Source organism: Castor canadensis, chromosome 13 (genome assembly GCF_047511655.1).
Source record: "Castor canadensis chromosome 13, mCasCan1.hap1v2, whole genome shotgun sequence".
Lineage (NCBI taxonomy): Eukaryota > Metazoa > Chordata > Mammalia > Rodentia > Castoridae > Castor > Castor canadensis.
The window spans coordinates 108318620-108462798 of record NC_133398.1 but is presented as its reverse complement, the minus strand read 5'-3'; the positions used below and the strand labels follow the sequence as shown (position 1 = coordinate 108462798).

General features: G+C 39.6%; 2 protein-coding genes, 2 non-coding genes and 1 pseudogene across 4 annotated transcripts; 1 reads left to right on the top strand and 4 right to left on the bottom strand.

Annotated features, from left to right (window-relative positions):
* Positions 1-27823: 27823 nt before the first annotated feature.
* Positions 27824-51289, bottom strand: LOC109684636 (uncharacterized). The gene is given in 5 exon segments (XM_020161106.2): positions 27824-32661; positions 39329-39424; positions 39702-39828; positions 45181-45223; positions 51192-51289. Coding segments are annotated over 4 exon segments (2535 nt in total). The 5' UTR covers positions 45196-45223; positions 51192-51289; the 3' UTR covers positions 27824-30364.
* Positions 51290-58273: 6984 nt separating this feature from the next.
* Positions 58274-59335, bottom strand: LOC109684640 (eukaryotic translation initiation factor 4E type 2 pseudogene; annotated as a pseudogene).
* Positions 59336-65123: 5788 nt separating this feature from the next.
* On the bottom strand, positions 65124-137393 carry Iars1 (isoleucyl-tRNA synthetase 1). The gene is given in 33 exon segments (XM_020161104.2): positions 65124-65778; positions 67646-67798; positions 68758-68901; positions 69736-69861; positions 76876-76981; positions 77836-78012; positions 78938-79033; positions 81481-81593; positions 84263-84437; positions 86248-86331; positions 86585-86687; positions 87066-87187; positions 88335-88412; positions 89684-89775; positions 93120-93240; positions 95131-95275; positions 96275-96358; positions 102702-102788; positions 104348-104542; positions 105059-105132; positions 106259-106385; positions 108243-108341; positions 108952-109043; positions 109635-109757; positions 110557-110652; positions 113482-113542; positions 113770-113857; positions 114448-114595; positions 116893-117010; positions 133943-134025; positions 136039-136158; positions 136419-136575; positions 137270-137393. Coding segments are annotated over 33 exon segments (3789 nt in total). The 5' UTR covers positions 137389-137393; the 3' UTR covers positions 65124-65695.
* LOC141415977 (small nucleolar RNA SNORA15) lies at positions 83412-83552 on the top strand. The gene has a single exon (XR_012440917.1). It is a non-coding gene; the product is annotated as a small nucleolar RNA SNORA15 (small nucleolar RNA).
* A 2526-nt stretch (positions 137394-139919) lies between the features above and the next one.
* Positions 139920-140052, bottom strand: LOC141416051 (small nucleolar RNA SNORA84). Its single transcript, XR_012440976.1, has one exon. It is a non-coding gene; the product is annotated as a small nucleolar RNA SNORA84 (small nucleolar RNA).
* Positions 140053-144179: the final 4127 nt, after the last annotated feature.

Here is a 144179-nt window from a genome sequence, read left to right as displayed (position 1 = left end):
TAGCATTCCCATGAAGCACATTCTGAGGAGAAACAAACTGCAGTTCCTAGAACAACCACTAAGAAAATTACTCAAAAAAAGTTTAACATCAAAATAATTAAAATGGCATACTAGCTATTGAAGAAAAGAGAAGGTGCTATAGATAGAGTATAAAGAAAAGAGATGAGACATACAGAAATAAATAGCAAAATGGCTAACAAATCCCACCACAACATTAATTGCACAAATGTATTAAATACAAATTAATTCATTCAAAAAGTAGAGGTGGCAGCTACTCTGGAAAAGCTTGGTACTTGTTTAGAAAACTAAACCATAGTTTTAGTTTGTTTCCATAGTTTCATTTTCCTACAGTTGTTCTTTGAGCGTTGATCCAGAGAAATGAAAGTTATGTTGTCATAGAACCCTGTACACAAATGTTCACGGCAGTTTTATTCATAACAGCCAAAAGCTAGAATCAATCCTGATGTCCCTCACCAAGTGAATGGCTAGCCTGTGTTATATTCACACCATGGAGAAATATCACAGGTGAAAAGGAACAAATCATTGACGTGTGCAACAACCTGGATAGGTCCTGAAGAAACTGCCAAGGGAAAAGCGGGTGCCCCAAACTAATGAACATTATGGTTCCATCTCTATAACATCTTCAAAATCCTGCAAGCTGGGGAGTAGAAGGGGGACATCATCATAAAGAGCCAGCAAAAGAGAATCCTTATGGTGATGGAACTTCTGTTTTGGTTTTTGTGGTACTGGGATTTGAACTCAGGGCCTTGAGCTTACTAGGCAGGCACTCTATCACTTGAACCACACCTCCAGCCCAACTTTTCATTATCTTGCCTATGGATACACATATGTATACACATAAATATATGAATACACACAGATAGAAATGAGTATAGGGAAAACCAAGGCAATTGAATAAGATAGGTGGGTTCTGTCAATACCAATGTCAGGTCTAGTATGCTATAGTTTTACAGAATGTTAATATTGAGAGAAGCCAGGCACCAGTGGCTCACACCTATACTCCTAGCTACTTGGGAGGCAAAGCTGGGAAGGATCACAGTTTGAAGCCAGCCCCAGGCAAATAGTTGGAGAGATCCTATCTCCAAAACAACCCAACACAACATAGGGTTGGCAAGTGGCTGAAGTGGTAGAGAACTGCTTAGCAAGTGTGAGGCCCTGAGTTCAAACTCCAGGGCCACAAAAAAGGAAAGAAAGAAATCCTTTCAGTAATGGATATAACAACTAGACAAAATCAGCCAGTATGACTATCACTATAAACAACTTTTTTGCTATCTATACAACACTCTACCTTAAACTAAAGAATACGCATTCTTCCTAAGTACACGTGTAATTTCTCCAGAAGAGACCACATATAAGGCCATAGAGCGCAAAAATCAGTTCCAGTAAGTTTAAAAGGATTGAAATCATACAAATACATTCTCTGTCCACAACAGAATTAGGCATCAAAGGGAGTTATTTGGGGATCCACAAAAATTGGAAAATTATAAAAATTCCTAAGTAGCCCACGAGTCAGGTACAAAACATCAAGAAAGATTTAGAAATATTTCACGTCGAGTTAAAAAGAAACATTAATGGAACGTGGGCTTCTGATCTCTGGTCCAGCATGTGAGGAATAAGGAAGTTGCCATCCCACTCAACAATTGCAAAGCGAAACAAATAACCCTCTGACATTCCCAACGCTTCCAGCCCTCTTAATCTGTCAGAGGATGAGATCACAGGGCAGCTGCCTCCAAAGTGCGAGGCAGGCCAAAGAAAAACTCAACTTACTGGAGAAGAAACTCCCAAGCAGCACCTAGTGTCCACATGGGAAAACCTAAACTAATCCACAAGATGGGGGAGGCACGGTATGAGCAGGTAATATGCGGTACTGAGATTTGTCAGTTACTCCTTCTTTCTTCAAGAGTTGGTCCAAAGGTGAGATCAAGAAGAATTAACCTAGAAGGTAACACCCACGCACAGGAAATCAATGTGAGTCAATGCCCTGTATAGCTATCCTTATCTCAACCAGCAAAACCCTTGTTCCTTCCTATTATTGCTTATACTCTCTCTACAACAAAATTAGAGATAAGGGCAAAATAGTTTCTGCTGGGTATTGAGGGGGTGAGGGGGAGAGGGAGGGGGTGGAGGGGGTGGTAAGGGAGGGGGTGGGGGCAGGAGGGAAAAATGACCCAAGCCTTGTATGCACATATGAATAATAAAATTTAAAAAAAAAGTAAACAAAAAAAAGAAATGGGCAACTGAACTAAACAGGAATTTTTCAAAGGAGGAAATGCAAATGACCAAAAAACACATGAAAAAATGCTCACCATTCCTGGCCACAAAGGAAATGCAAATCAAAACCACACTAAGATTTTACCTCACTCCTGTTAGAATAGCTATCATCAAAAACACCACCAATGACAAATGTTGGCAAAGATGCAGGTAAAAAGGAACCCTCATACACTACTGGTAATGCAGGTAAAAAGGAGCCCTCATACACTACTGGTGGGAATGTAAACTAGTACAACCACTTTGGAAAACAATATGGAGACTTTTTTAAAAACTAAACATCTATCTCCCATATGACCCAGCAATCCCATTCCTAGGGATATACCCAAAGGAATGCAACTCAGGTTATTCCATAGGCTCCTGCACACCCATGTTTATTGTAGCACTATTCACAATAGCCAAGTTATGGAAACAGCCAAGATGCCCCACTATTGACAAATGGATCAGGAAAATGTGGTATTTATACACAATGGAATTTTACTTAGCCATGAAGAAGAATGAAATCTTCTCATTCGCCAGTAAATGGATGGAACTGGAGAACATCACCTTAAGCAAAGTTAACCAGACTCAGAACACCAAAAATCACATGTTCTCTCTCATGTGTGGACTTGAGACCTAAAACAAATGAAGTAATATTATTGGACATGGGTCACACACTAAATGGAGAATGCATACAGGAAGACTAGAGAAGGGTAGGAAACTCAAAACTTGAAAGTGTTTGATATGCCTATTGTAGAGGAGCTAATATAGTAACCTTAAAATGACAGAGGTCACTATGGAAAGGTGACCAGGAAGTAGTGAAGAGGTCTGGTAGAGATGAACCAATGTGGGTTGTAATACATGTGCATGGAAGCAACACTAAGGAATCTATATGTATAACTATCCTTATCCCAAACTAGTGAAAATGCTATATTTTTCTTGTTATCGCTTATGTCTTCTCTTCAACAAAATTGGAGAAGAGGGCAGAGCAGGTTCTGCCTGGAAGCCAGGTGGGTGGAGGGGGGGGAGGGGAGTGGGGGTCAGGAGGTAGAGATGGCCCAAAGAATGTATGCACATATGAATTAATGAATTTAAAAAATGAATTTAAAATTTAAAAAAGTAAAATGAGGGAAAAGATATACTATGCTAACATTACTCAAAGGAGAATGATGGAGGGGGTGAAAATTTAACTACGATATATTATAATGTACCCCCAGAACAACAACAATATGACAATAAAAAGTTTTTGAAAAGAAAAAAAAAAGTTGGTCCAAATGTTGTAATTGCTCCCTTTAATAATTTTTAAATTTAGTCAATTAATTAATAAGTTAATTAGTAAATTTCCTTTAATAATTTTCTATGCTGTAGGTGAATTAATACAGGTAGTTTGAATTAACTGGTCTTCAAAAGTGAAGCAAAATTCTGTGAAACCCTCCGTGCCTGACACGGTTTTGTGAGCTAAGAGAAAGTTATTTTAATTATGCTTTTATCATAAATTGAGTCAAATTTGATAATTGTGTTTTCCTAAGGAATTTTTTTTTTGGTGGTACTGGGGTTTGAACTCAGGGTCTCACCCTTGCTAGGTAGGCACTCTTACCACTCGAGACACTCCAGCAGCACTTTTTTGTGTTGGGTATTTTAGAGATGGGGCTCCCAAACTATTTGCCTGGGCTGGCCTCTAAGCATGATCCTCCTGATCTCTGCCCCCTGAGTAGCTAGGATTTCAGGTGTGAGCCACTGTCACTTCAGCTTAAGGCTTTTTTTTTTTCCTTAATACAGTGATCATACTTAAGTTTTATCTAGTCAACAGTTAAATTTCCCAAAATATTGCATAATTTTAAGTAGATTTATTCAAATCAATATTCAAAATACTTATGTTAACATTTGATGTGGATTTTTTTTGTTTTGGGGGGGTTGGCAGTTTTTGGGGTTGAACTCTGGGCTTTGCCCTTGCTAGGCAGGTCATGTCACCAGCTTTTTTTGCTCTGGTTCTGTTGGAGATTGGATCTCACTCTTTGCCCAGGCTAAACTATTTTAAGCTTCCCAACATTGCCGGGATTGCAGGCATACATCACAATGCCCAGCATTTCTTCCATTGAGATGGGAATGTCCGGGCTGGCCTGGAACCACAATCCTCCTGATCTCAGCCTCCCATGTAGCAGGGATGACACCATATCACTGCACCCAGCTGCTGGTTGAGATGTGGTCTTATGCACTTTTTGCCCAGGCTAGCCTGGAGTCACAATTCTCCAGATCTCAGCCTCCCAGGTAACCAGGATTACAGATGTGAGCCACCAGCACCTGACAAGTTTAAATCCACTTTAGAGTCCTCATCCCTCTGTTTCTGTCTTGTAACCTATTGAACCAATTAAGTCGTTTTGCCTTTTAAATTTTCCTACCATTTCAAATTGTACTGATGGTACCCACCGTGGTGTCAGCACGATGTTTGTATCTTCTGCAATCTGCACTTACCTAGATAGAGAGGCTTGATCATAGTTAGGGTTTAGCATGAGTTTTTTTATTTTTTCTTTTGGGCAAAATTATTTCACGGATTGGGAATATGGCTCAAGTGGTGGCACACATACCTAGCAGGCATGAGGCTCTGCGTTCAAAACCCAGTACTGCCAAAAAAAATTAAGATAGAATTATTTCACAGATGTTTTTATGTATATCCATCAAGAAGTATAATATTTATTTTATTTATTTTTATTGTTTTATTATTCCTATGTGCATACAAGGCTTGGGTCATTTCTTCCCCCTGCCCCCGCCCCCTCCCTCTCCCCCCACCCCCTCAATACCCAGCAGAAACTATTTTGCCCTTATCTCTAATTTTGTTGTAGAGAGAGTATAAGCAATAACAGGAAGGAACAAGGGTTTTTGCTGGTTGAGATAAGGAAAGAAGTGTAATATTTAATAGTTGCCTCTTTTTTCGTATTCTCCGTGATATGTGCATGCGTGTGTGCGGGTGCATTCGTGCGTGTGCGTGCGCGTGTGAGTGGTGATGCTGGGGATCGAACCCAGGGCCTCATGAATGCTAAGCAGGTGGTTCCCCCTCAGTTACAGCCCCAGCCTCATCATTGACTTCTGCAACATTTCCTTAAGGTTTTGTAGAACGACAGTTCTCTACTTCCATTGTTCCTTCGTAACTGACTAATGAGAACTTTTCCTCATCAGTTGTTACTACCTTGCAGTACAGTGCCTACAGAAAAGGCAGGTTAAATGCTTTGTTATACATTTGCTTACCAGCTTTCAGAATAATGAGTTGATTGGCTAGCAGACTTCAATTAAGTTTGCTTGCTTGTGTATTGACTATAATTATGAGTTTAGGATTTAAACACTTTTGGGGGGATGGTACTGGAGTTTGAACTCAGGACTGCACACTTGCTAGACAGGTGCTCTACCACTTGAGCCACCCCACCAGCCCAGATTTAAGATCTTTTGGTGGCCTGATGTTATCTCATTTGTGGCCAGAAGGAACATCTTCTGATCCACCCCTAAGACTTTTTGACATGGCCTCCATTATCGTTAATCTTGTCCTTGGTTTGAGGAATAATGACTTGTGCATGCCAAGCTGGTGTTCTGCCACTGAGCCACATATCCCTAGCCATATGCTTTTTATAAAGAAAAACTGACCCAGGGCTGTGGCTTCTGCCTGTAATCCTAGCTCCTAGTGGGGAAGAGGAGCTGTGTGCAAACAGGAGGATCATGGTTCAAAGCCAACCTGCACAAACAGTTCTTGAGATGTTATCTCTACAAATAAAAGATGAACATGGTGGCATGTCCCTGTCATCCCAGCTACATGGGAAGCCTGAATAGGAGTATTTTTGTCTAAACCAGCCCAGGCGTACGCTGAGACCCAGTTGAAAAAAATACCTAAATGAAAAAGGGTTGAAGGCATGGCTCAAGTGGTAAAGTGCCTACTTAGCAAGAACAAGGCACTAAGTTCAAACCCCAGTACCTCCGACAAAAAAGAAGAAAAATGCATTGAGTTCAAATTGATATTTCTGGCTAAATTGTAGAATATACTGCTTTACTTAATTTTTGTGAGTATATATTTATCCTGTTATCATAATTAGATATTTGCTTTTTTATCTTTAAATATGTTTATATTTTTATCCTTAGGGTATATTTCTGTTCTAGGCATGGCTAGATTTGTTTGTTCTATTCTTTTTTTTTAATTTTTAGGGATTGTTTTTAAATTTAAAATTTTTTAATTTTACAACTATTTGAAAGTATTTAAAAGAGTCCATAGTCTAACCTACAAAACAATGTGTATATTCAGACAGCTAGCTGCTATTACCATTCCTCATGTTCACTTTCTTCCCTCTCAGATAGGTAAACTTTCCTTTGTGGTTAAGTCTTGCTTTTTCTTCTTTGAGTATAGTCAAATATGAGCAGATGTACATGTACTTTCATTCTTTTCTTTGTGTGCGTGTGGTGTGTGTGTATGTGTGCATGCGTGGGATTGAACCCAGGCCATGTGCTTCTTAAGCATGTTAGGCCCAGCCCCATTCTCCTTTTTCTTAGTGTGCTAGACACACTTGGTTTCCCCAAAATATATATGTGAAATAGACCTATAGCATTATACACAGGGTGTCTCTTTTTCAGCTTCACCATACTCCATTGTGAGAATGGAACACAGTTTGTTTAGCCAATCCTCTTTATTTTTTTCAGTGCACAGTTTGAACCCAGGACCTTACACATGCTAAGCGCCAACCAGTCCTCTCTTGATAGAAATTTGGATTATACTTAGTTTTTGTTAAAGTCCAAGTAGTGCTAAATGAACAGCTTTCCATTCATATCTTTGCATAGTTTAGCCAGTGTTTCTCTGGATGGTTTTCTAAAAGTGGGGCTTGTTAGATCAAAGGAAAAATGCATACTAGATATTGTTGGATTTTCCTCTTCTAGGGAGAAGGAAATAGGGACACCATCTTGTATTGCCTTGCAAAGTGCCAGAGTGCCTATTTCCACAGAGAGCCAAGCCTTTGGCAATATTCCAAATGAAAACTAGAGCTTAAATTTCAAATATAAAATATATTTTAAAATATAGCTTATATTTCTCAATATAGCTTAAATTTCCATATTTCACATTATAAGCAAGAGTTGGCAGACTTTTAATATGCTTTAAGGCTATTTGCATTTGTTTTTCTATGAACAGTTTTTTTTTGGCAGTGCTGTGGGTTGAACTTAGGGCTTTGCTCATGCTAAGCAAGTTACCACTGAGTTACATCCTATGCCCTTGCCTTATTTTCAAATGTATTTTTGCTGGGAATTTTTTTTTTGAACAATAAATGAATATTTATTGGGATTGGTCATGATAATCCTAAAGGCACACAGCAACCTTGACTGCTTGCTAAGGGTTTTCCTGTCTCTGGTGGTCCAAATCAGACTTTTTTTTTTCATTTTTCTTTTATTATTCATATGTGCATACAAGGCTTGGTTCATTTCTCCCCCCCGCCCCCACCCCCTCCCTTACCACCCACTCCGCCCCCTCCCTCTCCCCTGCCCCAATACCCAAAAGAAACTATTTTGCCCTTATTTCTAATTTTGTTGTAGAAAGAGTATAAGCAATAATAGGAAGGAACAAGGGTTTTTGCTGGTTGAGATAAGGATAGCTATACAGGGCATTGACTCACATTGATTTCCTGTGCGTGGGTGTTACCTTCTAGGTTAATTCTTTTTGATCTAACCTTTTCTCTAGTATCTGTTCCCCTTTTCCTATTGGCCTCAGTTGCTTTAAGGTATCTGCTTTAGTTTCTCTGCGTTAAGGGCAACAAATGCTAGCTAATTTTTTAGGTGTCTTACCTATCCTCACCCCTCCCTTGTGTGCTCTCACTTTTATCATGTGCTCATAGTCCAATCCCCTTGTTGTGTTTGCCCTTGATCTAATGTCCACATATGAGGGAGAACATACAATTTTTGGTTTTTTGAGCCAGGCTAACCTCACTCAGAATGATGTTCTCCAATTCCATCCATTTAGCTGGGAAATTTTTTATGTGGTTAAATTCATCGGTATTTTCCTTGGCTTCTGGGTTTTGGGTAATAGGAAATCTGTTCTTGAAACTGACCATTGAGAGATGACTTTGTACTTGACAAATAGCTCGTTTCTTAAACCACAGAAAGGATGCTGCATACTTGCTGCACTCTGTCAAGCAGCAGTGACAGTGGACAAGTCCCCTTCTGCTTCTGTCAGCTTTGGCCATTTGGTTAAGGTAGTGCCTCTTGGTTCTCCACCGTGCGACTGCTGTCTTACGCTTTGTAATAAGGGAGATAGATGTTATGATACAAAAATATCCTGTTACTCCTCAAATTTCTATACACTAATTTTAGTATTCTTGTTGGTTCTTGCCAGAATCTATTATGATACTTGTCAAATGGTGACTTTCCTAATTCTCTCATTATGGAATTCCCTTTTTATTTATTAGTTGGAATTATACTGAAATGAAAACTTTTCCTTCCTCCACCCAAATTTATTTATTCACTTACTTATGTCACTGTGAACTCATACATAATTCTCAATAGGTTATAATCCTTGAGCCAGTGGGAGGTAATCAGTTTATTCCACGGGACACCTGGAGGGTCTTTCTCCTGTCCTTTAGCCATGCTCCTATCATTCTTTGAGAACTTCTTCAATTTTTGACATGATAAGAATTTCCAGGCTCACTTTATATGTTCCCTGTTCCAATCATATAATTAACTGCTTCTCTGAAGAGTCTTGTTTCCTTCTCTGGAAATTTTTATTCAGAAGCCAGGGTTTGTGTGCTTAAGCTGTGGTGTGTGGCTTAAGCCGTAGAGCACCCGCCTGACAAGCATGAAATCCTGAGTTCAAACCCCAGTACCACAAAAAATACCAACACACAAGCCAGTATTTAAATAAATGTATTGATCGTTGGAGTGTCACAGATTAATTCTAAGTTTTCTCATTGAATAAACCAGAGAGCAGATGCATGCGTACGCATGCACTTTATACTCGTGCATTCACACACTGTCTCCATTCCTATAGCTAGCTAGCTATGTATTAAAGCCCACAAGTTCCCACTGAATTTCCAATTTCAATCCAACACCATAGGCTTGCTTTCCCTTTTCCTTATTTGTAACTTTTTACTCTGACAGATTCCAGGTTCCTGTTATCTACACTATATTATTTCATCAATCTTAGAATGCACAGAAAGTAGGTACAGAATTGTAACACACACCTGTGCAAAGAAAAAACCTACAGATACTGTTTTTCTTGCTGCTTTCAATTAAATTAATGTAAAATACGTGCTTCTAAGTTGACAAAACTCAAGTGGATGTACATTGATTGAAATTTTGTGCTATCACAAATATCATTTTGACTCTGCTAGAAAATCATGATGGAGGCCTGAGCCTGTGACCACACATCCAATTTGAAACCATTTGTGAGCACTTGGGCAAGTGAGGTTATAAAACTAGCCACAGTGAGCCAGGCATCAGTAGCTCACGCCTGCAATCCTAGCTACTCAGGAGGGTTGAGGTTCGAAGCCACCCCAGGCAAATAGTTCTCAATACCCTATCTCAGAAAAACCCATCACAAAAAAGGGATGGTGGAGTAGCTGAAAGTGTAGGCCCTGAGTTCAAATCCCAGTACTGCCAAAAAATAAAAAGTAGATAAAACTAGCCACAGTGGAACAACTTTAATAAATTGGCAGACTAAATGTCTGTAGACCCTCTTGGCTCCATGCAGACATCAAACACAAAGCTTAACAAAATTAGAGACTGGCTAAAAAACTTTATAGGAGCTCTGGAAAATAGTTAAAGGTCTGTAGTAATAAAGTGAATGCCCAATCAAGAAAAAGCCACATTCAGAATGGTGGGAAATCTTGTGTTTTTACTTCCCCTTGGCCTAACACCTCCCCAGTGTAGCATAAAACAGTCTGAAGGAATCAGCATCCCAGCTCCCAATTCCCTTGACCAAAATTCAGAGAGGAGACCATATTCACAACATCTATCCTGCTGGGGCTACTTGAGGGAGTGTTTTCTGTTTTGTTTGACCTGGAATTCAGATGGGAAATGCAATATGGCTTGTATCTCAGTCTGGAAAAAACTGGGAAGCAGCAGGCAGTAGTATAAATGCTGCAGGGAGACTAGAGATCTGTAGATGCCTTGGATGAGAGATTAAAAGTGAATGCATATAATAAAATGTTGAAAGCCTTCGAGAGAAGTTGAAAAAAGTAAAACATATGCCTGTAATCCCAGCTACTTGGGAGGTAGAGAATGAGAGGATTGCAATCAAGGTCAGCTTGGATGACAAGCAAGTGAGACCTCATCACAACTAATAAGCTGTGCATGGTGGCACATGCCTGTCATCTCAGTTTCATGGGAGGTATAAATAGGAGGATCATAGACGAGGCTGACTGGGCAGAAACATAAGACCCTATTTGAAAAATAATTATGGCGCAAAGGGCGAGGGGCATAGCTCAAGTGGTAGAGCACCTGCCTAGCAAGCACGAGGCTCTGAATTCAAACCCAGTACTGCAAAAAGAAGTAACATACAAAAGGCTAGGGAAAAAAATTGAGACTTAACCCTTCACCCAAAATCTTCCCCAAGTTTACAGAAAGACGTGGACCTATAAACCCAAGAAGCTCAAAGAACTCCAAGTAGGCTAAAACCAAAGAGACCTACACAGAGACACACTATAATCAAACCATCAAGAGGGAAAGACAATCTTGAAAGTAGAAGAGAAGTGGCTTGTCATGGACAAGGGACTTCCCATATGATTATAAGTGCGTTTCTCAGCAGAAACCTTAGAGACCAAAAGTACTAGAAGGAAAGTTATCTCAATTGAGAATCATAGGTGGGAAAATCATCATTTTAAAAATGAGGGAGAAGCTGGGCACAGTGGAACATGCCTGCAAGCTTAGGGAGTTCACACCACAAAACTAGAGATGTGAATGCTAGAGGGAGCCTTCAAGTTAAATGAAAGGATGCCAGACATTAACTTGAAGTGATATAAAAATACAAAGATTTCCAGTAAAAATAAATACATGAACAAATTTATAATTTTTGTTTGATACCTCCATTTTAAAATTTCTATAGGACTTAAAAGACAAATGCATAAAAATAATTTTATGTTAATGGATGCATAATACACAAAGATGAAGTTTGTGGCATTAATTACAGAAAATGTGATAGGGGATATCTATAAAAAAGCAGAATTTTTCTATGCAATTGAATCTAAGCTGGTAACAATTTAAAATCGATTGTTACAAATTTAGGATGCTTGATATAATCCCCATGGCAACCACAAAGAAAATATTGGCAGAATACATACAGAAGGAGACGAGAGGGGAATAAAAAGAAACATAAAGGAAGACAACAATGAAGTTAATGCCAGACAAAAAAAGCTATAAGACATGCAAAAAATTAGTAACTAATGGAAAAAGTAAGTCTTTCCCTATGAGTATTACATTAAATATAAATGTAATCAACTCTTCAATTCAAAGATGTAAATTGCCAGAATGGATGAACCATAGGATCCAACTGTCTGTTATGTACAAGAAAATATATTTACATATAAGGACATATGTACATTGATAGTAAAAATGATGAAACAAAGTGAGATAAAAGATACTCCATGAAGACAGTAACCAAAGGAGAGCAGGAGTGGCCATATTAAGGCCAGATGAAGTATACTTTATGTTAAAACTGTTACAGGAGACAAAGAATTATTGAACATCAATAGTTAATCCACCAGTAAGCTAAAACAATTATAAACACATAGGCACCAAACATGAGAGTTCCAAATATATGAAGCAAACATTGACAGAACTGAAGTCTACAAACAGGTCTGCAGTAATAGTAGGCGACTTCAACACCTTTCTTTCTCTCTCTTTTTTTTAATTTTTGGCAGCACTGGGGTTTGTACTCAGGGCCTCATGCTTGCTAGGCAGGTGCTCTACCACTTGAGCCACTGTGCCAGTCCTGTTTTTTGCATTGGGTTTTTTTGAAGTCTCACAAATTATTTGCCCAGGCTAGCTTTGAATTGTGAATCTCCTGATCTCTGCCTCCTGAGTAGCTAAGAGTATAGATGTAAGTTGATGGTGCCCAATTCAACACCCCACTTTCAATAATGGATGGACCAACCAGACAGATAATAAGGAAATCATGAGTTTGAGTAACACTACCAACCAATTATAGGGCTGGAAGAGTGGCTCAAGTAGTAGAGCACCTGCTTAGCAAGCATGAGGCCCTCAGTTCAAAACCCTAGTACTACCAAAAAAAAATGATAAAACTCCACCCAACAATAGAATACAATTTTCATATGCACATATAATGTTCTCCAGGGTAGAACACAGGTTAGGCTACAAAACAAGTTTTAATAAATTTTAAAATATTGATACAATAGAATGTATCTTTTCTGACCACAATGGAATGACACTGGAAATCAACAGCAGTAAGAAAGTAGGAAATTTATGAATATGTGTAAATTGAACAATGTACTCTTTTGTTTTGGTAGTATTTGTACTGGGGTTTGAACTCAGGGCTTTGCATTTATAAGGCAGGCACTGTACTGCTTTGAGCTACTCCTCCAGCCCAAACAACATACTCTTTAGTAACAAATGAGTCAAGAAGAAATCACAAGGAAGCCAGGCACTGGTGGCTCATACTTATAATCCTAGCTACTCAGGAGGCAAAGATCAGGAGGACTGAAGTTCAAAGCCAGCCTGGGCAAATAGTTTATGAGAACCTAACTTTAAATACCCAACACAGAACAGGACTAGCAAAGTGCCTCAAGTGGTATAGCACCTGCCTAGAAAGCGTGAGACTCTTGTACCACACACACACACACACACACACACACACACACACACACAAACCCACAGATCCGGATGGACTCACTGCTGAATTCTACCAGATCTTTAAAGAACTAACACCAGTGCTCCTCAAATTATTCCACAAAGTGCAAAAGGAAGGACTACTATCAAACTCATTCTATGAAGCCAGTATTAATCTAATAACAAAGCCAGGTAAAGATGCATAAAAAAAAAGTTATCAACCAGTGTCCCTGATGAACATAGATGCAAAAATCCTCAATAAAACCCTTGCTAACAGAATCCAACAACAAATTAAAAAGATCATACACCATGATCAAGTAGGTTTCATTCTTGATGAAAACAAGGATGGTACAACATAAGCAAACCAATAAATAATACAAAAACAGAATCAAGGACAAAAACCATATCATCATATCAATAGATGCAAAAAAAGCCTTTGACAAAATTCAACATCCTTTCATAAAAGTTCTGAAGAAACTAGGAGAAGAAGGCAGACTTCTAAAATTATAAAGGGTAGATATGACAAGTCTATAGACAACATCATACTAAATGGGTATATTCAAATTATGCAGTGGAGAAAAGACAGCCTCTCCATCAAATGCTGCTGGGAAAACTGGATTTCCGCCTTCAGAAGGCTGAAACTAGATCCCAGTCTCTCACCTTGAACTAGCATCAATTCAAAATGTATTAAAGATCTTAATGTAAGATCTGAAATGGTGAAATTAATTCAGGTAAAAATAGGGAATACATTGTACCACATAGGCATAGGTAGTAACTCCAATGGAACTCCAATAGCTCAGTAATTAAAAGCTTTCTCTTAATTAACTTTCTCTTAATTAACTGGCAAGTGAGACTGCATGAAACTGGAAATCTTCTGCACAGCAAAGGAAATGGTCACCAGACTGAAAAGACAACTTCAGTTGGGAAAAAAAATCTTTGACAGCTATATACTTGACAGGGGATTAATAACCAGAATATACAGGGAGCTCAAAAAATTAACCTCTCAAAGAATCAACAATCCACTGAATAAATGGGCTAATGAACTGTATAGACAATTCTCAAAAGAGGAAATACAAATGGCCAATAAAAATATGAAGAAATGCTCAAGTAAACATCTTTGGCCATAAAGGAAGTGCAAATCAAAATGACATTAAGAGTCCACCTCTGGGGTGGAATGGCTGTCATCAAGAACACAAACAATAACAAATACTGGTGAGGATGTGGGAAAAAGGAACACTTATGCACTGTTGGTAGGAGTCTAAATTAGCACAACCACTATGGAAATCAATATGGAGGTCCCTCAGAAAACTAAAAATGGAACTACCACATGATCAGCAACACCACTCCTGAGCATCTACCCAAAGGCATGTGCTCCAGGATGACAGAGCCGCTTGCACACCCATGTTTATTGCAGCACTATTCACAGCAGCCAAGCTATGGAAACAGCCAAGATGCCCACTACAGTTGATCAAGTAAATGTACAAGTATACAATGAATACATTGTAAGAAGAATGAATTATGGAAGAACGAATTATGTTGTTTGCAGGTAAATGGATGGAACTGGAGAACATCATGTTTAGGGAAGTAAGCCAGGCTCAGAAAGTCAAAGGTCGAGGAGCTAATACAGAAACCTTAAAGTGACAGAGGTTATCATGAGAAGGGGATCAGTAACCATTGTAAAGATCAGTTAGAAATGAATCAACCTGGGTCATAACACATGGGTACACGAAAGCAATGCTAGGAATCTCTCTGTATAGCTATCCTCACTCAACTGGCAAAAAACGCTTTGTCTTCCTTATTAGGCTTGTGTCTTTTCTTCAACAAAATTAGAGATAAGGGCAGAACAGGACCTGCCTGAAAGTGAGCGGGGGGAGGGGGGCAGAGGGGAGAAATGACCTAAACCGTGTATGCACATGTGAATAAATGAATAATTTAAAAAAAGAAAATAGAGGGGAAAATACTAGAAAGGTGGAAAGGAAAGGGAAATGGGGTAGGGGAGAGGGTTGAGAGCAATGGAGGGTGAATATGATCAAAATACATTGTATACTGGTATGTCAATGTCGTCATGAGCCCCTACTATGTACAATGAACAAAAGCTCATAAAATGTCACCAGAAAATGAAGGCATGTATATTACCTAAAAAAAAAAAGTCAAAGGTCACATGTTTTCCCTTATATGTGAAACCTACACCTATAAGTGAAATGTATATATTAATACATATAAGATAACACACATGTATGTGAATATATATGTACACATGCATACGTATATAATGCGAGAGGTAACAACACTGTATTAGTGGGTTTTTCTGAGGGCACTATGGGAGGTGGGAGAGGAAGAGAAAATGTTAGAGAATGAAAAATACTGGGAAAAACTCTATATATGAATATAATATAATGCACTATACTCTAAGTTGTTGAATATCAGGGGAGCATAGTGATAGAGAATGAGTAACTAACAGGGGGTGAGAGGTAGGGATTAATTTCATTAAAGCACAATATTTTCAGGCCTGAAGTATCAAGGGAACCTCCTTGGACTATCAATAGACACTTTTTAAAAAAAAAGATGAAGGGCAGGAGGGTAAAAGAGGTCTTTTCCGGACATGGGCACCAGTGGGAATGGGCAGAAGGAAAGGGGGGATGAGGGTGAATATAATGGATGCATTTTGTAGCCATATATAAAAATAGAATGAAACCTATTAAAATTGTTCTAAGAAGGGGCAAAGGAGACGAATGATGGAGGCGGTAGATCTAAGATACATTGTAATCACTTATGCAAATATCACAGTGCATCCCCCTGTACAAATATATGCTAATGAAAAATTAAATTTTAAAAAATCACAAGGAAAATTAGAAAAATATCTTGAGACAAAAATTTTTTTAAATGACATATTAAAACTTATGGAGTACAGTGAAAGTGGTGTGAAATATGGAGCCATACATGTGTTTAAATAGATAAATATATAAATGCTTCTACTATACTAAAAGGATGATGACCTCAAATCAAGAACTTATTGTTATACCTTAGACAGTATATGGATACTAGGATTTGACTTAGCTAAGCTGGATTCGGGAAAGATACAATCTTTTTTTTTTCAGTACTGGAGACCAAGCCCAGGGCCTCTTTTATACTAGGCAAACACTCAACCACTGAGCTACATGCTCAGCCCAAGACACACAGTCTTGAGCACCTCAGTGTACTATCCTGGGGAAAAACAAAATGAAGTTGGAAGAATCTGGTGCGGTTGTGTGGGTTGAGACAAAAGTACCCATTTCTAAGAAAATTGGAACAAGTATAGCCATAGCAAAGATCTGAGTGACCTACAAAATCTCCAACAGACTGGTGAAGAACTTTCTAACTTTCTAATACTTCCTTTGTATTGTGGAATAGAAAATATGGTGTGGATAATGGGAGTTGTGCTTCCTACTGTTAGAAAAGGTAGTTACAAAATTGGAAATGCACTTACTCATTTCAAATATGAATTGGGGTTATCAAAATTAACTCATAGTTTTAAATACAGAGATACTGAAAATAGCGTCTGCATGATTCTGTATGATTGCGTGAGTGTGTGTGAAATTCACTAGGTATATGTAAAGATGGATGGATATATATGTGCACCACATCCATTCACCTGTTTCTTAGTTTTTCATGAGAGGGACTGGGAACTACTTGGTCCCAATAGCAATGTCCACCTGGCAACAGACCTTGTTTTCGAATGCTATTGTCCTCAAACAAGAACCAAGAATTCTTCAGGAAATTGCTAAACTGGGAACTGGCAAAAGGGACATGATCTTGGATCATGTTGTGACAGAAAATAAGGAAGTGCTCAGGGAATATTTCAAAAACACAGGAGCTAGCCTAAAGGGACTCTCACTGGGATCTCGTCTTTATTCTCAATGTTTGTATTAGCACTTGCATTTTTAAATCTTATTTCATACGCCGTATCTTTCAGCATTACATGCAAGATGGTTCCAGTGACAACTCGAATTTCTAATTTTAATTCAACTCTTTGTTTCCATTTAAAATACCTTTATTGCAGCCTGGACTGGTTGCTTATGCCTGTAATCCTAGCTACTTGGAATGCTGAAATTGGGAGGGTTTAAGGTCAGCCCAGGCAAATAGTTTGTGAAGAACTCCACCTCCAAAATAACCAAAGCAAAATGAACTGGAGGTATGGCTCAAGGGATAGGGCGCCTGCTTTGGGAGCGTAAAGCCCTGAGTTCAAAACACAGTCCAAGTGAAAATAAAATAAATAAATAATTGTCATTGCATTAAAGAAGCCATTATTACCCAGGAGGCAGAGATCAGGAGGATCATGGTTCAAAGCCAGCCAGAGTAAGTAGTTTGAGAGACCCTGTCTCAAAAATACTCAACACAAAGCAGGACTGAGGGCTTTCAGCGGTACAGCACCTGCCTAGCAAGTGGAAGGCCCTGAGTTCAAGCCCCAGTACTGCCTCCAAAAATAGTGATTACTACCTTTAAGTAGTTTTCGACCATGCCTGACTTATTTGGAATGAATACTGAGTTAATCTAATATCTTACAACAATTATTGATATAAAGGTTTTTGGGTTTTTTTTTTTTGGTGGTTCTCAGGTTTGAACTCAGGGCTTCAAATTTGCAAACCACATGCTCTACCACTTGAGCCACACTTCCGGTCCCTTTTGACCTAGTTATTTTGGAGCTAGGAGTCTATTTGCCCCAGCTAGCCTCCAACCATGATCCTCCCGATCTCAGCCTCCCAAGTAGCTAGGATTACAGACTTGAACCACTAGCACCTTCTCTTTTAAAGTACTGAATTTGTGGCCCAAAAAATGTATACATATGGAAGTAAATGGAAAAATGATAAAATAATTAAAAAATTTAAAATAAACTAATGAATTAGCTGGGCTCAAGCCTGTGATCCTAGCTATTCAGGAGGCAGAGATCAGGAGGATTGCAGTTCAAAGCCAGCTGAGGCAAATAGTTCAAGAGACCCTACCTTGAAAATACTCAACACAGAGAAGCAATAAGTGCAGGTACCTTTAGCATTGCTGGGCAGTCCTGAAAATGTCAGATTCTAGTCACAGTTTTGGCGAGAAGAAAGAGGAAAAAGTAAAAATCTCCCAAAGCCCTTGATAACAGATAGATTTCCAGACGAGGCTTGAGTTATCCTGGACAGGATGAGAAACTAAATTAAGAAGATATTAGTGGCTGGCAGAGTGGCTCAAGTGAATTTAGTTGTGGAGGAGTTAGAAGAGGAAAATGTGATTTTAACCTTTGTCCCAATTATAGAGGAGCTTAACCAAGAACACCTAATGGAATCCAGTGTTCCTTCATCAGCAGAGATCAAAAATGCAGTTCACCTTCCCCAAACCAATGAACAATCCAAAGCTTACCTCAAACCTTACTGAAATAAACAGTTCCTTCCCCAGCCAACCATTTTGCTTCCAGGTAATGAGGTGTCTGCTAACAATTTAATTCAGTACCAATGGCAAGAAAATAGAGGTTTATGCGTGACTCCAGAAGCATGCATAACCTGAACAAAAATACGATATTTTTAAAGCATCACTGGGCCAGATTGCAGCCCTGTTCCAGGAAATGTAAGGGAACACAGCTTCAGAAAAATAGGAGTGGGAGGACTAAGAGGAAGGAGACTATTACAGAGGAGGAGACTGACCTAGAAAAGGACACTAACATAGTTGAAGTGATCACTTCCACTCAGAAGCCCACGTGGGCATCTTGGGCAAGAATTGCTGCAAGAGCTGCCCAGCCCGAGGCTATGGATTTTTGTTTCCGTCCTACTTGCATGGAGGCCTCTTTGCTGCAAGCCTCTGGCGTGGTCTGCAGAAGTAGCAGGGTGGGTTCACCAGCAGTTTCATGCAAGGCAGACTTGGGTCCCTGACATGCATAGGAAAATGATTTCTCTCTTCCTGTTACCAGCCTGTGTTTTCCCATCCCTGGGACTAGAAGATAATATGTCGTGCCCCCAATGTGTAAAAGGAGTAAGAAGATCGTGAAAACAAAATAATTGTAATGGAAATGAAAAAACAACACATTGTAGGAGACCAGAATGTATCACTCCAAAATATTCCACCTTAAACAATGTTTCGATCTGAAGGAAATAAAAAGCAAAGCAAGGTTGTCTGCCTTATCACCATAGGCCAAAAAAGAAAAAAAAAAAAAAAAACAACCAACCAAAAAAAAAACCAAACAGAACATGAGTCTACAGAATTCTCTTCTCCCATTTCTACTAGGACAAATGGTGGAAAGCCTGTAGATAAACTAACATGCATCCTGAAAATTGCTGTGCTGTGTCCTAATTGTCCTCAATGTCTCCTAATGTTTGGAGTCAGACTTAGCAAGTATTTAGCTGTATAGGAAATGACTATTTTAATCAATAGATTTTTTTTGGAGCAGTTTCAGATTTACAGAAAAATTGAGCAGGAAGAGTTCCCATACACTGCCCTGCCCTGGATTTTTCTATTCTGAAACTCTTATATTAGTATAGTACATTTGTTACAATGATGAGTTAAAACTGGTACATTATTGACTGTCTGTAGTTTAGTCTGGCATGGTGAGGTGTGGCTGCAATCCCACACACCACTGGGATGGAGATGTAGAAGAATCCTGATTTGCAGGCCAGCCTAGACTGCATAGGGAGGTCCTTGTCTCAAAAATAAAGAAAAAAATGTCTATTAAAAAATACCCTACACAAAAAAGGACTGGTACAGTGAGTCAAGCGATAGAGTCTGCCTAGCAAGTGTGAGGCCCCAAGCCCCAATACCACCAAAAAAATAGTGAATAATTCTTTTTTTACCTTAAATATTTTGTTTCCTCCTTTGCAAAGCTGTTAATTCACTGCATAAAACTAGCACCACTAAATGCAGTACATTTTAAAATTAAGGTAACATTGTTCATCTGACACTGTCCAATCAATGAACACTTTCTTCCACTCCAAGAGAGATATTTCCAGTAGGAAGATCAGTAAGCATTTGGCCCTAACCCAGATGGGGGTAAGTAAGTTACAAAATTATAATGTTTACAATAACAACATTATCCTTGAAGTACGCAACTCATGTAACTAGTTTTTACCAGAGATAATTTCATGAATTCTGAATACCAGAGCCTAGGGCTTAGTCTGAAACTCATGACTTTTAGTTAGGTTAGTGTCACACTTATCATCTTTTAACCATCTTTGTAACAAGAGTTGCAGCAAGGTCTCATTCACATTGCTGGGTCTGGGGGATCAGAAGACAAAAATGAGCCAGTGCCCCCATCCCCCATGAGAGCACTGTGAGCCCTACATCCTGTAAAGGGACATGCAGTTTCACAAGTGACAGCCCCTGGGGATGCCTCAAAATGCCACAAGGCTGATAAGCAGGAGGCTTTCACAGAACTGGGTATATGTTCCTGCAGAGATGTTGAGACCACTCCACTCGTGACTCCTGCACCTCCCCTCCCCAACAGAGTGTGTCCCACAGATATATCAAAAAGCCAGTCCACCCCTGACTCCTAACTCCCCTTCCCCAAAAAAGGGACCAAATAAAAAACCCCTCTAGGTAAACAACGGTGAGTCACCAGTTTCCGGGCTCCACTGCACTGCTCTAGCTGTAGCCTTTCCTTTCTCTCTAATAAATCCTACTGTGTGCTGACCTTGTCATCTCGAGTCAATTTGCCTGCCTCACTGGCCAGTTCTTGGCTAGTGAAGGCAAGAATCTTCACCACTGGCACGAAACAACTTCAGTTACTTTTTTAAAAAAATATGATAGGTCTGTATTGATATTTTGTTGAATATATAGTACCCTGTACTTTTACAGAATTGAATAATACACATTCCAAAATTCTTATACACCACAAAATGTGATCTTTGTAGATTTTTTGCAAATGTAAATTGTTAAGATGAGGTTGTACTGGACTAGGGTAGAGCATAAATCTGTAAAACTGGTGTCCACTCCAGTTTCTTCTGATAGAGAGTAGGGCTCGCTGGCAGCTTTCACACTTCCCAGAGCACCACTCAACTTTTTCAATTTTGTCCCAACCTCAGGGAGACTACAGTCAACAGCATCTCCCACAGCTTCCTGGGCAAACGTGTTTTCTACTGTTCCAAAGTCAGCTTCCTGGGCAAACGTGTTTTCCACTGTTCCAAAGCCATTTTCTGTTATTATCTATTGGTGTTCCTCTGTGAATTGATGGACTGAAAGCAGAGCACCTATGTGACATGCACAGCTTCCAGAGGCAGCAGCCACCAGGGGCAAGGAGGGCCCAGGCTAACACTCCTCACCACTCACATCTTTTATCACTCTTGAATTTTAGAATTAAAATCATTACTAATCTTCATTTTATATATTGCAAGAATCTGTTTGCTAAAACTCAGGATTTTTGTATCTGTGATCATAAGCAATGAGTAATTCCTTATTTTGTACATACTTACTTTTGTATGTAAGACCACATACATGGTCTTAGAGTGATGGTGCATTTTAAAATTGCAATGAAGCAATTAAGAAAAATAAAATACATTGGGAAACATTTCTCTATAACTTGGAATGATTTTGAATCAATAAAAATTATCTGATGTTTAAATGCTAAATAAATTCAGAGGTGGGTCCATGTGTTCCTCCCCACCACCTTTGGCCATACATGGGTTTGAACTCACAGCCTCACACTGCTAGGCAGGCACTCTACCACGTGAGCCACTCCACCAGCCCTTTTTTGTGTTTTTTTCCAGATAGGGTCTTGCAAACTATTTGCATGGGTTGGCTTTGAACGTCATCCTCCTGATCTCTGCCTCCTGAGTAGCTAAGATAACAGGCATGAGCCACTGGTGCCTGGCAATAAAATTGATTTAAAAAACTGCATGAAACTGGGTACCAGTGGCTCAAGCCTGTTATCCTAGCTACTCAGGAGGCAGAGATCAGGAGGATGACGTTCAAAGCCAGCCCAGGCAAATAGTTTGCGAGACCCTATCTTGAAAAACCCTCCTCAAAAAATTGGGTAGGTGGAGTGGCTCAAGGTGAAGGCCCTGAGTTCAAGCCCCAGTACTGAAAAAAACAATTTTATTGAGATGTAATGTAATGTAATGTAAGCCACATCCATTTAGTGTTCAACCTGACACATTTTAACAGTTGTGTACACCCATTTATTAAACCACCAGCACAATCAAAATACCAAACATTTTTATTATCCTGATTCCTTGTGCCCCTTTTTTTTTTGCTGGTCATCCCTCCCTCTGCCCCTTACCCAATGCACTTCTGATCCGACATTGGTCACTTTGCTATTACTCTACATTTCTAGAATTTCATATAAATGCAATTACATAGCACACGCTATTGTCTCATGTCTAGCTTTTGACTCAAAGTGACTTTGAGATTCATTCATACTGTCACATGTATCAGTATCCATTCCTACTCACTGCTAAGTAGTATTGTAGAATTATATTTATGAATATCCCACATTTTACTTAAACACTTGCAGATAGACATGAAAGTTGTTTCCAATCTGAGGCTGTTCTGAATGAAGCTACTATCAACATTTATGTATGTGTTTATATGGACATAAGCTTTCATTTCTATTGGGTTAAATTCTGAAGTGGAATGGCTTGGGTTGTTTGGTATTTATATTTTAATTTTTTAAGATTAATCTGCCAAACTATTTGCCAAAGTAGTTGTACCTTTTTACATTCTCAACTGCAACAACACTTTGTGCTGCAAACCATTTCAATAGTGTGTGCAGTTGTCTCACTGTGGTTTTAATCTGTATTTCTCCCATGACTGATGTTGAATTCTTTTCTTGTCTTTATCAACAGTTTCATAGCTTATTTTTATAAATTACCACTCTTCAAGTATATTAACATTTTAATTGAAGCTGTCTTACAATGCATTGTAGATTTTTGAGTGTGTGATGGGTTTTTTCGAGATAGAGTCTTGCAAACTATTTGCCTGGGGCTGGTTTTGAACCACGATCCTCCTGATTACTACCTCCTGAGTAGCTAGGATTACAGGCATGAGCCACCAGCACCCAGCTGTGTACGTTTCTTTATATTTTTAGGAAAGAAATCTTTGTCAGATATCTACTGGAAATAGTTCCCATTCTATTGCTTTTCCTTTTCATTTAAGAGTTTCAAAGGGCAAGGGCTCTTAATTTTGAAAAGTACAATTTATTATTTCTTTCTTTTACAGTTCATTGTGTGTCCTAAGAAATCTTTTCTGAATAGCCCTGGTACATTTTACATGGCAGTTCTAAGTTATTTTAGGGTTTTTTTAAATTCAATTCTATCTTACTAGAAAATCATTTACTCTAAGCAATGTTCTCTTCCCATCCTACTGATATCTGTGGTTCCTTTTACTCATTACAAATCTTGAACAATTTTGCTCTTTATTTTACTCAACTTTTTGTGGGGTATCTACCGTATTAAAGTTTTAAAAAATCCTTTAAATAGAAAATGAATTATTTTATACATTCATGCATGAGTAAGTTTAGGTATGTTTTTGAGTACAAGATAAACCTAAAATACAATGGTCTATACAAAACGTATTTATTTCAATTTTGGTGATATTGGAGTTGAACTCATGGCCTCCATTGATAGGCAGGTGCTCTATTACTTGAGTCACACCTTCAGCCCTTTTGTGTTGGGTATTTTTGAGATAGAGTCTCGCTTTATGTCTCACTAGCCTGGACTGAGATTTTCCTATTTGTGCTTCTGTTATAACTAGGGATGACAGGCATGTGCACTGTACCCAGTCATTGGACAAGATGGGGGGGGTGTCTTGTGAACGTTTTGCCCAGCCTGGCCTTGAACCACTATCCTGCCATCTTCCCCCTTGAGTAGCTTGGTATACTGGTTCCAACCAAAATGTATTTATTTTTAATCACATAACTTAAGTCTGAGGATCAGTTGCTGTTAGAGTTGAATCAATGTCTAGACTGGTGTGTCTGATTCTTTTGGCCTTTACCCAGTGGCTGAAAGTTTCCCATTGCCCAGGGCACCACATCAGGGTGCTGGCAGCAGTTATACCTGCCCTTTTCCAGGAGAAGCAAAGGTTTTCCCAGCATTTATCTACCTATGTTTTGCTTCTCTTTGCTACTCCCAGCTTTGAATGATGAGGGAGTGAGTAAGCAGTGAGGGAGGAGCACTCAAGGTATGTGTTGGTTCAGCAGACAGTGTCTAACACTGTCAAAAGTACCTACTTATGGCCAAGAAAAGAATCACTTCCTCAAAAGACATAAAAGATATAAAAATTGTATAGAACACCTTAAAATGCTATAAGAAATTATAAAAGAATACAGCTATATTTAAACAAGTAAAAATAAAATTATGTAAATGGAATGTACATGCAACGTGAAGACAAACAATAGATGTTTATAAGGCTGGGGTGAAACCAAGGTCCTGTGCATGCTAGGACCCAGCCCTGAATCACTACCTTTACCATAAAACAACTAAAAGTTGATGACACAGGGCTGGGGTGTAGCTCAAGTGGTAGAGTGATTGCCCAGCAAGCATAAGGCCCTGAGTTCAAACTCCAGTACTACCAAAAACAAAGTAATAAATTGATGATATAATGGCTAAAAAGAAAAATGTATCAATAAATGATTTATAAAGGCAAGGCAAGAATAGCAAGTCAGGCGGCCAAGAAACATTTAGAGAGGCATACTAATATGCAAACTAAAATTAAAACTAGTTATTACTTTAACCTCATAAAACTTATCAAGGTTAAATAGTCTAATGGCTGGGCTGGAGGTGTGGTTCAAGCGGTAGAGTGCCTGCCTAGCAACAGTGAAGTCCTGAGTTCAAACCCCAGTACTGCTTTTGTGTGTGTATGTGAGGGGGGGGTGGTACTGAGGTTTGAACTCAGGGCTTCACACTTGCTGGGTAGGCACTCTACCACTTGAGCCACTCCACCAGTCCCAAAAAAGCTACTTTCAGTAGTGGAAAGGGCAAACATTTACATACTACAACTGGAAACATGAAAATGCTGCATCCCTATTACAAAAAAAGAAAATCTGACATCTATTAAAATAAACACATATAACTGAATCCATCAATCCAACTTCTAGAATATTCTACACAAAAAAGTATCTCCAGAAAGGAAGGACATGTTTATACCTGTCCATTAATGTACTATCCTATGCAACCTCTTTTTTTTTGTTTTGCTTTTTGGTAGGATTGGGCTTTGAACTCAGGGCTTTGTACTTGCAAAGCAGCTCCTCTATGGCTTAAGTCAAATCTCCAGCCCATTTTTGCTCTGGTTATTTTGGAAATGGGGATCTCACTAACTATTTGCCTAGGCTGGCCTTGCACCTCAATCCTCCCAATCTCAGCCTCCCAAGTAGCTAGGATTTCAGGCAGAGCCACTGGTGCCCGGCTCTATGCTACCTCTTGAGGATGGTAATCATTTTGCTTGGTGACAAAAATGTGAATAATCATTAACAAAATTGCCAAAAGAATCATGGTATACCCACACCACAGACTTTTTGCAGACAGTCATTAAGTATAAACGGTCCAAAAAATGTGTAAATTATATAGTTCCACTAATGTAAAACAATGAAAATGCATATGCCCAGATGAGATATTAATATGTAAGTGATTGTGAGCATAAAGAAAAGCATAGCTTATTAGCCCTGATTTTCTGTTGATATACTATTGGCATGACTGGAGTTGCTATAAGTACAAAAAATCAACATGACATAAAATGTTCTAAAAGTCACATTCACACAAAGTTTTGTGTGTGTGCACATAATGTTTGTTTAAGTACAATTATAATCAGGAGGAAGGCAATTGTTGGGCTGGTCTATTTGTCTAAGATATCAGTAAACCAAAGGAACTCTTACTTGTGGAATTTGCTTCTATAAAAAAGCAAATTTTGGAGTCTTTGCTCCATTTCCTGTGTGGGGAACAGGAAATGTTTCTCTCTCTTTTCCTCTCCACCCTCTTTATTTCTACTTTATCCTGTTATACTAAAATAAATACTTGCTAAAACATTAAAAAAAAAAGCAAATTTCATTTCTTCCCTGTAAGATGAGCAGTTTATAGCCAGTTTTGTTGGTCCCACTTTCAGGACATATTCCATGTCCTTTGTGTGTAAAAGCTGAGGAATACAGGAAACTGATCTCTGCATAAAACTATTGCCATATAAAGAGCATCTGTTTTGCCTTCTTCTAGCAGAAATTTTCTGATAAACTCCAGATAAAGGTTTTCCAGTCACCCTCCAAAATTTCTAGTATGTAGTAAGATTTGAACTGTTTTGTCTTCTCACATGTGCAAGTCTTTGAGTTTTCAGTGGAGGATCTTCTACAGACAGTTTTCATAAAGCTTCTTTCCAGCATGAACACTATGATTAGTAATGAAGTATGAGTTGTAAATAAAATCATACTCACATTCAATACAAACAGAAAAGGACTCTCTCCTATGAATGATGATTAAATGGTTTCAGTGAACATTTTCTGTTTTTTTTTTGTTGTGGAACTGGGGCTTGAACTCAGGGCCTTCACCTTGAGCCACTCCACCAGCCCTATTTTTTTTGTGAAGGGTCTCACAAACTATTTGACCAGGCTGGCTTTGAACAGCGATCCTCTTGATCTCTACCTCCTGAGTAGTTAGGATTATGGGCGTGAGCCACGGGCACCCAGCGAACAGTTTCTTATACTTACTGAATTCAAAGCATGAGATTCCTTTTGGAAACAATATGCATTTTTATTAAAACTTTAAAATATAAAATTGTTCTAAAATAGTTTTGCCGCAAATCCAGATGAACTACAATATAATGTTGGCATGAAAACACCTGGCTAACCCCCGCTGCTATCCTTGTGAAGTCTACACTCCACATGCCCCCAGTCTGCACTGCTCTCAGAGGTCTGCCTAAGACTGAGCTCCCATTCCATTCCCTCACTGGATCCCAAGTGCCCCTGCAGAGGCAAGGAGCCACACAAAAGAAAGTCTTTCCTTTGAATATTAAGTTGACAAAAGGTAAAGAAGTTCCTTCCTCTCTCGCTCTGTCCTGGGGAGTGTAGAATTTTATATTTTTAAATATACCTAAGATTAAGATGGTTGAGAATCACTATCTCAGTAATCCTACTAAATTAATTTTTATTTTTTGGTGGTACTGGGGTTTGAACTTAGGGCCTGAGGTTCTCTACCACTTGAGCCACACTTGCAGTCCTACTAAGCTAATTTTTGAAATCCTTATTTTCAAATTCCTGGGGTCTTAGACCAGTCTTCATTAAATTCATTTTCTGTTAAGGCAAAGGCACAGAATTAAGACATCTGGGCAGCTTTTAATCAAGCTCCCCCTTTTGCGGAAGTTGGGAAGCTACCATAATAAAATAAGACTCCATGAGAGGTAATTTCCTCTTACGTATCACAATTTGCAAAGCTTCAACAAAATGAGAATAAAGCGATGTTGTAGATTAGAGCATTTCCATTTTTAAATCAATAATTTGGTAATTTTAAAATATACTTTGGAACATCAAACCCTTAAGTATGAACAGATAGCTCAATGAATTGAGGGCTGGCAGAGTGGCTCAAGTAGTGGAGCATCTATCTAGCAAGTGTGAAGCCCTGAGTTCAAACCCCAGTACCGCAAAAAAAAAAAAAAAACCAAAAAACAAACAAACAAAAAACCCAATGAATTGAAATTTTCTATCAATGACAGAATGGTATAGTCCCATACTTTCTTTGAGAACTAAAAAGGATGGAAGAAATATTAAACACGTTTAATTTTTTGATGGCAAAGGAGATCGACACAGTGAGGAATTGCAGTAATTAAGACTAGAGATAAGCCATACTCTCTGGAATTTGGGATTGTTTATTATTAAGAGGTGTGAGCTAATTCTTACAGCAAATACTGGGCAAGAGAGGATGAAGGGCCTTTTTGACAAAATCATGGACCAAGGTGATAAACACTAGAATTCTGGTCCTTCCAAGGAAGAGGGACCTGACAAACTTCCCACAGTCTTAAATCTTCACGGTGTCCCCTAGACATGGCGTGGGGAAAAATACACAAGTTTCCACAAAGACTAAAGCCCAGGTTCAAATAACTCAGTACACGACTGGATAAAGGCAATCAGGCATTGCTAGTATCCCTGGCCTGGTCACCTGCTGGAAGCAAAGGTAAATCTTCTCTGGAAGAAGATATCATCAAACCATCTTATCTCCACAAATGTAATACAACCCAAGAAAAACAATGACAAAGAGAAACAGGTAAATAGAGGATCTAGATAATGGGACTATCCCTAGAAGAGACGGAGAGCAATGAAACAGATGCAGGAATTGAACACACAACAGCTAGGAATTTTCCCAAACACATTTAAACACCACTAAACCATGTATCAAGAAAAATCACTGCAAACTCCAACCATAATAAACTCACAGAAAACCACACCTAGACATACTGTGTAATAGTTGAAAGCAAAAGCCAGAGATTTTAAAGGAGACAGAAGAAAAAAAGAAAAATCAGATCACTTCAAAGGTAATTATACGGGCAGCTTACTGTTCAATGGGAAACCAACTGTAATGAAATATATTCACAATATTAATAAAAGTAAGTGCCGACCTAAATTCTATACACATTAATGTATCCTTCAAAATAAAGCAAGGGCTGGGGATGCAGCTCAGTGGTAAAGCACCTGGGTTCCATCCCTAGCACCAAAAAAAAAAGCAAAAGAATGACATAACAAACTCATAATACTGAAGGGTGCTCTTAAGAAACGAGAAAAAAACCCATGGGGTTGGAGATGTAGCTCAGTAGTAGATTGCTAAGCATGTGTGAAGCCCTACGTTCAAATCCCAGTACTGCCAAGGGGGTGGGGAAGGGGATGAGAGAAAATAATTCCAGGGAGGGGGGAGTTTAAAGAACAAGAGTAAAAAAGTATGAAAAGGATAAGTATGTGTGCTAATTTAACTTGAGTATTGACTCTGAAACAATAATTGGCAATATCAACTAGCTACAGATTTCAAATGTGTGACATCAATACCATGTACGTCAAGAAGGGAACATGAAGTCAATTTCCTACCTTCTTCCCTTGTTCAGAAGTAGCATTAGTACTGATTTACATTAGCCTTTAAAAAGGAAAGTATGGCTATTGTATTAACACTTGAAAGTGTATTTTAAGCCAAAAAAGAAACCTTTCATAATGACAGTTTCAATTAACCAGGAAAACCATAACTCTAGATTTGATGTAAGTAAAAAAAACCTCAAAATAAACAGCAAATGTTAGTGGCTTATAAGGAGACAAATTCACAATTATTCTGCAAGATTAGGACACACTTATTTTAGTATCTGATTAAATGCAATGTGTAGAGAATGGGAAGGGTGGGAGTACTTTTTCAAATGTTCAACTATATTTTGTCTTCTAAGAAGACAATCTAAAATGCCAGACAGTTGTGCCTTGTGGTAAGCAAACATATAATGATTATGTAGAGAATGAACTAACAAAATTGGAGGCAAAGAATTCTACACTTTGAAATCCATTTTTCTTAATCTGCCTATTTTTCAAATGGGAATCAATATGAAAGTGCAGTTTTCCATGAACAAAGTTGAGGATCCAAGTGCTACCATGGAGATCTGGGTTCCTGTGGCCAAGCCCCCAACCCTAGGCCAGCTCTGCAGCGGCAAGTAGTCACACCATTGATCACAGGCTGACAGCATGTTTAGACCTCTGGGAAACTACTGCCACAGCACACACCAACAAATACTACAAATAATAAATAACAGGGATTTCAAACAGGGAAAAAAGGTGAGTCCTTTCTTTGTGTCAGTTTTCACAAAAACATCTGGCTTATTTTCACTGTTGATCTGAACTGACTGTAACTTCCACCTTGATTTCAGTCTTTATGGGGGATTAGACAATGAAAATTTTCTTACCACTCTTCTTGTTTATGAAATTTTTTGGGTACATATTGAACAGTTTTGCTACTCAAGGCATGAAAAACTCAACAGCCCTAAATTTGAACAGCTGTTTATCAAAAAAATCTGTGTAACAACTGCAAGTCAGCACTTTGCTTTTTGTTTGTTTGTTTGTTTTTTGAGATGGGATCTTACTATATTGTCCAGGCTGGTCTTAAACTCTGGGGTTCAAGCCATCCTCCTGCCTCAGCTTCCCAAGTAGTAGTGACTACAGGTATACAGGTATATACCACCACACCTGGCTTTCACATCTTTACTCTTGGTTGTCAGGGCCTGATAATCTGTGAGGTAACCAAGCATGACCATGGCACAGAAACGCTTTTTCCAAAGTGTGAGTAACAGACATGAGCTATGCAATTCAGAGTCTCATAATTCTGACCAGATAGAACATGGTGGGTCCTGGTTTCCTCCTGCTTCTTAGTCATTTCTTTGTATCCCCACACCATGATTGTGGCACTGGGCACTCTACTTGACCAGTATCAGACTTCTGGGGTATACCTGGTTGACTTGTGAGCTGTGGCTTCCAGTTTAAGGCTTTCCCAACATCACTGCATTTATATGGTTTCTGTTTAGAATGAATTTTCTGGTGTTTGATAAGATTTGATCTGATGGTAAAGGCCTTTCCACATTCAGCACAGATATATGGTTTCTCTCCTGTGTGAATTCGACGGTGCTCGTGGAGTTGTGACTTCTTAATGAAAGACTTCCCACAGTCACTGCATTTATAGGGTTTCTCTCCAGTATAAATTCTCCTATGTCTATTTAAGTGTGACTTCTGGATGAAGGACTTCCCACATTCGGTACAAATATAGGGCTTCTCTCCCGTGTGAATTCTCTGGTGCATAATCAATGTTGACTTTCTTGCAAAGGCTTTCCCGCACTCACTGCACTCATAATGTCTTTCTCCGGTATGGGATTGTTGATGGATGTGGAGGCCTGACTTCCGAGTGAAGGCTTTTCCACAGTCACTACATTTATAGGGTTTCTCTCCAGTGTGAATTTTCTGGTGTGTAAAGAGATTTGACCTATCCATGAAGGCCTTTCCACATTCAGCACATCTATATGGCTTCTCTCCTGTGTGAACTTGCTGATGTACATGGAGCTGTGATTTCTTAGTGAAGGATTTCCCACAATTGCTACATTCATAGGGTTTCTCTCCAGTATGAATTCTCTCATGGGTAATAAAATGTGATTTGTGGAAGAAGGCCTTCCCACATTCTGGGCAAGCATAGGGTTTTTCTCCTCTGTGGATTCTCTGGTGCATACTTAGTGTTGACTTCTGAATGAATGCTTTCCCACACTCACTGCATTCGTAATGTCTCTCGCCAGTATGGCATTTCTCATGGATCCTGAGCCGTGACTTCCAGGTGAAGGCTTTTCCACAGTCACTACATTTATAAGGTTTTTCTCCAGTGTGGATTTTTTGGTGTTTAATGAGATTTGACCTGTCAGAAAAGGCCTTCCCACATTCAGTACATACATAGGGTCTCTCCCCAGTATGAATTTTTTGGTGTATAATGAGATTTGTTTTGTGAGTAAAGACCTTCCCACATTCTGAACATATAAAGGGGTTCTCTCCTGTGTGAATTCGCTGGTGCACATGGAGTTGTGACTTTTTAATAAAGGATTTCCCACAGTCACCACACTTATAGGGCTTTTCTCCAGTATGAATTCTTTCATGTATGATAAAATGTGACTTCCGGATAAAGGCCTTCCCACACTCAGTGCACACATAGGGTTTTTCTCCTGTATGGATTTTCTGATGCATACTTAGTGTTGATTTTCTTGTGAAGGCCTTTCCACATTCAGTACATTCAAAGTGTTTCCTTGAAGAATGAATTTTTTTATGTATACTGAGGTTTGAATTCTGAGAAAAGCTTTTCCCACATTTACTGTATTCACAGAGTTTCTTTTCAGTATGATTTCTCTGGCACCTGAGCAGATCAGATTTCTCAATAAAGGCTCTTCCATACTTAGTGCACTTATAGGAGTTCTCATTAGTTTCCTGATGGTTTGACTTCAGGGAACATTCCTTCCCACATTCAGTGCACACACAGGGCTTCCTTCCCACAGAAGTCCTCTGAGGCCCAGTGACGTGGGGCTTGTGGGTGGAGGCCATCTTGCTTTTGCTGCACTCATGCTGCTTTTCTTCAGCATCAATACTCTGATGAGTGAAGAGGGGTGACTCTTGGGTGAGAACTTTTACATAGTCAGAAAACAAACAGAGGCTGCCCCCAGTGTGGATTTTCTGATGCTGAGAAAGAGCCTGCTAATGACTTAGAAGATCCCTACATTGAATACCTGCACAAGCATTCACTTTGGCATGAGGATTCAGATGCATAAAAGTATCACTATATTCCATAATCCTGTCAAGACCTTTGTGGTTTCTGCTGTGACTAGGTAAGCTCTTTCTAAATGAGTTGTAGTGATGGAATCTTTTTCCTGAAGGCACAAGGTGTGTGTTCACATGAACCATCCTCCCAGTGTACTCATATTCCCAGCCACTCTCACAAGCTGCTGTTGCCTTGTTGGGGAAGGCAATGTGACCTACAGGTTCATTCCGGCTTTTCTCAGATCTCCCTTGCTGTCTATTATCCTTCCATAATTCTTCTAAAGCAGAGTATGGATCATCTCTTGTGAAGAGACTAATTTTTTCAAACTGCAAAGAAGCTTCTTCAGACATTAGCTGTTGTGAAGTCTCAAAACCAGTATCATCACCTAAAAAGGAAGAAAAGAAATCTGAAACAGAGACAAAGATGGGAGAGACACATCAAATTGATTCATGGTGAAAACAGGAAAATGAAAGAGGCATTACATAAATATAAGAAATATATAAATATGTAAGTTATACATAAATAAATATAACATATATATAAGTATACATAAACATGTAATTATCTTTCACTTTACATTTACTATATGGTACTGAATGTAACACTTATATTCACCTTATGATAAACAATAGCATTTAGATGCACTGTTTTAAGTTTTACATTAGCTCATTTAAACTTTATCACAACCCTTTGTTGCTGGTATTATTTTTCCTATTTTACATATAAGGAAACTGAGCCACAGGAAGAATTTAATAATTTGCTTAGATCGAATGTTTAGTAACTGAGGAGGAGGAGATTCAAACCCAAGCAAGTGGAATAGAAGTGAAGTGCCAGAAGAACAAAGTGACAAAACCTCATGGCTTAAAAGATTATTTTGGGCTGGGCACCGGTGGCTCACACCTGTAATCCTAGCTACTCAGGAGGCAGAGACTAGGAAGACTATGGTTCGAAGCCAGTCAGGGCAAATAGTTCGTGAGACCCTATCTTGAAAAACCCTATCACAAAAAATTGGGGTGGTGGAGTGGCTCAAGGTGAAGACTCTGAGTTCAAGCCCCAGTACCTCAAAAAAAAAAAGATTATTTCTGCTATTTTTGAAGTGCTAGAGAGCAAACCCAAGGGCTTTGTACAGATTAAGTACGTACTCTACCACTGAGCCACACCCTAGCCACTAAAGGAAGTATTTCTAAGTCTAGGTTCTTATCATCCTTCATCTGTAAATCCTCACTAATCTTCCCAATTTCTATTTTCCCTATTAGTCAGTGTGGCTAAATACCAATTCACTTATGTTTATAGTAGCCTCAGTCATCTGACTTAGCCAAAGAGTAAACTGGATGTCTGTAACTAAGTCTTTTATCACTGTTTAGTCTCTTATCCCTGCAGAGCTATGGGTATCCAGCAGGAAAACTGCCAGCCATCTGAGACTGAAAGCTGCCTATCCAATCTGTCCCTTTCCTGAATAGTACTAAGCTTGTACCCAACACACAGTGGCCTTAGAACACAGAGATTGCCCAGCCTCGTTTACTGTTAGGTGGGACCAAAGTAACCCAGTTCTTATCAATCAAAATGGGAGTAATTTTTACAATATATATGTTATGACAAAGTCAGTGTCTTAAGGAAGTAGGTGTGGTCTTCCACAAACCTATTCTCTTCCCACAAAATATTCCAGACTCGACAGCTCTATGCAGACACAACACCTCAGGGCAGGGTAGAATGCTTTGGCATTCAGGTGTCAGGCCTCTACCAAAAAGCTAAGAATATATTTCAGTTTTTAAATGGTTGAAAAAAGTCAAAAGAATACTTTGTGACTATAAAATTATTTAAGTTTCAGTGTTCATAAATTTTTTATTAGGGTTTGAACTCAGGGCTTTCTGCTTGCCAGACAGGTGCTCTACCACTTGAGCCAAGCTCCAGCCCTATAGTTTTTCATTCACTGATACCATTGTCTATAGCTGCTTTGGAACTATGATAGCAAAAATGAGTACAGACAGCAAGCACATGGCCTCCAGGCTGAAATGTTTACTTTTGGGTCTTTACAGAAAAGTCTTGCCAGTCCTGGCCCTAGGAGATGGTGGTACAATGACCTTTTCTAGAAACTTTATCTCTGAATGGCCACTTGAAAAGAGTGCCTGGCAAAACTGGACCATACCCCAGGAGTTGCCATGCAAGGGTCAGTATTTGTATTTTTTAAATCACTGTTTCTTGGGGTCTCTTAGTTACAGGAGCTGGGCTTTATTCTAACATTTCATGTTCCTGCCCAAATCATACTAACATTTCAAATTCTGGAATAGTGTATAAAACACAATAGATCCTTAGTGACTATTTATGGAAAGACTGAATTACACTATCATCTTATTTTAAGAGTTCTTGAATCTAGACACAGTCTGGCCTTCTATTCATTTTATTGTCTGAGGGCCTTGTCATGTATCCAGGCACATTCTTTAATTTTTGTGGTACACTTTCATTCACACATTAGTGGCTGTCATTCATCCTGAGGATACCTAATACTCAAGATTGTGATCAATTACAATTTTTTACTTTCTTTAGCTGATAAACCTACCACTACACCTGATGGCATCTACATTACTACCAATGATGTTCAATGCAAAAAGTGTGCTATCCTACTAATGGTTCGTTAGTCACCACTGGCTTCTAACCTAGTCAAAAAAAATACAGTCATTCTACAGGCCAATCAAATGTGCATTCATGCATCCCCCCAGTCATCACTATTGCATTACAAGTACACATGCAATTCTTTCATTTTCTCCACTTAAGCTTCCTTCTTCTGACTGGCTGTCCCTATTCAAAGGTCACTGTCCTTCATGAATCACTTAGAGCTTTCTGCTCTCAAAACTAATTTCTAATCTCACCACAACTCTAGGGAGACTCTTCTGTCTGTTTAAAAACAGACATAGACGTGTGCATTAGCAAGGCTGAAATTTTAAAGCTTTTCCAAGTCTACCTCTGGCTCACTGAACTGTTCCCAGAAGACAACATTTAAAATCCTTCTGAATCAGAACCTTTTCTGCTTATAACTTAAACTCTATAATTAGATTTTACTAAATATTTTTTATGAAATGTTCATTAAAATACAAAGTGGTTGACGGGGGGTGTGGCCCAGTGGTAGAGCACTTGTCTATTATGACCCAGGCCCTGACTTTGATCCCCAGCACCCTGGGTGCACAAGCACACAGATGGGCAGAACACTTAATTATACAAAGAATGTAGCTTTATGTGCACTTCAGGGGGTTGGAGAAATAGGGAAGGGAAAAGAGCAATGCATGCTGTAATAGCTCCAACTCAGGAACACGTGAAACGTGTACAAAGTGGAAGTGTGTGTTAATTTTGGGTGTGTGTGTGTGGCGGGACTGGAGTTCGAACTCAGAACCTTGCACTTGCTAAACAAGCACTTTAGCCACCCCTCCAGACCTTTGTGCTTCAGTTGTACAATGTTTTAAGTAGTGAAGTCTATCAGACACACCTAAGATGAGCTAGTTAAAAAAAAAGGAGTCAACATATCCCAACAGGGTGAGAATAATCCAGGCACAAGAAATAGAAGTATGGCTTTAGTGACACCACTGGGAAGTAAGAAGAGGCATCAAGATAGTATTTTCTGCAAGAGAAAAATTGATGGAAGAACAGAATGAGCTACTTGAGAAAACAGATTGGCAGAAAAAGTAAAAACCCACAACAGAATAGGACAAACTTTGGCCAGGTGAGCCACTGGCTTGTATAGGCAGTCTTTTACAGGCAGCCCTCTGGTGGACCACCCTGTACACATAACATGCTGGTATTTCCTGAGTGCCAGATTTGATGGGGCCGATGCCTGGCTGAGACAGAACAAGTCATTCCCCTGATCCAATCATAAGTCACAGATGAACTGAGACAAGCAATTCAACCTGAGGCACACAGGCCAGGAATAACACTCATGAGCCAAGCAACTGAAAGGGCAGCCCAACCCTAAACTGTCTCTAATGCCAACCGTAACTTCTACATTGGGTTGTTATGCATAGGGAGGGCAGAGTCAGTAGAGCGGTTAGGAAGATAGAAAGACCCTGCAGTGGTGGGCACTGTTTACACGGACTCATCACTGTCCCACCATTAAGTCCCCTCAAAGGAGGCCTTGGTTCAGAGGTCAGGAGTGCTGATGGGACACACACCAAGGGGACATGAGGAGGCTCAGTGTTCACATAACGAGGCTGTGGAAAGTGCTCCAAGCAGGCTCAAAAGTGGCCCTGAGATCACAAGAGAAGGAAACAATCCTGGGGTTTCTATGGTGATTCAGGGTGGGGTTGGGCTGCCTGTTTTCATACGTGGTTATCACCAGCACCAAGGGAAGGAACACCTGGATTTTCTTATCAGTTTGTTCAGATGTGGGATAGGACAGAAGGGCAGGCAGGTAAGGCTTAGAATATACCAGCAGCCAAACATCAAAAATAGGCTGGGTGTGGTGGTACACACTTGTAATCCCAGCTACTCAGGAGACAGAGAATTGGAAGATAGTGATTTGAGGTCAGCCCACACAAAAATTTAGTGAGGCCTCATCTCAATAAACTAGTTGCTATGGTGGTACAACCCTGTAAGCCCAGCTATGCAAGAGATATAGGAAGGAGCACTGCAGTACAAGGCTTACTTGGGAAAAAAGCATGAAGCCCTATCTCAAAAAGAGCAAAAAAGCGAAAAAAAAAAAAAAAGAGCTAGCGGCTGAGGGTGTGACTCAAGTGGTAAGAGTACCTGCTTAACAAGCATGAGGCCCTGAGTTCCAGCCTTTGACAAAAAATAAAATATAAAGTCAGAGTCTATGACAAGATCCAGAATGGAAAGCTTAACATATTTTGTTACTGAAGAGACAAAAACTAAAATAATTAGAAGTTGAAACCCAGTAGGTTAGCTGAGTTGCTAGAAATATGGGTAAATGCTAGGTTGACTCAGCCCCTGCTGAGGGAAATTGATGCCCCATGAAATATTCAGACATTGAGAATGACATGGCCAATCCAGGGAACAGGGTGGCCACACTGTCACAGGACTGTAGACGCAATGACAGAGCAAGCCCACCACTCCTGAGAAACCTCACTTCCTGTAAGAACAGCCCGTGACACATGCACTGTTTGCCGTCGCTGAGAGGCTAGGCAAGCAGTAAGTGGTACACAGCCGCATTGCAGAACTCTATGCAAGCAGATACCTTAAAAGCAACTGAGGCCAATAGGAAAAGGGACCAGGAACTAGAGAAAAGGTTAGATCAAGAAGAATTATCCTAGAAGGTAACACAAACACACACAGGAAATTAATGTGAGTCAACTCCCTGTGTAGCTATCCTTATCTCAACCAGCAAAAACCCTTGTTCCTTCCTATTATTGCTTATACTCTCTCTTCAACAAAATTAGAGATAAAAGGGCAAAATAGTTTCTGCCAGGTATTGAGAGGTTTGGGGGGAGAGGGAGGGGGCGGAATGGGTGGTAAGGGAGGGGGTGGGGGCATGGGGGAGAAATGACCCAAGCCTTGTTTGCACATATGAATAATAAAACAATAAAAAAAAAGAACTCTATGCAGCACTTAGAAGCAATGAATGAAAAAAAAAAAACACGTTGCAATTTGGGGAAAAAAGTAAAAAAAAAAAAAGAGGAAAGAACGAAACTGACCATTTTTATTTCTATAAACTACAAACACCAACATTTTTTTTTGTGGTACTGGGGCTTGAACTCAGGGCCTTCACCTTGAACCACTCCACCAGCCTCTTTTTGTGTTGAGTATTTTCGGGATAGGATCTCGTGAACTATTTGCCCGGGCAGGCTTCAAACTGTGGTCCTCCTGATCTCTGCCACCTGAGTAGCTGGGATCACAGGCGTGAGCCACCATTGCCCAGGACGGCAAATACCAACAATTTAGATTTTACCAATACGCACAAATTTAAGGACAGATGGCACATGTAGTAGGGCAGATGCCTGTGGAAAGAATTAAACTCAGTGTAGGAAAGGTGAAATTAAAAAGAGTAAATAAAGTAAAGTGGGGGGGGGGCTTAAATATATTGATGATGATACTAACCACAAACTAAGGCTATAATGATAACTCAGTTTCTTGCACATGAGGTATAAAGCTGCTTGTGAAATGTCAAAATTTGTAAGAACAAGTCAGTGCTATGTTATACTAGCCAAGTAGGAAGAAAAGATCCAGGTGCCCACAAAGTCAACAGTTAGAGGGGAGCACAAGGAGATTATAGAATAAGCCTACCTCTCGGTGACAATGCTGAGACACAGAAGGAAAAACAGAGAAAATGAAAAGAAACCAACAAGCAGGAGTGTGACTCACCATGATCTGTAAGGAAGGCAGAGCTATGAGTGTTTAAAAGCATAAGAAAGGGATCTAACATCTAATGAAGGAAGCAATAATAAAAACTGTTGGGCACGGTGGCTCAGTCTTATAATTCTAGCTACTTGAGTGGTGGAGACTGGGAGGATCACGGTTTGAGGACAGTCTAGATAAAAAGTTTGAGAGACCACCCCCCTCCAAACCAACATATAGCTACCAAGAAAGCACAAATGGAATCATGGTCAAAGCTGGCCCAGGCACAATCTAAAAAAATAACCAACACAAAAGGGTTAGTAGAGTAGCTCAAGGGGTAGAGCACCTGCCTAGCAAATCCAAGGCCCTGAGTTCAAACCCCAGTATGGAGAAAGGAAGGAAGGGAGAAAGGAAGGAAGAGAGGGAGGGAGCGAAGAAGGAAAAAAATGAAGGAGGAAGAAAGAAACAATAAAAACCGTTTAGAGAAAGAGAGAAAGAAGCAAGAAAGCAGGGTGCTAGAAAACATAGGCTGGTCTAAGTACTGGTAATTGTCATGCACTCCCTTCTAAAAAGTCAGGTGAAGGCAGCACTGGTAAAGAAAGGGCCTGAGGGGAAAAGAATTTAGACACCCGAGAGGCTAACATCAACTCTATGCAAGCAGTTCTGAGTCAGAATGTGAGAAGAGAAGTCCTATTCATGCACTTGAAGTGGCCAGCCTCTCCCAGCCCAGTGCATGTCAGTCATGCTCTCTTTTGTGCTCTTGGCTCCTGACTCACCTAGACAGCTCAGACTTGAGATGTCACCATCCAGCACACATGGCTCTCCTCCCTGCTCCAAGTTGAAGATGACTTCTGGTTTGGGAACTAGACACCCTTTGAAAAGAAAGTACAGAGGACGTGGTTTCAGAGGCCATACAACGAAGCATGCTGTGTGCTTTCCAGAAGATCATGGAAACAGAGCATGGGGAACAGAGGCCTTTTTACCCAAAAGAAATTACTAAAAACCTGGGACAAAATAAAGACAGAACCATTATACACCTCAATTGCCCTCCTGGCTTTGGAAGAAAACTTAGATTTCAAAACTCCCACTAAGAAAGAAAAACCAGTAACACAGGTGCAGCCCATTATGTGCTCGCAAGGCTGCGCTCACCCACTGACAGCAGGTTGAAATAGTTGTCCAGCATTACGTCCCTATACAGGCTTCTCTGGGCAAGGTCCAGGTGCTGCCATTCCTCCCTGCTGAAGGCTACGGTGACATCCTGGAATGACACAGACCCCTGCAAAAACAAATTCCTACTTAATGTGAAGATGCTGAAGAAAAAAGGAATCATATCAAAATTATCATGCTAGTCCTTTTGCAGTATTGATAATATTCTTTTTAAAATCTGTGTGCCAGTTACACAGGAATAAGCTGTCAAAGTTCTCAAATTGTATATATATATGTGTGTGTGTGTGTATATATATATGTGTATTTGTATATGTGTGTGTGTGTGTGTATATATATGTGTGTATACATATATGTATATATATGTTCTGCACACTTTTCTATATATGTCATATTCTAATAATAGTTCACTTAAAAAAGAACTATATTCTGCCATTCATGTCACACAATGACCCACTAAGTCAACTTCTTCTTTGAAAAAGATGACTAAAATATACTCTTTTGCTGGGCATATTGGTGCACACTTGTAATCCCAGAATTTGGAGATGGGAGCAGAAGGTTGGCAAGTCTGAGGCCAAAATACAGCTACATGGCAAGACCCTGTCTCAAAAAAAGAATCAAATCAAACTAAAAAAACAGATTCAAAACAGTATAGTACTAGCATACAGACATACAGACCAATGGAATATAACTGGGGATCCATAAATAAACTTGATATTTATTGTCAACTGGTAATATCCAAAACAATTTAAAAAGAAAGAACAGTCTTTCAACAAATGGTGCTGAGCCAAGTAAGAGTCACATGCAATAAAAGTTGGACCCTCCTTCATAGTAAAAAAGTTACCTCAAAGTGGATCACAGGTCTCAATGTTTTTACATTTAGCCAAAAGGTACATTTTAGCTAAAAGAGGTCTTTATAACATTGGATTTGGCAATGATTTCTCAGATGTAAGGCCAAAAAACACAAGCAGACAAAGGAAAAAAACAGATAAATTGGACTTTATAAAAATATAAACTTCTGGGCCAGGTACCGGTGGCTCACTCCTGCAATCCTAGCTACTTGGGAGCTTCCAATTGGGAGGATCAGAGTTTGAGGCCAGCCCAGGCAAATAGTTTGCAAGACCCCATCACTAAAATAACCAGAGCAAAAAGGACTGGGATATGACTCAAACAGTAGCGTGCCTGCTTTGCAAGTGTGAAGCCCTGAGTTCAAACTCCAGTATTGACAAAAACCAACAACAAAAAATACATATAAACGTACATACTTACATATGTGTACATGCATACAAACATACACTTTTGTGCTTTAAAGGATACTATCAAGACAGTGAATAGCTGGGCACTGTAGCTCACACCTATAATCCTAGCTACTCAGGAGGCAGAGATCAAGAGGATCACAGTTCGAAGCTAGTCCTGGCTAGTTCATGAGACCCCCATCTCGAAAAAACCTTCACAAAAATAGGGCTGGTGGAATGGTTCAAGATGAAGGCCCCGAATTCAAGCCCAAGTACTGCAAAAAAAAAAGAGACAAAGAAAGAAAAGAAAAAAGAAAGTGAATAGAAGGCTTGTGGAGTGCCTCAAGTACGGAAGTGCCTGCCTAGCAAGTGTGAGGCCCTGAGTTCAAACTCCAGTATCACTGCCCCCCAAAAAAAACAAAACAGAGTGATTAGGTAACTAACAGACTTGGGAAAAAATTCAAATCATATATTTAATAAGGTATTTGTATCTAAACTACACAAAGAACATCAGCAACTGAATTAAAATACAACCCAATTAAAAATGGGCAAATGAGGGCTGGTGTAGTGGGTCAAGTGATAGCACCTGCCTAGTAAGCTTGAGGCCCTGAGTTCAAACCCCAGTACTGCCAAAAACAAAACAAAAGAAGAGAAAAATGGGTAAATGCTCCAAATATATACTTCTCCAGTGAAGGCAAGTAGGCAGTAAAACATGGTAAAAAATCATCTACACTACCAGTCATCAGGGAAATGGAAATCAAAAACCACAGAGATAACCCTTCAGCTTCACTAAGATAGTCGACTACAAGAAAAATATGAAAAAATTCAACTGAAAAGGGTTAATTCACCAGGAAGACAGAACAATCCTAAACATGTATGCACCAAACAATAAAGTTGCAAAATTCAAGAAGCAACAATTGGTGGTAGGAAAAGGAGAAATGTGTTAATCTACAGTTGTAGCTGGAGACTCTTGTTTGTTTGAATAGCTAGACAATCTCAACAAACTTAAAAAAAACTGACATAATATAGAGTGTGTTCTCTCAACATGATGAAGCAGAACTAGAAATCTCCAGACACTTGGAACCTAAACACACTTCTAAATAATCCATGAGTCAAAGGGGAAATCTTGGGGAAATAAAAAAGTGACACTGAATTGAATGAAAAAAGAATATTAAAAGTTGTTGGATGCAACTAAAGCAGTTGTGAAATTCATAGCAAAAAAGGCTTCCATCATTAAGATCCCACCTCCAGAAACTAGAAAGAAAGGATTGAAAAAAGCTCAAAGCAAGCAGAAGTAAGGAAACAATCAGACAAAAAGCAGAAATCAAAGGCATTTAAAAAAGGAAAATGTTGGGGGTAGTGGCTCATGTCAGTCAGGTCATCCAAGCTACTTGGGAGGTACAGATTGTTAAGGACAGCAGTTCAAGACCAACCTGGGCAAAACAAAAATGTCTGGGGCATGGTCAGATGATAGAATGCATGCCTATCAAGCACCAGGCCGAGTTCAACTCCCAGTATCACAAAAAAAAAAAAAAGGAAAGTATATAAAAATCAATAAAATGTAAAAGATTGTATGACACTATTACTAATAGATCTTTATAAACTTCTAGCATCTCAAACTGACACACACAAAAAGAGAGAAAAGACAACCAACATAGGAATAAAGGAAGAGATCCCAATATACATCTTGCAGGCACTAAAAGGATAACATGGAAATATTATTGCTGGGGACTGAACTGTGTCCTTCCAAAATTCATGTCAAAGTTGGAACCCCTGACATGACTGCATTTGGAGACAGGGCTTTTAGGAGGTACTTAAGGTTACCTGAGGTCAAATAGGTAGGGCTCTACCTGGGAAAAGCAGCTGTGAAGGAGAATGCTGTCTTTCTCTGTAGGCAGGTGAGCCCTAATGGGAGACCGTGTGAGCTCTCGGTGAGGAAGAAGGCAGCCTTCACCAGAGCTCAGCCACTCTGCTACCCTAAACCCTCACTTCTGGCCTCCAGAACCATGAGAAAATAAAGTGCTATTGCTTCATCCACCCAGTCTGTGCCACAACAGAGATAAATACATATAACTCTAAACACGTAAACTGGAAAACTTGAGCCAATTCCCAAAAGACACAAACCACAACTCTCACCCCAGTATCACAGCTACCAGGGAGGCAGAGATAGGGAGGGTTGCAGTTTGAGGCCTGCACAGACAAAAATCAGCAAGACCTTATCTCAATCAATAAGCCAGGCATGGTGGGATACACCTGTGAGCCCAGAAATGAAGGAGGCCATAGGTAGGAGGTCTGCAGTCTGAGGCTAACAAAAATGCAAGAATGGCTGGGGCATAGCTCAAACAAAAGTGGGCTGCAGGTATGGCTCAAGTATTAAGACTGCCTGCCTAGGAAATGTGAGGCTCTGAGTTCAAATCCCAGTACAACCAAAAATAAATAAATACATAAATAAATAGACAATGTGAGTAGCAATATAATTATTAAGGAAATTGAATTGTGGGCTGAGGGCATGGCTCAAGAGGTAAAGCCCCTGCCTAGCAAGCGGGAGGCTCAGAGTTCAAATGCCATTACTGCTTTAAAAAAAAAGAAATTGAACCTATAGCTCAAAAACTACCAAAAAAGGAATCTCCAGGCCCTATTTGACTGGAGAATTCTACCAAATATTTAAAGAATTAACCAAAGAGCCAGGGGTACAGCTCAGTGGTATAGCTCTCATCTAGCATGTATAAGGGTCTGGGTTCCATTCCCAGTACTCCCAAAAAGAATTAACATCAATTCTACAGTCTGTTCTGAAAACAAAAGAGAAGGAAATATTTCTTAATTAATTCTATGAGGACCAGTACAACCCTGATACAAAACTGGACAAAATACAGAAAAAGAACACACAAATTACAGTCTGGCAGAATAATCGACACAAAAGAACATATTTCAATTCTCTTTATGAGGCCAATAATAATTACCCTGATACCAAAACCAAAACCAGTAATCAAGAGAGAAATAGAGCAACAGCAAGTATCTCTCATAAATATGATGCCAAAGCTGAGCACTGGTGGCTCACACTTGTAATCCTAGCTACTTGGGAGGCTGAGATCAGGAGGATTGTGGTTTGAAGCCAGTCCAGGAAGAAAGTTTGCAAGACCCCGACTCAATCAATAGCTGGGCACAGTGGCATGTGCCTGTCACCTCAAACTACAGGGGAGGCTGAGATTGTGATTCTATGCCAGGCTGGGCAAAATAGTTTGGGAGACCCCATCTCAATGGAAAAAAGCTGGGTGTGTCATACCAGCTTCAGTGAGAAATCTAAAATAGGAGGATCAAAGTCCAGGCTGGTGTAAGCAAAAAGTAAGATCTTACTTCCAAAATATCCACAGCAAAAAAGGGCTGGGGGCATGGTTCAAGCAGGAGAGCATCTGCCTAGCAAACGCAAAGCCCTGAGTTTAAAGTCTAGTACAGCCCCTTCCCCCAAAAATCCTTAACAAAATATTGGTAAATACAAATATATAAAAATAAGCAGATGTCATGACAAAATAGGGTTTTTTCCCAAAATGAAAGGCTAGTTCAAAAATCAATGTAATCTATCATTTCAAGAGGTTAAGGAGCTAAAATCACCTGATAAATGTGAACTGATACAAAAAAAAAGTATTTGACAAAATCCAACACCTACTCATGATAAATCCCAAGTTTGCTTCAGAGGGTGAGGGTGGTCCTTACACAAGCAGCACTGTTCTTTAGGAATCAGTGAGGAATCCAAACCCTTGCATCCCATCCCAGAATCAGAATCTGAATTCACACCGAGTAAAGCATGAGAAGCACTGCTCTCCAGGACACAGGGAAACCCCGTAGTGCTCTGTACACAAAGTTGCTGTTTACATCTGTCACCATCCACCTAAGCATCTATTGAAAATCCTCTCAAACATCAAGAGCCAGAAATCAGTATTACTGGTGAAACAAATAAAATAATACAAAGTATATGTCCAATTTCCATTATTGTTTACCTGTCACAAAGATCAGAGACAATTTTATAGTTCAAAGTTTATAGCCACACACCATTTACATGTATCAAATTCCAGCTTGTCTTAAAAGTTGGTAAGTCTCTTCATTTTCTCTGATCTTAGTTTTTCTTTATCTATATTTGTCTTCTTACTATATGGAGTATTAGAAGTCTCCTAAAATCCACTAGGAAAATAAAATAAAGCAACAAATAAGTAGATGAACAAATTAGAACTCACCAGGGACTTGTTCATTTTGGGCTCTTCTGGAAAAGGGGCAGATCTGAGAAAACAGATGAGCAGAGGTACATGAGAACAGGAAGTGTACCGAGGTCATACATGGCTACATACATCACCTACTGCCTATGCACCTCTGACCCCAAAGTGTATTTCTAGAACTACATCATACAAAGGATTCCACACTGTACAAAGACAAAGGCAAGAGTTTTACCACAACATGGCCACTAGCAAAGGACTAGATTAAATATTTTATAGGATTGGCATAATGTTACATAGTTAAAATACTGTAGAAAAAAATATAAAAATGACAAATACATCATATAAAAATTACAATTCCAAAAGTATTCCATTTTCATTATTCTATGTTAACTTGTATATATACACATACACACACATATATAAATACATGTATTTATTTGCACTTAGTATTATCTAGAAGGAAATATACTAAATATGTTAACATATAATATTTGGATATTGTACATTGATAGGTAATTTTTTTTTTTTTTTGCAGTACTGGGGTTTGAACTCAGGGCCTTCACCTTGAGCCAGTCCACCAGCCCTATTTCTGCAAAGGGTATTTTCAAGATAGAGTCTCTCAAACTATTTGCCTAGGCTGGCTTCGAACCAAGCTCCTCCTGATCTCTGCCTCCTGACTAGCTAGGATTACAAGCATGAGCCACCAGCACCCAGCCATTGATAGGTAATTTTAATGTTTATATTCTTTTTACTTGCCAATTAAAAGCAAAGTAATTGTCTTTAAAGCATACATTGTCTTCCAGTGATTTTGCCCAAGTTGTGAGAATATCCAGGAGTAGACCAAAAAAGAGAGCATTCTAGCTTTTCTCACTGTTTTCCCTCACATACGGTTCTTGAAAGAATAGAGTGGCTGTGGCCATTGTTCCCAAATGTTTTTATGACAGTTTTCTAACATAAAGAAAATGTTGGTCAGTGCAAGAAATATAACATATTCTTCTACCTTCTTTTAACAATTAATAATGTGCCATATTTACTTAAATCTTTCACATATACAGTCATCTATAAACACTATATATATGTGTGTGTGCGTGTATAGATGTATATGTATGTGTGTGTGTATATATATATATATATATATATATATATATATATATAAAATGTGTGAAAGGTAGCAGAATATGCACTCCAAAGTATACCACTTTGGTATTAAGATTATTTTGAGCTAAGCAGATCCAAGGACACTTTAATCCTTTTTTTCCTCAAACCAAGAGGTAAAAACCAGGTGTGGTGAAGCAGGCCTATACCCCAGCACCCATGAGGCCAGAGGATCATGGGTTCCAGGCCAGCATGGGCTATGTAGTAAAGCTGACTGGAAAAAAAAGGGGGGAGTCAAGTGAGAGATAAAAGCCCCTTGTGAAAAGACACCTTCCCTCATCACTAGACAGGGAGAAAAGAAACCTTCTTTGAAGGGAGTCACAGCCAAGAGAATTCTGTACAGACAGACCTTGTTAAAATAATTCTTATTTTCCTTTGGCCTCACCAAATGATTTGGCTACTTTTCCATGACAGCCTCTCTTTGTTCAACCTAATACAAAAGCATTTTAGTTTTGTCACTTCTTTGAGTCTTCATTTCTTTACATGGGCTCCCACATCACACAGAACTTATATAAAATGTACATGCTTTTCTACAAATCTGTTTAATGTCAATGTAATTCTCAGGCCCAGCCTAAAAACCCTAAGAGAGAAAAGGCAAAATTCTGTCTCACATTTCTATACTTTGTTGTTGAACAATTTGAAAGTTGCAGCTGTGACACCTTAGGCCTAAATATATCACATAAATCTAAAAGTCACTGTTATGCCTCAGAAAATTAATAGTAATTCTATAATATTTTAATATTCAGCTTATATTCAAAATTTCCCTAGGGGCATGGCTCAAGTGGTAGAGCAACTGCACAGCAAGTTCGAGGACCTGAGTTTAAATGCCAGTACTGTCACACACACACACACACACACACACACACACACACACACACAAATTGCGTTTATCCCCAAAACACACATTCCCACTGTTTTGTTTGGAAATAAGTTCCAGTAAGGTTCACACACTGGCTACTGTGCCCCTTTATCCTAGCTCCCTCATCCCAATGTTTTTCCTGATTTTTGAATTTTTATATTAGATATATTATTGCTAAATACATTTTCTTAGCATATGTAACATTTTTGGTTACTTGTTAATTTTGATTGAAGAAAAATACATCAAGTACATAAATATTAGGTACACAATGCATTTCCCCTGTTTTCCACATCTGTGCATCTGCCAGCACATCAAGACAGAGAACATTTCTGGAACTTTTGGAAAGTGTTAAGAAATCAAATTATTACTTGTGTCTTTTCATCCATAAATACTTCGGTAAACAGAGAAATGAAAAGGTCAAGCATTTCTGCCCCCTTTCCTCAAAGGCTGAAATTTAGTAATCCCAACACTTGATAACGAAATTATTATTTTTGGCAATAGAGATTGAACCCAGGGGCTCAGGTGTTCTCGGCAAGCACTCTAGTACAGCCCCCTCCTGTTTTCTTTAATTTCTGCCTGGGCTTGGCCTTGTACTGTGATCCTCCTACCCATGCCTCTGGCATATCACCAAGCCTGACTACATGAGACTGAGGGGCAGGGGTTACCATCACAGCATTACCCTCCTAACAAAAGTTACCCTAACTTCCTAATGTCATCCATAATCAAAATTCCCTTATTATTTAAAAATTTACTTTTTAAACTTTTTACCATGAAAATTTCAAACACACAAAAGTGGAGTAAGTACAAAAAGTCTTGCTAACTTTTACCCAGGCTGGCCTTGAACCCTGATCCTCCTGATCTCTGCCTCCTTAGTAATTGGATTACAGGGTGTGCCACCATGCCTGCACCTCCACAGCCCTTTTTGTTTATATTTTGTTTTTGATAAGGTCTCACTAACTTTGCTTCCCAAGTAGCTGGATTATAGCTGTGCACAACCACACCTGGTAGGAGTTTCTCTTTCTTTTTGTACCTATTCCAGCTAATGAATCAGAGGAATGATAGAAATGGAATATGTCTATTTTATGTACTCTTCATTAAATAGTAGATATGGGAAATGATCATCAATGTTGCTCACAGAGAGATGAGCAGACACATTTCACAATGGAAATATGCACTACCTGAGAAGAACTATTGCCAAAATAAAAAATTTTTAAAAAGGAAACTGAATCTCATCAAATCTCAAAATCTGCTCTTATATTAAATTTGGTTTGAGGCTGCTTCCATACCAGGAGTCCACACATAGCAAACTGCAACCTAACTACATGTGCAAACAAACCAAAACCTAACTTAGAGGTATAACAGCCAAGCTTTAGCCAATTATAAGCAGCCAACTCATCACACTATGCCCAAATAAGGCAGATGCTTAGCTTAGCCAATCAGGTGATTTCTTGACTTTGTTTCTGTGTCCCACCAGCCTATAAAAGCTCATTGCTCAGCCTGCTGGGCAGAGTTCTCTAAGTACCTCCTGGTTCTGAATGCTGCCCCATTCATAACTCTGCCCAAATAAACTGCTAAATTTAATTCACCTAAACTTTTTCTTTTAACACTGCCTTCCAATCCAAAGCGTGTGAAACAACTTTTAAAACACTGTAAGCTTTTAAAACTTACAATGGTTGTTTTTATTAAAAAGTAGTTATCTTTAGATTTATGCACTTAAGTATTTATGGATGAAAAGACCCAATGTTGAGATTTACTTCAAAATAACCAGCAAAGGAGGAAATGTGGGAGAAGGAAAGTACAGATGACATGGCTGGGCATGAGTTGACAATCGTGGAAGCTTGGGAATGGGCATATGGAATTCATTATACTTACTCCACTTTTGTGTGTTTGAAATTTTCATAGTGAAAAGTTTAAAAAGACATTTTTTAAGTAAGGGAATTTTGATTATGGATGACATTAGGAAGTTAGGGTAACTTTTGGTGGGAGGGTGATGTTGTGATGGTAACCCCTCCCCCTCAAAAAAAGTTCACATCTGATGGGCGTGCGGAAGTGTATGGCGTGAAATGAATACTATCTGGGATTTTAAAGCATTCTAGCCAAGGGCTGGGGGCATGGCTCAGGTGGTAAAGTTTGAACCCCAGTATTGCCAAAAAATAAATATATAAAATAAATTTTGGCCACAATAGGTGAAACAAAACTGGCAAAATGGTGGGAACTGCTGAGCCCAGCAATGATGGAATGTGGGTCTTCGTTATATTATTTCCCTACTTTTGTGGATGTTTTGTGGACATCAGCTGCACACTGTCCACCTTAGAAAATGGACCATGCCTAGGTATTTTTTTGTTTTGAGGGGGAGGTTGTTTTTGGTTTTTGAGATTGGAGAAGGGAGGACAAGGGAGGGAAACAGAGAACTATGTTCCTGAATGAGAAGATTCAATATTATAAGCAGGCCAATTCTCTCTCCACATAATGTGTACATTTAACACAATTCTAATCTAAATCCAAATTGCCACAGTTGGCTAGACAAGGAAAACATTATTCTAAAATTTATATGGAAGAATAAAAATGTGAGGATTGCAAGGAAATAAAAGGGAAATAAAAGGGATTAAGTGAGGGAGAAGTGAGAAGACTCATCTGCAATTGGGTTATAAGTGCTCTATATTGTCTGAAATGCAGGTCAGATATATAACCTGCAAATTATTTCCCATTCTGTGATTGCTTTTTTTTTTTTTTTTTTTGGTGGGAATGGGGTTTGAACTTGGCTTTTCACTTCCAAAGCAGGCATTCTACCACTTGAGCCACACCTCCAGTCCATTTTGCTCTGGTTATTTTGGAGGTGGGGATCTACGTGGCTGGGGTTAGCCTTGAACCACCATCATCCTGAAGGATCATCCAAATGCAATAAAAATAAAAGCAGCAATGACAAAGTAAATTCTCAACGTGGATTCAAGATTAAAGTGCTTTTTGTTAGGAAACTAAAAAAGGATCTTATAATAATCGTACCCAATAAGGGAAAAATGATAGAAAATTCATTAACCATTGCCTCTCCCTGCCCACACAAATACAAATAAAACCCGCAAAAAAAAAAAAAAACTACACAGACCTGCAAAGTGAACTATTAAAGTGAGATTTTTATTGTACCTCTCCCAAGTAATATGAATCAAGTAGACTGAAATCACTAAAGACAAAAATATGAAAAATTCGAAAAGCCAGATTTAATAAACAGAAAAACAACTATGCACCGTACAAAGATAATCTGGATAAACTTTTAAAAATTTAGATCTGACAGTCCACATTTTCTGACAAAGCAATAAAATAAGAAGGCAACTAAAAGCATCTTTAAATTTAAAGACGAAGAAACCCTCCTTAATAATTCAGGATCAAGGTAGAATATCAAATTGAGTAGAGCACCTGCTTTGCAAGCATTGAAGACCTGAGTGCAAACCCCAGTCCCTCAAAAAAAAAGGAAATTTAATTTATTCGTTTCATGGATAACGTATTTAACAACCTAAATACATCCGATATAAAATTTAAGAAGACGAGGAAAAGAACAAAAGCAATGACGTCTAAAGGGTAAAGGAGGAGAAAGTAACTTATCAGAAAGAAAAAATTTGTGTAAAGAGAGTCGGGAAGATAAACAAAACCAAGAGCCCGTATTTCCAACTGACCAATGAAGTAGATAGACCCTTGAGATGCCTGCTGATCTTTTAAAAAAGACGAAGAATGACAGGTGAATGGGTAAAAGGACACTTATCCGTAACCCCATGGCAGAACACTTACATCTTCAGCCAAGTCTATGGGAGGGAGAACGGGCGAGGAAGGGAAGCAAGAGGAATTCCACTTCCACGCACAGCGCTCCCGCTCACACCCGTCGCGCGGCCCCACTGGACCGCGCCTGAGCTGACCGATCCCGTAACCCGCCCCTCCCCTCCCCTGCCCTGCCCTGCCCTCCCCTCCCCTCCCCTCCCCGCCCACTGCCCAGGCCCGGCCCACGGCTCACCGCCTACCTCGCACTCACCTGTTTGGCCCACTCTCCCTTCCGCCTGAGGCGGGGACTAGGGCCGCCCTAGCACGATGCAACCCACTTCCGTTCACAGCCTCCTTCCGGTCCCGCGGTCCTGCTGTGGGGCAGAGGGGGCTAGGCGTACGCATGCGCAACAGGCTTCTGGAGGCACTTGCCAGTAACCAACCTGGTTCTCTGCCAATCTCTTTGCAGGCTCAGGGGCTGAAGCTTGACGCCAAGATGGCGGCGCCCACATGGACACACGGCTGCGGGCAGCCATGTTGAAGATACAGAGAGATGGTGGTGCTGATGCCGCCTTGGTGTATCGCCTTTGAGTAAGCCAGGCTTGTCACTACAAGTCACCCGCGCTTTCCTCTGTGCCTCTGTGGACTCAACAGCACCAACAACCAAAAGGTACTAATGGACATTTATAGAACACTCCACCCCAAAACAACAGGATGCACATTCTATGCAAGCATCCATGGAGTATTTCCAAGATATGTCATAACCTGGGCCATAAAACAAATCTCAGTAAATTTAAAGCAACTGAAAGCATACACAACGTGTTCTCCAAACACACAATCACAAAAGAAGTCAAGGGCTAGGAGTGTATCTCAATTGCTAGAGCTCTTGCCTTGCAAGACTAAGGCTAGAGTTCAATCCCTGATACCACTAAAAAAAAGAGATGGAAAAAGCAATTACAGGGAAACCTCTAAACACCTGGAAACATAATACTAAATAATCCATTGTTCACAGAGGAAGCATCAAAGAAAAAATCTAAAATGCAGTGAAGTGAATGAAAATATAAACATTACATATCAAAATGTGAATAAATCAGCTGAAGCAATGGTGAGAAGACAGTTTATACCACTAAATGCTTACATTAGAAAAGAAGAAATTCTCAAATCAATAACCAACCTCCCACTTCAGTAAACTAAAAGGAATAGCAAAATAAAATAAAAGTAAAAAAGAAAAGAAAACCAATCAATGGACAAGAAAAATAACTGCCAGGTGCGGTAGCACAGGCCTGTAATAGCAACACTGGGGAGACTGACCTACCAAGAGTGAGACCCTGAGTTCAAACCCCAGTTCAACTAAAATAAAAAATAAGTTCAGGGCCAGTCTGGGCTACAGAGTGAGACACTGTCTCAGAAACAATCAAATTGAGAAAAATAAATTAAGCAAAAGCTGGTTCTATGGAAAGCCAATAAAAATTGGCAAGTCTGGGCTGGGTGTGGTGGTGTACACCTACAACTGCAGCTGCTGGAGGAGCACAGATTGAGGTCAGATCAGGCAAAAAAAAAATTAGAAGACCCTATCTCAGAAAATAATCCAGAAATGGTGGTACATGCCTGTGGCCCCAGCAGGAGGTGTAGGCAGTAGGATATGGTCTGAGACTGACTCTGGAGGAAAAAAAAAAAGAAAAACCTGTGAGACCCTACCCAAAAAGTACCTAAAGGAAAAAAAAAAAAAAGGACTATGTGTATGTGTGTCTCTCAAGTGGTACAGTGCTTACCTAGCAATCTTGAGGCCCTAAGTTCACACCCTAGTGCTGACAAAAAAAAAAAAAAAAAGGCAGTATCAAGAATAAAATGAGTTACCACCACTATGGCCCTAAAGACATCAAAAGAATTTTGAAAAGAATACTACAAACAACTCTACAAACATAAATTTGTAGAAAAAAATTCAACTCCTCCTAAAGTACAAACTTCAATGCTTGAAGATGAAATTGAAATGCTGAATAGCACTGATGCACGGATGACACTTGCAGGAATTTCAGGTGCTCAGGGTTCTTGAGCCCCCTCTGAGGATGAAAGCACAGGCAGACTCTAACAGCAGAGGTTGGAAAAATTTTAGTTATAGAGAATTTAGTTGGAGAAAAGAGAAGAGAAAGACTGCATATTGGGGAATGCAGGGTGACCTGGAAACCCATGATCCCCTGGGCCAGGGTGGGGAGTGGGGTTTTATAGACTATTTTTGCATTGCCTGAGAGCGGAGATGCCTTTCAGATGCAAACAGGCGTTTCCTAGGAAGGAGAAGTGTCTCGTTTCCTAGGAAGGAGAAGTGTCTCGTTTCCTAGGAAGGAGAAGTGTCTCCTTGACCACTTATCACCTTTTGGGACCACCTGCAGTCCGTCCTTCAGTCCTTCATTTCCCCCTCTCAAAGGTCACCCTAACTGCAGTTAGGGATAGGGACAACGAAGTCTATTCAGCAACTGCTTCCTCCTGACAGGGGGCGATGAAGGGACCCACAGCATCAGGGCTGACCATGAGAGGGGTTGTCAAGAGGACTGCCATAGTAGGTTGTTTTCATTTCCATCAGAGGCATTTGTAGTTTGATGGATTCTAGGCGAGAAGAAACAAACTTGACAAGTAAGTTTAAAATGCAATGCCCAAACACAAGCAAGAGAATAATGGCAACTATAGGCCCCAGAAAGGGTAGGAACCAAGTCCTGGAGGGGAGCCAGGATTTTATTTGGTCCCACACCTGTGTAGGAACCTGAGTCTCAAGAGATTGTTCCCGGAGCCATTTAGCCTGTTGGAGAATGTAATCTGCATGTTCCTCTACAATGCCTGACGTGTTTATGTATGTGCAACAGGAGGTATTGGCAATGGCACATACTCTGCCTTGTTTGGCCAAGAGAAAATCTAGGGCCAGGCGGTGGTCCATTACCATACAGGCAAGAGCGACAAAGACCTTTGCATGTCCTTAATGGCAAGGCCTACCTAGTCTGAGGTGTCCTCTACCACTTTGGTTAGGTTTTTTGCAGTTACATGATAGGCAGTCACCCCATAACTGATTTCAGCAAGGGCTGCAACTAATGCTGTTATCCCTAAAACTATTAAAGTAGCCTCCCTTTTATCCCTCTGGGAAGCTGGTTTTATTTGTTAGCATTTTTCTTTTCTTTCAAATGGCTGCATGAGCATGCAGGATCAGGAAAGCATACTTTGACCAATCTCTCATCTATTTTGACTTGCCTGTTTACCCTGCGACTCAGGTAGCCCTAGTTCTCCTCCACCAGCTGAACGCTTGTAATTAAAAAATAACTCCATCAAAGTAACCAAGAGGGCTTGCATGGCCAGAAGGAGGACCCCTGTAGAGACATGGATAGGGACTCCTGATGAAGTAGACTTTTGTCCCCAATGTATCCTGTGAGGCATATATGCTTTCAATGAAAAGAGAGAGAGAGAGAGAGAGAGTGAGAGCATCTGGAGGCTTTTGCTCTGGTAAAGGTCAAAAAACGGAGACCTGTGGTTTTTGCCTTTTAACTGTTTTTTTTTTTTCCCCTGAGGGCAGGCTGCGGAACCTGTTTAGCCAGTTAACCTGATGCTTCACAAAGACAGTTAAGCCTAAATTGGAGACTATCACTTTCTGGTGCTTGTAGGATTTTTTCCAAACTCCCTGAAGAAAGAAGCTCACTGCTATTTAGAGCAAAAGCGGGGAGGTGGACACTCATCCTGAATTGCTTGGAAAAGGGGAAGGAGAGGCTAAGGGTTGGGGAAAAAGAGAGTTTCCAGGCTCAACGCATGAGGGATTATTGATCATCCCTGCTGTCCAGGTCGATCCTGCCCAGAGGCAGTACTGGAGCACTGGAAGCAAGAGGTGACCTCCACTTGGGCCATGGAAACCATGAAGGAAGCGTAAGAGATCTGATTGTTTGTTTACTGTGGACATGGCTGGAGGAGTCTGAGACTTAGCCACCTTTGAAGCCTCAGGGCGGGTCAGGAAGTTACATCTCCAGCCTTTGGGTGACACCAGGAAGGGCCCCAGCCAGAACATCTTTTGTGGCTTGAAGACAAACTTTCCTTTCCACTGGCTGTTTTCGGACCTCCCCTTAAGCTGGTCAGATCTTGAAAGAGAGAGTTAACATTTTAAGGAGAGGAAAAAAGAAAAAGCCTTGGTGCACTGAAGTCAGGTTCCACCCACATAGCATTGGCAGTGCAGTATAAATCCCCACCTGGCCTCTGAGTTTTTTCAGATTGCCTGATGTACAGCTGTAGTGGGCTTGGAGCTTTTCCTCAGTTTCCCAAGGAAGAAACCCTCCTTAACAAGAGAGAGAAAAAAGTCAACCTGAGAGTTCCACCATAGCTAGGCCGTGGTGGTGGGGGGGCCTCGCCTGGAAAACAGACTCCACCAGAGTGCCGGACACTCACGGTCACATTCCTAGGCAGTCTTTCCCAGTTTGGCACAACCTATACTGACCTCAGGTGACAGCTGGTCCCTTCCTAGTCGCCAAATATGATGCATGGATGAAACCCACAGGAATTTCAGGTGCTCAGGGTTCTTGAGCCTGCTCTGAGGATGAAAGCACAGGCGGACTCCAACAGCAGAGGATGGAAAGATTTTAGTTATAGAGAATTTAGTTGGAGAAAAGAGAAGAGAAAGACTGCATATCGGGGAATGTAGGGGGACCCGGAAACTGGTGATCCCATGGGTCAGTTTTATATGGTCCCATGGGTCGATGACTCCATGGGGAGTGGGGTTTTATAGCCTATTTTTGCATTGCCTGAGGGTGGAAATGCCTTTCAGATGCAAACAGGTGTTTCCTATGGCGGAGAAGTGCCTCATTGACCACTTATCACATTTTGGGACCTCCTGCAGTCTGTCCTTCAGTCCTTCAGCACTATAACTAAAGGTATAATTTAAAACATCTGAAAAACAAACCTTCATGCTCACGTGGCTTCATTGGAGAATTCTAACAAGCATTTAAAATTTATCACAAATAGCCAGGCGCCAGTGGCTTACATCTGTAATCTGAAGAAGGATAGAGGCTCAAAGTCAACCCAGGCAAATACTTCGAGAGACCTTATGTCAAAAAACCTTGGCTAAAGGTGAAGGTCTGAGTTCAAGCCCCAGTACTGAAAAAAAAAGATTATCACAAATTCTAGACAGTCTTGAGCTGGCAATGTAGCTCAGAGGTAGAGCACTTGCCTACCATGGGTTCAGTACACAGCAGCATGAAAAATATCTAAAGAAGTTCTTCCAGAATAAAAGAAAGAAACACATCTTAACTCATATTATGTAGCCAGTATTAGTCTGATACCAAAACCAAAGGTAGTACAAGAAATAGGGGTGGAGGAGGAGAAGAAATCAGAATCAGTCATTAATATAGAGGGGAAAAAAAAAACTTCAACAAATAGTAGCAAAAAGAATTCAACAAGATACAAAATAATTACAAACTATGAATAAGGAAATGAAAAGCTGATTCAATATTCAAAACTCAACCAATGTAATATACCATGTTACCAAGCTAAGCATGATATAGGAGTTAGGCAAGGCATTAGAAAACCTGGTGACTGAGAACAATGAATGTTGATTTAAAAAAAAAAATCACATCCTGCCCACTGACATTAATGGAATGATTTGTGACAAATGACAGGGTCTTGTTGACCCACAACCCCTACAGCCAGTGTGGACAAAAACAACTCTCATCCAACCATCCAAGGTCAATGGCTCCCTCACCCAATGTGTGGAACAAGTTGATGACGCATAATCCAATCTCCAGAAGTTAATGACACATTACCCAATTTTCCATAAATGACCACCTCTATGTCTGCAATCCCAATAAAGGCATAGGTCTTGAGAGCCTCAGAACAGCTGCTCCACCTTAAGCCTGCTTACCCTCTGATTAGGAGAGCAAACTTAGATTTGCTTTGAGTTAATAGATCTCCCACTGAAGTCCCCTCTGTGCCTGTCCTTTGAATTCTTTCTCTGATGAGACCAAGAACCTTCAGGTCCCTGGACCCAGTGTCCCAAATCCTGTAACAAACATATTGCATAACCATATAAATTCATTCAGAAAAACTATTTGGCAAAATTCCATATTCATTTTTGATTTTAAAAATCTATCAGGAATTAGGGAAAAGGTGAACTTCCTAATTTGATAAATTAAGAGAAACTTATAGCAAACATAAAACTAAATGATGAGACAGAAATTTCCCAAGTTTGGAAACAAGGAATTTATGTCTGCTTTTACCACTCATTCTCTCAGCTAACTGACAACATTCTCTTTCCTGGCCTTTCTCAACTAGACCTTGACTTTTGAGCTCCTGTGTTTGTTTATGTATTGTCCAATTGTAACAGGACCCCTGCTCAGTCAGTTTAGCTAGAATTGTCCTTCTTGATGCCACATCACCATCAATATCTGATTGGGTTTCTCATCTTCCACCATTGCCAGCTATTGTCCTGGCATGACTTCCTGTGAAGCCCATTTAGCCAGACCCCCTTACCCATGGTATTTCCTCTTAGTCATTTTCTACCCTCCATTCTGCTTTGTGGCTAGCAAATCTCTGCTTTTCCTTACATTTAGAGGTAAGCCTAATCTCTCTCCCCTACTTCAATATAGTCCCTGTATCTATTTCAGTAGTTTCTCTGAATAAAATGTGCCTTCTCATTCTTTAAGAAGCGTCGTGAAGCCCAGTGTGGTAGCTCAAGCCTGTAAACCTAGTTATTTAGGAAGCAGAAATCAGGAGGATCACAGTTTGAAGCCACCTTGGACAAAAAGCTTGCAAGACCCCATCTCAACTTATAAAAGCTGGGTGCAGTGGTACATGTCTGTCTTCCCAGCTAGGCAGGAAGCTTAAATAGGTGGATTGAGGTCCAGGCCGGCCTGGGCATAAAAATAACCAAAAACAAAAACTGGAAATTTGAATATTTCTTTGGAGAAATGACTGTTCAAGTTCTTTGCCAATTTTTAAATTGAATTGTTTTCTTGTTGCTTTATTTGTTTATATTGTTATTTATTTATTTTGCAGTACTGGGGCTTGAACTCAGGGCTTTAACCTTGAGCCACTCCACCAGCCCTATTTTTTTCTGATAAGTTTTTTTGAGATAGGGTCTCATGAACTATTTGCCAGGGCTGGCTTCCAACTGTGATCCTCTTGATCTCTGCCTCCTGAGTAGCTAGGATTACAGGCATGAGCCACCGGTGCCCAGTTATATTGTTCTTTATTTATATTCTGAATACTGAATACGTTATCAGGTACATAATTGTAAATATTTTCCCCCTCTCATTTGTCTACTTTTGCTTTTGTTGTCTGTGCTTTTGGTGTCATATCCAAGAAATCATTACTGAATACAATATCATGAAGCTCCTCTCCACTCCTTTTTTTTTACTTTTACAGCTTTAGATCTTACATTGAGGTCTTTAATACAGTTTGAATTTTTTTTTAGGTTAGCACTATTTACTTGTGATCCCAGCTACTCTTCATTTCCTCTTGTCCAGGACTGAAGGGTCTTCTACGTGGCATACCAACAGAACAAGAGGCTCTGATGACACAAGCTTCAACGGTGGTACCATGCAGAGAGTGAGCAGTCATGGCAGATTCAACCATTGTGTCCCAGATGTTTTGAAAAAGCAGCCTTTGTGGGCCCAGCCTGCCTGGCCTTTTGATGCTGTTGAGGTGAGTTTTGTACTCCATAATGGTGTTGGGAGGTAGGTTAAGCACGTGCCAGAGCGTATCCCAGATTCAGGCTATGGTTGTGTGGCTTATGGCAGTCTTATTCCTTATGGAAAAAATGTCCTCCTGAAAGTGGACAGAGACCACAGCTCCACAGCTCTCCTCCCCAACCACAGGCCGTGACCCAGCATGGCCAGAAGGAGATTTTCCCAACAAAGGGAGGCCAAACCCTTCAGCAGTCGAAAAAGCCACTCTTTTTATTTGCATTATTCTTCCACATAGGTTTAATTCTTTCTCTGAAGACAGGGAAGTCACTGTGGCCTGTCAGGTCCCCAGGATGTACCATGTGGCTATAAAACCTCCAGAACTGCTCCACAGAAGCAAAAGTGCCACTCTGCTTGATATTCTGTTCATAGCTCTGAGCGATGGTGAGACAGCCCCGGGTCCTCTTGGAGTAGAGAAAGTGTGGTCATACTATAGGAGATTTCTCTTTCAGTCCAGGGGCATCAGCCATACTCTGGGTGCTGCTGTGACTCTTGTCTTGTTCCATTTTTTCCCTCTGACCATCTTTTTGTGTGCTGTTTTCTTCATTCTGATAATGGTCCCCACTGTCATCATCTTTCAAGGTGAAGAACTTGTTCATCCTCTTACTGCTGCTGTGGCAATGCTTGAGTTAATTTTTATATATGGTGTAAGGTCAAAATTACTCTTTTTCATGTGGATATCCAGTTTTCTGAACACAGTTTGTAGGAAAGACTGTTCTTTTTGCATTATGTGATCTTGGTACCCTTATCAAAGGTTATTTGATGTTTATGATGGTTTTTTTCTGGGGTGTCTATTCTGTTCCATTGGTATATTTATTTGTCTTTATGCCAGGACACTGATCACCACAGCTTTGTACCGTGTGTGTGCGAGTCCTCTGGCTTTGTGATTCTTTGTCAAGACTGTTGTGGCTATTTGGGGTTCACTGAGATTTAAAGAATTGTAGAATTTCCTATTTCTGCAAAAAGTGCAATTGGGATTTTGTGCTTAGTAATGCAATCTATACATCACTTTGGGTAGTTATGGATATTTTGACAATGTGAAGTCATGCTCTCCACAGATTTAGGCTATCTTTCCATTTACTTCTTACTTGCTAACTTTCAACAGCAGTATTACAATGTAGCAGTTTTTAGTGTAGCAGTTCTTTTGCCTCCTTGGTTAAGTTTATTCTTAGTATTTTACCCTCCCCCTTCCCTCATGCTGGAGATCAGACCCAGGGCTTTGCACATGGTAGGCAAAAGTGCTGCCCCTGAGTCACATCAAGCCTTGCATTCTATTTATTTTATGCTATTATAATGAATTGTTTTCAATTTTTTTGATTTTTCATTGTGTAGAAACACAATTTATTGTTGTATGTTGATTTTTGAGGGTAAAAAAAAGATTTTGAACTTACATTTTCAATTTTGCTGAACTTATTAGTCATAAAATCCTTTTTTTGTGAGACTGGAGTTTGAACTCAGGGCTTCACACTTGCAAAACAGGTGCTCTACTACTTCAGCCACACCTCCAGTCCATTTTGGTCTGGTTATTTTGATGATGAAATCTAGCAAACTATTTGCCAGAATGTGCCTTGATCTGTAACCCTCCTGATCCCTGCCTCCCAAGTAGATAGGATTACACGTGTGAGGCACCAGCAACATTTTTTTTTTTTTTTTGTGGTACTGGGGCTTGAACTTAGGGCCTTCACTTTGAGGCACTCCATCAGCCCTTTTCTGTGAAGGGTTTTTCAAGATAGGGTCTTGTGAACTATTGTCACGGCTGGCTTTGAACCACGCTCCTCCTGATCTCTGACTCCTGAGTAGCTAGGATTACAGGCATGAGCAACCAGTGCCCAGACACATTTTTTACAAATGGTACTGTTTTGAATTCAGGACCTCGTGCTTGCTACACACTCTACAACTTAAGGCACACCTCCAGCTCTTTTTCTTTAGTCATTTTTTCAGATAAGATAGGTGTCATTTTTTTTTTTTTGCCTGGGCCAGCATCAGACCATGATCTTCCTGATCTCCACCTTCTAAGCAGCTGGGATTACAGCTGTGTGCCACTACACCTTATTTTCCACAAATCAGATTATGTTATATGCAAAAAAAAGCGCTATATGCAAAGAGGTAACTTTATTTCTTCCTTTCTGATTTGAATGCCTTTTTTTTTTCCTTTTTGTAGTGTGGGGATTGAACCCACGGCCTTGCACATGCTAGGCAAGAGCTTTTACCATGGAGCTACACCCTTGCCCTATTTTTTTTCTTTTCTGCTTAATTGCTCTGGCTGGAACTTCAAGAGCAATATTGAATAGAAGTGGTGAAAGTGGGCTTCCTTGTTTTTACCCCAGAGGAAAAGGCTTCATTCAGTCTTTCCTTGTTAAGCATTGTGAGTGTTGGGCTTTTCATACATGGCCTTTGCTCTGTTGAGGTAGTTTCCTTGAATTTCTCATTTGTTTGTGTTAAGAAAAGTCATTGAATTTTGGAAGTGATTTTCTGAGCTATTGGGATGCTTGTTTTTCCTCATTTAATTCTGTTAATGTAGTAGATGGCATGACTGATTTTTATATGCTGGGGCATCTTCACCTTTCAGAAGTCCCACTAGCTGGGAGCCAGTGGCTCATACCTGTAATCCTAGCTACTCATGAGGCAGAGATCAAAGCCAGCCCAATAAACTGCAAGACCCTATCTCAAAAAGACCGATTACAAAAATGGGCTGGCACAGTGGTTCAAGTGGTAGAGAGCCTGCCTAGCAAGTAGGAGGCCCTGAGTTCAAACCCCAGCACTGTCAGAAAATAAAAAAAGTAAATCCCACTTAGTAATGGTGTATCATCCTTTTAATGTGCTGCTTAATTTGGTTTCCTTAGGATTTTGGATAATATTTTTGTACATTGGTCTATAGTTTTCATTTTCTAAATTGTCAGAGTGTCTTTGGGATCAGGGTGAAGTCCTTTAAACAATGTTCTCCTTTCTTTTTTACTTTGTCCCTCACCTCAATGATTTCAAATGTCACATTTTCATGTTAACTGATTTTTCTTGAGTAAATCTGTTGTTAAATTCCTGTAATTTTTTTCAATTCAGTTATTCTTCATCTCTAGAATGGTTTTTTGATAGTTTATCTTCTTTAAAAATTTTTAAAAATGCTTATCCGTTTATCTTTTTTTCTTTATTCATATGTGCATACATTGTTTGGGTCATTTCTCCCCCCATCCCCCTCGTTTCCAGGCAGAACCTGTTCTGCCCTTTTCTCCAATTTTGTTGAAGAGATGTGATAGTTTGTCTTTGCTGCTATATTAATTTTGTTCACGTATGCAGTATTTTCAAGTTTCATTTACCTACTGTATATTGTAGCTCACTGAATTTTTTTTTTTTTTTGGTAGTACTAGGGTTTGAACTTAGGGACTCATGCTTCCCAGGGAGGTGTTCTATCACTTGAGCCACTCCACCAGCCTTGTTTTGTTATGGGTTTTTCAAGCTATCGTTTCAAGAACTATTTGCCTGTGGCTGGCTTTGAACCACGATCCTCCTAATCTCTGCCTTCTGAGTAGCTAGGATTACAGGTGAGTCACCGGCACTTGGCTCACTAAACATCTTCAAGATGGTTATTTTGAATCTCTTGTCGGGTAATTCACAGATCTTCATTTCTTTAGGGTTGGTTTCTAGAAACTTCCACATTTTCAATGATTGGTTCTTACCTTTATATTAAATTGTTATGCCTGTGATCTTTTATTGTGATCTGGGCATTTGAAAAATACAGCCTTTTCTAGAGACACATCTGTGGACTTGTGTGTCATTTCCACATAAAGAGGTTTGCCCATGGTATTTTGTTAAGGAACTCATTTTTTTTTTTTTTGCTCCCCCTGTTGTCTGTCTGTATACTACATCCAGTCTTCAGTGCTGTATCAAAGTAGCAACTCTCCTATTCCTCAGCATCCCCCAAGGAAGTAAAGCATGATACTGATCCTATCAGTGCTCTTAGTTGAACAAACAGAAAGCAGTCCCCTGGACAGCCCTACTAAAACCAGAGAATCAGACCCACCCTTCACCCTACTCTTTCTCTTGGAAGGGAAGCTGCAAGTTGGGAAGTTTTGCCAAGATTCTGCTGCAGTGTACTTGATACTTGGAGGAACTGTATCAGAGGAACACAATGGATATTTTCCCTGATTTCAAGTCAGCTCTTGGGTTTGTACTCACCTGGGGGTGCTGCAGCCTCTTAGCTTGCCTTAGGGACTTCTTACACTGGGCACTATAATGCACTCCAGTTTTTTCTGGTGGAACTGGGATTTGAACTCTTGAGTTTCATGCTTACACCTCCAGTACTCCCTTCTTCCCCCACCACACACCAAAAAAAAAAAAAAAAAAAATTGGGAAGATTCTTGTCTATGTTGCTGTTGGGAAATCAGATCCTTACTATCCTTTGCATGTATGCATCCTGTTTTCTTTTCTTTGTAGAAATCTGTCTATGTTCTGAAATAATTAGATATCAACCTTGGAGAATATATTTTCATGCATCGTGCTAACCACCTGAATACCTTCTGAACTTGTTACTTTTGATTCCAGTGAAATTTACTTGTTATTTATGATTTCCTGATTTTTACTTTTCTTTGTTTATGGAATTCTTGCAATTTGGATATTAGACTCCCTGGACTTAATAATTTATGCATTACACCTTTAATTGTTCTAGCATTTGGAAAAGTTCCTTAACACCATTTTCCAATGATTCCGTTGAGTTTTTTCATGTTATGTTTTAAATTAACAGGAACATTTTCACTGTCTTTCATAGGTAGCTTACCTTTCACATCTAAAGATATTAATACAGGGCTTGGCAGAGAGTATTCTTCTCATTGCCCTATTTGATTTTCTTTATTTTTCCCTTTTGGTGGCATTGGAGTTTGATCTCAGGGCCTCACACTTACTAGGCAGGCGCTCTTACTGCTTGAGCCACTCCTCCAGCCCGTTTTTTTTTTTGTTTCTTCAACACAGGGTCTGATGAACTATTTGCCTGGACTGGCTTTGAACTGTGATCTTCCTGATCTGTGCCTCCTGAGTTAGGATTACAGGCGTGAGCCACTGGCTTGATTTTCTTTATAAACTGTTTTTCTTTTTGGTTTGTGTTCTTTCTTCTGTGTTAGAAGATTTCCCTAGACCTCAGATGAACATAAGCTAGGCACTACTACAGTCTGAATCTGAAATGTCCCCTAAAGGCCTGTGTAAGACTAAAAGCTTAGTCTACACTTGGTGCTATTTGAGAGGTGGTAGAAACTTTTAAGAAGGGGAAGCCTACTGCTGGTGGAGTGGTTCAAGTGGTACAACATCTGCCTAGCAAGCACAAGGCCCTGAGTTCAACCCCCAGTACTGCCAAAAAACCCAAAAAAGTGTGCCTAGTGAGGTCTTGTGGTCACTAAGGGTGTGCCCTTGAAGGGGACAGTGGGATCCCAATTGAAGGATGCATCTCTGGAAATGCCTCAGAGGAACACCCAGAGGTGCACTTTACCAATCTCTTGGGCACTTCTCAACCCAATCAAGTTGACAATCAGAAATCAAGCATCACACCATTAATACAAGAGCTTTCAGTGGTGTGTGTGTGTCCCAACAAATCATCTAATCTCAAATACCGTTGTGTTTAATTTACTCTGGATCCCACTATCTAAGGTCACTGTTTTCTCTCTCGGAGGATAAACCTCCATATGCCCAATGTGGTGGTAGAGTTGCCTAGCAGTGTAGAATCAGGGAGAAGCCAGCCTCCCTATTTTCATACCTTACCTTTAGGGTTAGTCCCAGAAGGAACTGGTGCTGAGGATTCTGAGCTGAGAGAAATTTCTTAGTTCCTCAACTGCTTGTTTAGAATTGGCCTTGCCTGGATCTACCACATTTGTTAACGCCCACCTATGTGTTTCCCAGTTCCCCAAATTCTGGCTCTATTTCCTTTTTCTCCAACTTTGTGGGTTTATGTTTTAGCATATGTGTTGTAGCAGCCACAGAGCCACAGCACTCAGATCCATTGAGGAAGAGGCCACAACCCTGGGCTGCTCTTGGCAGTGACTAATCAAGGCAGAGGCACAAAGCTGGATCATTTCTGCTAAACTCTGAACCTTAATAAAGGAATCCTTACCTGGGGACTCTCATTGGCCTGACTGACCATGACTTTGGCTCAGAGTTACACTTTGGTCTACGATTCTTCTAATCCATCTTCCTTTCTCTTCTCAGGTGTCAGAACCACATTGTTGTCTGAAGTTTTTCTCTGCCTGTGGCTGCTCCCTCACCTATTTATCCTTCAATTATGTTTCCATAATAAATCTTTGCAACAATTTTATCTTAGCATCTGTTTCTCTGAGGACCCAAATTATCATCCAGGATTTTGGAAAGGGGAAATATTAAATATTTAATCCACTGTCTTAATGTAGATGACACTAAGTTTTTATGTTTCTCAAAGATTACAAATTTCAAGTTTCATTAAACTATGGGAGAATGAATTCCTTCCAACACACACACACACACACACACACACACACACACACACACACCCAGAGAGGAGAGTTTATTTATTGTTTGATTTACTAAACCTTAAAATATTCCATCAAATTGCCCAGGAAAATCCAGGTGGGCAGAAATATACAACATGTCCAATTCTTTAAGAGGACTCAAATTCGTTTTAAAAGGCTATAAAATGATATACACACATAAACTATGCCATTTAAATCACTTCTACTTTCTGTATTTGAGAATTTAAGTACAGAAATAAACTTTGTGGTACTGAGGTAACATTGTAACTTTCCCCCAACATGACTGCATAGGTGTTTAAGGTTTAGTGTGAACATTGCATGACGTTTCAAGTTACTTAATTGATCAATCCCCCTTCAACTTTAGGCCAAAAGCAGCTTCATAGACTTTCACCCCAAGGAAAGAGCTCATGTATGAGTATATATAAGGGATGGGTGTAAGTCAGGGGAAGACTGATATTTTTATTTTAATATTTATTTGTTTTTGGAGGTACTAGGGTTTGAACTCAGGGCCTCACACTTGCTAGGCAGGTGCTTCACCATTTGAGCCATTCTGCCAGTCAAGGGAAGGTTGACTGAATCACATTGATAACTGAGTATTAGCTGTCTGTAGTTGTTGGCAGTACAGAAACATACACAGTCTTCATATTCAAAGTCTTCATGGGGATATCTTCTGTAATTTCTAGAAAAGAAAGAAAAACTTGTTGTTTTAAAACAATATTCTATCTGTTGTGGGTGAATATTTAAAAAAAAAAAGTTAGCTGCCTATGTGATAGGAATTTGGTAAGTCAGGTTTGACCTTTGTCCCAGCCCTGAGGGGATTCTAAATCCTTGGAATTTCTTTTGTTACTTCTGATGGTCACTTTGACCACACATGACAGCTTACGTTAATGAGATGACTCAGACTAGTCTCAGCCACACCAGAAAGACTAAACTGTATCATTCACTTTGGGGACTTTGGGTCACACAGTACCAGCTGAGACAGAGAACAGCCATGTGTGCAGTTAATCCATGCCTGCATAATGAAACCTCAATAAAAACTTTGAACACCGAGACTCTAGTGAGCTTCCCCAGCTGGTAACCCTCCATGGCTCTCACATTATTGGGGCTGGGAAGCGGTAACACTGACCATGACTCCACGAGGAAAGAACAGAAACCAAAACACTGTAACAGAAACAAAGGATGACTTAAAAAAAATCTATATACCTAGTGATGGGGGTATGGCTCAAGTGGTAGAAAGCCCTGAGTTCAAACCCTAGTAGTGACAAAGAAGAAGAAGAAGAAAAAAATCTATAACTTGGGTATATCATAGTCAGTTGCAGAAAATCTTGAAAAAAGTCAGAGGAAAAAATACCTTATCTGTAGAGGAACAAGGAAAAAACAAATCAGCCAGAATGATCCACAATGTAGCATACTGGACAGAGAGGGAGAATTATGAACAGGATAAGAGAGGTGGATAGAATAAGGCATATCTAATGCCTAATGAAAGTTCTAGAACGAATGAGTAACAGGCAACTTTGGAAAAGATAGTACTGGCAATTTTACACATGTGCTGAAGGACATAAATTCTAATTCAGAAATACCATAAATCCCATCTTGTAGTGCTTTATAAATAAATGATGGAATGGTAAAAGGTTTTTGAGTTGGGATGTTGCAAAAGATGCTTCTAAACATCTAAATGGCTTTCCACAAAGGAAAGCCATTTGGGGAAAAGGGTCCATGGCAGCAAAAGCAAAGTGAGCATGCAGATGAATGAATCTATGGGTAACACAGCAGAGCACTCAGGGCAGGACTGGGATGCCAGTGGAGAAGCTGACAGAATAGCCAGAGAAGCTAAGTCACAGAAGTGTGTTGTGTGAGGTGAGAGTGAGAGGAGAAGACACGCTGTTGCCAGACTGTGGTCTGTGCAAGTCAAAATTTGATTGCTGGATGTGAGATACGACCACTGCTGATCTAGCAATTCATGTTAGTATGGGGCCCAATAAGAAACTGCATGTGAAGGACTGGGGATGGACCTGTGGTTAAGCGTTGACTTAGTAAGCAATGAGGCCCTGGTTTCGAGTCCACATAAAAAAACAAAAACAAAAAAACACACGTGAGCATGCTTTACACATTGAAAAAGGAGGTAACTGATTACAATTGACTATACTGTCAGTTGGAAGTTTCCTTTAGGCTTACTGTGCAACACTGTGATAATTTTGATTCTTGGGAATCAATTCTTGAGAATAATTTTTAGGGTCAGCAAATATTGTTTACCTAGAAGTATGTATTTCCAAAGCAAAAAGCAATCATCTTTTAAATTACTCTTCTTTTTTTTTTTTTTACAGCACTGAGGATTCAACCCAGGGCCTTGCACATGGTAGGCAAGTGCTCTACCACTGAGCCATGCTCCACCCTTAAAGAGTTTTTTTTCTTTCAAGTTATATTATGACTAATTCCTGGGGAAGTAGAAAAAAGGTACTGTCTTTTGCATACATAGTCCTCAAATGGTTAATGGCATCAAACTCTACTGTGACGAAGTAAAACCCCATATGGCCCACAACCCTCACCATGTGTTTGAGTCTCATTCAGAAAGAGCTTCAGCTTCCTGCTCCGAAGGCCAAACACCTTGGCTGCTTCATACAGAAGTTGTTGGTGGGTGAGTCCATTCTGCCCTAGTGGGTTTTCAAGTAGGAGGGTGCCCACTGTTCCCATTAAACACTCTACAGAAGAAAGAACAAACAGGATTAATTCCTGAGAGCTCACCCTCTAGCAGAGGCAGCAACTGCAGATAGCTCTCATGGGCAGTGTGGTCTTTTAATTCAAAGACCAAAGTGGGCACAGGAGCAGGAGTTTGACACTGGAGGTATAGGCTACAGAAACGGCCTTAGGTAGTTCACAGAAAGGAAGAGGAAGGGGAAAAAGAAAAACTGATATAGAAAAGCCAGCACCTTGGGGGAACAGATATCCAGTACACAGTCAAATGAATGCTTCAGTAAAAATGTGTGCAGTGAGGATTCAAAAATATCACAAAAAAAGTAACATATCAACCTAGTCTGTTAAGGCCTGGAGGTATGTAAGTATACAGAATATTTTCCACAACCAAAAAAACAGGTAAAATTATTTCACTTCTTGACCATGCCAGATGGATGAAAATGTTTGTACATAAGTACCCTTAAAAAATAAGCCTGTGAGCCGGGCACTGGTGGCTCACAACTGTAATCCTAGCTACTCAGGAGGCAGAGATCAGGAGGATCTCAGTTTGATGCCAGCCTGGGCAAAAAGTTCACAAGAGCCTATCTCAAAAAAACCCTTCACAAAAATAGGGCTGGTGGAGTGGCTCAAGGTGAAAGCCCCAAGTTCAAGCCCCAGTACCAGCAAAAAAAAAAAAAAAAAAAGCCTGTGGTACTCCTTGAAGCAGTATGGGAGTCCACACTTTAATTAATTTATTTTTGAGGCAAGTCTCACTATGCAGCCCAGGCTGGTCTTGAACTCTCAATCCACCTGCCTCAGTCTCCCAAGTGCGGTATTACAGGAATGTTCCACCATGCCCAGCTGTCTACACTTTGAAACACTACATTGAAGCTGACATGAAAATTACACCTAAGCCAAAGATTTGAACCTTGAAGGAAACTTTAATACCTAGCACTCCACAAATCTGACTACTGAGGGAAGCACATACCTTGAGGCTCTGCATTTAATAGCTGCAGGTTGATATACTGACAGAGAAGAGTAGTAGGACTGTTGATTGGAGAGGGAGCTGATCCTGCAGTTACACAAAGCGTTTTTCCACTGAGACTCAATAAGTCAGTTTGGTTCTGTATTTCTAAAAATAGGAACGACAATTCTGAAATCATTTACTTTTTCCTACTTCACTATTAAACAAGTATGTATTTTTTTACAGTGATGCATTTCACTTAATTTTACCAAAACCTGGTATAAAACCAGGCTTTTATGACCTCTAAATAGTATGAAAAAAATTGTTTTTGGTGCTGGGGATTGTGCATGCTAAGTACATGTTCTACCACACAACCATGCCTCCAGCCCCACAAACAGTAGGAAATAATGCTGCAAAATAAAATGTTGCATAATATTCATAACTTAATTTTTTTTGGTGGTACTTGGGCTTGAACTGAAGGCCTCAGGTTTGCTGGGCAGGTGCTCTACCACTTGATAACTTGCAAAATTAAGGTAAGTTATTTTCTCCTCTTTCAGTATTTTCCCTGCATATTGTGGCTCCTCTTAAAATTTTCTTCTATATCAGAATCTCACTACTAGTATTTAAAAATGATAATTACAGCCAGCAGATAAGTTGTAATTCTTTAACTATGTATTCTAGTGCCAGGATTTAGTAAGAGCCAGGCACTGTGCTTGATAGAGTTGTAAGTCACGAGGGAGGACTCTTAGTCATGATCTATTACATGGCTAAGGGTTGGAGTAGGATGAGAACCTTTGGCTCCTAATTAAGTCCAGAGTTTTCAGCTGTGTTGCACACTGAGGTGGCACAAAGAGACACTATAAGGCAGGCACTGTTGAGGAGCTGTTGCCACCTCGGACTCAAGAGAAACATGGTTCTGTAGTATAAATGATATTAAATGAAGACCTTCACCAATCTATCTCATGCCTAATGACACGAGACATCCCCTCACTTTCTACATACCTGTTCCACCACAGAAGACAGTCAGCTCTTTATTCTTAATACCAAAAATGCTAGTAACAACACTCTTTAGCTTTAAAAGGTCCAACCTATTATCGCCTTTTGGATTTTCCAGAAGTAATACTCCGCCTAAAAAATCCAGAAAAATAAGATCACATTCAGAAAAGTAAAACTAAGTAGCTAATAATTTTTTTTTCAGAAAATGTTAAATTCATAATGCGGGGTAGGAGATAAAAGGATAAGGGAGAGTAATGGAAGGGGATGAATGGAGCAAAGTTAAGTATAGTCAAGTAGGGATACATTGAGAAGTCCCTTTAAACATCGAATTAAATAATAATAATGAAAGACAGGACAGTAAAATAGGTACAGTATGTCGGGGGTGGGATGAAGGAGATTAAGGTGATGGTAAATGGTTGATGGTCTTCATAGACATACATGAAATAGAACAAAGAAACCTCTCACAATTACTTTAAGTTGGGGGGAAGGGGGCTGAGGAGGAGATACAACGGGGGCGATCTAACCAATGAATATAATATAAGCCTATTTGGAACTGTCACAATGAATCTCCCCCTGTACAACGAATACATCCTAATAACAAAAAAAAAAAAAAAGAAAAAAGAAAATGTTAAATTCAGAGTAAAAGTCAAGGGATACGAAGGGCTTTAGCCCTAGTTTTTTTCTTCCAAGTATACATCATATATCCCCTCAGTATGTGATTTGGCAATTCTCAGTAGATGTTGTCAAGAAATAAAACTCTATCAGGAAATCTCATCTTTTTCTAGATTCAAACTGTTGTACTTGGAGCACCCATTTTGCATTTTATGCCATTTGTGAATCCCCTAAAAAATATCCTCAGTAGTCGTCTTTTTTTTTTTTTTGAGTAGTACTGGAATTTGAACTCAGGGATTCCCCCTTCCTGTAGATTCAATTATAGATGTTTACTGACTTACTTAAGCATTTTACTTTGAAATAAAGAGTCACATGAAATTATAGGAAATAATAAGTAACAAAGAGACATCCAGTTTCCCTGAAAGGTAACATCTTACGAGACGATGGCACAGTATTACAGCCAGGGCACGGGCTCTGATATAATCTGTTGATACTCACATTTCTTCAGCATTACTTTACTCATTGGGGTACATGTTTTAGTCCTGTGTTCTGTCTCTATCACCACTACTAAGATACAGAATAGGAGGCTGGTGGAGTGGCTCAGGCTGTAAGAGCGCCTATCTAGCAAGCGTGTGGCTGAGTTCAAACCCCAGTGCCACCAATAACAAAAAAAAACAAACAAAAAAGACACAAAACAGGAGGAAAACCCAATTATGTTTCAAGGATAATTTTTTTTTAGCACTCCATGAATTAAAATTCAAAAAATATGTACATTTCATATGCATTAAATTCTGTTAAAAGACAAAAGATACAGAACAGTTCTGTCACATAAAGATCTTGTGTTGCCTTTAAATAGCCACCTCTAATTTCCCTTCAGCCCTCGTACCTACTTAACACCTGGCAAATAATAGTCTCCATTCCTATAATTTTATCATTTCAAGAATGTTACACAAAAGCAACTATACAGTATAGAATCTTCCGGGTCTGTTTTATACTCAGCATCAGTCGCTGAAGATTCAAGTAAGTTACTGCATTAATAACAGATGTTACTTTTCATTGCTGAGCAATGTTGCATGGTGTAAGTGTGTATAAGTGTACTGGTTTAACACTTTACCTGCTTCAGAACATCTGGATAGCCTCTCATTTTGGACTATTATGAACACAGCTATGGTAAACACTGACATAGAGGTCATTTTGTGAACACAGGCTTTCAGATCTCTGGGATAAACAGCTAGGAGTACAATTGCAGAGTCCCTGTGCAAGGCACATGCTTAGTTTTTTGGTTTTAATTTTTTTAGGGGCTAGGGGTTAAACCCAGGCCCTTGTACATGCTAAGCAAGCACTCTACCACTGAGGTACAGCCATAGTTCACGTTTGTTTTTTACAACACTGCTAAGTGTTTGCCAAAGTGGCCTTACCATTTTACATTCCCACCAGCGATACATGAGATCGAGTTTCTCTGTAGCCTGTCCAATATTTATCTCAGTCATCTTCACAGGTGTACATATGCACCTAATTGTGGTTTTAATTTATAGTTCCCTAATGGTTAATGATGTTGGATATTTTCATGTACATTTCTGCATATTCTCTTCGGTAAATGTTTGCATCTTTTCCCTATTTTCTAATTGGATTGTACTTTTCTGTTGAGTTTTAAGAGATCTTTATACACAGATTCATTCTTTATTGGATATGTTATTTATAAAGATTTCCAAGTCTGTAGCTTGTTTTTCATAGTATCTTTTTCAAGGCAAACCTTTTTAATTTTGATGAAGTTCAACAGATCAACTTTTCCTTTTATGGACAGTGTGTTTAGTGGCAAGACTAAACTTTTCACCCAAATGCAAAATCTTTTTTTTTTTTTTTTTTTTTTTTGGCAGCATGGGAGTTTGAACCCAGCGTCTCATGCTTGTTCCACCAGTCTTGTTTTGTACTGGGTATTTTCAAGATAGAGTTTCACAAACTATTTCTGGGGCTGGCTTCAAACCACGATACTTCTGATTTCTGCCTCCTGAGTTGCTAGGATTATAGGCATGAGCCACTGATGCCCAGTCCAAATGAAAAATCTTAAGTCTTTCTCCACAAATACATGTAGAAAACTTTGGCCATCTGAACAGGTAACCTTAATTTATTTCACCTGCTGGAAATATAATTTTAATCTAGCTATCCTAATAAAACTAGTTTTATATTTTGGCACCTAACATGTGGCAGACATTTTAGAATGAAAACAATAACGTGCTCTGTCTCTATGCTTATGTACACCTATGTAGGTGACATGGGTAATCTGCTAAATAATATTATTAGCTTAATAAATGATTATCTCCTCAAGAGTCAACATTAAATACAATGCAGACGAAGAACCTTTAAATTCCACTAGTTGAGTAAGTTTATGTTACCTCTACTAGGTGTTGAAGGTTATAGAATTATGAATTTAACCTAAGAGCTAATGTGCAAGAGAAAGTGCAGTGTCCACTTCTTTCTGTAACCAAGCATAGCAGTAAACAAAAAACCATGTATTTAACCTAGAATTCCTGCTTTTGTGATGCACATGATGCAAAAGTAGTTAACAGGGCAGTAAGATGATGATGGCTAGCTTTGTTTTATGTTTTGTTACATCTACTTAAGAATAGATCCCTAAATACCTTTAGTAATTTACAGTCTGCTTTTCTAATAAATTAAATGGTGAATATTCATCGAATAGCTAGATAATTCCCAAATAAGATAAAATACTGATTAATAGTTGAAAACAAACTTTTCCACTTTTGGCTTATTCCAGAAGAACTAAAGATATGTGGGTTTGTTAGCAAATATTCCCTGTGTCACTCTGAAAGTTGTGCTATGAGAAGAACATGTTTCTAGAAATGATGATTCACAGATTTGTGAGTTTACAGAATGAAGACATGACAGTAAAACAAAAATCAATGAAACAACTCCATAGCCAGAAAATTAAGACCTGATTTTGGTAAGTGAAGGATGTGTTTTGTTAAAGGAAAAAGGAAGAGCACTGGACAAAGCTAAATGTACGTGCAAGCCCCTGAGTTCAAGCCCCAGTACCATAAAAAAAAATTTTTATGCTAGGTACTGGTGGCTCACATCTATAATCCTGGCTCCTCAGGAGGCAGAGACACTATATCAAGAATACCCAACACAAAAGAGAGCTGGCAAAGTGGCTCAAGCCTGCCTAGTAAGCTTGAGGCCCTGAGTTCAAACTCCAGTACCACCAAAAAAAAAAGAAAAGAAAAAAAATTTATGTGCTATAAAACTGGCCAATATTTGAATGAACTTAGTTATAAGTTATTAGAAATGATTAATATCAGAAGTACATTGGCACAAAGTTTTCTTAAAGCGTATTAGCCTCCTCTTGCTTTATATCTGATTACTTGAGAAAAAAGAATCCTCTCCATTAAAAGAACAAAGGTTTTCCTACCTGTGCACTATTCTGAATTTCCTTTAAAGTCTTTTATCACTCGGGTTAAATAAATGATTATGGTTTTGCAATGTCCTATAATCCTACATAATCAAGTGTTTTAAACCTTCATTGATTTCCCCAAATCATAATACACTACTTAGACGTATGTAAAACTGTATGGGTAGCACTGTTAAATAGGAAATGACGTTTAACCTTCTTTGAGTTATTCTTGTGTAGCTCTATCATGAATATGTGTTCCAGAAATTGTATGAAATTTGAAAAATTTTTTTTTTCTTTCTTTTGGTGGTACTGGGGATTGAACCCAGGGCCTCCAAGTGTTCTACTACTTGAGCTATGCCCCCAGCCCCTGCACAGAACTTTCCAGTATAGGAATGCTGATGCTATGATGTAGCTAAGAAGTTATTAGAAAACGAGTTTTGTGCATGGAGCATCCCTAGTGCAATCTCCAGGGATAAAAGAACACGCTTTGCTGGATGTCATACGGCAGGTGTTAAAATTGTTGGGTTAGTGTGTTAATGCCAAAAAAACCCAGGAAACAATTCAGCTAATGTCAATGCCTCTTTGTATTCCCATTGAGAGTCACCGTGAAATCCCAAAGGAAGAGTGGGAAGCTGCTCAGTGCTACTTATTTACCTGTACTTGCTGAAAGGAACAAAGGTAATTAATAATGCAGTAGTTACCAAATACGGAGTCTTTCCGCATGATGCCTACAAGAGGTATGATTCCATGCACTATGTACTCATATCTACATGGGTGCAAGAAATTCCTTGTGTAATGTTATTGGATTAAATCTAGTAAGCTCTTTTTACACTAAATGTGGTTACATATCCTTATAGCACACCGTAAAGGGCCCTCCAAACCTATGGGCAAATACATTTAACTGACCCATGCTTAAATGTCACTCAGGGTCAGTAGAGAATTTGCTTTTCCTATTCTGCCCTCTCATTAGTTTAGATCTTCTACCTGGTCTGGCTCCCCTGAGGCAGGAGGATGAAAAATTCAAGGTCAGCCTAGGCTACACAGTGAGACTCTGCCTCAAAAAACCAAAAACAGAAATTTATTTCATAGGGTTCTAAAGACAGAGACGTTCAAGATCAAGACTTCAGCAGATCTGGTACCTGGTGGGAATCCTTTTCCTAATTCTTGCTGTGTTCTCACATGATGGAAAGGGTGACTAGCTTTCTCCAGTGTCTTTTATCCTATTCACAAGGGGTCCTGCTCTCATCACTGCCCAGAGTTCCCATTTCCTAATATGGGGGCTAGAATTCTAGATAAGAATTGGGGGTAGAAGGCAAACATTCAGCTGTAGCACTCAGCTTCTTGAATCTGTAGGTTTATGTTTTAGCAACTTTAGATTTTGACCATTACCTTTGGATATCTTTTCATTGCTATCTTCTTCCTGACTAGCATGTTAACCTTTTCTTATTTGTTCCACAGGTTCTTGAGGCTCTGTTCATTTTTTAAACTGCTATTCAGAATGGGTAATTTCTATTGGTCTATCTTCTAGCTCATGGGTCTTTCCTTTTTCTATTTTGATATTGAACCCCTGCACTGTTTTATAAATTTTAGTTATATTTTTCAGTTCTAAACTTTCCATTTGATTCTCACTTATTTCTTCTATTTCTTTACTGACAATTTTTATTTTCTGTTCACTTTTATTGTGTGTTACTGATCTTTGAAACATTTGTTATGGCTGCTTTATATTCAGATAAGACTACACAGAGCTAGAATGCAAGCTCTATCTCCACAAAGCACGAGATCAATGCTTCTTTTTTCATTTTTTGGTAGCACTGGGATTTGAAGTCAGGGCCTCATACTCGCCAGGCAGCCACTCTGCCAGCATGGCTGCTTCAAATTCAGTTGGATGATTTAACACTTCGGCCACCCCAGAATTTTCATTTATTGTTTTTTTTCATCAGTTTGAGATCTTCCTAGTTCTTGGTATGATTAGTGATTTTCTATTGAAATCTAGGTACTTTAGATATTACACTATGAGACTGGTTCTTATTTAAGATCTCTACTTTAGCTGACTTTGGCATGATAGTGGCAGAAGAAAGGAGGACACTACCGAGTTACCTCCAGGTGGGAATAGCTAAATTCAGGTTCACTATCAAGTCTCCACTGACAACCAGCTTAGGACTCCTTGTATTATTGCTGAGGATGGTGTGGGGGGAGAGTTTTCACTCTCCTTCCACCAATACCCCCGTGGCCAGGAAGCACAGTGCCTTTTTATTGTTCAACACATGGCCTTCATTGACACTTCAGAGGTTAAGTGGCCTCATTACTGCCAATGCAGTCATGAGTGGGAGGCATGTTTTGTTACTGCATATGGGGATGAAATCAAATTTCCCCTTGTGGTTCCCACTGACTTCACTGGGCAAAGGGCTCATTATTGCCTAGCTAGGATGAAACTCGGTCTTCTCTGATACCACTGTGGCAATGGTGCGGGCTCAAGGATCCTAAGCCTGACAAAGGTGGAAGTTGAAGCTTTCTGCTTGGCCTTTGCTGATGTGGGTGATGGTGGCATGTTTTTTTCCCCCTGTGGTGTTTCGCTAGAGTAGAATGATTATTGCCTAAAAATTTTGTTTTATTAGGTTGCCCATCTCCTGATCCTCTCTCTAGATAGCAGGATTTTGATGACTTTTTTTGGGCAGTACTGAGGTTTTGAAATCAGGGCCTCGCACTTGCTAGGCAAGTGCCTCTACCACTTAAGCCACACTGCTGGGAGGTTTTTTTGAATTTGCTGGCATTTTTAGGCTGCCAGCTATTTAAGGTATAGGTTTGGCATATATGAGACAAAAAAGAAAGTCCAGGGAACACACCATTATTATGTTATTTGGTTTCAAGGTTCCTAACAAGGCAGCTTTCTTCTCTCTACCTTTGAATCTTATGCTTGTTTTTGTAAAGAATGTACAGGGTGTTTATAGATGCATTTAGTGGGTGGAACAGAGGAAAGTGTATCTTCTTCATTTTCCCGTAAGTACAAGCCCATGCACGACAAAAAGGAAATGTTATCCAATTTTGCCAATTCCCTATGGCAGCACTAAAGATTTTCATAGACTTAACTAAAAAATGTCATACAAGCCATGGAACTCATTTATTCTTACCTTGTTCACTGCCATTCACACAAATGTTAAGATTGACATATGCACACGCAGGACCAGGCAGGGACGATCCTTTGGTGAGTGTAATTTCCAGTTCAGACCCCTTTAACTGAACACATTAGTGTATACGATTAATTGTAGCAGCTGACTGCACTGTGCCATACAAGCAAGTACAAACTACTACCTCCTCCTAAGAACAAAAAAAGCTGTAATCTGCATCCCCATTTTCCCTCCTTCTATCTTGTTCTCTTAAAAATGTAAATCTTGGGGGTAGTTGAGTGGCTTAAGTGGTAGAGCACCTGCCTAGCAAGTGTGAGGCCTTGAGTTCAAACCCCGATATATATGCTCATTTTACAAAGTCAAATGAGCATATATGCAAAGTAGAAAATGAAACTAGAAATGCATCCCACCCCATTGAAAAGATAAACAGCTGCTTTTAACCTTTTCTATTCTACTTGTCCCATATAAAGTAGGAATGAGACAAGGAGAAAAGGAATAAAAACTGAAATATATTATAAATGACCTACTTCTGAATTATGAGCCAGTATCTCTATGTCTTGGTATTAGATTTTTATAGTTACTTCTAAAATCCCTAGATGTAAAAACAGGAAATGCTATTACAGTTTTATATACAATCTACTATCATAAAGTTAAATGTTTTTCAAGCCAATTGCTGCTCACTTTTAATAAAAGTGATCAAAATACACATCAACTTTTCTAATTTCAGATGAAACAGGGGCACGTTAGCCATTTTATTTTCTGGCAAATTACACACACCTGCCTGGCTACCTTCCCCTCCCTTCGCCACTTTTAGACTTCCTCTCTCTGAGTAAGGGCAATACTTCAGGACTGAGTATTATACCAATCTCTACTGTGGGCTAGAATATCAAGATGTAACTATATAAACTTAAAGTAAAACCTAATCTGAAATCTTTTAGTAGTTAAACAGAATTTAGAACTCACCTGTATTTGTTCGTGAATAAGGATTTTATCTGATGTAGAAACTGGGTATGGTTTCAAAGGAGCCTTTATGGTGGCAAATATGAACTCTGTGTGGCTTTCAATAACATTATTCAGGTATCTCCCTTCAGATTTCACATTATAATAAACTGTTATTTCATCAGTTGGAACCAGATTGCACTGAAAAAGCATTTAGAAACTTTTAAAAGAACATATTGTTATTCAAAGCTTAAGGTTTTGAGTTGAATAAGGACTGACAATTGCTGAGTCACCACAGAAGAGCATGCCTGTCCATCCCCCTTCAAGTGATCTATAAAAGTAACTAACTGCATGATAGCACATGGTCTACTAGTCTGCTTTGTGCTCGTTTGCCCACTGTTTTTTTTGCAGGGGAGGTGGGGGGAGCAGGTATCTTTTCCTAGTACAATCAGCTCATCATGAATGCTGAAACAAAAGAATGACTGAAAACCTACTCACAATTCTCTCAGCTGGGACATGATACAGAAATACTGTTTCTTGCTGGAGTGGCCTCCTCAGTCCCTGACCCACAGTCTCAAACAACTGGCTTTGGGAGGAAGGCATGGAGGAGCCCTCCTTGCAGTCAGTGTCTCCTGGGCTAAGAGCTTCCTGAGGCTCTCACCTGGTTGGGGGTGTGGTAGTGCCCTTGCTTAGAGGCAATGGGCTCTGTCTTTCTCAGCTATCTAGTGAGGAAAAACCATCTCATTCTGTCCAGATCCAGAAACCTTTCTCCTGAGCTAGAAGCCCTCCCACACTGACTACACCTCTGCCTTCCTCAGAGATGCTTACTGTCATCTCTGATAACCTTCTGTATCAGTCAGAGAGCTATCTATTCAGAAGATAATTTTGTGGGCACTCAAGGGAACTAAAAGGATGGGGAGGGACACAGACTGGCTGAAAGTTCTTGGTCAGAGAAACAAAAAGGAACCACATCCAGCCTATGAGCAAGTAGGGAGGGGCAGGGGCCTGTCTTTCCTGCGGAGCATAATTTGAATGGACAGTTGATCACCAGCCTCTCTTCCACAACAAACAAACAACACAAACACAAGTCCAAAACAGCAACTTATTCTTGAACTAACAAACAAACCTTCTTGCGAAGCTTCTGGATGCGATTGATGACTTCCCGAGCCATACCTTCATCTACCATTGACTGGTCAGGGGTGACATCTAACAGAACTAAAGCCTGTACAAAGAACAGGGCCGATTATGACAATCAAATAAGGAAGAACCTTTCTTTCAAACAAAATAACATAGCATTAAGAAAAATGCTATATAAAATTAAATTCTGTGATTCTATTGTGCAACACAATTTATCACTTTATTAAGCAATAGGATTACAGTAAGTTCATATTATTCCAGGGTTTATGACATGTAATTTTGACCAAGAGTGGTTAAAAACAAATAAATAATTATCAGCCAGATGCTGGTGGCTCATGCCTGCAATTCTATCTACTCAGGGGGCAGAGATCAGGAGGATCAAGGTTCAAAGACAGCCCCAGGCAAATAGTTCATGATACACTCTTAAAAATACCTAACAGAAAAAAAGGACTGATGGAGTGGCTCAAGATGGAATGCCTGCCTAGAAAGTGTGAGGCCCTGAGTTCAAACCCCAGAATTATAAAACAAACAAAGAAACAAAAAAATAATCAAAAGAAATTTCAAAAACAAAAAAATTTATTTAAAAATGTATTAAACAGCTCAGATCTCAAGCCAGTTTCACATTATCGTCAGTTGTGTTGAAATTGTGTGATCTGCTGAGTGTTTCTCTGCCCCTAATTTTGTGAAAATACAGTATGCCTTCCAAAAAAGCAAGGTTAAAAAATATGGTAATCCCCTCAAAGCAAAAAGAGCACATACTGTGAAAATTCTACATTTATTGAAAGGTAGTGTGTCTTTAGTGGACGCTGGACAGTGTTGTGGGAAAAATGAATCAAGCATGGTAGTACAGTCCTCTATGCATTCTGAGCATTTGTGATTTTCCTCAGTGGTGGTCACAGATACTAAGGGTCTGATATAATCCAGTTTCTGTATCATTCAAGTACTTTGTAAACACCTATCCTCTATCTTCAAAGAAAGGTACAGCTTTTTCTTCTTTGTAGAGTGATAGTCACAGGAGATACTGAGCCCCATTTCATGAGTCTTTCACATGACTCTGCCTTTGGACCATATAGTAAACAGCATTAAGTCTTCTGTTAATGAAGAACGACAACCCTGATGCCCCTGGAGCAGCAGACTTTCCCAAACTACAAGTGCAATAAAGACTTCAAAGCAGTCAACTCCAAGGAATTTTCTTGATCCATGATATTTTATTTTTTGGTAGGACTAAGGTTTGAACTCAGGGCTGTCAACCTTGCCGTATGAGAAAAACCTCCAGTCCATTTTGCTCTGGTTATTATGGAGATGGGGTCTTGCTAACTATTTACCCAGACTGACCTAGAACCTTGATCCTTCTGATCTCAGCCTCCCAAAGTAGCTAGGATTACAGGTGTGACCCACCAGCACGTGGCCTCCATGCCCTTTTTGATCCTTTGGTTTGTCAGTATGATTCAAGACATAAATTCTAGAGTAGACCACAACACTTTTTATGTGACTCAGTTTAAATAGCCATTTCTTTTGTCAACCTTGTTTACTTTTCTATATCATCTATTCTGAAGGTTGCTTGTGGAGGCAGTAATAATGGCACCATCACTTCTACTATAAAGCACATAAGAATGAACATCCTCTAAAAATCTTTGTAAATTAGGCACCATCTCTATTTGCCTTTGGGCAAATCAAGAGAACTTAAGAAACTTGCCTCACTTTACAAAGGCATAGAAGGTACTGCCTGAAATGAATAAGCTCAAATTTCAGTACAGCAGGGCCACCATAGCCTGCTGCGTGAACTGTGTGAATGAAGAAACACAGAAGCATCAAAAGACCACTTTTCTTTCAGATGGGACAACTCAGGACACTGCATGCCCTGAAATCAAGGAGGACTACCTACTCTCACTGCTTCTAAGTTCCCCCTCTACCTTTGTGGAATTTTGAACATATCTAACTCAAGTCCCTGTGCAAGGTGACCTTCCATTTATGGAGAAGCCGCTCCACCTACCCCATGCATGCAACATGCTAAACACAGGGCTGCACCAATATCCCCATTCCCACTCAGGAGATCTTGCTAGTAGAAGTCTGGTCAGGACTGAAAAGTGACCCTCTGTTCTATCATGACAAAAATACTCCAGAATTCAAAACAGTCTGCACAATCTTTTCACAGAGAATCTCCTAACAACTCTATACCTTCATCCTAATTCTGGATAGGAGCTTCTCTGAATTTATTTCCACCCAATAACTAATCAGGCAGAATATTAAAGATTGGCTTACTTTTCTATGTTTATGACTGACTTGTTCACTTGTGGGGTTCATTTTTGTGTAATCCAACACTAAGGACAATTACAAGATCACAAAATGCTTATTCAAGCATTATGCATATGTTAAAGACTGGTCCCACAGAAGTTCAATAGAGCCAATTTAAAATGAGTAACTGGTTATTAGTCTTGAGGCAAGCAATCAACACAGTCAGGAAAGGCATGTGTAAAATACTTTCTCCTGTCCATGTCTCTTGGTAAAGAACCTTTAGGGAACAGAAAATACCTGAGTATCTGAGTGTGCTTCAAACTGTGCAGTCCCACCTGAGGCCTGGTCAAAGGTGTACATGAGGCGAATGTCTTCTTCATGCAATTCATGGCCTTCCACAACAATGCTCCCTGTGGGAGAAGCAGATTCTATCACACCCCTCTCGAGATGCCCCACTACCAGTGTATTCTGGTCTTTTTTGATGAAAACTCCACAGCAGAAGAGCTGCCTAGGCAATAAGAGATCATTTTGCTCTGATTCCTAATACTGTTGTGCCAAGGATGTGATAAATTGTTATTAGACTATGTTATGCTGTCCTAAAGACAGTTAAGTCACCCCAATGTTACCCATTTTATATAAATTTGCAGGTCCAAAGTCATGCCAAAGCTAAGAGGCTGCATCAAGAGGTGATTCATATTCACAATATCCAAGTTATGGAAATAGCCAAGATGCCCCACCACTGACAAATGGATTAAGAAAATGTGGTATTTATACACAATGAAATTTTATGCAGCCATGAAGAACGAAATGTTATCATTCGCTGGTAAATGGATGGAATTGGAGAACATCATTCTGAGTGAGGTTAGCCTGGCCCAAAAGACCAAAAATCATATGTTCTCCCTCATATGTGGACATTAGATCAAGGGCAAACACAACAAGCAGATTGGACTTTGAGCACATGATAAAAGTGAGAGCACACAAGGGAGGGGTGAGGATAGGTAAGACACCTAAAAAATTAGCTAGCATTTGTTAACGCAGAGAAACTAAAGCAGATACTGAGGCTAATAGGAAAAGGGGACCAGGAACTAGAGAAAAGGTTAGATCAAAAAGAATTAACCTAGAAGGTAACACCCACGCACAGGAAATTAATGCGAGTCAACTCCCTGTATAGCTATCCTTATCCCAACCAGCAAAACCCTTATTCCTTCCTATTATTGCTTATACTCTCTCTTCAACAAAATTAGAGATAAGGGCAAAATAATTTCTGCCGGGTATTGAGGGGGTTGGGGGGAGAGGGAGGGGGCGGAGTGGGTGGTAAGGGAGGGGGTGGGGGCAGGGGGGAGAAATGACCCAAGCGTTGTATGCACATATGAATAATAAAGCAAAAAAAAAAAAAAGAGGTAATCCATCTCCACCTAAGCACAGAGGAGCAGAGTATGAAATCAAGAAAAATGTAGAGTGAACTTGGCCTTGGGTCTCCCATTCTGGTTATATGACCTTCGTGTTCTACCACCTGCTAGCAGGGTATGATGCAGATGGCATGAGGACAGTGTGAAGTGCTAAGCAACCTGCTTGTTTAGAGCAGGCAGAAACAGCGTGCAGATGGCAGCTGACTGCATGATCCACCACAGGGAAGCACACCATGGTCACTTGTAATTGTCCTCTTGGACTTTAAGCACCAGGCTGTCATTTTTACCTTAGGTCCCTGTGTTCTGAAAACTGCTCTGCTTCCAAAAAGGCTTATTTCAGGAATTTTTGATGCTTTGCTATCTGGTTAAACCTAAACTTGCAACTTGAAGGTCAATCAAATATCAAATAATTTAATATTTTGAGTGGAATTAGTAATGAATCAAGTTTTAGCTGCTATAAACACAAAGTCTATCATATTTAACTCTTCATTAGGCTTTATAATTTTGCTGAGTGGACAAATGTAGCCTTGTCCAAATACGATCAAGATAGGTCTAGATATTTTAGAGTAAGTATGGGTAGAACAGTGAGAAGTTCTACCTTTTACTCTTTAGCAAGAAGTTCTAAACCTTGATGCTAACTCACTGTCCTCTAAAACACTGCAATCTTCTCTTTTGAATATGTCACCTCTAAAAGTCATCCTTTTTTCCCCTCCTTTTTGCCCTTGGGGAACACCATTCCCTGATCATGAAGGCCCAGGGTTCCTGCTTTCTCACTAGGAAGGTCTATTTTCAGGCCTACATGAGCACTTTTAGAATTCAATGGTATCCTAAGTCCATCCATCTGATTCAATAGTTTCTATATAGTCAGGCACCATGCAAAAGTGAAGTCTTCATTTTAAAATGACAATGATAGTATGCTAAGTTTTCCATAGTGTACCATTATTAAAAGTGAATACAAAAAAATAATTTCTATCTATCTACCACACTACAAAATATTTACATGTAAAAAGTATTCATTGCAATGTTATTTATACTATGAATAAACCAGAAACCACCTAAAGCACCATCAATAAAAGAGCTGTTAATAGACATGGTGGCACACTGTAATCCCAGCTACCAGAGGCCAGTTTAAGCAAAGGCACAAGAAAAGCAAAAAGAGCTATAGTAGTAGAGAAGTCACTGATTTCAAAGCCTAGTACTGCAAAAAAAAAAAAAGTTGTAAAAATGTCAATATATATGTGAAGGAAAATTATGTAGCTAGTGAAACAGCGATTTCAAGGATAGATAAAACTGCTTATGTTATAAAGTGAACATGTAAAATAGAAAATGGAAAGAAACAAATAATAACATAAAAGTAAAAGATGAGAAATTTAAAATTAAAGTGTGATTTCCATTTTAATGTCATCTCCATTAAAGCTGTGACTGTAGAGCTATATGTAAGTACAGGGAAAAAGCCAGAATTTTAACAGTGCACCAGCACCAAATAGGCTGCATATTAAATAACAGGAGGCAGGCACCTATCTATGTTAGATGATGTCATTTTAATTTTCTTTCTAAATTAAAATTGAGCAAAAGCTCAATTAAAATTGAGCAAAAGCTCAAATAGGAGCCTCAGTATGGAACAGCCTGGCTCTTGGGCATAAATGGAGCCCTGGTAAGACAACACTCACCGCTCTTCTGGAACTGCTCCAGATCCTCACTGTTCAGCTGCTTGATGGCCATCATTACTGCTTTGAAGGCTCCCTTCAGACGCTTCCCAAGGACCATGTGATCTGGCTCTGCCCTTAGGCGAATGCCATACTTGTTTTTATCAGTAGACAGTGTCACTTTTCGAACATTTAATTCCTTTAGTGAGTGCCAAAAAGAAAACCAAAATGTGAGAAAAGAAAACCTAAATCCACATGAAAACATGTACATGAACGTCCACAGCAGTACTGTAACTGACAGACCCAATGACAATCCACTGTGAATGGGTAAATGAGATTTGGGATATCTGAGCAATGGAGTATCAACTTGGCAACATGAAGGAATTACACACTGGTACACACTACAACATGATTAATTGTGAGAACACCGTACAAAGTGAAATAAGCCAGACATGCAGGTTGCAAATTTTATGATTCAACTTATATGATGTGCCCATAGTTAAGTAAATCCAGAGGCAGAAGACGGATGGTTGCTAGAGAAGGATTGATCTTACAGAGAAAATACAATGTGAAAGTGGATAGATGCTGGGCTTCTTTTAAGGATGACAAAAATGATCTAAAATGGTGGTGATGGCTGTACAACTCTACAAATATACTTAAAAACCACTGTCTTGTATGGTATGACGAAAATGTCTCTCATCAAGACTGATCTGAAAGAGGGTTACAGAAATAAAAATTCTGAACTGCACAAGCAATTTCAGAGCACTATGATTAACTATCAGTCAACCAGAAGACTCTAAATTTCATACCCTTTTGCGCTAGTGACAGAGTCCCCATGCAGCAGGGAGTAGTGATGACAGACTAGGACATATGAAATCGGGGTGCCACGAGTGTAGATTGAGACATAACAGGGGGACATCTAGTTTTGTCACTATATTTAACTATTAATTAATACCATTATAAGAGATCAGATATTTTATTTTTTAAAAATTCTATTTCAAATATAATAAAAAAAATTCTATTTCTACACATATGTATAGGCAATAATTTTAGAATGTATAATCCAACTTTTGCTGGTTTCTAATGTTTGTCTGAAATTCTCAAGTAATTCAAAACCAAATACAGAAATCATCTTTTTCTACAATAATGTATTTAAATACTACCTGTGAAAAAACTAAAAATGAAATTAAATACATATGTCTGAGAGGACAACTGACACTATAGTTTAATCTTATGACCCTCAAACTCCACTTCTGAAATCTATCCAACATCCATACACTGAACTATGCACAAAGATATACACACAATGTTTGCATGTGATGGGAAACCTAAATTTTCAACAATAGGAGACTATTTAAATAAATTATGAAGTAGTCAGAAAATGAACACTAAGCAGATGACCAAAAGATATACAATAAAATAGAAAGTTAAAGCCTATCTATATGATGTTAGGTATGCAGAAAGAAACAGGAATGGGAATGTAAAGTATACGTATGTATACATGATGGGAAATGAGACCCAGAGAGGGCGAGAGGACCCTTACACAAGGCACATGCTAAGCTAGGTTTCACCATTACAGTATGTGGCCACTTGTTACTTGCATCATTTGAAGGAAGAAAGGTTTTTTTTGTTAATTACCAAAAAGTTCTTTGGGGAAGAGAAGTGAGTAAGGATAATAAATGAAAGGTAAAGAACTCATTGAATATGAATTTTTTTTTATTGGTGGTACTGGTGCTTGAACTCAGGGCTTCATACTTGCTAGACAGGCACTCTACCATTTGAGCCACCCCACCAGCCCAACTGAGGTTTTTTTTTTTTAAAGAATTACAATTGTAGTTTGAAAACTTAAGATGATTCCAAAGAATAAAATTTCATGGGTGGCTATATTTCATTGGTTATTATGTATATACTGATTTATAAAAGAAAAAGAACTTTACTGAGGAATATTCATCAAAGTAATATCAAAGAAAAAAATCTGGGCCCCAAAACAGACACATCATTTACATTACCTCAATGATATACTTCTCCAAAGATTTGATATCTTTAAGAGCTTCTGGGTCTTGATGGATAATCACAATTTCTTTCAAAGGATACTAGGAAGAAAAGGGAGGAGAAAGTTCCACTTAAGCAGCCAGCCCTTCAAACCACAGAAAAATGGAATGCCAAATGGATACCTGACACCAAGCCCCAGACTTAGTAAGGCTAAACTAGTAACGAGTCCTTCATGCCCTTACTACAGAAAGGAAAAAAAATGCCATTGCTGGAAGCTTTGTACATTTAAAAAAGCATTCCAAAGACATAATCACTTAGATCTGTGCCTTGTAAAATCTAAATAAAATGTCAAACCTTTATTGGAATAGTTTTGCGATCTCGGATCACTCTCCCAAGCTCAATCACAGACTGCATTCTAGAAACAGCACTCTCAGTTTTCTTGTCAATCAGTTCCTCTCTGGTCGGCAGAGGCAGGAATAGGAAAGAGATGAAATTTAAAAGATGAAAATCCAAACAATAGTTATGCTTAAGTGAGAAAGAGATGGCACCTAGGCAAGGACATCACTCAGGCCCTGCCTTGAGGGGCACAATGAGCTCACCTGCCATAGTGCTTCAGATGGGTTCCACACCCAGCATCCCTTCTACCACTTACCAAGACAGGCCCCATCCTGGAGACCAAGGAGAAGCTACACCAGCTTAGTTGGGGTGAGGGGCACAGAGGGCTGAAGCAGGAACTGCCTGCTCTCCCATTCCTTCCCTGGGAGCTTGGGCCCCCACATGCAGCTTGCCTGCCTTCCCACATCCTAGGTGAGGCTTATCTCTATGTGATTCCTACCGAACACGTGGCAGCATGAGGTAGTGGATGCTGAGTGTATCCTTGTCCTGGACAGTAGCAGGGTCAATCAGCAGCTTTAGATTCTGGTACATCAATTCAGTGAGAAATGGTGTGTAGGGGGCCTGTATGAGGACCGAAGACACCATGTCATTTATACAGAGCCATCACCAGCTGATCTCACACTGAGAAACGGTAACCAGTCACTTTAGAGAACGTCACAGTAATCTGCACAGGCACGGTCACTGGATTACTAAACATTTCTCAAAGAGAAATGACCTCATATTTATGAAGCACAGTAGTAGGGCCACAGCTAGAGGACCCGAAACATATTTAGACTTTTGGATGTCCAAAAAATAGGAGCCCCTGAACAAATACCAGTCAAGTCAGTATGTGTGGAAGACCGAACATCTGAAACTCCAGAAACCTCATCTGTAAACTGGGGAAAATACCACCTGCCTCACAGGATACAGGTGAATGAAGTCAGGTGTGGGAGGCACCAAGCACAGCACCTTACACAAGGCAGATTCTCCTTCTGCGAATGTTATGGAAGAAATAGTTTTGTAACATATTGGAGTACAACAGGATACAGGAAATTAAGGTTGCAGCCTTCTCACTTGTGAATTATTTCATTAATAGTTTAACTGATAGTCACTTGTTTCAAACAATTACTTGTACATTTTTCCTTCACTGCTAAGATTAGAATCTTACAACATACTTGTTCAGTTAGATAAGAGTTCAGGAACCTCCTGGCCACTCATAATTATGGAATCCACATTAAGATAATGTATGTCTTACCTCTCTAACTGTAGATCCTTATCTAACTGCAAGAATCCTGACACTTACTGTACTACAATAACTAATAATATACTATTTCTTAGCCCTTACTTGACATGTATGAGCTAGTAAGATTTCTGAAAAGAAACTAGAAATACGAGCCTTTTTTTTTTTTTTGGTGGTACTGGGGTTTGAACTCAGGGCTTTGTACTTGCAAACCAGGTGCTCTACTCCTTGAGGCATACCTCCCATCTATTTTGCTCTGGGTTTTTGGAGATGGGGTCTTGTGAACTATTTGCCTAGGTTGGCCTTGAACCACAATCTTCCTGAGTTCAGCCTCCCAAGTAGCTAGGATTACAGATGTGAACCCCTGGTGCCTGGATGTGAGCTGCCTTAATACTTCTACACAGAATAGATAGATGTAAGTGGATGTCTACAGCTTTACAGCTTGCAGCCCAGAGCCACTGAGTTTCAGAAAGGTGCCAAGCATCTCACCATCAATCTGCACAGAGAAAGCAGGACACTAAACAAGGTCTCCAGAGCCATAACACAATCCTCCATCCCATTTTCACCCTAGTGAATAAAAAAGAAACAAATATTAAACATAGTAAATTGCTAAAAGAAAAAAGAAGGGGGGGAGGTGTTTGCAGGCATGTCTGAAGTGGTAGAGTGCCTGCCTAGCAAGCACTAGGCCATGAGTTCAAACCCCAGTACCACAAAAAACTGAAACCTAACAAATGAACTGCTAAAAATATATGTATATTATAAAAATAAATAAACTGTTTATTTAAAAAAGGCAACATATAGAGAGCATGCAAAAGAGACAAAGTAGAAGACAGAGCAAGGAGAAATGGCCACAACCACTAACTGCCTGAGGTCATGCCACCATGGTGGCTATGCAGGGCAGTGAGGGAGGCCAAAAGGGACACTTGTCTGCTATCCCCTGACCATCTCTCCCTTGTGGCCCAGTATATAGGGAGTGGTTTCCTAACCAGAATGTGAAGAAGACTGACTGTGGATCTGAAGGGTGAGAGTAGAATGGATTTGCATACAATAGATAGAAATAGCTACTGACAGAAAATTCAGAAGTACCTATAGGTGAAATTTCTAAAAGCATATATGGTGTGCTTAATTCATTAAAGAAAAAAATGTAAAGATAACAAAAAAGAAAAGAAAAGCCAACCACAGTTAACTCACCCAGAGATAACTACTATAAACATCTTGGTATATGCCCTTCTAGATATGTGTACATAATAAATATGAGTGTACTTAACATACATTAGCCAAAATGAAATTATAGTTATGCTTCAGATTTTTATCACTAACAAGTTGTAAAACAGGACTAATGGGTGGTGGGAACCCTCAACTGGCCTGCACTGAGGATGCTATCACTCCCTGAGTTGGGCCACTGTTAAGTCATGAGACCAGGGCTCAGGCTATGCACATCCTAAACTCGCAACAGCTAAGGAAGTGTTTTGCAGACAGCAGACACTTGGTAAATAACTGTGTCTCTAGGGAGTAAAAGCAAGATCACAGCTACACCTGACAATATCTGTAAACTCTAAGCAGTCTGCTCAGTTTACTCCTACATGGAGTAAACTTTCTCCCCAGTATGACATGTCTACAATTGTGTTGTGAAAATACACAAAATGATTTCTAGAACTTATAGGTCCCTGTCTATCAAATGACAACCAACAATTAATATAAAGGGAAAAGAAAAAGAAAGCTTCAACAACAGCTGTTAACAAAGTTGCTATTTTTCCTTTAGGCTGTTCTCATTTTCCTTCTTGCATTTCTCCTCTCAAACTACATACACTCTGCTCTTCCCACCACCATGTTCTTACCTTCAATCTTCTGCGGTTCATTCTGACGTACCAATTGGTCAGAATGTCTACAAACTTGACCAGGCGAGGGACCACAGTATAAAGCCTATAAGCTAGAAGTGAGAGAATCAGTCAAGCAGCCTGTGCCAGGCCTTGGGGTGAGAGGAGGGCTGGACACAATAAAGAACGAGCAGCCCATTCTGTGTAGGGAGCTCCACTCACTTAAGGTGATAACGAGAATCAGAATAAAATAATCACAAATGACTCATTTCCTGAAAATGCACTACACAGCAGCCAAGGTGTTTAGGGGTACACACAAAATGAGAGAGCCATATGCAAGCCCACAAGGTCTGTGTGGCTCAAAGCCTGACCACACATGACTCTGGGAAGCATGGTGCACGTGGAACTGTGCAATATGGGCGCACCACAAAGCCCAGCTTCTTTGCACTCTACTACCTTGTTTCTCAACTAAACAGCAGAAAGCTTGAATCAGATGCTGAGAGGCAAAGCCCAGGCCAGTGCTGCTCAACCAGGAGCCATTTTGCTCAGAAGAAATCTGGCAATGCCTAAGGAGACATTTTGGGTTATCTCAATTTATGGGGTGGGGAAGGGTGCTACCAGCAACTACAGAGGGGACCTGAAGATGCTTCTCAACATCTTACAATATGCAGCACAAATCCTACCAAAAAGAATGATCTGGCCTGATCTGTTGGTAGTGCTACTGTTGAGAAACTGGCATAGGCTGTTAGCAAAGTAGAACAGATTTTCTAGAGGGTTAAAATAGACAAGGAAAGAAAGCTAAAGGTAGCAGTTGACAGAGAAAGGTCTTTTGATGTGTTAGAAGGATTTGAAAGCCAGGCACCAGTGGCTCATGGTTTGAAGTCAGGGTGGGTAAACAGTTAACAAGACCCTATCTGCTGGCAGAGTGGCTCAAGTGGTAGAGTGCCTGCCTAGCAAGCGCAGGACTCTTAAGTCCCAGCACTGCAAGAAGGATTTGAAGTGAGGAACTCAAGAGATTCTGATCCAATCTTATTTGAGGCAAGGCTTATTTTAAGAATTTTCTCTTTCTCCTCGCCTTTAGCTAAAGCTCTGCTGCACAACACTAAAAATAAAAAGAACAGGACCTCTGGGCGCCGGTGGCTCACACCTATAATCCTAGCTACTCAGGAGGCAGAGATCAAGAGGATCATTATTTGAGGCAAGGCTTATTTTGAGAATATTTTCTTTCTCCTCGCCTTTAGCACAACACCAAAAAGAAAAAGAGAAAGACCACTGGGCACCAGTGGCTCATGGCTGTAATCCCTGCTGCTCAGGAGGCAGGGAATAGGAGGATCTCAGTTCAAAGCCAGTCCAGGCAAATAGTTCTCAAGATCCTATCTCAAAAAACCCTATCACAAAAAATTGGGCTAGTGGAGTGGCTCAAGGTGAAGGCCCTGAGTTCTGCAAAAAAAAAAAAAAAAAAAGGAACAAGACCAAAATTTATAAATAAACCTAATTTATATTAGTGAGAAGTATCCAGTGAATGTTAATGAGGCTCCTGGTCTGAGCTAATGAGGTGAGAAGTTGCAAGGGCGGGGCTGATCTGTGTTGTGGTTCACAAAGAGCAGAACTCACTCAGAGCCAGAGTCACTAGCTGGTCATACACTCCTTGACAGGTGATACTAATGACTGAGGCCAGTCTAAATTATTTCTAGGGTTCACCATACTTTTCACTTTCTGAGAAGCTTGAGTTTCCTACATTCAAGACTCAACTCTTTGTGAGTAAATAGTGCTCAGATGTCATGAACCTGCAAAACACAGGGGCAGCAGCAGGTATTGCTGAGGCCACTAATGTACCTGCAGACTCCCAAAGGATGCTATCACCGCTCTGTGAACTAGGCTCTTTCATGCCCTTGCTGACAAGGGTGCTGCAGGCATGGAGGGGCAGGCCAGCAAAGCTGAGTCCTGAGGTGAGTAGTCTGGGTCAGGAGTTGCTCTCCACATGGTCATGCCTGGCCTCCTGCACACGACTCTTGCCATGTGGCTAGTGATTTCTAATTCCTAGGCAGACTGGCTCTAGTTTAATAGGAAGTAATGGCAGGCTCAGCTTAATGGGATGTAATGCAGCGGCCCAGAGCAACAATCCTGTTTCCCACCTACTTGTGTAACAGCTTGAGCGTCTAGGAAGAGGTGGTGCGCTCCTGGCACTACTGCTCCCTGGCAGAAGTCAGCATTGCATTTGTTTTCATCTTCATTTGTCAATCTGACCAAGGGTCTCACAGTCATGTTCCTCATGCATATTTAACAGGGTGGTAGTATCCCTCAAATGACTGATTTACAGTCCTTTTGTGCCAACTGTAGTGGCATCAACTGCTCGAAGGAGAGCCAAGTACAGGTGACCAGACTAAGCATAGATGCCCCTGACAAACAGGGTGCAGAGAAAGCAGGTTACCTCTTCTGGGGATACATGAGGATCTGTCTCCACCTCTTGCCTTCACTGTGATGCTCAGTTTACCAGATTGTCTGAGGTGTTTAAGACAGTTTCTTACCTGGACTTATGGTTGTGTCTGATACAAAGCTTGAGGAAGCCAACATAATCTATTTTCCTAACCTCTGCCTAAAACTAAACTCACTGTTGTCAGGTAACAAAAATATGGGGAAAAGTCTAGTAAATTATGCTTTTCTGAATTTTTTAATTAATTTTTTAATAGGCAGGGACTATTTAATAATGAAAATAGACCTAACAAGAAATAAAAAAATGCATTAACAAGTACTACTTATTGAGCCCCTATTTCTGCCAGTTGCTTATGTACACCATCGCTAAGCCTTACAATAATCATACCAGGCATTTTGCAGATAGGAAGCTGAGGCTCATAGACCTGAGGGAACTCTCTGGGTAGGGATGGAGTAGTAGAGCTGAATCTTGAACACTTCACACAGGGTTCCCCAGGGCCTTGAAACAAATAATTTTTTCTTCTGTTTTTTAAAGCATTAGTGGAGTTTGAACTAAGAGCCATGCCTTTGATAGGCAAGTGTAAAATTTGAGCCAATCCTCGGACCCTTTTGGCTTTAGCTATTTTTTGGATAAGGCTGGCCTGGATTGCGGTCCTCCAACCTGTGCCTTCCACCTAGCTGGAACTACAGGCTCATGTCACCCACTATGGCCAGATTTATTGGTTGAGATGGGGGCCTCACTAACTTTCTGCCCACTGGCCTTGAAAAGCAATCCTCTGATCTCTGTCTCCCGAGTAGCTGGGATTAAAGGGTGGACCACTGTTCCTAGCCAAAACAAACACCTTTCTGTAACAACAAGCCTTACCAAATCTATATTTGGATATTAAAGGAAACAATTATTTATCGGTTGTTCTACTATCTAAGTTTCTACCATGCTTATAAAGAAAAACAGTTAAAATACCAAAAGAACAGTTACAAAGAAAAGAAACAGTCCTTATCCCTAGGAGGATAGCCCAAGACTCACCTGCCATTTCACTCTCAAAGAACCCCACGAGTGACTGCATGAAGGACAGGATCCACCGGTCTGTGATGTTGGGGCTTTCTCTAACTTTGTTCTCATTGTAGAGAAATTCTATTTCTTCTTCCTATAAAGAGATGATTAATGAAACCTTAATTGCATGGTGGGAAGTTACTGTGAGAGAAATAAACTCTTATATCACTAAATCTGAAAGAAACAGCAAAAACATAAAAACAACCCAGAACCCACTGGTAGTCTAAATTTCTGATATTCAGCAGTATTTTTAAAATTAGCGCTAGCTTGGGACATTAAGTCTTCAGTTAATTATGGTTTTTAAGTAAAATGAAGAAAAGTTTTTGGGGAAAAAAAACCAAAACCAAAACCAAAACAACTACTTCTCTGCCCTAAAGAGTTGACTGTGAAGTGAGAGACATTTGAAATGTTGTGTAGGGTTTAATTACTTCAAGTCTAAGGAAGGAAGGACACACAGCATTGTTCACAACTGAAAATGAGAACTGGGAATTGGTTTCCATGCTTCACAGCATATTTTACTGATGATACTTTACCCTTCCTTCTGCTTTGCAAAAATCCTCCTTGATCCTAAATATCCATTTACCTGTTCCTGCTCTGCAAACCGAACTCACTAGATACCCCATTTTTGCAGGCAGCACCAACAACAGGCTGGCAGAGCAGTGGTAATGTGACTTCTTCCCTACGTTCAAGCACCTCATGGTGGGTAAAGTCTACATCTTTTTTATGCCCAGATGGGCTCCTGTGTGAGCACTTGTGACCCAGCCTATATTCCTGAATTTTATACCATCAGATTTGTAGAGAACAACTGCCTAAGGACTGCTGTCCCTACTTGGCAAAACCATGTGCAGAAGAGGTAGCAGGACTACAAAGAGAGGAATCCTGGGAGCCTGGGAAGATGCTTGTCTTTCTCAATTACCAAAAAGTGGTACCCTAGGAAGACTAATTTAATACACATGTGTTCATTAGTAGAAGAAACTGAACCAAAAAGAGGCACCAGAAGTGAGTGACTGACTGCTGGACTCTGGGACTGCGCTGGTAGGAATCATGCCACACACTCACTCAAAAAGAAGTTACTGGTAGTTTTATTGATAGCTGCTGGGATAAGAAGATGAGCAGGACTGAGCAGGTAGGGGCTCTGACCCTACCTGGGTCTTTTTTTGTTTGGCAGCACTGTGGTTTGAACTCACGGTCTCAGGCTTGCTAAGTGGGCACTCTTACTGCTTGAGCCACTGTGCCAGCTGTTTCTGTGTTGGGTTTTTCAAGATTGGATCTAGGGAACTATTTGCCTGAGGCTGGCTTCAAACTGTAATACTGCTGATCTCTGCCTCATGAATAGCTAGGATTATAGGCGGGAGCCACAGGCACCTGACCTCAAGTGGGTCTTAAAAGCACATACAAGAACATATGCTGGTGATGAAGGTGATGAACCCTGACACTGGGCAGCCGGGGGCAGGGGAGGTGACCCCAGACAAAGGACTTCTCAGGATGGGCTCCCTGGGTCCTCTAAAGGACACATTTACACACATCACAACTGGTGTTCTATATCCTGACAACCCCTCCAGAGCTTCTGTCATAGCCCAATGCTACCCCACAAAATGGCCTTCCCTGACCACGCTCAGCAGTGGCTGACCCTGTCTCCAGGCTCTGCCTTTTCCCTTCACAAGGTGCTGTCTCTGACTCTTGTACTGTCTCCCTCAATTCCACACTTCATCAGTTCCATGACAGTAGGGTCATCTCAGTCAACACAGAATCCCTGCCACCAAGACTTGGCTGATGAAAAAATACATGACACAACTCTTCTACAAAGGAGGCCCATGTCCCACAGGGGACCCCAGATACCTGCTGCACACTCGTGTATGTCCTTCCATGGCTCTGAGATTCCCGCCCTCACCCAACAACAGATGGCAGAAGAACATGGCATTTAAGTCCTGCACCGAGCTCCAACTCATAGCTCAGCACTCACACAGCCCAGTGCAGTACATACCTTGTGGAGTCTGAAGACATTCTGGATGAAGAAGCGGTATGCATTGTACCAGGGGAGCAGCACGTCCTTAAGGACATCCCGCACACCCTCCTCCTTAAAGCGGAGGTTCTCTGCCCTCACCACAGGGGAATTGATCAGATATAACCTAGGAGAGAGAAAATTTACCCAGAAAAGTGATATATTCAGTAAATCAAATGTTACTACTTTACATATTAAGAGACCAAGATTAAACTCCATACTATCATATAAAATGGGAAAACTATGAGTATTCTGAATGGTTAATAAACAGTATTAAAACACACAGAACTCTTATTTGTGTATGATATCTAACAAATTACAAAGGGGCATACTAGATGTAACCCCAAACTAAAATATGGTGCTGTACCAAGAAAAGAGGAAGGTTGGCCTGGTCCTCACCAAGCGCTACTCTCTCTGCCATGGATATCATCCACAACCCTACCAAGGTGGACATGGGCTCACAAGGAGTGGCCCTCATAGTGCAGTCTAGAACCTGCGTGGCAGAGGCCAGGAATGTTGCTAAATATCCTGCAGGACAGCCCTCACCGTGGAAAAGTACTAGACAAGTGGACAACAGCACCAAGGGCAAGTCAATAGATCACTAAGTCAAGGTACAGCCCCTCTATCTGCTCCTGGGCTGCGCACTGCTGTGCAAAGGTGCGTGGCCATGGGCCTGGGTGAGTGCTGCTTATGACATGGGATACTGAACAAGACCTCTATGCTCCTTTCAACTTGAACACTGTGATTTCATGATCAGAATATTTCAAGCAGTGACTCAAATTTCTCTAAAACCTCTTTAATATTAACTTATTTTCTCTTGCATAAATATATCTTATGAGGCTCTGTAACTAAAAAATTAAAATAAACGATGAGATAATTTTAATACAAACAAGACAGGGAACCTAGAAATCCAAAACAGGTTCTCTTTCATGAAAAGACTTCTAGGTTAGAAATGTCTTACTTAAATAAGCTTAGGGGTTAAAATCAACAACCATGCCAATGTAGCTCTGCATATAATAGAAATCCATGTTTCAGAGCACAATTATGAGCCAGATTTAAGAATTGTGATGAGTCAGATGGGAGGTACTTAAGATTAATTCACACAAGGCAGAGTGCTGCTTTGTACCTGAGGGCATCAGCACCATACTTATGGATGATCGAAACTGGATCAGGATAATTCTTTTTTCGTTTGCTCATTTTTTGGCCATCACTTGTAAAACAAAGAACAGACACCAATTAAGTAAGTAAATAACACCTTGATCTTTATATATAGATACAGATTATCTACAGATAGGAACACATAAATACAAATGAAAAGAAGTAAAGAATTTAGAAGTAAGGTAGTGTTAAGGCACAACAATCAGGCTGTACTGCTGACATTTATAAACTCTTTTTAAATACTATGGTAAGTACATAGGAAGCTTCTGGGCAGAACACAGCAGGAGATGTCCTGGCATTTATTTCAGAGAAGTGAAAGCTTACATTCATACAAGAAACTATATAAATGCTCACGTCATTTTTTTTCAGAATCCCCATACAAGAGAAGCAATCTAGATGCCCTTTGCTGCACCAAAAAAAAAAAAAAAGGGAGGTAGAAGGTTAAATAAACTGCGGTATACTCATGATATGAACCCTAAGACCTCTAACCAATTATGCTGGATTAAAAAAAAAAAGGCAATCTTCCCAAATTAGAGTATTTACTGTTATTCTATTTATATAACATTATTAAAATGCAGAAATGGAGACCAGATTAATGGTTGCAGAGATTGAGAATGGGTGTGGAAGGTTGGGAGGGGTAAATATGGTTACCAAGGCAATAAGGCAGATGGTTGTGGTGTTTAAATCACTCAAAATCTCAACAGTGTTGATGGATACAGAAATTTACACCTGAGAAAGTTATGTACGAGTACATACAACCACATAAGTGCATGTAAAACTGGAGAAATGTGAGTAGTATCAGTGGACTCTGTCACCGTGCTGTTTGTGGTATTATACTATAGTTTACAAATGTGACCACTGGGAGAAATTGGGTAAAGTGTATAAGGCTTTTCTATTATTTTACACAACTACAAGAAAATCTACACTGATGTAAAAAAATTCAATTATAAAAATTAGACAGCAAGTTAGGGGTTGTAGTGCAGCATGCACTGGGGTGGCAGTACAGCATGTGCATAACATGGATAAGGTCCTGGGCTTAATCCCAGCATCAAAATATAGAAAAAAAGGGTTGAAGTCAGCCCGGACAAAATATAAATAACAAAACTTATCTCAAAAACACCAAAATCAAAACCAAACCAAACCAAAACAGATACAGATTATAGAGCCAGATTGCCTGGATTCAAAACTTGATTTTACCGTTCATGCCCTATGTGACCTTCAGCAAGTTACTGTGACTTTCTGTGCTTTGAGTTTCTCCATCTAAGCTTTGAGGATTAAATGGGGCAGGACATGTCCTTGTGCACATGGGGCCTGGCAAAATGAGGATGGACTGAATGTTAGGGGTCATCCCCTTCCTCCTCATATTGCACATGAAGCAGAATGTCTGTGTGGGTAAATGTTGTTTCATTTTAAACTTATTTGTCTTTATTTTTATTCTTAATGACCACAGGTAATGGGAGCAAGGGAAAAGTCTGACTCCCTTATAACACTAAAAAGTGGGAAAAATTCTCATTGGGAGGCAGTCTCAGGATAGAGCCAGATATAGCTCTCACTACCTCTAAGCCTAGCACTCATGGTCCCTGGATCCCAGAGCTTCCTCATACCTTAAAAAGAGAACAACAACAATAAAAAATCAATATTGCAGGACTGATGCACAGATAAAGACTATAAGCAAAAATGCTAAATTAAGCTATTTTATTGCTAGTGGTATCACCAATAGCGCTGTCTGGGAATCATCCCCTGCTCCAACTCCATGAGGCCTGGCCCTTTACATACTCACTCCTTAGAAAACTGTGGACAGAAGATGGTGACTGGAGGGGGGAAGCAGAAAGTGTGCTTCCTAAAGTAAAATTTTGGAGAGATGCTGAAAATACACCTTACAGGAAAAACCACTGAGAAGAGGCAAAACCCCAACTCCTCCACACCCCTAGCCCACACATAGCATCCCCACTCCATGTTAAACAGAGAAACCAGGAGGGCTTCACACCACCAGACGCCAGCTCCTACCAGCTTGAGAGACATAGACCACCAGGTGAGTTAAGTGGTACCAAACTATAGGAAAAGAAAAAGCAAGAAAGTAGAGAGTAACCTCAACTTAGGTACAGACAATCAAACCTTCAAACAACTAAGACAACAAAATGACAGGAATCACCACATACCTATCAGTACTAACACTTAATGTTAATGGACTTAATTCTCCCATCAAAAGGCACTGTTTGACAAAATGAATTAAAAAGGAAGACCCAACAATTTGTTGCTTACAGGAGAACCATCTCACCAACACAAATAAGAATTGGCTTAGGATGAAAGGCTGGAAGAAGATTTACCAAGCCAATGGCCACCGAAAACAGGCAGGAATAGCAATACTTATCTCTGACAAAGTAGACTTCAAACCTAAATTGATCAAACAAGATAAAGAAGGACATTCCATACTAATAAAAGGGGAAATACACCAAAAGGAAATAACAATTATCAACCTATATGAACCCAATATCAATGCACCCAATTTCATCAAACATATCCAGAAGGACCTAAAAGCATATATTAACTCCAATACAGTGGTTGTGGGAGATTTTAACACCACATTATCAACAGATAGGGCATCTAAACAAAAAAATTAATAAAGAAATCCTAGATCTAAAATATACAATAGATCAAATGGACCTACTTGATGTCTACAGAACATTTCATCCAACTTCTACACAATATACATTCTTCTCAGCAGCCCACGGAACCGTCTCCAAAATAGATCATATACTAGGGCACAAAGCAAGCCTCAGCAAATATTAGAAAATAGAAATTATACCATGCATTCTATCTGATCACAATGCAATAAAACTAGAACTCAACAACAAAAACAAAGACAAAAAACATGCAAACAGCTGGAAACTGAATAACTCATTGCTTAATGAACAATGGGTCATTGATGAAATAAAAGAGGACATTAGCCATGAGTGCATATATTAAAAAGACTGAAAGATCCCAAATCAATGACCTAATCATACATCACAATCTCCTAGAAAAACAAGAACAAGCAAATCCCAAAACAAATAGAAGAAGAGAAATAATAAAGAGCTGAAATCAATGAAATAGAAACCAAAAAAAACATTCAAAGAATTAATGAAACAAAAAGTTGGTTCTTTGAAAAAAGAAACAAGACTGACAGACCCCTGGCAAACCTGACTAAAATGAGGAGAGAAAAAACCCAAATTAGTAGAATCAGGAATGCAAATGGGGAGATAACAACAAACACCATGGAAGTCCAGGAAATCATCGGAGACTACTTCGAGAACCTATATTCAAATAAATTAAAAAAACCTTAAAGAAATAGACAAATTTCTACATACATATGATCATCCAAAAAAGAACCAAGAGGATATTAATCACCTGAATAGATCTATAACACAAAATGAAATTGAAGCAGCTATCAAGAGTCTCCTCAAAAAGAAAAGTCCAGGACCTGGTTGGATTCTCTGCTGAATTCTATCAGACCTTTAAAGAAGAACTGATACCAACCCTCCTTAAACTGTTCCACAAAATAGAAAGGGAAGGAAAACTGCCTAACACATTTTATGAAGCCAGTATTACGCTTATCTCAAAACCAGGCAAAGAAACCTCCAAAAAGGAGAACTATAGGCCAATCTCCTTCATGAACATTGATGCAAAAATCCACAATAAAATAAGGGCAAACCGAATTCAACAACACATCAAAAAGATCATTCAAAATACCAAGTAGGCTTCATCGCAGGAATGCAGGGGTGGTTCAACAAACGAAAATCAATAAGCGCAATAAACCACATTAACAGAAGCAAATATAAACACCACTTGATCATCTCAATAGATGCAGAAAAAGCCTTTGATAACATCCAACACCATTTCATGATAAGAGCGCTAAGAAAACTAAGAATAGGAGGAAAGTACCTCAACATTATAAAAGCTATATATGACAAACCTACAGCTAGCATTATACTAAATGGTGAAAAACTGAAACCATTGCCTCTAAAATCAGGAACGAGACAAGGATGCCCACTATCTCCACTCCTATTCAACATAGTACTGGAATTCCTAGTCAGAGTAATTAGGCAAGAAGAAGGGATAAAAGGAATACAAATAGGTAAAGAAACTGTCAAAACATCCCTATTTGCAGACAATATGATCCCATACCTTAAAGACCCAAAAAACTCTACTCAAAAGCTCCTAGACACCATCAATAGCCATAGCAAGGTAGCAGGATATAAAATCATTAGCATTTCTACACACTAATAATGAACACACTGAGAAAGAATATATGAAAACAATCCCATTTACAATAGCCTCAAAAAAAAAATCAAATACCTAGGTGTAAACCTAACAAAGGATGTGAACGACCTCTACAAGGAAAACTATAAACTTCTGAAGAAAGAGATTGAGGAAGACTATAGAAAGTAGAGAGATCTCCCATGCTCATGGATTGGTAGAATCAACATAGTAAAAATGTCTATATTCCCAAAAGTAATCTACATGTTTAATGCAATTCCCATCAAAATTCCAATGACATTCATTAAAGAGATTGAAAAATCTACCATTAAATTCATATGGAAACACAAGAGGCCACGAATAGCCAAGACAATACTCAGTCAAAAGAACAAGGCTGGAGGTATCACGATACCTGACTTCAAACTATATTACAAAGCAATAATGATAAAAACAGCATGGTACTGTCACAAAAACAGACATGAAGACCAGTGGAACAGAATAGAGGACCCAGATATGAAGCCACACAACTATAACCAACTTGTCTTTGACAAAGGCACTAAAAATATAAGATGGAGAACAGACAGCCTATTCTACAAAAACTGCTTGGAAAACTGCTTAGCAGTCTGCAAAATACTGAAACTAGATCCACGTATATCACCCTATACCAATATTAACTCAAAATGGATCAAGGATCTTAATATCAGACCCCAAACTCTAAAGTGGTACAGGAAAGAGTAGGAAATACTCTGGAATTAAAAGGTATAGGAAAGAACTTTTTCAATGGAACTCCAGCAGCTCAGCAACTAAGAGACAGCATAGATAAATGGGACTTCATAAAACTAAAAAGCTTCTGCTCAACAAAAGAAATGGTCTCTAAACTGAAGAGACCACCCTCAGAGTGGGAGTAAATATTTGCCAGCTACACATCAAAGGACTGATAACCAGAATATACAGGAAACTCAAAAAACTAAATTCTCCCAAAATTAATGAACCAATAAAGAAATGGGCAAGTGAACTAAACAGAACTTTCTCAAAAGAAGAAATTCAAATGGCCAAAAAACACATGAATTAATGCTCACCATCCCTAGCAATAAAGGAAATGAAAATTAAAACCACACTAAGATTCCACCTCACCCGTTAGAATAGCCATCATTAGCAACACCACTAACAACAGGTGTTGGTGAGGATGTGGGGGAAAAAGGAACCCTCTTACACTGTTGGTGGGAATGTAAACTAGTACAACCACTCTGGAAAAAAATTTGGAGGCTACTTAAAAAGCTAAAATTGATCTACCATATGATCCAGCAATACCACTCTTGGGGATATACCCAAAAAACTGTGACACAGGTTACTCCAGAGACACCTGCACACCCATGTTTATTGCAGCAGTATTTACAATAGCCAGGCTATGGAAACAGCCAAGATGCCCCACTACTGACGAATAGATTAAGAAAATGTGGTTTCTATACACAATGGAATTTTATGCATTTTGTTCTTGAAGAAGAACGAAATGTTATCATTGGCTGATAAATGGATGGAATTGGAGAACATCATTCTGAGTGAGGTTAGCCTGGCCCAAAAGGACAAAAATCGTATGTTCTCCCTCATATGTGGACATTAGATCAAGGGCAAACACAACAAGGGATTGGACTTTGATCACATGATAAAGCGAGAGCACACAAGGAAGATATGAGGACAGGTAAGACACCTAAAAACTAGCTAGCATTTGTTGCTCTCAATGCAGAGAAACTAAAGCAGATACTTTAAAGCAACTGAGGCCAATAGGAGGGGGGGACCAGGAACTAGAGAAAAGGTTAGTTTAAGAAGAATTAACTTAGAAGGTAAAACACATGCACAGGAAATCAATGCAAGTCAACTCCCTGTATAGCTATCCTTATCTCAACTAGCAAAAACCATTGGTCCTTCCTATTATTGCTTATACTCTCTCTTCAACAAAATTAGAGATAATCGCAAAATAGTTTCTGCCTGGGCGAGGGGGAAGGTGTGGAGAGGGAGGGTGTAGGGGGCTAAGAGAGGTGGTGTGAGAAGTGGGGAGAAATGACTCAAGTATTGTATGCACAGATGAATAAAATAAAAATTAAAAAAAAAAAAAAAGAACAGGGGAACAGGAGGTAGTCACCACAGAGGAGTCCACCTACCTTGCCAGGACAAGCCCATTCACAATCACATTCTTGAAAGGTGGTTGTCCAAAGAGGGCTGTGGCCAGCACCAACAGGGTGTAGAACCTGACAAACAGTAGTTCAGTAAGAACAGAGAACAGGTCCAAGCATAGGAAAAAATGTACTGACTTACCGGACTGAACCTCTGTACTTGATAATCACACACAGGGGTGATTGGGGTTACATAGCAGAACCATGTAAGGAGGGTAAAATATACAGATGCACGGAACCCACTACAGATCAATCAAATTAGAGCCTCTGGTTTGCAAACCTAAATTTTTAAAATTTAAACCAAATAAAGGCCTACAGTGATATGGTGATCTTCTTTCTGCTACCAGGACCCCCAGAAATGCCTGCTGAGAAAGAGCATTTTGCACATGATGTGGGACAACTTGATGACAAAAGATGCAGAAAAGCACTCATGCAGAAGTCAAAAGATAAACTACAGGAACACAGAAAATGCCTCTATTCTGTCAGGTATTATGCCTGTCATTTACACATAGCACACACCCATCATTATCCAGGGGTGGTACAATTGTTACTCTGACATGCTCCTACTGTCCCTGGGGTTATGTTCTTATGTCACCTTGACCTGATCCTGCACAATAAGAGCATCAGGGAACATGAACTGATGAGGAGACCAGACAACCCCAATTCTAAAATAAATACCCTCTTCAATTCCAATGAATGATGTCCCTGGTGCCCAAGAGGTAGCCCAGGCTTGAGGGAATGGAATGCATAACATTAAGGCTTGAATTTAGGAACCAACACAAACTGAAAATAGAAAATGACATGAAAGCAATTCTTAAACACCCCTGTACATGGACCAAAACCCATCCATAAAAAGAAGGAAACTAACCTTTCTTCCAATTAAGATGAGGGTACTGCTTTAATTGTGCAACAGTTAAAAACCAACGCCCACATCAATCTCTGTCTCTCTTTCCACCCACCCACACACTCACACTCTGCTAATCTGGATTTTCAGGAATGTTAATTTATAAGCCTACAGAGTCAACATTTGAGCACATTTCCATCTTCCTTCCACATTTTCAGCACCTACTCTATTGTCCTGTTGCAAATATTCATTAAATGTTTAAGAAAATGGAGCCATGAGCCAGTGGTTCACACCTATAATCCTAGCTATTCAGGAGGCAGAGATCAGGAGTATCGAGGTTCGAGCCTACCTCAGCAAATAGTTCTGTGAGACCCTATCTCGAAAAAACCCTTCACAAAAAAGGGCTGGTGGAGTGGCTCAAGGAATAGGTCCTGAATTCCAGTCAAAGTACCACAAAATAAATTAACAAAAGGAAAAACCTTTAAGTAAATTACTTCAAGTAAACAAGCTGAATATGCATATTAACTGTATTATACCACTTAACTTCCCATTTAACATACAAATGGTACAAAATGTGAAATAGTTCAAATTTTAATACTACAACTTACTTGTAGTGAGAGAAAAGACATTTGAAAGACACATTTGTGTCCGTGCTGGGTGGGAAGAGGAAAAAGGAGTAATGGAGTCTGTCTTGTTTTCTACAATCCAGCACTTAACAGACCCTCAGCAAGTACTCAGTAAAATATTTGCTCAATAAAATAAAATCACCAAAACACAAGAAGGGGTATACCATCCTCTGGTTTGGTCAATCCCTTCAGCGATGAAGTCTGCAGGAAAAGCATCCTCAAACTCCCTCTTGTTTTCAAATGGATAATGAACCTGAGCATAGGGCATGCTGCCACTCTCGAACCAGCAGTCAAACACTTCGGAGATTCTCCGCAGAGATCCTTTCCCACAGCGTGATGGAATGGTCAGGTGGTCAATGCTATCAAACAGAAAGGTGGCCACTTCTATTAATCACAGGAGAACTTGCAGTTTAACTGCCAATAGGAAACACAAAGCCCTGACGAGATATTGCAGTCATGTGTCACAATGATTTGGTAAACAAGGAACTTCTATGCAAAGGTGGTTCCGTAAGATTACAATTTAGTTGAAAAACTTCTACCACTTTGTGACTTTATACTGATCATGAAGGTATAGCACAATGCAGTACTTGTGTTTGTGGTGATGATAACAAACCTACTGTGCTACAAGATGTCCAAAGTGTAGCATATACATAAGAACTGATGAAATAAACAACCATGTCATTGGCTTACATGTTTACTGTACTTCTCATTCTTTCCTACTCCGATTTTAAAATAGTTTGCTATGTTATACTGCCAGCATCCACTTACATGTAATTAACAAGTTAGTGCTGTATGAGTGCAGATCTGAAATTTGCTGCAGATCTTGTTTTAACAAGATGTTAGGACTGAATTGAGTCAAACATTCAGAAACTGACCTCTCTCTGTGGAGATCTGAGACCTTTGCTCCTGACAGTTCTTCAAGCTCTGCCAATGACCCAATGCAAACTACCTGCCATAAACAGAGTTCAAAACAGAAGCACTTTAGAGCCAAAGAGAGTATGCTGAGTTAATGTGAGTGCGGGCATGTTTCATTTTAGAAATCTCTGATATCTTTTAAAAGCTCATTAATGTGCCAATCTGGGCTGAAGGACAGTTATCACCAATATGGATGGCTTACTTCATAAAAGGCCACAAGCTGGTCTCTGAAAAACAAAGTGCTGACTTTTCTACTTTGTTACCCATCCCTACTATCAGAGGGTCCCTACATAAAGAGGATTTTAAACATTCATAGCCCTCATCTAAACAGCTATCTTCTGGAGGATATACTATACACAAATCGTTGTCCAAAACAACCAGCATTAAGTAAAATACCCTAGACTATGGTTCTAAGGCATCTTAGTTTCTTCCTAGAACCTAAATCTGGGTCTTTAACTGGAATCTTCACAAGAAAAAGTAGAGCTAAATTATTATGCTTGAATCATACCAAAATAATCAGCCTAAATCACAAACTGTTAGGATTATGTCTGGGTAAGGAGTTGAGAGAAGGAGCCAGCTGGGGCACCTAGAATGGGATGATCTTCTCACAGGTGCTACACCACTAGCAGCGACTATGAGCTGTCCCTCAGGGAACAGGCTTCTGCTACCTACTGGCACTCATGACCTCTCTCTTCTCCTTGTGTTCAGAACTGAAAGGCTCTGACTCAGCTACTTCACTATTGCCTTACAGGTCCCTATAGGAACTCTAGAAATCCCTGGATGCCACCGCTCATTAGTGTTGCAAAGTTCTCAGCACTGGACAGATGGTCCTCCCATGGAAATAAGCCTATCTGTCTACCTAAATCTTTACACACACAATTTTAGAAGGTGTGTTAACTTTTTTTGGATGTTTCCCCTTTTAATTATCTACAAGGTCAGTTTAACCTTAAGTTAATGCTATAACTAAATATGGGGGTGTTGGGAGGAGAGCAAAGCAATGCAAGAAGGAAACATTTGATGTGTAGATGTCCCTGAGAAAAATACAAACTATATTCTTCACCTTACACAGGAAAAATTTAAAGGTACATTTAAGGAAAAATTTATGCCACATTCACATGGCATAAGTAAAGTCAACACAAGGGTAAACGACCCCACCTCACCTCCTCAAAGTCTTCACTGACCCACAGTGGGATGGGGGTGCCCCAGTATCTGTTTCTGGAGATTGCCCAGTCACGTGCATCCTTCAGCCAATTTCCAAACCGCTTTTCTCACACAAACTCTGGAACCCTGCCATAAACAAATCACCAATCATGTAAGAACGTTAATAAGACATAACTATAAATTATATCCACACAAGTTTTGTGTAATGCTTTGTGAAGTGAACACTGTGCAAACACTGAGCTTACTGCCAGAACATTATCTTCTGAAAGGACAGCACCAGTATATGCAAGTCTGGGTGCCACCAATGATCCATAGCATACACATGCAGCTACTCTCTGCCTCCTCTCTGGTCTTCCTCAACCTTGCACTTTAGGCTCTAGAAATAAAGCAAGTTGCTCAGCATGCAGTTCCTCACTAAATTGCCTCTGCTGCCATGCAGCTCTCCTTCCCTCTGCCATCCCTCCCACTGCTCCTTATCCCTAGGGTTCAGCTCCAGCAGAAATCAGGCTGGAGCACCAGGCTAAACCAGGGTACTCTTCCACCCCACAAGCTCCAAGCTATCCTCTTCCCTTGGCACCGCATCTACCATCCTTCCTTATAAAGCTCAGTTCCTATGTGCACAGCCTCTCCAGGCTATCTTACTAGCATTCTATTCTACTCAGTAACTTACACTTGTGGGGAACTAATGAGCTTATAGCTTTAAAAATGCAAAAGCTGCCAGGCACCAGTGGCTCATGTCTGTACTCCTAGCTACTCTGGAGGCAGAGATTAGGAGGATCACAGCTTGAAGCCACCCTGGACAAATAGTTCAAGAGTCCCCTATCTTGAAAATACCCATCACAAAAATATAGGCCTGGGGGAGTGGCTCAAGGTGTAGGCCCAGAGCTCAAACACCAGTACTGCCAAAAAAAAGAAAAAGCTGTATTTTGGGAAATGAAGATGACTTAGCTAGGAAATATTAGAAAGCTACAGTTTATAAGCATTTCCTTTACTGCCCTGAGGTTCTCCTGATTCTCTCAAAATCAAATGCAGTGTTTTAGTCTAGTTGTATCCTAGAGAAGCACAGAGCAAACTCTAAACTCTCAGTGAAAAGCATTCTTCTGAAACACATATATTCGAGCCTTGTTTCATTTTGCACACAAGTTGAAAGGACACTGCTTGGGCTATCCTAAGTCTGTGCTTTGGCTTCTCTATAAGCCAAGGACAAGAGACATCAACTATTCCAAGAACTGAAGCACCCAAAATGGTTAAGTATAAATGGCTTTGGCAGACACAGACCAAAATAATGTTCATTCTGAAAATGACTATTTAGGAGGATCACAGATTTGGAGCATAACCAAATTTTTTTCCTCAAAGTCATTCCATCCTTTTAATTAGTTCTTTATCCTTCTGGAATTAATTTTTATGAGTAATATATGGTAGAATCTACCACATATCTAATCAGTATTTTTCCAATTAAAAAATTAAGTTGTATATTTAAAAAAGTCATTTCATTCTGTAAATCATGTAAGTGGCAGTTGCTTATTTCCATTATGTTTTAAATAAGACAAACGTTTCCTTAAATGCTATATTATTAAGAAGGATATTACTAGTCTGGGTGCCAGTGGCACACACCTATAATCCTAGTTTTTCAGGAGGGAGAGATCAGGAGGATTGCAGTTTGAAGTCAGCCCAGGCAAATAGTTCATGAGACCCTATCTCAAAAATGCCCAACACAAGACAGGGTTGGGGGAGTGGTTCAAGTGATAAGATGCCTGCCTAGCAAGTGTGAGGCCCTGAGTTCAAACCCCAGTACCACAAAAAGAAAAACAAAAAAGAATATTACTTTTGTTGTGTAAGATTAAATGCTATGTTGTACTCCTTAACATACAGAAGAGGCAGCTATTACAATAAACAATAAGAGATGGCTGTTACTTTGGAGGGAGTATAAACTATACTAACTACCTGCAAAGGACAATGTGAAGAAACACAGCTCATGCTCACCAGTAACACAGGTCATTGTTCTTCAGAAGCTGGTCCACCATGTGTTCCACACGCACAAACCAGCTGGGTACTGCTTTGTAAATGAGGGGAGTATCTGATCTAGGGAGGCAGAAAGGCAGATACAGCTGGTCAGAAGATAAATACAGGTGCCCAGGCAAGATTGGTTTTTATCCTCTTATTAACATTACCACCATTACTACTCAGCCTACAAAACTCTAAATCTAAAAAATTGTCCATATCTCTTTATGATATCAAGAAAGTGGTAACAGCCAATAAAGAACAAGACTACAAAGAAAATCACAGATCTGTTGATGACAGTTTTCTCAGGTATAATGTGAACATCAGCACAGAGGAGGAAATGCAGGGACTGAATTTCATAATGCTGAATATTATATATCCATCTGGGTATTTACACTTGATATACCAATTTCTCAATAAATTCCATTGTAAAATTTCAGAGATGATTCTCATCCTAAAAAAATATGGCCACAGCACAAAACAGATTTGTGTATGTCTTTTTCTCACACAACTCCTGAGGAAAGAGACAACTTCATGCATTCATAAAACTCCAAAAATTGAAGAGGGCAATTTCTGAACACTAACTCTACATGATACCCATGCGATGGACACCACAAATATGAAGGCATGGCACACACAAGTATATCCATAAATTTGAAGCTCCAGCTACAAAAGTCTTTTCTCTTCTCACCTCCAGCAGAAAGGGTAGCTGTGAGTGAAGGTACTGGCAATAAGAAGTCGGCCCTGTTCCTTCAAGGTCCTGATGATATTTTTGTCAGCGTCCTGTTAAAAAAATGAAAAATTTAGTCATTTAAACATCCTACAATACTTACTAACAATACTCATTACTAAATTCTGACATTTTGTTATGGATAAAAGATAAAAATAACACGTTATTTAAAAATAATGTATCCAGGCTGCTAGGGCTATTACTCAGTGGGAGAGCACTTGCCTAGCATGCACAAGGCCTAGGATTCAATCCCTAACATTGCACTTCAAAACAAAACAAAACCATAATTTTTAACCACTTAAGTATTTGGAAGTCCATACCATAACATTTTAGGTTTTCAATCAGAAATGATCGCCCCAAGATCCTAAGGCTGCTTCATGAAACATACAGAAGAATATACTTTTTCTGATTCTGCCCCATAAACTATAGTACACTTCTAAAAATACTAGACTTTTGAGAGTGGCTGATGATGTATATCTTTGCTGATCTATGTGCTGAAACAAAGTAAAAACAACTTCCTGGAGTAATTACAATACAATTACAAATAATGAAGAATAACTAGTTCCATTAATTTCCTTACTAGGAAGAAACTGGTTGATGAAGTAGTCAGACCAACATCCTTCTATGTCCTACAGACTACAGACCTTAACATACTGTCCCACAAAATGTGTCACTTCTGCTGTGAAGCAGCCTGAGGCATCCACAGGGCAAATAGGAAGTGAGTCTTTCTGAATAATGTCGAAGTCCATACAGATCCGATAGTCATCCTGGGAGGGAAAGAATAAAATAGTGTATGGATGGGTGTGGGGAAAGAGGAAAGCATGAAGTGATAGATTTATAAGAGAATTTTTCAATATTCTAATATACATATCTAATCAACTTATCCCTAACTGAAGGTGACTCAAGGACCATTTACAGACCCAAAAGCCTCACAGCTGGATAAGGATTAGATCATCTAGACCAATATTCCCAACCACTATCGAGTGATTCATGAAAGTTTTAAAACTAAATCAACTTTGGTTTATAATAGCAGTATACATGCACAAAAGTAATGTAAGTATAGGAATGAAGTTATTTAGTATGAAATGATGGCTTGCCATCAGCCAAGGGACACTCTGAAGGATGGCAACACTGATCTGAATCCAAGGTATTCCCTTTTAAATAAGTAAACTGAGTCGCACATGGCACAGCTTCTCCAGGTTTGCACCATGATGCTTCAGATATAGAGCTAAAGAGGTTTAATAATTAGAGCTCATATCAGATGATGCTCTGAGCACTTTACATATTAGTTCATTTCACCCTAACAGGGTGTTATGAGAAAGGCAGACAGGTGTACTAGGATTTCAGTGGTCTGCAACAGCTCAGGACTTGACTTCAAGAAGTCACCTCAGGATGAATGAAAATGGCAGAATTAAGTTTTATGTGCCATCCTGGAGGCAATGAGCCAGAAAAGCTAACTCTACGGTCCTGAGTGAGGCGCTAGAGGAGACACGTGACAGCATCCCATAAAAAATAGTCACTGATATTTACTTCTCATAAATATGTCTGCAAGATTATGCTACTCACAGCACCAAAGTAAGGAGCCTGATGCACAACCCCTGTACCTTCTTCCTCTTTCACATAGTGGTCCACAAGCACAGTGAACGCACCATTCTCTTTACACTGGAAAAGAAAGGATGGCAAGAATCAGGATGAAATACTACTGCATCAAAATTATAAGAGCCTGAAAGAGGCTTAACATGTATATTTTCAGAGATAGAAGAGACAGAGTAACTTAGGTTGGGAAGAAACAGGCTGATTCAATACATCTTTTACACATGACACAATTATCTTTACACTTGCAGATAAAATTTCCAATTTCTTTGGCCACATAAAACTGGGCTTCATTATTCTCAACCTGCACCCTGGCCCCAGCATGAGTTTAGCATAGTTTCAGGAAATGCACTCCCTTCTTAGCATGTGTAGCCTTGATTCAATCTCCAGCAACAAATCCACAAACAAGCAAAGCTCTCTCACCCCCACAAATTATTCACTTCCTAGTATATTTTCACTCAACACATGTGCTTTGCTTCGCCTTTTCTTTTCAAGTGAGCTCAAACTGTCCATTCATAAAAGGCAAATCTTGAAAAGAACAAGCCGGGGAATCAAGTAGGTTCTACAGGTATCCACTTAGGAAGATTAAGGAAGAAAGTGTTCAATTAGATTTTCTTTGGAGCAGCAATAACATCTGACTAGTATATATAATGCTAGATCTACTTTTTTAACCTTTATCTCTTCATATTTCTTTCCACATATCCTTTGTTTCAGCTAAACTGGCCCTTTGCTGTCCTACCTCTCTGCATTGGTAAAAAGTACATTCACAAATGACTTTCATTTTCAATTCCTGTAATTCTGAAAAAAAGGTGTTAGTATTCCCATGTTTTAGAAATACTCTGGTCTTATTTACATTTCACGGATGAGCAAACTCAGAATAAAGATTAAGTGACTTGTCACACTAACAGTGATGAAGCCTGCACCTGAAGTGAGGTTTTCTGGTCTATCGAATACAATGTTATTTTTAACTACATCATATATCTCTGTTTAGTACTTTAACTGTGAATTTTTTTTTAATTGCTGTAACTCAAATAACCTTGCAACATTTTGGAAGGTTAAGGTAAGATAGGTGTTAAAAGGTATGTCCTTGACAGTTTAAAAATGGGCCTACTATACATGAAGAAAGGGCCTCACTGCATCCTGGTCTCTCAAGGTTCAGCTCGGGACCCATTCATGCCAAGGTTGGGCAGCCTTCTTGGCCAGGTCAGCAGATATGGTCAAGGGCTGCAATGGTGCCACTATGGCAGAATCTACAATCATAGCTTCACTTATTATTTCAGAACAGTGTACACTAGGCAACTTTGTCCCAAGTCAAAGAGTTTGCAGTATCTGTGTAAAATTCACCGAAGGGCTTAGTTATTCCTGAAGGCTTATTTAATGAATAATTTAACCTATTCTGGGCAGACCCCCGACTTTAGCTGAAATTCCTTTCTAGTGTGGCCATGTGCATTGTTCTGAGAGGGCTAAACTTTCTTGAGGTTCTCAACAGATTCAGAAAAAGATTCAGAAAGAGTTCTTGATCAAAAGAAAAGGTTTTGGACAGAGAACATGCTATAACATACAAGAAAGAAATCAGTCAGGAAATATTTCAAAGGAAGAAGCTAATGAAGCATGCTTCTTTTAGATGGCATCTGAGTTCAGACTTGAAGAGTGAGTTGAACTCAGGAGATAAATCAAATAATGGTGAAAGACATTTAAAATGGGAAGAACACTTAATGCAGAAGGCAGAGATGGGAAAGGCAAGGAGAATTTGGGGATGTGATTAGAAAGCAGGTATGTGGCACACTAAGCTGAGAAGCAGGGCAAGGTCTCCTCCAGAATGCTGGCAAATGGCTAAAAGTGGGAAAAGCTGGGTACAGTGGCTAGTGCCCTGTAATAATCCTAGCTACTCGAGAGGCAGAGATCAGGAGGATTGTGGTTTGAAGCCGGCCTGGGTAAATAGTTCATGAGACCCCCCCATCTCAAAAATACCCAACACAAAAATGGGCTGGTGGAGTGGCTCAAGTGGCAAAGTGCCTGCCTAGCAAGCATGAGGCCAAGAGTTCAAACCCTAGTACCATCCCCCCAACATGAGAAAAAAAACAAACAGTGTGGAGAAAACTACAGATAGATAACAGACACCCTGGGTACAGGACACAAATGGTAAAGTTCTCCAGCATCAACCGATTTCTTTCCAAGGTGAACAAGAATTGTGAGGGTCAGCAGGTGTTGCGTCCTGGGTTCCGATGTAAGTGATATGTCTGACTGATTGCAATTCTTATCAGAGTGAAAGCCAGGCCTGAGGGTATTTCTCATGATCTTATTACAAGGCTTTTAAATAAGGACCAAGGAGAATTTTCTGCTTACCGTGTTCTTTCCTGATGGTAGTGGGTGGGTTACTCAGCTATAGCTGTGGATTCTCCATTGTTAAAAAATGAAAACCACATAAAATGGCTTTATGACTCTGAAGAGAACTAAGGTGCTAAATGTATGAGCTATTATATGTGCCTAGATTTAAACCACCTACCATGTCAACTTTCTTGAAGGAATTTTATTTAGTTTTACATATGATATTTTATTCTGAGAACTATCTTAAATTTTTTTGAGAATAACTCAAAAAAGTTCCCCAGGTACACAATAGGGAATGAAAATATACACATTTAAATCCAATCAAATGTAAAGTTATTCCTTCTGTAATTTGAGAAAATGATTTAAACAATCCCCACATAATCTTAATTATTAAAATAAGAAGGCAGCAAAATTTAATTTTGATAATCCTGAAGTAGACTTGTGGATTTAGGCACACTCATGATAACAGCATAACAATAAGACAATTTAAATTCCACTCATCACTTCACTTCAGTTATCAAAGTAATGGAAGTAAAGAGCTGCTGAGTAGCTAGTGGTCCCTCAGCTTACCTTCATAAAATAGTCGAACAAAGGCTTGTATTTCTTGCCTTTAAGATAGGCACCAGGAAATCTGGAAAAATGAGAAAGGTTAAAATCAAAGGAATGAGGCTTCAGTCAAATGAAGTCACCATTCTCTGGTTATGCTGCTCCTATACTTAGGACTTAAAACTCACAGCTTTAGGAAAATAAAGCTTGTCTCTTTTTAAAACTAAACACACACACACACACACACAGAGACACACAGAGAGACAGAGAGAGAGAGAGAGAGAGAGAGAGAAAACTAATTTAAGTAATTACCTTTCAAGGATCTCATAGTCACTCTTCAACTTGTAGAGGGCTGTTAATCTGGCTTCCATTAAAATGAACAATTTTCCTCTGGTAACATCTATGAGAACAAGAGAAAAAGTGGAACTCAGTTATATACAGACTGGCTGACTCGGACGACACGAATCAGACATACTTCTTTTGTTAAGGAGCTTCATTATCACCTGCACCTAGTGTGCCCAGAACTCATAGAGGAGCACTAAAAAGAACACCATGGTGCACTGCGTTTCAGTAAGGCAGCTGGCACTCTATCCATTTTAGGGAAATTAACCTTTATTTTCTCCTTCCAAAGGCAATATAAGAGAATGTTTAAAAATCATAACATTAGCTGGACATTGGTGGCTCACGCCTATAATCCTAGCTACTCAGGAAGCAGAGATCAGAAGAATTGCAGTTCGAAGCCATACTGGGCAAACATTTGAGACCCTATCTCAAAAAAACCTTCACAGAAATGGGATGGTAGAGTGGCTCAAGATGTAGGCCCTGAGTTCAAGCCCTAGTACCACCAAAAAAAAAATCATTTTAACCATTTGTAACAGGCATTGAACATGTTAGAATGTTTTACTTCAAAAAGAAATGTAAGCTTCCACTTTCCCCAAATAGAAAATTGTCTCGTCAATATTAATCACAAGCAACCAGGCTCACACTTACCTTTAATCTTTACATATTGCATATCTGGATTAACACATACAGCAAGGTTACTAGGTAGAGTCCAGGGAGTGGTTGTCCAAGCAACTAAAGATATATTTTCATCTTCCTCCAATGGGAAAGTTACAAATACTGAAGGATCTTGAACATCCTGAAGTAAATCAAGGGAAAGTATTTTCTATAAATCCATAATAACAGAAATGTAATAAAAGGGAACTGATCTTAAACAGGACTAAAATATATATATTTTCAGGATAAAATGAACACTTAAAATGAGTGTTTCCTGGACTGGTGGAGTGGCTCAAGTGTTAGAGTGCCTGCCTAGTGTGCATGAAGTTGAGTTCAAACCCCAATACTGCCAAAACATAAAAATAAAATAAAAAAAGAATGCATAAAGTGAAGATCATCTGCTTTTTTATAAAAACACCATATGGAAGGTAGCAAACCAACTCAAGGTTACCCATATCACACGTAGAATCTTTAAGACATAATGTTTAACACACAAGGTAAGGTGCAGAAGGAGCACAGTGATTTTAAAAACATGCAGAATATAATACAGTGTTTTGAGATACTTATGTAGATAATGGAAGTATAAAAATATGTGAGAATAAACACCAAATTCAACACGGGGGTTAATTTTCAGAATGTAAGACAGGACACAAATAAGCAAACTACAATATACATAAAATATAGAGGGCAGAGAGCAAGGTTGTAAACTACAAGTGATACAGCTCAAGAGCTAACTCTGCCAAACTCTGAGCATGGCTCTTTCTTTTACACAACTACTGCTGGTTACGATCCCTAAAGAATCCCAGCTGTCGCCATCAACACAGAGCAAGAACAAAAGACTCCTGACCTAGGCCTATACCCCAATACCAGCAGGAAATAGCCAAAGATTTCTCATTTCAAAAAGATTTTAGGGTTGCTAGTCCTTGAGTGAGAGATACTAGGTAGCAGTTAACCACTAGTGATGGGGATATGCAAAAGGAACCTAAAATGCATGATTCTTCAAGGTTGCCTAGAGAACACTTAATGGCCTCCATTACATTTAAAATAGCCCTCTTAGGTCATGGGATAACACAAGATGTTTTTGAGTACAGAAAATACTACAAGACAACTAACTACAGTTAGTTGTACTAAGATATAAGATATAAAATAAGTACTAAGATATAAGATATAAAATAAGTACTAAGATATAAGATATAAAAAATGAGCTGGGCACTGGTGGCTTATGCCTAGCTACTCATGAGGCAGAGTTCAGGAGGATCAAAGTTTGCAGCCAGCTGAAGCAAATAGTTCTTGAGACCCTATCTTGAAAATACCCAATATGAATCAGGGCTGGCATAATGGCTCAAGTGGTAGAGCACCTGCTTAGCAAGCATGAGGCTCTGAGTTCAAACCCCAGTTCCACCAAAAAAAATAAAATCAATGCATCAGAAATAAAGATAATGGTTATTATGGTAGGCAGCTAAGCTGAAGGGACAGTGAGCAAGGAGATTTTGGTACGATGATATGGTTCTTTTTTACTTTATCTGGGTGCACAGATAACCAATGATTTGCAAAGAATTATAAAAGAGGTGGGGAAGAGAAAAAAAGAGGGAGTAGGAGGAAAGAGACCTTCAGATTAAAATAGACTTGCTGTCTGGTGGTATGGCTCACCTGGTAGAGTGCCCACCTCACAAGTGGGAGGCCCTGAGTTCAAAGCCAGATTTTTATGGCTTAAATCTGTGTCTCCCCAAAATATCTATTTTGGAACCCAAGACTCAATGTAATAGTATTAAGAGATGGGGCTTGACCAGATAATTAAGTCATGAAGAGCTGTTATAAAAGGAATTGGGTCTGGGTGCCAGTGGCTCACTTCCGTAATCCTAGCTATTCAGAAGGCAGAGATCAGGAAGATTTCTGTTTGAGGTCAGCCTAGGCAAACAGTTTACGAGATCCTATCTTGAAAACACCCAACACATAAAAGGGCTGGCAGAGTGGCTGGTAGAGGCTCCATGTTCAAACCCAGAACCCACCCCCCAGAATTTTTTTCTTCCAAACAGTGATCACAGATAAGGCATTAAATCACCCCAGCCAGCAGCCCTGAAGAAATGGAGACTGGAGGAAAGGATGCCAGAACTGGATCTGTTATTGATGACAGAGGCACAAACACATGGTCAAAACAAGCAAAATTGATCACATTAAGATATATTATAGCACAAAGCTGTGAGTTCAAACTCCAGTCCTACCAAAAACAACCAAAAATCATACTGCAAAAGGCAAATCAGATATCCAACAGGGGAAGATCCCTCAATTTTATGCTTAACAGAGTCTTTGTACAGCACTGCCCAGTGACCAATGCCTGGGGCTGAACTTCCACATCAGAAATACCTGAGAATTTTACCCTGGTCACAGCCATTCGACCTACAGCCTCAGTGCTGAAAGACAACTCAGCATTTCACATACCTTGTAATTCTGGTGTGATTCGAAGTTAGAAAGGGGAGTGCTGCATGGGGTGGAGAAAGGCATGACTTTCACACCTCTATAAACAAGGCCTTTATCATAGAGTTGTTTGAAGACCCACCTAGCAAGTTAAAAGATGAAGTTTTACAATGACATATCCAAAACCCATTTATTCAAATGCAAACATTTATGCCAATTTCTATTTAGTGTTTTTGTCTACAGAAGTGGAAAAAAAATAAATGTGCCATTTGAGGACTTGCTGGTAAGCTACAACATTAATATCTAAATGTAGACATTAAAAATATTATTGCTGGGTGCTGGTAGCCCACGCCTGTAATCCTAGCTATTTGGGAGGCTCAGATTAGGAGGACTGATATTTGAGGCCAATCTGAGCAAATAGTTCAAGAGACCCCCATCTCCAAAATAACCAGAGCAAAATGGACTGGAAGAATGGCTCAAGCCACAGACTACCTGTTCTGCAAGTTCGAAGCCCTGAGTTCAAATTCCAGTCCCAGCAAAACAAAAAAGGTATTATTGGGCTGAAGGTGTGAGTCAAGTAGTAGTGTTCCTGCCTAGCAAGTGCAGGGCCATATACATCCAGTACCACCAAAAAACAAACCAAACCAAAAAGCTATTATCAGGGCTGCAAATGTAGCTTAGTGTTAAGAGTTCATCTCAGTACTGCAACCAATCAAGTAAACAAAAGCTAGGCTCTACTGACATGGAAGGATGTTCATAACATAATATTGAGAAAGGCAAATGTGCCAGGTGCTGGTGGCTCACTCCTGTAATCCTTATTCCCATGGGCTTAAATAAAACTTAAAAAAAAAAAACTTGGTATTTTAAAACAAAATTCTCACTGGGTGTGGTGGTGCATGCATGCCTGTAATCTCAGCACTTGAGAGGCTGGGGCAGGAGGATCACACTTCAAGGCCAGTCTGGGTTACATAGTGAGATACCATCTTAAAATAAAAATCCCCAAGTTTAAGTTCAATTTAAATTATATCTTTTGCATTAATCAGAGTAAAGGAAGAGAACAGATTTGATATAATGACCAGCATTTAAGCATAAGAGCCATAAGGAGGGGAGGGGGAAGATGGCCCAAATAATGTATACTTATGTAAGTAAATGTAAAGCCATAAAATTAGCTGTGAGTTCAAACAAGTCACACTTGCCTTTATCTCAAGCAGAGTCTGAATCCAATCAAGGCCCAACCCATGGTACTCTCCAGACCACATGGGAAATTCACGTGGAAATACTTGATAATACTCAAAATTATCATCACTATTAATGCTGTCATTATTATAAACATATTGCCTACTACTTCTACATTCCCTGTTGGCCTATGTGCCTTAATTTATGCCTTATGTTCCTTGGGGATAACAGGCATTCTAATACCAAGAGGTTCTGTGTGTGTGTGTGTGTGGTGCTGGGGATGCAGCACGGGGCCCTACACATGCTACATCCCCAATCCTTGGTCATTGGAGACAGGGTCCTGTTATATAAATTAGACTGGCCTCAAATTCTTAATTCTCCACCACACTTGGTTCCAGACTCCTCAAACATTGTTTTCTGAAGAGGGATCCAACATGCTGACTAGAGGGAGGAAGCAGACAGAGTGAGCTCCATAAAACAAAAGTCTTGCTGAGACACTGGAGCCACACTTGGCAGAAAAAAAACCACCAAGAAGCAAAACCCCAACATCCCAAATCCCCAGCCCACACAAAGCTTCTCCACACCACATTACACTGAGAAACCAGGAAGGCTCCCACGCCTCCAGACGCCGGCTCCAAATGTGCTTGGGAGACGCACACCAACAGGTGAGCAAATAAGTGGCACAAAGTATTCCCACAGCCACCCCTGGGATAAACCAGAATAGCCCCCTGGACAGACTGACCCCCACCCCACAAAAAAAACAAACTGAACAATAAGGAACAGAAAAGGACATGCAGCAGAGAGGGCAGGGTGCTTTGAGCGCACAGGAGAAGTGGGGAGGGGCAAGGAGCTGCTTGAACTTTCAGTAAACAAGGCCTGGAGAAGTAGAGGGCTGAGAAGCCACTGCCCCGGAGAAGGGGGAAGGGGCAGCTATCCTTGCTAACTTTTAGTAAACAGAGCCTGAAAAAGTAGCCAGCTGACAGTAGGTGGCAGATGAGCCACTGCTTGAAATAGGGCAGATAGCTGTTCACAAAGCTCATCTCCCAACTCAACCACCTGGCTAGACTACCAGGGAGCTACTGCTTAAATACCAACACCAGGACTGGATGCTGGAGGAATAACACCAGAACTACTAAGACTGAAATTCTATTGGTCCTGAACCTGGAATTTTTTTTTCATTTTCTTTTTTTTCTTTCTCTTTCTCTATAAGTGCTTGTCTTGTTCATTGTTTGTTAGTCCACCATCTCTCCCTGTTGATCTCTTTGGTTCTCCATTTTTTTCCCCTTTTTCTCTAAGTGCTTGTCTTGTTCACTGTTTGTTAGTCTGCCCTCTCTCCCAGTTGATTTCTTTTTCTTTTTTTTTTTTATTTTTTAAATTGCTTGGGTCATTTCTCCCCCCTGCCCCCACCCCCTCCCTTACCACCCACTCCCCCCCTCCACCTCCCCCTCACCCCTCAATACCCAGCAGAAACTATTTTGCCCTTATTTCTAATTTTGTTGTAGAGAGAGTATAAGCCATAATAGGAAGGAACAAGGGTCTTTGCTGGTTGAGATAAGGATAGCTATACAGGGAGTTGACTCACATTAATTTCCTGTGCGTGTGTGTTACCTTCTAGGTTAATTCTTTTTGATCTAACCTTTTCTCTAGTTCCTGGTCCCCTTTTCCTATTGGCCTCAGTTGTTTTTAAGGTATCTGCTTTAGTTTCTCTGTATTAAAGGCAACAAATGCTAGCTAATTTTTTAGGTGTCTTACCTATCCTCACCCCTCCCTTGTGTGCTCTCACTTTTATCATGTCTCCCAGTTGATTTCATTGGTTCTCTATTTTTCTTTTTCTTTTCTCTCCTTCCTTCTTGGTTTCATTAGTTTTAATATTGTAAGTTAGCTAATACTAAATTATACACAGAACAGGGACAGAAACAGCACCAAGTGGAATGATGGGAAGATGAAAAAGGGATGGAAACCATTGTTCCACCAAAAATAAATTAGTACAGGATTCAGAGGGAAATGAAGAAAACGGATACCCAATTCCAGACCCCCAAAAACCAAAGATAGGCTATTCTAAGGAACCCAAAAAAGCCCATAAGAACACCCTGAAGAAAGAAATCACTGTGAATTTTATGGAGATGTTATTAGACAAGGTCAATGAAAATGTACAGGAGGCACTCAAGAAATTCCAAGACAACAAAAATAAAGAGTATGAGAAGACACAAAACAAATAAGTGAACTCATAGGAGCCCTAAATAAATACCAAGTGAAACAGAGAACACCATAAATATGGAGATAAATGAATTAAGGCCGAAAATTGACAATATTAAAGAGGAAGTGACCCACAACACAGAAAACCTCAGAAAAAAAAAAAAAGAAACAGAACTACAAAACACAATGGAAGGCCACTCCAGCAGACTAGAACAAGCAGAAGACAGAATCTCAGAACCTTAAGAAATGGAAATTAAAGGAAAAACTGAAGAGCTATTAGTCAAATAGTTCAAGACCTGTGAGATTCCAAGATGGTGGCTAGAGGGAGGAAGCAGAAAGTGTGCCTCCTATAGTGAAATCTTGGAGAGACGCTGGAGACACACCTTGCAGGCAAAAACCACTGAGAAGAGGCAAAACTTTGACCCCTCCACACCTCCAGCCTGCACAGAGCATCTCCACTTCATGTTAAATGGAGAAACCAGGAGGGCCCCCGGGCCGCCAGTCGCCTGCACCCAGACAGCTTGGGAAGACGCGGACAAGGTGAGCTTAGCGGTACCACGGTACTCCCACAGACAACCCTGGGCCAGAGCAGCATAGCCCCCTGGACAGACTGACCTCCACCCAGGGAAAAAAGAGAAACTAAGTAATAAGCAATAAGAACAATAAAGACACGCAGGAAAGAGGGTGGGGCACACTGAGTGCCAAAGATTGGGGGAAGGGAATCCTTCCCGAAACTGTAAATAAACAAGCCGGGTGGGCCGGAGAGGCTCCAGCGGGAGCGGGGGCGCACGCCCAGCAGCCAGGAGCAGGAAAGCTTGTGAGAGTGGTGGAGGGAGGAAAATTCCACAGGAGAGAAGGGAAAACGCACCTCCCACGTGAGCTGTAAACAAACATGGCGGCCAGCAAGAGCAGCAGCACTGCCCAGTAATCAGGAGCCGGAAAGCTTGTAAAAGTGGCGGTGGGAGGAAAACTCCACAGGAGAGGGGGGAAGACCCACTTTCCATGTGAGCTGTAAACAAACACGCAGGCCTGAGAAAGCGGGTGCAGTGTCACCTGCACCAGTGTGCTTGGAAAGGGGAAAGCTTGTAGCAGCCGCTCGGCCCAGGAGAACTCTGAGTAAACAAAGCCTGCAGGACCAGATGAGTGTTAAGCTTACCCCTGAGATCTGCATAAATAAAGCCTCCAGCAACAGCAGGCTGACAGCAGCGGGCAGGCAAGCCACAGCCACAGATACCATTCACAGAACTGTCTCCAGACTCTTTTTTTTTTCTCTCTTCTCTCTCCCTACCTTTGATGAGAAAACCACCAAACTACACCTGCATGCTGAAAAACTTACTGAAACTGTATTGCATTTGAACGTAGGACACTTTGTGGGTATTTTTTTTTGTGCAGTTTTGTTCTACTTTATGTGTCCTCTTTGATGAGACAACTACAGAACAACATCTGAGGCACCTGCACACCCATGTTTATTGCGGCACTATTCACAATAGCCAAGTTATGGAAACAGCCAAGATGCCCCACCACTGACAAATGGATTAAGAAAATGTGGTATCTATATACAATGGAATTTTATGCAGCCATGAAGAACGAAATGTTATCATTCGCTGGTAAATGGATGGAACTGGAGAACATCATTCTGAGTGAGGTTAGCCTGGCCCAAAAGACCAAAAATCATATGTTCTCCCTCATATGTGGACATTAGATCAAGGGCAAACACAACAAGGGGATTGGACTTTCAGTACATGATAAAAGCGAGAGCACACAACGGAGGGGTGCGGATAGGTAAGACACCTAAAAAATTAGCTAGCATTTGTTGCCCTTAATGCAGAGAAACTAAAGCAGATACCTTAAAAGCAACTGAGGCCAATTGGAATAGGGGACCAGGAACTAGAGAAAAGGTTAGATCAAGAAGAATTAACCTAGAAGGTAACACACATGCACAGGATTAATGTGAGTCAACTCCCTGTATAGCTATCCTTATCTCAACCAGCAAAAACACTTGTTCCTTTCTATTATTGCTTATACTCTCTCTTCAACAAAAACAAACAAAGAAACAAACAAAAAAAGATCTGTGAAAGGAATATGTAAGAACTCACTGAATCCATCAAAAGACCAAACCTGAGAATCATGGGTATTGCAGGAGAAGAGATCCAAGCAAAAGATATTTGTAATATATTCAACAAAATAACAGAAAATTTCCCAAATCTAGAGAAAAGTATGCCCATCAGGTACAGGAAGCCTCCAGGACACCAAACAGACTTGACCAAAATAGAACTACCACATGACATATTATCATCAAAACAACAAACAGAGAGAATGGAGAAAGAATACTAAAGTCTGGAAGATAAAAAACAAGTAACATGCAAAGGTAAACCCATCAAAATCACAGCAGATTTCTCAATTGTATCCTTAAAAGCAAGAAGAGCATGGAATAAGGTGTTCAGGGCACTGAACGAAAATAACTTCAACACTAGGATACTCTACCCAGTAAAACTATCATTCAAAATAGATGGAGTGCACATAGGAATAAAATAAAAATAAAAAAAAATAGATGGAGCAGTAAAAGTTTTCCATGATAAGCAGAAACTAAATCAATATATGACCACCAAGCCACAACTACAAAAGTATCTTCAAGGAATCCTGCACACAGAAAATGAAAGCATACAAAACCATGAAAGGACAGGAAGTACCAAACCACAGGAGAAGAAAAGGCAAGAAGGTAGAGAATAACATTGATCAAGCTGCACACAAGCAAACCCTTAAACAACAAAGACAAAAAAATGATAGGAGTCACCACATACTTATCTACACTAACACTGAATGTTAACGGACCTAATTTCCCCATCAAAAGACACCACTTGACAAACTGGATTAAAAAAGAAGATCCAACAATCTGTTGCTTACAGGAGACCCATCTCATCGACAGAAACAAGCAATAGCTTAGGGTGAAAGGCTGGAAGAAGATTTACCAAGCCAATGGCCCCAGAAAACAGGAAGGAGTAGCAATACTTATCTCTGACAAAGTAGACTTCAAACCTACATTGATCAAACGAGATAAAGAAGGACATTCCATACTAATAAAAGGGGAAATACACCAAAAGGAAATAACAATTATCAACCTATATGCACCCAATGTCATTGTACCCAATTTCATCAAACATACTCTGAAGGACCTAAAAACATATATAAACTCCAACAGAGTGATAGTGGGAAACTTTAATACCCCCCTATCACCAATAGACAGGTCATATAAGCAAAAAAATCAATAAACAAATCCTAGAACTAAATCATACCATAGGTCAAATGGACCTAGCTGAGGTCTTCAGAACACTTCATGCAGCTTCTGCACAATATACATTCTTTTCAGCAGCCCATGCAACCTTCTAAAAACTGATCATATCTTAGAGCACAAAGCAAGCCTCAGCAAATACAAGAAAACAGAAATAATCCCAAACATTCTATCTGAACACAATGCATTAAAACCAGAACTCAACAACAAAAACAACAATAAAAAACATGCAAACAGTTGGAAGGTGAACAACACATTGCTCAATGATCCATGGGTCATTGATGAAATAAAAGAGGAAACTAAAAGGTTCCTGGAAGTTAAAATGAAAACAGAACCTGGAGATTCCAAGATGGTGGTTAGAGGGAGGAAGCAGAAAGCGTGCCTCCTAAAGTAAAATCTTGGAGAGACGCTGGAGATACACCTTACTGGAAAACTACTGAGAAGAGGCAAAACTTTGACTCCTCCACACCTGCAGCCTATGCATAGCATTCCCACTTCACGTTATATGGAGAAACCAGTAGGGCTCCTGCACTGCCGCCAGATGCCAGCACCGAGACCGCTTGGGAAGAAGCAGACCGCAGGTGAGCTAAGCATCACGCAGTACTCCCACAGACAACCCTGGGCCAAATCAGCACAGCTCCCTGGAAAGACTGACCCACAACCCAGGGAAAAAAAAAACTGAATAATAAGCAATAACAACAAAAAAGACACGTAGCAAAGAGGGCAGGGCGCCCTGAGCATCGAAGAGGTGGGGAGGGGAAGTGCCTCACAGAACTGTAAATAAACAAGCCGGGCCAGAGAAGGCAGGAGTGGCAGCACACACCCAGCAGCAACCAGGAGCGGCAAAGCTTGCAAAAGTGGCAGTGAGAGGAAAACTCCACAGGAGAGGGGGAAGGCCCACTTCCCAAGTGAGCTGTAAATAAACACGCCGGTCTGAGAAAGTGGGTGCAGCATCACCTCCCCCAGTGTGCTTGGAAAAGGGAAAAGCTTGTAGCAGTGGCGGTTGTGCCCAGGAGAACTCTAAGTAAACAAAGCCTGCAGGGCTAGGTGAGTGTTAAGTTCACTTCTGAGATCTGCATAAATAAAGCCTCCAGCAACAGCAGGCTGACAACAGTAGGCAGAAGAGCTGCAACCTCAGTTAGCCATTCACAGAACTGTATCCAGACTCTTTTTTTTCTCCCTACCTTGGATAAGCCAACAACTGAACTACACCTGCATGCTGAAAAACTTACTGAAACTGTATTGCATTTGAACTTGGGACACTTTGTGTTTTTTTGTTTTGTTTTGTTTGTTTGTTTTCCCCTTTGATGAGACAACAACAGAACTATTTCTGACACACCATCTCCAGGATTGGAGGCTGAGGGACTAACACCAAAATTGTTAAGACTGAAACTCTACTGCATTTGAACTTGGAGATTTTTTAATTTTTAAAAATTATTTTTATTTATTTATTTATTTTTGTCTCAATCCTGTCTCTGTCTCTCTAATGCCTGTTCAGCTTACTGTTCATTAGTACACTATCTCTCCCTGTTTATAACTTTGAAATCTGTTTGTTTGTTTTGGTTTTTTTCTTTGTTTACTTGTTTTTCCCTCTCCTCTCAACCTACCATTCTAAATATCACCATTGCTGTTATTACAACCTAGAAAATACTTACTTGCACACAGTACGGGGCAATAACACCACCAAGGGCAATGATGGGAAGACAGAAAAAACAGGGAAACCAGTTTCCCCAGAGGAAAAAATTAGTATAGGAACCAGAGGGAAATGAAGAAAACAGATACTCAGATCGAGACTCCAACAAAATGAAGATAAACTATGCTGAAGAAGCCAATGAAGCCAACAAGAATAATCTAAAAGAACTACTACAGGTAATCAATGAGAATTTTATAGAGATGATACTGGTTATGCTCAACCAAAATGTACAGGAGACATTCAAGAAATTCCAAGAAAACAAAAATAGAGAATTTGAAAAAGCACAAGAAGAAATAAAAGAAACCATAGAAGCACTGTAAAATCAGGAACTAGAAAAGGATGCCCACTATCTCCATTCCTATTCAACATAGTACTGGAATTCCTAGCTAGAGCAATTAGGCAAGAAGAAGGAACAAAAGGAATACAATAGGTAAAGAAACTTCAAAATATCCCTATATGCAGATGATATGATCCTATACCTGAAAGACCCAAAAAACTCTACTGAAAAGCTCCTAGACACCATCAACAGCTATAGCAAGGTAGCAGGATATAAAATCAACACAGAAAAATCATTAGCATTTCTATACATTAATAATGAGCAGACTGAGAAACAATATATGAAAACAATTCCATTTACAATAGCCTCAAAAAAAATCAAATACCTAGGTGTAAACCTAACAAAAGATGTGAAAGACCTCTACAAGGAAAACTATACACTTCTGAAGAAAGGCATTGAGGAAGACTATAGAAAGTGGAGATCTCCCATGCTCATGGATTGGTAGAATCAACATAGTAAACATGTCTATACTCCCAAAAGTAATCTACATGTTTAATGCAATTCCCATCAAAATTCCAATGACATTCATTAAAGAGATTGAAAAACTTACGGTTAAATTTATATGGAAACACAAGAGGCCATGAATAGCCAAGGCAATACTCAGTCAAAAGAACAATGCTAGAGGTATCACAATACCCAACTTCAAACTATATTACAAAGCAATAACAATAAAAACAGCATGGTACTGGCACAAAAACAGACATGAAGACGAGTGGAACAGAATAGAGGACCCAGATATGAAGCCACACAACTATAACTAACTTATCTTTGACAAAGGCACTAAAAATATACGATGGAGAAAAGATAGCCTCTTCAAGAAAAACTGCTGGGAAAACTAGTTAGCAGTATGCACAAAACTGAAAATAGATCCATGAATATCACCCTATATCAATATTAACTCAAAACGGATCAAGGATCTTAGTATCAGACCCTAAACTCTAAAGTTGGTACAGGAAAGAGTAGGAAATATTCTGGAATTAATAGGTATAGGGAAGAACTTTCTCAATGGAACCCCAGCAGCACAGCAACTAAGAGACAGCATAGACAAATGGGAGTTCATAAAACTAAAAACCTGCTGTTCAAGAAAAGAAATGGTCTCTAAACTGAAGAGACCACCCTCAGAGTGGGAGAAAATATTTGCCAGCTACACATCAGACAAAGGACTGATAACCAGAATATACAGGGAACTTAAAAAACTAAATTCTCCCAAAATTAATGAACCAATAAAGAAATGGGCAAGTGAACTAAACAGAACTTTCTCAAAAGAAGAAATTCAAATGGCCAAAAAACACATGGAAAAATGCTCACCATCTCTAGCAATAAAGAAAATGCAAATTAAAACCACACTAAGATTCCACCTCACCCTTTTTAGAATACCCATCATTAGCAACACCACTAACAACAGGTGTTGGTGAGGATGTGGGGAAGAAGGAACCCTCTTACACTGTTGGTGGGAATGTAAACTAGTACAACCACTCTGGAAAAAAATTTGGAGGCTACTTAAAAATCTAAACATGGATCTACCATATGATCCAGCAATACCACTCTTGGGGATATATCCAAAAGAATGTGACACAGGTTACTCCAGAGGCACCTGCACAGCCATGTTTATTGCAGGACTATTCACAATAGCCAGGTTATGGAAATAGCCAAGATGCCCCACTACTGATGAATAGATTAAGAAAATGTGGTATCTATACACAATGGAATTTTATGCAGCCATGAAGTAGAACGAAATGTTATCATTCGCTGGTAAATGGATGGAATTGGAGAACATCATTCTGAGTGAGGTTAGTCTGGCCCAAAAGACCAAAAATCATACGTTCTCCCTCATATGGGGACATTAGATCAAGGGCAAACACTACAAGGGGATTGGACTTTGATCACATGATAAAGCAAGAGCACACAAGGGCGGTATGAGGATAGGTAAGACACCTAAGAAACTAGATGGCATTTGTTGCCCTCAACACAGAGAAACTAAAGCAGATACTTTGGGGCAACTGAGGCCAATGGGAGAAGGGGACCAGGAACTAGAGAAAAGGTTAGTTCAAGAAGAATTAACTTAGAAGGTAACACATATGCACCGGAAATCAATGCAAGTCAACTCCCTGTATATCTATCCTTATCTTAACTGGATAAAACCCTTGTTCCTTCCTATTATTGCTTATACTCTCTCTTCAACAAAATTAGAGATAAGGGCAAAATAGTTTCTGCTGGGTAGTGAGGGGGTGGAGGGGAGAGGGAGGGGGCAGTGAGGGAAGGGAGGAGGTGTGGGAAGGCGGGAGAAAAAAATAAAAAGAAAACCTGACCTAACAGAATCTATGGGACACAGCAGAGGCAGTCCTGAGAGGAACGCTTATAGCCATGAGTGCATATATTAAAAGGACAGAAAGATCTGAAATCAATGACCTAATGCTATATCTCAAACTCCTAGAAAAACAAGAACAAGTAAATCCCAAAACCAGCAGGAGAGAAATAATTAAAATAAGGGCCAAAATCAATGAAAAAGAAAGAAACAAAACACACAAAGAATCAATGAAACAAAAAGTTGGTTCTTTGAAAAGATAAATAAGATTGACAGACCTCTGGCAAACCTGACTAAAATGAGAAGAGAAAAAACCCAAATCAGTAAGATTAGAAATGCAGAAGGGGAGATAACAACAAACATCATGGAAATCCAGGAAATCACCAGACACTACTTTGAGAACCTGTATTACAATAAATTTGAAAATCTTGAAGCAATGGACAGATTTCTAGATGCTTATGACCATCTAAATTGAACCAAGAGGAGTATAACCACCTGAATAGATCCTTAACACAAAATGAAATTGAAGCAGCAATCAAGAATCTCCTAAAAAAGAGAAATCCAGGACCTGATGGATTCTTAAAGGTCTATCAGACCTTTAAAGAAGAACTAATACCAACTCTCCTTAAACTGTTCCACAAAATATAAAGGGAAGGAAAACTGCCTAACTCATTTTTTGAAGCCAGTATTACATTCATCCCAAAACCAGACAAAGACACCTCCAAAAAGGAGACCTACAGGCCAATCTCCTTAATGAACATTGATGCAAAAATCTTCAATAAAATAATAGGAAAACGAATCCAACAACACACCAGAAAGATCATTCACCACGACCAAGTTGGCTTCATCCCCGGGATGAAGGGATGGTTTTATATACTTAAATCTATAAATGTAATACAGCACATTAACAGAAGCAAAGACAAAAACCATTTGATCTGAATAGATGCAGAAAAAGCCTTCGACAAGATCCAACACCATTTCATGATAAAAGCTTAAGAAAGCTAGGAGTAGAAGGAAAGTACCTCAACATTATAAAGGCTATATATGACAAACCTACAGCCACATCTTACTTAATGTTGAAAGAAAAACTGAAACCATTTCCCCTAAGATCAGGAACGAGACAAGGGTGCCTACTATCCCCATTCCTATTCAACACAGTACTGGAATTCCTAGACAGAGCAATTTGGGAAGAAGAAGAAATAAAAGGAAAGCAAATAAGGTAAAGAAACTGTCAAAATATCCCTGTTTGCAGACAATATGATCCTATACCTGAAAGACCCAAAAAATTCTACCCAAAAACTCCTAGATACCATAAACTGCTACAGCAAGGTGGCAGGATACAGAATCAACTTACAAAAATCTTTAGTGTTTGTATACACCAATAACGAACAAACTGAGAAAGAATATATGGAAACAATTCCATTTACAATAGCCTCAAAAAAATTAAATACCAAGGAGTAAACTTAACAAAGGATGTGAATGACTTCTACAAGGAGAGCTACAAACTGTGTAAGAGACAGAGGAAGACTACAGATGGTGAAGAGATCTCTGTGCTCATGGATTAGTAGAATCAACATGCAAAAATGGCTATACTACCAAAAGCAATCTATATGTTTAATGCAATTCCCATCAAAATCCCAATGACACTAAATGAGACTGAAAAATCTACCTTAAAATTCATTTGGAAACACAAGAAACCGAAAACAGCCAAAGCAATACTCAGCAAAAAGAGCAATGATGGAAGTATCACAATATCTGACTTTAAACTGTATTACAAAGCAATAGCAATAAAAACAGGATGGTACTGACACAAAACAGACATGAAGACCAGGGGAACAGAACAGAGGACCTGGATATGAATCCATACAACTATACCCACCTTATTTTTGACAAAGGCGCTCAAAATATACGATGGAGAAAAGACAGCCACTTCAACAAATGTTGTTGGGAAAAGTGGTTATCTGTCTGCAAAAAACTGAAACTAGATCCATGTTTATCACCCTGTACTGACATCAAGGACCTTAATGTTAGACCCAAAACTCTGAAGTTGGTACAGGAAAGAGCAGGAAACACTCTGGAAGTAATAGGTATAGGCAAGGACTTCCTCAGCAGAACTCCAGCAGCTCAGCAACTAAGAGAAAGGATGGACAAATGGTCTCTAAACTGAAGAGACCACCCTCAGAGTGGGAGAAAATATTTGCCAGCTACACATCAGACAAAGGACTGATAACCAGAATATACAGGGAACTTAAGAAACTAAACTCTTCCATAATCAATGAACCAATAAAGAAATGGGCAAGTGAACTAAACAGAACTTCCTCAAAAGAAGAAATTCAAATGGCCAAAAAACACATGAAAAAATGCTCACCATCTCTAGCCATAAAGGAAATACAAATCAAAACCACACTAAGATTCCACCTCACCCCTGTTAGAATAGCCATCATTAGCAACACCACCAACAACAAGTGTTGGCGAGGATGCGGGGAAAAAGGAACCCTCTTACACTGTTGGTGGGAATGTAAACTAGTACAACCACTCTGGAAAAAAATTTGGAGGCTACTTAAAAAGCTAAACATTGATCTACCATTTGATCCAGCAATACCACTCTTGGGGATATACCCAAAAGAATGTGACACAGGTTACTCCAGAGGCACCTGCACACCCATGTTTATTGTGGCACTATTCACAATAGCCAAGTTATGGAAACAGCCAAGATGCCTCACCACTGACGAATGGATTAAGAAAATGTGGTATCTATACACAATGGAAATTTATGCAGCCATGAAGAAGAACGAAATGTTATCATTCGCTGGTAAATGGATGGAATTGGAGAACATCATTCTGAGTGAGGATAGCCTGGCCCAAAAGACCAAAAATCATACGTTCTCCCTCATATGTGGACATTAGATCAAGGGCAAACACAACAATGGGACTGGACTTTGAGCACATGATAAAAGCTTTAGCACACAAGGGAGGGGTGAAGATAGATAAGACACCTAAAAAATTAGCTAGCATTTGTTGCCCTTAACGCAGAGAAACTAAAGTAGATACCTTAAAAGCAACTGAGGCCAATAGAAGAAGGGGACCAGGAACTAGAGAAAAGGTTAGATCAAAAAGAATTAACCTAGAAGGTAACACCCACGCACAGGAAATTAATGTGAGTCAACTCCCTGTATAGCTATCCTTACCTCAACCAGCAAAAACCCTTGTTCCTTCCTATTATGGCTTATACTCTCTCTACAACAAAATTAGAAATAAGGGCAAAATAGTTTCTGCTGTGTACTGAGGGGGTGGGGGTGAGGGGGAGGGAGCAGAGTGGGTTGTAAGGGAGGGGGTGGGGGCAGGGGGGAGAAATGACCCCAGCCTTGTATGCACATATGAATAATAAAATAATAAGAAAAACAAAAACCAAAAACCAAAAAACACCACGAACAACAGGTGTTGGTGAGGATGTGGGGAAAAAGGAACCCTCGTACACTGTTGGTGGGAAAGCAAGCTAGTACAACCACTCTGGAAAATAAAATGGAGGCTTCTTAAAAATCTAAACATGGATCTACCATTTGATCCAGGAATCCCACTCCTGGGGATATAGTCAAGGAATGTGACACAGTTACTCCAGAAGCACCTACACACCCACGTTTATTGCAGCACTATCACCATAGCCAAGTTATGGAAACAACCAAGATGCCCCACTACTGATGAATGGATTAAGAAAATATGGTATTTATACACAGTGGAATTTTACTCAGCCATGAAGAATGAAATCTTATCATTTGCAAGTAAATGGATGGAGCTGGAGAACATCATTCTGAGCAAGGATAGCCAGGCTCAGAAGACCAAAAATTGTATGTTCTCCCTCATACGCAGACTTTAGATCTAGGGCAAATACAGAAGTGTGGGTGGACCTGGGTCACATGATAAAGGGAAAGCACACAGAAGTGGTATTGGATAGGTAAGAAACCCAAAACATGAAAGTATTTGATGTCCCCTCTGCAGAGGAAGTAATACAGAAACCTTAAAGCAGTAGAATTCAATGAGAAGGGGATCAGGAACTAGTGAAATGGTCATTTAGAGATGAATCAACTTGGGATGTAACACATTTGTACATGGAATCAATGTGAGGAATCTCTCTGTATAGCTATCCTTATGTCAACTAGCAAAAATGCTTTGTCTTTCTTATTAATGCTTATGCTTTCTCCTCAACAAAATTAGAGAAGGGCAGAACAGATTCTGCCTGGAAGCAAGGGCGGGTGGGGAGGTGGGGTTGGGTAGGGGGAGAAATGGCTCAAACAATGTATGCACATGTGAATAACTGAATAAAAAAATTTTTTTTCCTCCAGATCCAAGCCTATTTTATACAACTTGAGGACTAGGATTTACAACTATACTGACAGACATGGTAGGTGCTAGCCTCATCTACATATCTGCATGCCAATTTTTTTTTTTTTTTGGTGATACTGGGATTTGAAGTCTGGGCTTCTTACTTACTAGGCAGGTACTCTACTTAAGCCATGCCCCCAGTCCTGTAATTTTTAATTTTTGAAAATTTAGACATTTCAATTCTTTCAACTAAAAAATTCACTTTCTCACACTAACCACATTTAAGTGCTCAACAGTCCTAATCTTTTTGACGTTTAGCAAAACACCTGCAACTTAAAAATAAATTATTCATTTTGCAATACTAGAGATCAAACCTAGGGCCTTGTACATGACAGGCATTCTATCACTGAGCTATATCGCACAGGCTGGTCTTGAACGCCTAGGTTCAAGCAATCAGCTTCCCAAGCAGCTCCCAAGTAGTCTACTCCCAAGTAGACTATAAGTGTGTGCCATCATGCCTGGCAAAATAAGATTTTTACATGCTCTAATTGTGGGAACTTCACCTGCTCAGTGAATAGGGATCCCTCTATCCAAAGTCTCGAATGCCAGAGCATCTAACTGGCTTCCCACTCTGGGATAAGTGGGCCTGGAAATAGATCCCAAGGAGGAGGTCATAATTGGAAGGTCTGAAGAACTTTCCCAGGGTATCTAGCACCTCAAAGGACTTACATCAAGCATCTGCAACAGATCCTAAGCTAAGAGAAATGTGAGAAGGTATATAAGAAGAAAATAAGAGCCACAAGCAGCTACAAGGCAATGTAAAGGAGTTAATCTGACAAAACAGCTTTGCAGCCAGGCATGTCAGTACACACCTGTACTTGGGTCACAGAGGCAGGAGGATTATGAGTTTGAGGCCAGCCTGGGCTACCTGAGACCCTGTCTCAAAAAACCATCTCAGTGGTAGAGTGTTTGCGTAGAATTTGGAAGGCCCTAGGTTCAATCCCCAGTGCAAAAAAAAAAAAATCACAAACATAAAACAGCTTTGCAACTTACTTGTACCTATACTTGTATGCATAATTTACTAAAAGACTGAATCATATACCTTAGGCAGTTTGCAACAATACTGATGTTCCCTGTGTGCTTTGCAATGATTCTTAGACAACTGTAGGAGGTCCAACTTAAACACCTATCAAATTGGCCCTGCTTCTGTTGTCTTATGATGGTAAAAAGAAATTTCATTTGGAACTATTATGGAATGGTGACTTTACTGTATAACTTCTTTCAGCATTAAATTCAAGCATACCATCTCTTATGCTTAATTCCACTTCTGGATAAAACCACTTCTGAAGGACTGGAAGCATGGCTCAAGTGATAGAGCACCTTTCTAGCAAGTTCAAACCTCAGCATTGTAAAAAAAAAAAAAAAAAAACCAACTTCTGAAAACCATTTTTTCCTAAGTTTGGCACAAACATAGGAAATGCTGACAAAAATATTTTTTTTGACAGAAACTTTTAGTTGACATTAGGACATTTATATTCTTTATTCTACTAAATGATGTAGAAATACTGCTGTTCAGTCTACTGGGGCTCTTATGTGCTACAAAATATATGCATGCCCTACTGTATTTCTCAAGTCCAAAATCTTCTGAATTCAAAAACACCTGTTCCCCCAAACAAGTAACTAATTCATTCTAGCACACCTTTCCACTGACTAATGCAACAGAATATTCATCATATTTACAACTTTAAATAAACCTACCAGACAGATTCCATGAATTGTGGATACAGAGTTTTGTAGTCATTGTCAAAGTCAATCCATCGGCCAAGTCTTGTCACAGTAGACTTTAAAAGTATGAATATTAAAGCAGTATTAGGAAACAGTATTTATTATTGTCTACCATGTTTTACAACTATCACTACACATAATTTTGAGAAATTACAACAATCAATGGTTCAAGTCAGCTTCTACTTCAAACAACTCACTATGCAAGATTAAAACCCAGTTAGTTGTCTTGGCAGCCACCTATATACAAATACTATGATTTGTAAGTATAAATATTTATGTATGAAAGTTGACAAAACCACCATTTGACAAACACCAGAGAAATAACCTTTACTATCAAGAATCATCAGTCATGCTAAAATTATTGAAAGTAGCATATGAATATTTGCAAAGAATATGCCTTATGAGATACTTATTAATTACAAAGAAAAAGCTACAACTTTACAAAGGAAAAACCTGACAGGTAGCACATTAATTAAGCAAAATTATCATTAATGAGACATGCAACAACATATGCCTCATAACATGATACACTGAGAAGGGCACGACATCAATTTTGAGATATGCTTACCCAAAATGCATATCCTAAATTGAATCATGAGGAAATATTAGATATTGAGGGTCATTCCATAAAATAACTTGCCTGCATTCTTTAAGTGACAAGGTGGCAGCTGGGGTATAGCTCAGTGGTTGAGTATTTGCTGAGCCCACATCAGGCCCTGGATTCAATCCCCAGGAATACACACACCTACACCCACACACACCAACACACAGCAAGGTCAGAAAAGACAAGGAAGATTTTTTTCTTATGTTCTGTATGGAAAGAAAGTATGCAGAAGGGTGATCCTGGATTGGCTCTTGGAACAGAAATAAAAATGAGTGGGACAAACTGGTGAAATTCAAATAAGATCTGCAATATTTTATCAACATTAATAAAAAGCAATAGCTTTTGCAATTATATATGTTACTGAAGATGTAAGCAATTGGAAAAGGTGGAAGAAAAATGTAGAGAAGTGTTTCAAACCATACTTGCAATTTTTTAATATATAAGAAACTATTTCAAAATGAAAGTTCAAACTTTTTTTTTCAAAGAGAAAAAAGAAAAGGCCTATATTCAGGCTTATACTCATACTAATCACGATTTTTCCCTACTAGTGATCAAGTAAGAAAGTTGAGGGAGAAATGAGCTCTCACTTTCATGTTGATGAAATCAAATCTTACATGCCAGTGAAGTGAAGCTACTCAAGGTTTATGGACAGAACAGCATGAGGAACAGTGTCATGAGAGAGAGAGTGTGGTAGCCTGAGTGGAAAAAGGAAGAAACTGGTTAGAAGATTGTTTTAGAAAAGATGATGGTGAAGGACAGGCTAGAGAAAGGTTGTAGGAATGAAACAATGAGATACTGTGAAGAAAAACTCACTAGGATTTGGTGCCTGATGTGATCATGGTGATTAATGTTTAAAGACCAGAGAATATCCATTGGCAGATTAGGGAATTCTAAAGAAGAGTCAGTTTGAGTGGTTGAAGGTAAAGGCAGACATGCTTTTGTTATACAGACACACCAAGCTAGTCTAGGTGGCAGAGAGGAAACAGGGAGCTTTGTTCCCAAGCCCAGAAAAATAAGAGGGCAGGAATACTGCAGCTGTGGAGCTCTATTACTAAGTAGTGGGCAACAGAGAAGTCAAATTAATATAACAAAAAGAGGTCAATTTGAATTTTTAAAACTATGAATTGTTACACTGGACTATTTAAGTCTGTTTGCTAAGAACAGTGTTATTCTCATCACATACTGTGGGCAGGCAGGAGATTAAGTATGGAAGACCAATCAAGCACAAAGAAATTAGGAAAAATGAGGGTCTAGTTCAGGCTGACAGGGTTGGAGGTGGAAACTAAGGAGCCTGTCCAGGTACACATAACATAAAGAGGAGGGTCAATCCCTCTATGTCATGACCTCACATGGACAACCATACTTTTGAGAACATCTCATATAAAGCACAAAGGAGCATAAACCATTTCAATTCCCACTTAAAACCCAAACTTTCTGTTGATTCTACTGAAAACAACCCACATACCTTCCACTCACTAGAGTATCTCATCACAATTGTTCGGCACTGATTGTTATACTCTGCAATCCCAATTTTGGCTACATCCTCTGGTCCTCTGATTCCCAGCGTCTTATCAATTTCATATTCCTGAAAATTTGTGGTAAGATCATTAACATCCCTGCCTTATCAAACAGATACAACAAAACAACTCTAGAAAATAAAACAGCTTTAAAAAAACATTAGTTCTCAGAAAATCTACAGAGAAAATGAACTATAAATAATATTATGGAAATGAAGTAAAGGAAGTCTGACATAGTTAAAATCCATCATACATTAACACATTACATGATGAAATGTAATGCTTATAAAAATATCAGAACATTAGAAGGCTGGAGATTCAAACATACCACAGGTAAGCCATGGCAATCCCATCCAAATCTTCTGTCAACATGAAACCCACTCTGGTGAGCATATCTTGTAACTATATCTTTAATTGTTCCTGCAAGTATATGTCCATAGTGAGGCAGTCCAGTTGCAAAAGGAGGCCCATCATAAAAGGTAAATCTATCAGAAGTAATAAAAACAATTAAACTCATTTTAAAATAGCAAAAATTTAGGACAACATTTTTGTATAAATAGCTCTATCACAGTAATGTGTTTAAGGGAAGTGAAGCAGGAAGAGCAGGAAATTCAAACATAGTTAGATATTTACTGGAGGTCCTACCTTTAGAAAGACTGCTAGTTATGACAGAGCTGTGGAGATTGCCATTCTACTAACCATTTTTTATTTGTTATTTCCATGACATAAGGCAAGTTATTAATCCTAACCCTGAGTTATCTCATTAGTAAAACAGGGCAGTAGACATCTATCTCATAAAAGTTTTTAAGCAGAGAAGACATAATAAAAACAGTGATTAAAGGACTACACTTTTAGGTAAAGGGAGACTAGAGGCAGGAAGTTGTATGGAAGATATGTATGGAGTCTTACACTTAGGTATCAGTGCTAAGTGAGAGTGGAGATGATAGAGGTGGGAAAGAAGAGGGTGGTATAGAAACTCTATTGAGATGACCTCTTAAAACTGTCCTCATAACTAAAAACTCACACATTCAAAGTTTATCTGCTTCCAAATATCCATTATATAGAAAGCTGGGAGACTCTGGGAACACAATGATGAATAAAGGGTTCTGCTTTAGTGGAACTCAATCTAAGAAATGACTACTCTAAAAAACTCCACCTTCACCAAAGAAATTCACATACTTTGGCCTATGTTTTGATTGCTTTAAGCATTCTTGAAAACAATTAAATTTGGACCAGAACTGCAAGATTTTCTCTTCTTCAGCAGGAAAACTGATGTTTTCTGGGACTTGTTGAACCATTCTGTTGCTGTAAGAGAAATCAAATTTACTTGTCACAGATAAATCTAGGAATAGCAGCATAGTATATTAAAATGAGTGTATGTACCACTATCTCTATAAATGCATTAACATTAAAGGCTTTATTGGGTTAAATTCACATCCCACAAAGTGCACCCTTTGCAAGTGTACAGTTAGTGGTTAGTATATTTGCAAAATTGTGCAATCATCCCCACTATCTAATTTCAGAATATTTTCAATCCCTCCCACCCCAATCATTAGCAATCACATCCTCTCTTCCTTTAGCCCCTGGCAATCACGAATCTTCTTTCTGACTCTATAAAGATTTGCCTATTCTAGACGTTTCATATAAATGGTAAGATTTATATGAACCATCTGTATGTGGCCTATTGTTTCTGGCTTCATTTCCTTAGCATGTTTTCTTCCATGCAGTAACATTATTCATTCCTCTTTACTTTCTATAGCTGAATCACATCCCATTGTTTGGAAATGCCACATTTTGCTTATTCATCACTCCCTAGGCACTGGGATGGTTTCCACTTTTGGGCTTCTATGATGAACGCGTTATGAATATTCAGGTACAGTGTCCATGTGGACAAACATTTTCATGTCTCTTGGGTATATAGCTAAAAGTGGAATTTCTGGGTCATATGTTACTCTGTATGAACAGGGATGGCAACCTCTCCATATCCTCCATGACACTACTTATTGTCTACCTTTGAATTACAGCTATTTTAGAGAGGACGAAGTAGTATGTAATTGCAGTTTTGATTTATATTTCCCTAATGACTAATGATGTTGGTATCTTTTTCGATGTGCTTAGTGGCCATTTGTGTAGCTTCTTTGGATAAATGCTTATTTATCCTTTGCTTTTTTTGTTGTTGTTGTTGTACTGTGGTTTGAACTCATGGCCTCACACTTGCTAGGCAGGTACTCTCCCACTTGAGCCAAGCCCCCAGCCTTATCCTTTGCTGTTTTGTTAATTGGTTTGTCTTTTTTTGGAGTGGGGACAGTACTGAGGTTTGAACTCAGAGACTTGTGCATGCTAGGCAGGCACCCTACCACTTGAGCTACACCCCCAGCCCTTTTTGGTTTTAGTTATTTTTCAAATAAGATCTCGCATTTTGCTAAGCAGGTTTGTACTACAATCCCATTTGTACTTCCCTTATTGCTAGAATGACAGGGACTTAATACTACATTCAGTTTTTTTATTAGCCGAGATGGGGTCACTTGAACTTTTTTGCCTGGGTTGGCCTCAAAATTCAGTCTTCCGGATCTTTGCCTCCCAAGTAGCTAGGATTAAAGGCATGAGCCACTGTGCCTGGTTCTCTTCCTCCTCAATGCCTATTTATTCTTATTTAAAATTCTAAATGAGCTAGGGGTGTGGTTCAAGTGGTAGAGTACCAGCCTGTCAAGCACAAGGTCCTGAAGTCAAACCCCAACATTGCCAAAAAAAAAAAAAATCTAAATAAGTTGTTGATCAGATTTGCAAGCTAACATCTGATTAGGGAACAGGATTACTAATAATGAGGAAACAAAGAACATGAAAAACCTTTAGTACTCAAAAATCACAACAGTCTGGTATAACTGTCTCTAGGAGAAAGAAGCCCCACATATTTCAACCTACTCTGAAAGCAATGAAAGCAAAACAGTATAAGCATAGCAATTGACTCAGGCTGTCAAAAACATTTGTGATAAGTAGTATCTTTCCTTTTATTCTCATTAATTTTTCAGATGCAAGAATATCTTAAAGTTCTTTTTTTAATAAGTTAAAAGGAAAACAAGAACAGGTGGGTCATTTAACTAACATAGCCATTTCCAATCAGAGTACACCATTGAACAATATTAAATAGAAGTTGTAAGGCATTTTGCCTCAACTGTCATTACAACTTCCAGCCTTTCAAAGATGGAAAGAAGTACTATTTTCTGCCTTACTGATTTATTAAGGGTCCGATTGGCTCAGCAGCTACCTTAATCAGAAGCCAACTTGAAATTATGCAGTTGTACAATAAGACTAATATTATTGTTCTTATTAAGGGGGTGGGAGGAGAGGGAGGGGGCAGGAGGTAGGGGGGAGAAATGACCCAAGCAATGTATGCACATATGAATAACTGAATAAATTTAAAAAATTTACTGTTATAAAAGGTTAAAAAAAAAGGCTAATAGGTCTTTAGATATCAACACACTCATTTCTGTGACTTCTAATCTGCTCTGTGGTAGCTCTTGTATATGGGAGCTCATTAGAGATATAGACTCACTATCCCCAGCCAGGACCCTGGAGTCAGAACCTGCATTTACCAAGATCCCTAGATTAGCATTAAGACCAAAGTTTGACCACTCTCATATGGTTCTGACAATTATTCACAATATCTAATCAAGCTTTGTCTCTTTTTGAGAAAATAAGGTTTCTGAGAACAGGGAACATGGCTTTCTTTCACTGAATTTTCTAGGGTGTCTCTGCCACTCTAAAAGATTAAGAGTCCCCAGTACAATGTCAAATTCAAAGACCCAGTATTTGACTGTTTCAGGAAGAACCATGTACCAATGATCGGGCTATGGCAGCTGCTGAGGAGAAACAGCAGTCATGCATAAATCACAGGATTGCTCTAGCCCACTGTATCCACTGGACAGTCATACCTGAACAATAGTCTCCAGCAACCACAGGGCAAAGGGAGGGGCAGGTGAACATTTCCAGTTATGCACAAGGATGTCTCCCCCTTTTCTTCCGTCTTAATATATTCCAGGCCTCCTACCCTTCACCATTTCACAACTCCCTGGGCCACCTTTGCCTCAACTTCCAGTTCAGAAGTTCCTAGACTACACTCCTGAACCACCACTTGAGTACCTCAACCTACCTTGAAAAAGCATACTGAAACATTCTGGTTAAAAAAAATCTCAAGATCTTTCTTTCCTTCTTTCCTTCCTTCATTCCATCTCTCCATCCCTTCCTTTTTCACTCCCTCCCTCCCTTTTTTCCCTTGGTGTTGCTGGGAGTTGAACTCAGGGCTTTGTATTTGGTAGGCAGGCACTCTACCATTTGAGTCACTTTGCAGGCCGTAAAATCTCAGAATCTTGTTGAGACTGGTGTTTTACACCTATCATACCAGCACTCAGGAGGCTGAGGTAGGAAGGTTTCAGTAGTTTGAGCCCAGCTCAGGCTACATAGCAAGGCTGTCCCCAAAACAAGCAAACCTAAGGATCATAATTGCTACAACAGATTTCTCTTTTTTAACTCAGTTTCAGTGATTCCACTACTCTTCCCATTATCTATTATCTCGACACTTGAGAGTATCTTGATATTACCGAAATGATGACCTCATCCAATTACCTACTAACACATGAGCATTCTACCTCTAAGTCTGTTTCTCAGTTCCTTTCTCCTTTTGCATACCCAGTCTTCTTACCCTGTTACATTAATCTTTTTTTTTTTTGGTGGAACTGGTATTTGAACTTAGGGCTTTACACTTACAGAGCAGGTGCTCTACCAGTTGAGCCACACCTGCAATCCATTTTGATCTGGTTATTTTGGAGAAGGGGTCTTGAGAACTATTTACCAGGGCTGACCTCAAACCTTGATCCTCCTGATCTCAGCCTCCCAAGTAGCTACACCCGGCCACATTAATCAAATTTAACCCCACAGGAGGCCCATCCCAAGCCTTTTCTCACTTTATTAACAGCTAACATGTGTGAATTCTGCACACAGATATTCATGTGAGAAAGTTGATGATACCAAGATGAAAGCTTTCCGGTCAGATCCAGACAAAATTGAGCTGGGGTTCTTTAGGGGGAGTGCGCACATCTGAAGTTCTTTCTCAAGGATTTTCTAAATGCTCAAAAGAGGGGCTGGGGCCCTGGGCTCAATTCCCAGCACCTAGATAAATAAATATATCAGACAAGATGCTCTTGACAGAACACTTGCCCAGGAATGGTTCCTCCACCAAAGAGCTAACACCAATTTCTGCCTTGGGTCTCCAAGACCAGTGGATTCTGTATCCTAGTAGCTTACACAAATTTGTCCCTTTTTCTTTCTCTTTAAATAGTCCTCTTGCCTGGACCTCCTAAAACATGACCACAGTTTGCTATGACATGTATATTCCCACTGCAATGCTCTACTACTCCCAAAGAAATGTCATTATTCTTTGGAGGAGCTCCCTCTCATTGTTATTTAGGTTGGCACATGGAAGCATTATTTCTATAAACAATGGAAAACAATTTAAAGATAACTAAAGTAAACTCAATAAACTGAATACCACACAGCCAGTAAAAGTAATAAGTTGGTGAATATATAAAATATAGTTTCCCTGGGCTAGGATTGTAGGTCACTGATAGACTAGCATGAAGTCTGGCATTTGCAAAACCCTAGGTTGGATCTCCAGGAATGCCAAATACCAAGACAACCAATCAACCAACCAAACAAAAACCGCTCAGAACAGGTGCTGGTGGCTCATACTTATAATCCTAGCTACTTGGGAGGCAGAGATAGAAGGATCTCAGTTTCAGTCTAGCCCAGGAAAATTGTTTGCAAGACCCTATCTCAAAAAATACAAGGCCCTGGTTTTAGTCCCCAGTACTGTAAAAAGCATAGAAAACAAACAAAAAAAGAAAAAGTACAGAAAAAATCAAGCCCTAAAGCAGAATACAAACAGAAACAAATTATTTTAGCACTATATGAAATTAATAACCCATAGAAACAGAACAGAATTAATTTAACTGGCTCATTCTCTAAGTTCTATGCTATTGTGAGATCTATAAGGCCATTACAGATAATTTTATAGTTTTACTTCTTAGGTTTGTAACTGGTAGTATTTGTGTAATTCTGAAGTTATTTGTGTGTTTGTAAGGATAAAACCAATGAGTAAATATTTTGATACTGATGGAAACATAAATGGATTTTACTGAAGGAGAATTAGATATAGAGTCTGATAAGAAAGAATCCTATAGGGATAGATGTCAATGGCACATGTATTCACTCATTATTTTATATGTAGAAGAAATAATAATCCACTAGTAATTGTATTGAGACTCCAGATCTTGATTTCAAGAACTTATTTCCCATTAAAAGAACCATCTCAGGTGGGGTGTAGCTCAGCAGTAGAGCACTTGGTTAGCATGTACAAGGCCCTGGGTTCAATCCCCAGTATGGGTTGGAAGAGGGAATCAGATTCAACTATTAAATCTTTGTTGTTATGTCAGATGTATTAAGAAGTCTGTATTTGTCCAGTGGTGCATGTGTGTAATTCTAACACTTAGGAGACAGAGGTAGGAGAATTGCAAGTTTGAAGCCAACTTGGGCTACATAACAAGATCCTGTCTTAAATAAAATAAAAAGCAAATCTCCTTGAAGGAAGGGAACATTCCAGGTCTGAGGAAAGGAAAGTGCAAATACAAGTTGATTTTGGACTATCTTGTACCATAAAACAACAAAATGTTCAAAGATTAATTCAGCCATGTCAAAAGGACCCACGAGCCAGCGTGAAATGTTACTGGCTCACCAAACTTGGGACAATTTGAGCATCAAAAAGAAAAAATGACCATAATGGATTATAATTTACCTTAATATGACATTCCACTAGAAAGACAGCTGATATCTGTGGAAGGAATGATAAGATTAGTAAATCATCTGTTTGTAGCATACAACATAACTGATTCAGGGATGAATTTTTAATGAGTAGGTAAGCCATGGGGTACAGATTTATTAAGGCACAGAATATTTACATGACCCCAAATGATTACCCCACAGATTATTTACTAACAGCTGAAGTACAAGTACAAAATGGCCCCAAGAAAATTCCATTGTAACCTGAGCTGCTAACAATATGCAGAAGTTTTCACAGTCCCCACTTAACTCTTCTAGTAACTTCTCTAGGACTCAGAAGGGAAGGGAGGACCTAAATGAGGACAGCTAAGACCATGGTCTAATCAAAATGCTGTGGGCACTGCCAACTGGAATGGTGCTTTCGGCATACCTAATTATTGTGGAGTTTGGGCAATACCCAAGAGCAGGCAGGCTAAAAACCACTAGACCCAGTCACTTCACCATTCAGGATCCCTCCCTGCCTCATGTGGGAGCTTTGTCCTTTCTCTTAAAAACTTCTCACCTGTATGCTCACCCTCCATTGTTCATGGACTATATTCTTCATGTTTGTGAGACAATTTGGCATGAACTGGGAACCCTCTGCTATTGAGCTAAAGTATTTGTGACTTAGCCAGTGCAGCAGACCTTGATTTCACAAGAAGATTCTGGTTTCCTTTATAATGAGAAGTGCAAGTAGTGGGAGTACAGAATGACATCCTATGCCAGATGGTGTAATGTGGAAGGAGATTTAAGGTATCATCATAGCAGGGTTCATGCTGGAAAACTTTCATGAAGAAAGAATCTAAGCCATGGATGAAGGCTTATGCCTATAATCCCAACTACAAGGACAGTGGAGATCCAGAGGATTGTCACTGGAGGCCAGCAAGCCTCAACAAGCAAGCCAGGCATGGTGGCATATGACTGTAAACACAGCTATTGTGGGAAAAAGAGTTAGGACAATCACAATCAAGGCCAGTCCCAGGCAAAAACGCAAAGCTTTATCTGAAAAACAACCTAAAAGCAAAAAAGACTGGCTGTATGTCTCAAGTGGCACAGTGATGGCAAGCACAAGGCCCTGAGTTCAAGTCCCAGTACCACCCCCCAAAAAAAAAGAAGAAATAAAAAGAAAATCAGAAGAATCCAGAATGTGGCAAATCTCCTCGGAAAGTTGGTCAAGATTCTTCAAAGTATTCAATGTTATAGAAAAAATTTAAAAAAA